This window comes from Amphibalanus amphitrite, unplaced genomic scaffold (assembly GCF_019059575.1).
Source record: "Amphibalanus amphitrite isolate SeventyFive unplaced genomic scaffold, NRLGWU_Aamphi_draft 000236F_arrow, whole genome shotgun sequence".
NCBI classification, from domain to species: domain Eukaryota; kingdom Metazoa; phylum Arthropoda; class Thecostraca; order Balanomorpha; family Balanidae; genus Amphibalanus; species Amphibalanus amphitrite.
Genome location: NW_024881731.1, coordinates 394,747 through 521,206, shown reverse-complemented (window position 1 = coordinate 521,206; position 126,460 = coordinate 394,747). Strand labels below are relative to the sequence as shown.

General features: G+C 52.6%; 5 protein-coding genes across 10 annotated transcripts; 2 read left to right on the top strand and 3 right to left on the bottom strand.

Annotated features, from left to right (window-relative positions):
• Nucleotides 1–9,168: 9,168 nt before the first annotated feature.
• On the bottom strand, nucleotides 9,169–11,222 carry LOC122385963 (testicular acid phosphatase homolog). Its single transcript, XM_043374694.1, has one exon. The coding sequence runs from the start codon at nucleotides 10,373–10,375 to the stop codon at nucleotides 9,260–9,262; it is 1,116 nt and encodes a 371-aa protein (XP_043230629.1). The 5' UTR covers nucleotides 10,376–11,222; the 3' UTR covers nucleotides 9,169–9,259.
• Nucleotides 11,223–13,269: 2,047 nt separating this feature from the next.
• Nucleotides 13,270–60,251, bottom strand: LOC122385962 (PRKC apoptosis WT1 regulator protein-like). 6 transcript variants are annotated; one of them, XM_043374689.1, is made up of 8 exons: nucleotides 56,248–56,576; nucleotides 55,111–55,281; nucleotides 54,986–55,044; nucleotides 52,890–53,016; nucleotides 52,312–52,420; nucleotides 51,841–52,019; nucleotides 18,536–18,671; nucleotides 13,270–15,013 (listed from the first exon to the last, which is right to left on the bottom strand). In XM_043374689.1, the coding sequence occupies exons 2-8, from the start codon at nucleotides 55,197–55,199 to the stop codon at nucleotides 14,852–14,854; spliced, it is 861 nt and encodes a 286-aa protein (XP_043230624.1). In that variant the 5' UTR covers nucleotides 55,200–55,281; nucleotides 56,248–56,576; the 3' UTR covers nucleotides 13,270–14,851. The 6 variants fall into 6 exon arrangements, with proteins under 6 accessions (XP_043230624.1, XP_043230627.1, XP_043230628.1 ...); XM_043374692.1 differs by lacking the exons at nucleotides 54,986–55,044; nucleotides 56,248–56,576 and adding an exon at nucleotides 60,215–60,251 and having other exon boundaries at nucleotides 55,052–55,281; XM_043374693.1 differs by lacking the exons at nucleotides 54,986–55,044; nucleotides 56,248–56,576 and adding an exon at nucleotides 60,172–60,220 and having other exon boundaries at nucleotides 55,052–55,281.
• A 229-nt stretch (nucleotides 60,252–60,480) lies between these two features.
• Nucleotides 60,481–74,305, top strand: LOC122385961 (OTU domain-containing protein 5-B-like). The gene is made up of 10 exons (XM_043374686.1): nucleotides 60,481–61,037; nucleotides 63,621–63,796; nucleotides 65,349–65,574; nucleotides 69,350–69,505; nucleotides 70,388–70,544; nucleotides 70,980–71,200; nucleotides 71,446–71,565; nucleotides 71,860–72,132; nucleotides 72,490–72,595; nucleotides 73,237–74,305. The coding sequence occupies exons 1-10, from the start codon at nucleotides 60,897–60,899 to the stop codon at nucleotides 73,377–73,379; spliced, it is 1,719 nt and encodes a 572-aa protein (XP_043230621.1). The 5' UTR covers nucleotides 60,481–60,896; the 3' UTR covers nucleotides 73,380–74,305.
• A 954-nt stretch (nucleotides 74,306–75,259) lies between these two features.
• Nucleotides 75,260–107,583, top strand: LOC122385973 (dual specificity tyrosine-phosphorylation-regulated kinase 2-like). The gene is made up of 2 exons (XM_043374728.1): nucleotides 75,260–76,657; nucleotides 105,673–107,583. Exons 1-2 carry the CDS (start codon nucleotides 75,653–75,655, stop codon nucleotides 106,429–106,431), a joined length of 1,764 nt encoding a protein of 587 aa, XP_043230663.1. The 5' UTR covers nucleotides 75,260–75,652; the 3' UTR covers nucleotides 106,432–107,583.
• A 936-nt stretch (nucleotides 107,584–108,519) lies between these two features.
• Nucleotides 108,520–121,872, bottom strand: LOC122385975. The gene is made up of 6 exons (XM_043374731.1): nucleotides 121,598–121,872; nucleotides 111,789–111,909; nucleotides 111,448–111,544; nucleotides 110,884–111,084; nucleotides 110,321–110,567; nucleotides 108,520–109,916 (listed from the first exon to the last, which is right to left on the bottom strand). The coding sequence occupies exons 1-6, from the start codon at nucleotides 121,641–121,643 to the stop codon at nucleotides 109,336–109,338; spliced, it is 1,293 nt and encodes a 430-aa protein (XP_043230666.1). The 5' UTR covers nucleotides 121,644–121,872; the 3' UTR covers nucleotides 108,520–109,335.
• Between the last annotated feature and the right edge of the window lie 4,588 nt (nucleotides 121,873–126,460).

Sequence of the window (126,460 nt, the reverse complement as noted above, 5' to 3'; positions counted from 1 at the left end):
TATTCCTTGAGTGTTCGAGAACTGCACTTGACAGTTAACATACCTGCTTGACTGAAAGCCTTCTTTTGATGTGAAAGGGCATGGCATGTATACGGTGAACGATCTGTACCATTTAATGCAGTTTGATCTGGAGATCAAAACGTAGAAATGTTTTGCATTGTTGCTTGTTGTGTTGATTTGAAGATAAACGACTGCCGTCGGTATGTACATTCAGCACGATTAGTTCAGATGGTCAGCTAGACTCGTAGTCAAGCCTTTGACGCGTGCATTATTGTCATGCTGCTTATAAAACAACGAGACAAGGATACCTCGCCCAGAGAACACTGTAAAAAGCATGCAACTTGCATTTCAACGTGCGAAGTCATAATGCATGCATTCATGGTCGGTATCGCACGACGTGCGATGACAGCGTGCAATGATTCATCTGCTTTGTCTGCTTATGCAAATTGGAATCTTTGCACGGGCTTACTGGTCAAAGTACAATCTTTGCGTGACGTTGATCGGGACAGGGGCCGCGTTACACCCACGATCCTACAGTCAAGTTATCGAATGCCGATCACGGTTTCGGAATTCGAACCAGACCATCAGAGGATGATGGACTATTGTGGACTATTGTGATCGGCACGGAGCCGCATTATTTGGCCGATATGGGTGCCATTGGACCGGAGCCGTCATGGACTCGGCGACCGTCTCGGCCGGGGAGATCCTGGTTCGCCCGCCCCCAACAGCTGCCGGCACCAGATCATCAGGGTAGGACCCCTGGGGAGGGCGAATACCGTCTTATGGTCGGCCACCGCCGTCTCCGAAAACAAGGACAGAGCGACGGAAAAGGGATGGGAGGAGCAGTGGATTGCGTCACAACTCACAACTGTTACGAGTGATCTGTATCTGTGTTTGAACGTTTTTTTTCAACGATGATTATGTGTTATTGCCAAGTGTCAACTAATGATCAATTTATTAAAAACACCTAATGCATCGCAAATAATATTTTGGAAGTCTAAATTCGTATGGCGAATGAGAGAAAAGCACACGTAAAACGCCAAAACCATCTTTATTTAGCACACCGATAGTGGAAGCCGCTAACACCAAGGCATAGGGGAGAGAGAGGGCCGAGCGACGGGGAAACAGCTACGTCAGCGGCGGCCCGGGATCATCTCTGACGTCACAGTGACGTCACTGTAAGACCGGCAGGACAGGGACACATCCTGCGTGTGCGGGCGGCGCCTGACGCTTCTGTGGCGCCGGGAATCGAGCTTGTCATATCATCAGACTAGTGACCATTTGACCACAGCGAGCACTTTCCCGGATGGAAGTGGCCCCTGCAGGCAGCCGATAGGTATAGCTGCCCACTACTCGGTGGTCGGTGGTTGACCAATCACAATTTTTCTTCTTCTTAGAGTCCACAATTTCCACGTGACTGTTCGATGACAATGCGCAGCTAGTCTACTGTCACGTCACGTACTATACATATAAATAACAGGCTATGTTCTCATTTTGATTCACTGGTAAGAAGGGAGCTTCACATTGCTATGGAATGAGTGTTTTGAGCCATTAAGTAATTTGATCATTCGGCTACCGTCAGCTACGTTTTAGAGTCACAAATGACACACGCCACTCGTTGGCACTTCAATACGTTACTTCCTCTCCGCTTGAGACGTGAAAGCTGCTAAAAATGAGCCATGTTATGTCGGTAGGTACTTCGCTTCTCGCATTACAACTTCTTATTTGTTCCTCTTGGCTCTTCCCCAGCACTTTCCCTTAGCAATTAGTGCTAACAAGTCCTCCAGCCTTTACCTACTTTATTACAAACAGTAAATCAACGAGCATTTCGGTTTCTTTGACATACGCCTGTTGGACAATATAAACACGAACCATGAGCAAAATCCGGGCTCTAGCACCGTTTTCATTCGTCAGTCTGAAACAAACGAAGACATATATAGACTATAATCTCTCTATCAGTAGGTAATACGGTAGTCTGACGAAGTGTGTTGCACTTTAACGAATGCCGCCCCAGACCCCTCAGCGTTTTCCTCCTAGTAATGATCCGATCCAGTGGACCGAATAAAACTGACACTGCCAAACAGCCGTTCTGACAGCAACGACAGAACGGTGAGCCTGGTGAGCTGCAACAATTCATTTTTCGGGGGTTGGAAATTTTTAAAGCGATTTGTTTAATTTCAACCGAACCCAACACTCCCCGTTCAGTGACGCCTCTGTTAGGGACTGGTTATTTAAGAGTTAAGTACAGATGAAAGTGGTAATTTACCTTCTTCTTTCTAAGCGAGATTTTCCAACTATGCACTTATGTTGGACCAAATAACTTATGTCTGATGCGATGAAAAGAGGCATTAGTACATGACTGAACACATTTATGTGCCTATACATATATATGAATGCGACCGCCTCCCTCGATGCTCTACTGACGTATAACGGAGCATGATCACCAATGCGAGGGATAAGTCCCATTGAGAGGCTGAAAGCTTATTGAAAGAGACATTTGAATTGGCAATCATGCTTTTTATGTATTCTGCGCATTTGCCGCTTGAAGCACATTATAGTGCACTACCTGACACGTGAAAAAATAAAAGACGTATCGTAGGTATCATAAAAACGTTCACCAGCCTACGCTACAATTCAATTTCAGTGTCACAAAAAAACTTGAGGTAGGTACAAACATAGAGATCTTATATACATAGAGATGACATGCACTTAAAATCGTGGCGATTCAGTGGGTCTTTTTAAGCAACTTATTTTCAGCCAGTAGCGTGCCAATATGGCTGAGGCATTGTTAGTCTGAAGAAATCATTACGGAGCGAGCGAAGCGAGCGTAGTCTTTCGTAGATTAACGGAAATTTCTGAGTATGAGCGGCCGGCCGGCTGTGGTTACGCTTTTGCGAGGCTTATATCTCAGCAATCACTTGACCGATTTACATGCAATAATTTTTGTACGGTAGCTTCATTCCTTCTACCAAGTATTGGACTATTCTCGATGCATGTGGGTGACCGCTTATGCACGTGGCACGTGCAAAACGAAGAGGTGTCAGTTTTGTAATTGTTGCAATATCTTGGTAACTACTTGGCCGATTGTGCTGAAACATGGTATGTAGGTAGGCACCCACTAGGCAATGCATATCCATGTGCCACAGTTGGGGTGCTGCTGCACGTGCGCACGTGCAGGGGTCGATTCCAGATCTCGAGAACGGCTGAACCGATTGTGCTGAAATTTGGTACATGGTTAGGAACCAGTTAGTAGGGTGCCGTGAAAAGTCGGTTGGGACCCACTTCGCACGTGCGCACGTGCAGGGTGCCGCTTCCAGATCTCGAGAACGGCTAGGCCGATTGCGCTCAAATTTGGCGCTAGGGAGCGGTTAGTAGGGTGCAGTGCACAAGTTAGTTGGAGGTGTCCCTGGCAATTTCACTTGTCCAAGGCCCACCCTCTCGCTCGTTCTGTTGGTCGCCTCAAAAGGCGTTTTACTGGTTAAAAATATTGCTGTTCTTTCCTCGCTGATTTCATTCCTGAGGTGAGCACTGAAATTGGTAGCATGATTTCATTTTGTGTTTTTATTGAATTCATTAAAAGCTCGCCTAAAAACATTTTCTCTCATTCAGGCTCTCATCAACCGGGCAGGCGGTGGACCTCCCGGCCACCTTCCGCGCGGTGGGGGAGGCATTTTTTTGTCCCCCTCCCGTATCTCCGAAACTACTGGACGGATCCCTAACATTCAAACGATGCTCGATAGCCCTGTCAAATTTGTCGACGGAACTCCAATTTCATTGACCTCGGGGTCACCGACGACGTCACAGGTCAGGTCAAAGATAAATGTTTCGCCGTTCACAGGTCTTCTAGGGAATGCGCTATAACAAAGAGTAAAACGCATTTTGTCGAAAATCAGCAATAGGGCGTACGTTGCCTAGTTACGAGCGAGCGAGCGCAGCGAGCGAAGCGAAGTCTTTTCAATATAACGGAAAATATCAGTATGAGCGGCCCGGCCCGGCCTGTAACGCTTTTGAGAGGCTTACATCTCAGCAACCGCTGGACCGATTAGCCTGCGGTCTCTTTTGCTGGGTAGCCCCATCCCTTCTACCCCGTAATTGACTACTTTTGATACATCTCAGTGACCGTCGTGGCACGTGCCACATGAAAAGTCAAGGGTGTTCAAGCAGTTTTGCAAAAGTAATTATTTTGAGAGGCCCATATCTCAGCAGCGGCTTAAGCGATTGCCTTGCGGTAATTTTTATAGGGTAGCTGCATCCCTTCTACTAAAGGTCGGATACTTTTGATCTATGTGAGGCACCCCCACTGCACGTGCAAAATACAAAAAGAAGAGGTGCCAAATTTGTTCCCATTTCAGTAACTCGGTAATTACTGGGGCGATCTCGCTGAAACTTGGCATACAGGTAGGCACCCACCAGGCAATACATTCCCATGTGTTGCGGTTAGGGTGCTACTGCACGTGCGCACGTGCAGGGGGCGTTTCCAGATCTCGAGAACGGCTGGGCCGATTGCGCTCAAATTTGGTACACCGCTAGCGACCGGTTAGAAGGGTGCTTTGCACAAGCCCGTTGGAAGTACCCTGTCGCCCTTCCGCACGTGCAGGGCTCACTATCTCGCTCGCTCGTTCTTCGCCCAAAAGGCGTTTTACTGGTATGTATATATGTTGCTATTAGAGGTCACTGATAATACCATGTCAGGTCACAGGTCAGGTCACCAAGGGTCAGCACATGAACCCAACTTTACTTGGGTTGTGCTATGCATGTTTTATGGCCCCTCGACATGGTTCCCCCAAAAAAGGTCACAGGTCTAAGGTCATTTGGGTCAGGTTCATGGAATTTTCAGGGTAGGTTTCTTGAGATTTGGTCAAGTTTGGCGCTTTCGGTCAACCGTCGTGAAATCGGCTGTTCTGAACCTTTCTGAGCACGGTGCAAGCTCAAATATACATATGTTACATGTTCCCATTCAATGATACATTAACCCTCCCCGGACCTATTGGTTTTCTACATACGCGCCGTCCGAGGGGGGGGGGGGGGGGGTACGATTTCCCTCGCCATTTCGCCCCTGATGAAGCTTCAAGCTAGAGCGTCGCGGAAAAAAAAACAAGCGCGTGCGCCGTTGCAAGACGCAGCGAACCCGATTTTAAGGTCTCAGGTCAACCGGTGCCTTCTGAGGTCAGGTCAAGTGACCAAGGGCAAGGGTTCAGTTTTTCATAACTTCGCAAAAAACGGTCGGAGAGCCGCGATTTTGGCATCCTCGTGTTCACCTCGCTCAGGCGCGTCGAATGGTATACTTTTTGTTCGGGTGAGGTCAACTTGAGGCCTCGGGGCTCGGGTCAAGGGCAGGTCAGCGCCCCCAGATCACGAAGATGATTGAAAGAGGTCATGTTACATATTACTCGAATCGGCAGGTCTTCCTGAGTTTTTTTTTTTTTTTTTTTGGTGGCCTTCCCGACTCGCTAACTCAATTTGATGGGGAGTTATTGATGAAAAACTCTAATGACCCAAGTGACCATAAATGACGTCACGCAATGTCAACAATGCAAAAGTGAAGAATCGGACGTTGCAAGGCGTGCAAGAAATCACGATTCCATGTGCTGGAGACAGTTTGAGATAGTTCTCGGCGCTAACATAGCAGTTTTCATTTTTCCCCATTGAGTTATACCTAATGGTGATTATTGGTGAGGTCACGTGGCCGACCTGACCTCATGTGATTTTTAGGGAAAATCCGTGATATACAAGCTGTGAGACCTCTGGAGGATACTACATCCTGTATGTAAGTTTCATCTCCCTGTGAAAGTTCCTCTGGCACTGACGGCGTTGCGAAGTTGCGACATCTGAGGACTGTGCAGAGGTTCACTTATGACGTCACAGGTCAGTGACCTGACCTGACCTGAAAATGCGGTTGGTGTCACAAAATGCGGCTTGGATCAAAGGTCAGGTAGGTATGCCAAGTTTCAGCTCTCTATCGCCGGCGTGTTCGGAGCTATCGTGAAAAACCCTATGGGGGCGGCACCCCCCCCCCCCCCGTCGGCCGGCGAGGGCCGAGGGTAAATGATACATGTAGTGCCTGATACGAGCATAAGGTTAAAACATGCCTAATTTCATTTCAATAATAACGCTCGAAAGCGTCACAGCTAGACAAAAAAGAAAAGCTGTACTTAAAAATAAGCGGATGTGAACACAATCTCCTTGACCGAATCCTTACAAAATGCAAGTCACGGGCCATGGCACCCCAGAAAACCTTGCTTAAAAAGACCCACTGAATCGCCACGAAATCAAGTGCTTTAACATAGGCGTGTCATCTCTATGTATATAAGATCTCTATGGGTACAAAATCCAGCTGTGAGCCCTAAAATGTGTGTACCTACAATGCATAAATTTTTATTGCTGCAATAGTCATGTCGATTGTAGATGCTTGTGGATTCTTGATGTCGTCTGAAGACTTGGCTTTCTCAAAGGTCTCTTCGCCATCAATTCTAAAAATTGCAAGGAGTTAACCCGCGCACCGACGGGGGTCTGCGCCAACTTCGCACCGACGGGGGGGGGGGGGGCGGATGACCGCCCCCCCCCCTGAGATCTCGAGAACGAAGCAAGATAGCGACAAGCGATAAACGGCATCGGATACGCACGGCCAAGATCTACAATTTTTACTAAGGTCATTTTCAGGTCAGGTCAAAGATGACGTCACAGGGGTCGAAAAAGTCAAAATGGCGGCGATAGATATGGAGAGAGTTTTTCTCGAATAACTTTCGAATTAGTCAAGATAGGAACAAACTAAGGGCATCATCGTGATCCTCTCGTCAATCCGCATCGAATGTTATATATGTTGACCTCGAAAGGTCAAGGTCAAAGGTTGACCTCAGGTCACGTGACCTCGAGGTCATCATGTATATCATTCGATGCGTCTTGACGGGCTGAACACAATGAGACCATCCACGCGTCTGTATCTTGTTCCTGTACGGAGTTATTGGCCAAAACCTTTGGTGACCTTTGATGACGTCACATGACCTCACAGCTGCCCAACAGCAAAATAGACCTCAAGGTAGTGAAGGTTGATCGTATATGAAGTCATGTATGGTATATGGGGCCATTCCGACCCGTTTTAGTGGTAAAAACAGGGAGTTGATTTTTCCCCCATTGACTTATAATGGGGAGGTCGCGAAATTGACCTGACCTTAGGTCACCGATATCAAAATTCCGAGATATACAAATTGTAGCTACTAATGACCTAATAATATCCTGCAACTTTCAAAGGCCTCCGACATCTACTGTAGCTCTGGCACGGTGACAAAGTTGCAAAAAAGTGACTTGAGGTTGGGTCATTCAAAGTGACCTGGTGACCTGACCTTAAAAGGTAGGAGGTTCAAACTTGCACACCATATGTAAAATTGATGAGGTTGTAGTCATACCAAATTTCGCGGCGCTACGCGCCGCGGTTTTCCCGCTATTCGCGAAAAACCTCAGGGGGGGCGGATATCCGCCCCCCCCCCCGTCGGTGCGAGGGTTAAAATTCGTCCCAAAACGGTTCATAATCCAATTGTGCGTCGTGGCCAAACATAAATGTACGTACCGATAACACATAATACAGTCAAAATCAGGGCTGCGGAGTCGATGGATTTTCGGCGACTCCGACTCCGACTCCGACTCCGGCTTTCAAAAACCAGCTCCGACTCCGACTCCGACTCCGGGCAGAATTGTCGACTCCGACCGACTCCAACTCCCGACTCCGACTCCGCAGACCTAGCAGGGCTGCGGAGTCGACAGATTTTCGGTGACTCCGACTCCGACTCCGGTCACAACTGTCGACTCCGACCGACTCCGACTCCGACTCCGACTCCGACTCCGACTCCGCAGCCCTGGTCAAAATGTTCCAGTCTTTTCAAGGGTCGTTTATTCATGACGCACATACCTATGCCTACTCTGCTCACAGCCCACTACCTACTCAGCACACCTTATAACTTCAGTTTGCTCATAAACAAATATATTTGGCAGGAATCGCAGACTAGAAGCTAGTTAGTACAAATACAATACATAACACTTTCAAATAAAGCGTGCTCTCATCAGAAAAAAAAATCGGACAAATGACGAACAATTTATCTATACATTCATGAGCCAGTATAGCCTTTGTACGACTTAAACACTGTTTAAAAATGGACGAACAAGAAGTAAGTACCTATATGGATATGGCAGCATGTGTACTATAGGGGAAAGTGGGGTAAGACGGTCAAGGTAGGTAAGACGGGCACCCCCTCTGCAGACCAAACCAATAGCGCTACGAGCGAGAAAAATTAGGACCAGAATAGCCTTTCCCACTACACACCGCCATTGAAGTCTGGTGAATTTGTGTTCGGTCAATAATCTTTTATTTTGATTTCTTTAAAACACTCATTTCATTGAAAACATTCATAATGTATTGTGCAAGCTTTTGTGTGCAGCACTATAGAGTTAAAAACTGGCAATCACTTGTGGCACACTCATATGCCTCCAGTGTTCATTCACCGCGGATTTGCTTTGTCTGCATCAAATTGTCCACAGAGAAAAATCGTGCTGAACTTCTGACATTGAGTTTGGGGTAAGACGGGCAACTATGAATCCGATGGGTCTGTAATGGTAAAAATATTTTTGTTGCTGTAGGAAAAAAGAAGCATTTCTGATAAGAATATGTTCGATTCCGATACTCACAGACATGTTAGCAATATTCCTTCGGCACAGTTTATTCTCGAATAATGAATGTGAAAAACGGCTCTACATGGCTTCTGAACTAGGGCCTATATACGAGTATACGCCTTCTGCACGAATCTCGTATACTGCCATTTCCGAAGCACTTGAGACCAACGAGCGACTGTATCAATGCGGCTAATCTCGGGCATTTGCTGCGAGCTGTGCTGGTCGGTGAAAGAAGCTGGCCGTCTTGCCCTACCCATGTGACCGTCTTACCCCATGGAGTGGGGTAAGATGGGTTTTTGCAAGGTTTTGCAAAAATAGCTGCAGTTTATTTGTTGAGTCAGGTCTAAGTCTCATCTTCTGGCAAATGGAAGTAAAATGTCTGTAAAAGGTTTTCACTCAGTTTCCCGTTTCTATGATGTTTCTAACCGGCCGAAAAATGGCTCCAAAGTTAAGGTGCCCGTCTTACCCCACTTTCCCCTACCTAAGCATATTTTAAAATATATCTGAGAAATATGTTTCAGTATAATGTGGCTAGCATTTTTAACATATCCTAAACATAACACGGTAAACAGACGAATAGCGTCGAGATCGCCGTCCCTTACAGGCGGCACATTCGTTTGACGTCATCCACACTATCGGGCAGCCAGCGGAGCTCCTCCAGCTTGGTGAGCGGACACGGGCCGCGGCGCGAGCCGAGGGGCAGCTCCCGCAGCTCTCCGGAGCTGCCGGAGCGCCGCAGCAGCCGCACGAACCGGGCGCCGTCGGCGGCAGCGAACACCTCCAGGAGAAGACAGCTGGAGGTCGGCAGGGGGCCCGAGTACACGCCCAGCGCCGCCTCCAGGGCCGCCAGTGTGGTGTCGTGGGCCGCGTACAGCCGCAGAGCCGTGTCGCTGTCCCGAGCTGTGTCAACCATGGTCCGCAGGAGACCTCCAGCCGATAGAGAACGGGTGGAGGGCGCGCCCTGGCTGCCGAAAGCCAGGAAAAAGAACCGCTCCAGCGCGGCGTACACGGTGGGGAGTCCGGAGCCGAGCGACTGGTGTGCCCACTCCGGGATCTCCAGACCGCTGAGCTGCTGAGTGCGGAAGATGTCGAAGACGTTCACCAGGTCGATGGAGCTGGCGGACGGTATGTCGGCGTGCTCGGCCACCACGCGCTTCAGAAGGGGCACCAGGTCGCGGTACTCGGGAGTGCGCTTCAGCATGGCCTCGATGGCGAGGATGAGCCGCGGGCAGCGCTCTGGGGACACGAGCCGAAGCACGAAATCATCCCTCTCAGGGATGACGCGGATGGGGCAGATGGGGTCGGCCGGCGGCAGAGGACCGCCCTGGTACTCTAGTTCGCCTAATTCAGTGTCCTGGAACAGACCGTGCAGCAGGGCCCGCGCCGACTCACGTGTCCGGTCACGGTCGGAGGAGATGACACTGATACGCTGACAGGATTGGAGTCGCAGCGCCGCGCCGTACCGGCTCCTCAGCAGGGCACCCAGCCGCACCTGATCACCCACCCCGGCCGGCAGTAGACTGCCGAACCCGCCCTGCCAGGTGACGTTCCGGTAGGGGTCAGCCGGGTAGGTGCCCCGCGGGGACCGGCCCCCGTGGCGACACACAGCCTGCACTTGGGTCAGCAGGGCCGTGCGACGAGCACCACTCGACTGAGCTATCACCAGCACCAGCAGAAGACCGCCCAGCGCTCCTCGGAGACGGAGACTCGCCATCGCAAACACTGACCACCGCGGGCCGCGTTGAACTTCCAGCGGTACACTGAGCACCTCGCGGGCTGCACTGAGTTTATAGCGGGGTCCTGGGCCGGCCGGGCGGCGAGGCCGCGGCCTCAGGATGACGCCACAGGGTGTGAGTCACAGCGGCCCGGCCGGCGGCGTCACCCCCACTCAGGCCGTCTTCTAGTGTCGCACCGACCTCCTCGAACAGTGTGAGGTCGTTATCACTGACATCCCGGCCACAACTTCCTGAATATTCCATATGCAGCACGAGTAGCGCAGTCCACAACAGCCAGACACGTGTGTCCAGTCCAGGGTCAAATGCTCACCCTGTCGTAAGTGAGAGGCACTCGGACGTTCTACGGTATTATCCTGTCTGACTAGACGGATATGACGTCACTGATTAGACGTGCACTGCGGTGCAGACGTTCATGAAATAAAACATTCCCGTCGCTGGCGAGGAACAGGTTTCGAAGCGGTATGGTCACGAACTCATTGGAAAATCATGAAGGGCAGCCGTCGGGCCAGGGAGGCCTCTTGGGACGCAGGGAGCCCCGAGCGAGGAGCGCCACATAAAAGTGGAGCGGAACGATGCGGTTCCATCTGTCACTCGTTCTGGTAACGAGCGTCCATGCCCATCCAACGGCAGTCGAATTCCCTGGTGGGACGGCAGAGCGGTGCCATTCCCTGGCCGTCCCAGCCAACACAATTAGAGCCAGCGGCAGCTCTGTACAAATCTCACGTGGCCACTAACAATATTTCCGGCTTCCGTTTAGTATCATTTTATCACACAGACGTGACTCAATAGCCTTGGACGTGACATATAATCAATTGAAATGTTGAACGTGCGTTCTGCGTGCAAAATGACACTCAAGGCTATTGAACTCCAGGTAAGGACACCAGCCGTTTGACCTTGAACGCCGCCGGCCGGCCGATGACGTCATTGGAGGCAAGCCGGCTCGGCGGACACACAGGGCGAATGCATAACGGAGGGGCGTTGGAACGGTTGGAACGTTGCGGGAGCCAGGGAGATATTTTAAAGTGGTTGCATACCACCATTGTTTGTTGATTGAGCTACAGACTGCATCCTTTTAAACCTCGATGCATCCTAGGCCTGGATGGTGCGTACATCCGTGGAACGATCACCCCGTCCGACGTCCGTGGTCGAAGCTGTCATAGTATTTAAGACACTAAGACGGGTGCAATAACGGCGATCCGATCCCGTCTCTGGCGAATTTAGAGGGGTCGTAAGGACCCAGGCCGAATCTGACCGTCTATTTTTAGGGAAACGGGGTGGGTGAATTGACAACCGATGGCTTAAGAGATGATGAGAAGGGATCCCGTCGTCGATTGTTGTTTGACAGACAACACATGTTGTACTGGGCGTATGACCATCAGAGGTAATGCCTGAACGTAGGCAAGCATAATTGGTCTGTCATATTGTTTAGGAATATAAAATGGTAATGGAGATCATTGAGGATAGGATCTCTACATTACGGGAATTCACTAATTACTACGGCCCATAGGGGCACCGCCGGAGCTGTTGTTTTGCCATCGGTCCGTCCCAGGCAACTCCAGGGAGCTGCAGTACCCGGCGGCCAAAGCGGCCACCTCGTCGACCCGCAGGTCCTCTGGGATTCCGTGATGCTTTAGTGCTTCACCCACAGAAGCACGGGCATAGCAGTAGGATGTGGGGCTAGGTGTCTCTCCACCTCTTCATTCAAAGAACAACGTGTACAGCGCCTGGTCCCGCCGAAGCTCGGTATCGACCGTGACTTATTCACAACTGGCGGATCCAGGAAGCGGTATTGGACACTGCGGGGGCTTACCCCAAAAAGGTTTCTCGGAATTAATTAAAAAAAACTCGGATTTCGATTCCTTGCGCACTGCTGTGCGGTGTGATTAACCAACATTTCCTCAGAAAAGTTGTGAAGTTTTCATTTATTCTCGAAAATCGATTTCGGGCGCTGCCCTGGTTGTTGGGGAAGACATTTGCCCCAAATGCCTTCCCCTGGATCCGCCAGTGGCCGTTGCCCCACTCCGAGCTTGACTAAAGAAGTCTTCAAACCTCACCAGAAACCGATGTTAAGGTGAATTTAAATCCAATAACTCATCTCTGTCTGCCCGCCTAAATACATATACTACACATGGTACAGCACCCGGCCCTGTCGGAGCTATGAGCCGATCGTGATATTTTCGGCTTTCCCCATCCCAAACTCGATTAGAAACGTTCTCCTTCCCCACCCGATTGCTGATTTCAATTCAAATTCAATGCCTCATCTCTGTCTGCCCGACCATAACCCATTCATTGCACACCGTTCAGCGCCCGGCCCCGCCAGAAGTATCCTAGCGCGCTGAGCAGTTGCCTCCAGCCGCGTCATCGCGAGGCCCCGCGCGGCCCATGAATGAATACATTGCGCGAATAGCCGTGTCACCCCCCTGATGACACTGTCGGACAACTAATGGCACGTGCTCTGTTTAACAATGTTCATTTTGCTCATACCTTTTTCAAATCAATACTGGGCGATGCCTTTGCGCAATAGACCTCTGTATTCCATATATGCCGCGAATACATACTGTTTAATGCTTGATGCCGAAAACACAAGATTATTGGGAAGTTCCAGCTACGGTAATCCATCACTACAGAACCTAATATACCTAATAGCCCTAAGCGAGTCATTCGAATGTCCTAAACACACATCGCAGGCACAGGCTCTGGAGTGTCGTCCATGCTTATCAGCAGGATCCCCCCTCGCCCTTCTGGCCTAATCCAACAACACAAGCAAAAAGGTCGAGGCATCGTCGGCAAATCGGTATGTCCTTCGGTAGCCGTAAAAAACCTGCAGTCGCGCGGCTTACAGTGAACACGATGAAGCGACCAAAAGTCAAGCTGAGAATGCGCTTTTTATTGAGAGCATAACATCTGAAACAATGATACAGGGTCTTACATTTTCCGCACATCACCGCTCACGTTGACAGGAACCTGACAGCTTTAAACTGTACTCATATTTCAAATGCCCGCGGCTAATAAATGATGCCAGTTTAACAATCGATGGATCCTCACCGAGTTAAAAGCTTTTAGCTGACATGTAAGTACAGTCTATTATGGACCCATTTAGGGCGCAGTAGGAATTAAGCGACTGAACATGAGTTATACATAGTCAAACATGACAATGTCAGATGATAATGAAAGACCAAAGTATGCATACCTATCCCAAGAAAATAATACCAGATTATGCCTCACATTATTAACATCCATGCATGTGAATGTTATTTCGGAAAGGTGTCGCATATAAACCGACAACAAAAAGAAGCGTCTCCCTCATTAAGCAAGCTAACTACATCAGAATACTAAAGCATCCTAACTAGATCTAAAGAGCTTAAATAACGACTCGCGTTGCCTAAATCCAAAAAGGTCTAAAAAATGACGAGACTGCATAAAGCTTTTAGACGACCAGAAGCGCTGGCGATTGCCATATAGCTTCTGTGTAACACCGCCACCTCTGGGCGCGCGCTGGGGGGGGGGGGGGGGGGTACGCCGCGAGGGGTCCCGCCTCCCCGGGTCGTTACGGCCGGTCAGCCCACCGTCCGTCCGGCGGCACGGAGCCCCGGCGGCCCACCGGCCGTCCGGCGGCACGGAGCCCCGGCAGCCTGCTGCCAGGACACGCTCCACTACCACTCGCTGTACTCGGCCGCTGATGCCCGCGGCCCACGCACGGCGTCATCCTACACCACAACCCCAGCCGGGCAGACGGCCATCAGGCTTGGTAATGTAAGAACACCCAAACGAGTCGCTAGTCAACCCCGGGCAGCATTACTAGCGGACCAGCCTCGACAGCTCTAAAGGAAAACGTGAATACCGCCAGTCCTACTCGATATCAATGCTAGCAGGCCACGCATTATGGAATACGTGAAATGGTCAGCCTACGGTACATCTTCCAGTGGAAACGAAAAACAAAACGAAAATAAGGACTATCATAAATAAGCTGCACTACCGAGCTCGGTTGTCTTCAATACTAATTAATACTTACATCATCAGACATTTTACATCTGTTGACTTCATATTAGCGTCATCATTGGGCACATCTTTAAGTACCACCCAACCATATCCCTATTTCATAATCTCGACATTATTCACACACAGCAATATATACCCACCACCCCATACCTATGTTCTGCCCATCCGACCCCCCGCAGACTCACCTAGCCCGTCTATACCCTTTCCTAGCATCTGTCGCAACAGTGTGGAAATGCCACATCACTGTAGAACGACTCCCATCCCCCCTCCCCCGTGAGAAGCCAGGCAGCTCAGGTGAGAATGCCTGCTGGCTGGTGAGACGCACCCCGTGAAACGCCCGGTGCCGGGTGAGAGCCCTCCTGCTCCAGTGAGACCCCGCTGCCTGCCCGGTGAGACGTTCCCGCTCCTTCGGTGAGAAGGGGCCTCCCCTCGGTGAGAGCGCGGCGAGTGAGTCCCTATTTGGCGGTGAGCGCCGACAGGGCCTTGGTGAGCGCGTCGTTACGCAGGCGCAGCTGGTGGTGCTCGAGGGCCCCCCTCTCGGCGGTCTCCTCCAGGCCGGCGATCCGGCGGTCCCGCTCGGCCAGCAACTGACGCAGACGGTTATTCTCCTCCTCCAGCTGCGGATAGGGAGGAAAAAGATACAGGTCATACATAAAAGAAAGAAAAAGAAACAGTGATGGCACAGACACAACAGAGACACTGACACTGACTTAGGAGAGGCGGATGCTGACACTGATCAGGACCGACAGTGTCAGCTTTTCAGTATAGACACCGACACCAACACAAAACCTACGCTGACAGAGAAGGACCGGAACTGGACTCGAACAACACAACAAAGATGGATGTAACTGAGACAAAAGCACAGGCGCAAAATATGCGTGGGGCATCGAGTGCGTCCACTGCGTTTCCATGATAGGAAATTCAAGGGCAATTAAATGAATGAAAACTTTCAAAATTTCGGACCAGAAGTAACGTATTCGTATGGCGTATGCGCAGAATCTGACATTCATTTCCAACAAAAGCGAAGATACACAATCGAAGGCAAGTAGGCTTTCTTCAGCACCGTCGACTGCACATTTGATTTGTCGGTCAGCCCAGCACTACAGGCAAGAAGAGACAGCCTAGATACAGCCTTCAACGGTTGTTGCTTTAAAAGGCCGTGGAGCGTGGGTCGTTTGGCAAACAGCACACGTCCACATAACGACAGAGCGCAGCCGACAGATCTGACGGGCCTTACTGAGTGGGAATCAAAAGGCCCACACAGAACGGGGAGATCCGGCGGGCAAGCCGTTGATAACCATAAAAGGTAGGAGGTGCAGCGGGAGATCCATTGAGCCAATGGGAGATCTATTGGGATTGACTGACGGGAGATCCATTGAGAGATGGAACTGACTTTATTTGCCATACAAAGTAAGAGATCCGGCGACTCGGTCTGCGCTGCCAGGTGTCCCGAGCTTCACTAGCGGATAGCTGTCTCTCGGCCAGGTACGCGCTGCTCTGTGACCTCGTATTCTTGGAATGGAAAGCCGTACCTCGGTATGCCCTCCTAGAACTATCCCAGCCCCAGCCAGTGAGCTGTATCTCAATGTCGTCCTTTCATTGGACCCTCCCAGCTCGAACAGTGATTTAACCAAACCCGTAAAACTCCGCGCCCTCCCAGAGGTCCCACCTACCCCTAACCGGCACCGCAGTCGCCCACCGTCACACCTGGCACTGCCCAATAAAGCGCCGAGCCTGTCCATAACCGTCGGGCCGCTATCGTCGCCGGTGCCGTGTCCACACAGCGGCGGCCACCGGCAATATTGGCCGCCCCACGGCCACCGCGCTGACCCGCGGCTGCCGGAGACATGCCGGTCACACTGTGAATGGGAGCTAAATGTACCGATGTCCAAACACGGCGATAGAAGGATGATCATTGACCAGTAATGCATGCAATATGCATGATTATGCACTGCAGCCAATGCATTCATTGCTGTGTTTAATACGGCATCGGGGGTACATTACCACACGTTGCGTAGTTCTGACTTCTAGGACGTTCTAACATCCTTCCCCGAGTAAGGCTCAAATTAAACAGAGATCCAGTTTATTTTACATCGCTTGGCCAGCTGTCTTTCACTGACACCGTCCGAGCGTGTTTGGTGTCAGAATGCGAACTATGACGTCTGGTATTCACCCCATTCACAGAAACACTCTCAGAGCAGCCCTCTCCTTCCTGTCGGCGCGTGTCCAGCGCTCAGTTCAGTCACGTCCGGGGCAGCACCGGTGGCGCTCCACAAACGCACTCGGTTCGCGAGCGCCCCACTCGGCGTCCACTCCACATCTCTCCACACCTCCCCACCTCTGTTCACGCCTTCGTGTCCGCCATCGCACCAAACAATTATCGCGCCGGTCTCGGCGGGGAGCGGTGCTCGGTCGAGCCACGTCGAGCGCCGCGCCGCACGCCCGTTTGAGACACAGAGGTGCCGACCGAAGACAAACGATGAGGAGGCGCGTGGCACGGGACCAATATGAAATGCACACGCCGACAGGTGTCGGAGGCCGCGCGCTACCAGGCTGGCTGTGATGTGACACCTGGGACCGGTGTGAGGTATGCCTGAGGTGAGGTGAGGTGAGGTGTGCCTTTAGGTGAGCTGGACGAGCGAGGGAGCCCAGTGCTGGTTGTGCGGAGGGTACTAGGTGTGGTATTATGCCTGTTAGGTATACCTTATATCACACCCGTTACTATGTCCGGTTAGTAACGGAATTGCATTAAATGAAAAAGAAACACATCGAAAAAGGCATGTGCTTTGCCATCAGCTGGTCCCGTGTGTTCCGTGTCGCATCCGTCAGACAGTTCCGGTCACGTACCATCGGCACGCGCCAACGACCGGCGCCAGCCACCATCGCAGGGTCACTGCCATACACGGCTGGGTGTGAGAATATCACTGGAGCTGTCCGTTCAGGGTACGAGTTCTCACTAGGGTCGGCTGAATAGTAAATAGGGTAGAAAACTATCACTGGGGTCATCCAAAGAGGACGCGACGCTCTCACTGAGGTCGCTTCGTCAAAGATACACCGCTCTTATTGATGAATGATGACCGTATCACACGGAGGATAACAGCCTAAGCCAAACTTTTTTTCTCGATGTGGCCTAACAATACGGCCGGTTATATCACTCTCATTAAAGCCGCTACAATACGGATGACGACAGCCTAACCTATGACTTCCCATTGACCGACCCAATACGACAGGGTGCACCACTCTCACTGACACCACCATACGGAGTATGCCTCTTACTGGGCCCACCCGTATACCACAGGATATCGAGACATCCAACCGACCTCGCCGCCTTCTCCCAGTGGAAAAACAGCGCCGCCATCCGTCTCAGTAAGTCAATATAGGTGCACCGCCGGGAGCACAGATCCAATTAGCGATTGTTTCGAGAACATCGAGGAGTGCATTGACGTGGCCTTTGACCGCCGCCATCCAGACGGATACGGTCACGGGCAAGAGAGCATCAGAAGTAGCAGAGCAAGCACGTGGTGAATGACAATGCACACGGCATCATAAGATACGGCCCTAGCGTTACATAAAAAGCAGGACGGCAGGCCTACAGAGCCAATTAAGACAGCGGCTAACAACATACACGGCCGGATAAGAATGTCATGTTATGACATTTATACCGGAAGTGACCTAAATAAACAGGAAACGTATAATAGTTAAATGCTATCCAGGGACCATGCATTTCGCTTTTTCTATTTTGCAGATGTTCTGACATGATGACGTCCTGAGACCAAGACAGAGAAGTGAGAAATTTGTGACCTGCGACCCCGACGGTGACCTCTGTAACCTGACCTGGTATTACGCTGTGACCCCGAGTAATGACTTTTGACCCCAACATTGACCTTGTGTCCCAAGTGGAGACCCCAGTGATCCGAGCGTTAACGTGTGACCTGACCCCGGTCACTGACTTGCAGCAGTCCAGCGGCGGTCTCTGACCCGAGTGGTGACCTCTGAGACCACGAGCGTTGACCTCTGTGACCTGACCCTCCGGGAACTGACCTGCAGCAGTTGGGCGGTGACCTCTGTGACCTGACCCCTGGAACTGACCTGCAGCAGTCGGGCGGTGACCTCTGTGACCTGACCCTCCGGGAACTGACCTGCAGCAGTCGGGCGGCGGCCGGCTCCAGTGGCGGTGACGGTGGCGGCACGGCTCCGGCAGCCGGAGTGTCCGGAGGGCCCAGAGAGTCGCAGTCCTGGTTGTTGTCCTCATCGTCCGCGTCCAGATCAGACAGACTGTGGAAGAGACAGGAGGTGAGGAGGTCAGACTAACAGACAGACAGAGACAGACTGCCGGAGAGACGGTCGGTCGGAGGTCAGACAGACTGTGGAAGAGACAGGAGGTGAGGAAGTTAAACTCACGGAGAGTCAGGATAGGTCGAGATCAGATAGACTGTCGGAGAGACGGGAGGGGTGGAGGTTAGACTCACGGAGAGACGGGACGGGTCGAGCTCAGATAGACTGTCGGAGAGAAATGGTGGACTTCTGCGGGGTACGGTACGGGCGATGGTCAGACTAACCGAGAGACAGAGACAGAGACAGACAACTGGAGGAGAGACGGGGGACGGGTGGATAGTCAGACTCCTGCGGGGTACGGTATGGGCGGAGGCTAGACTAGCTGAGAGACGGGACGGGCGGAGTGTGGAGGTTAGACTAACGAAGAGACGGGGGAGCCGAATGGATGGGAGATCAGAGGTCAGATGGCTGCTTCGTGAGACAGATCGGAGAGCTCGAGAGGAGATGAGACTGTCGAGAGGGGCGGACAGAAGACAGACTGAACGGTTTTAAAACATGCACAAGGTAGATCGATGTTAGAGAGAAAAAATACCGGTTGTGAAACGCCTCTGCATTTGATATTAGGGTTCACTGTTACTAACCCATCAGCATCAGAAACACGTTAGCTGTACCGCCGTTTCAGACCAAACGGGCCATTTGGGAATGCTTAATTGGCCATATTTACTTTGATGCAACTTGACTTAAATTTTATCATAAATACATTTATGAAAATAATAATGTAGCATTAGGTCCAATCCAATGCTCTGGCCGGCCACTCCAAGGTCTAACAAGATGGAGCTTATTCACCGGACACTTTTTACGAACTACATCAAACGAAAACGTTCAAGGCACGCCTACACCGATATACCCCAGCAGCATTCGATCAATGTCGAGTCTAATGTACCAGTTCACCTCCTCAAAACTGCTTGACAATGCTCGGTGATGGGTCGGCACACCTGACCGCAGCGGATGACCAAACAGCGTCTGGGCTGGTGACCTGCCGTCGGCCCGTGGCGTGTTTCGCAGCTCGAGGAGACCTCGGTCGAGCTGATCGTCGTCCAGCTGTCCGCTCGCCGAGGCAGCCACGATTATTTTCTTCACCGTTTTCACGGCAGCCTCGGCGTGACCGTTGGATCTCGGGTACCGTGGGGATGACATCTCGTGGCGGACTCCCCACCGGTCCAGAAATCGCCGGAGCGTGGAGGAGGCGAACTGCGGTCCGCCGTCTGTCCGCAGTACGGTGGGAACACCCGTCTGAGAGAACAGCCGCCGCAGCTGCTTCACCAGGTGGTCCGCCGAGGCCGTCCTGGGGCAGACCGTTACATACGGCCAGCCTGACAGTCTGTCCACGTACACGAGGTAGGTCCGGCCGGCGACATAAAAATAATCTGCCGATACCGACTCGAAAACGCGGCTGGGAAGATCGTCTTCCATCCATAAGGGCTCATTGCTGTGACTGGCAGCGAGCTGCCTGCAGCTCTGGCATGCAGAGACGGTGTTGCATATGTCCCGGTCAATCCCCGGCCAATACACGGACAGCCGTGCGCGGCGTTTGGTTTTCTCTATTCCTTGGTGAGAATCATGTAGCCGGTCGAGAACGTTGCGGCGTAGACTGGCCGGAATCACGAGCCTCGCTCCGTAGACGATGAGCCCGTCGTCGACCGCCAGCATTGAGCGGACACCCCAGTAGGGCCGCAGATCTGGTGCCACGTCGTGTCGGTGGTCGGGAAATCCTGCCAGGATGACGTCACGGAGGGCTCGGTACTCGGGATCGCGGGCGGCTGCCGCCCGAACCGAGTCCAGAGTCCGGTCTTGGAGCGGAGCGACTAGGACACCGTCCTCGGAGGTCGCGCTCAGAGTAGCGACCACGGCGTCGTGCAGTGCCTCCGTCACCTCCGCAACCTCGTCTCCCGTTGCTGGATCGGAGACTGGAGCGCGTGACAGGGCGTCCGGGATGCAGTGTGAGGCCCCCTTTTGCCATACAGCAGTGAAGCTGTAGATCGACATTTTCTCCCGCATCCGCTGGAGGCGAGGGTTGTCGATCTCTGATAACCTCTTGGAATTGAGGATCGGGACGAGAGGGCGGTGATCCACGATGAGGTCGAACTGTGGAAGTCCTGCCAGAAAGATGTGGCACTTGCGGAGGGCCCACAGGCAGGCCAGGCACTCCAGCTCCACCACCGCGTATCTTGACTCTGTATCTGTAAGGAAGCGGGAGCCGCACTGCACCATCTTCCATGTGTCTCCGTGGCGCTGCTGGAGAACGAAACCCAGACCGCGGGTTCGTGCAGAGTCCGTTTGAAGCTTGGTAGGCAGCTGCGGGTCGAAGAAGGCCAGAACGGGTGGTGACACCAGCGCTCTCTTGACGTCCTTGAATGCCTCTTCATGTTGCTCAGTCCATCTCCAGACGGTGTGCTGCTTGAGCAGGTCTCTGAGGGGCTGAGCTGCACTGGCGATGTCTGCTGAGAAGTCGGCCAACTGATTGGTGAGTCCCAGGAACGATCTGAGATCGGTGAGGTTCTCCGGCCGCGGGAACTCAGAGATCGCTTGCAGCTTGCGGTCGTCAACCGTGTAGCCCTGTTCCGAGATGCGGTAGCCGCAGTAGTCCAGCGACGGCCGCGCAAACTGGAATTTGCGCGGGTTGATAGTGATGCCTGTCTCTCGGCAGCGTCTGAGGACCGCGACCACGTGAGAGAGATGGGCGCTGTAGGTCGCGTCGTGCAGCAGCAGATCGTCCACGATTTTCAGCGTTCGCGGTATATCTCCGAGTGCTGCGTCGCCCCGCCTGTTGTATTCGTCACCTGACGAGATGAGACCCATCGGGGCCCTGAGGAACTTCATCCGGCCCCATGGAGTTATGAAACAGGTGAGGTCTTGAGATTCCTCGGCGATCGGGACCTGAAAGTATCCCATGGCGGCATCCAGCGTGGTCAGCCACCGCGCGTCCCCGTCGATAGACGCCACTGCGTCGTGGATCGGTCTCACGGGGTAGGCAGGTCTCTTCACGAACCTGTTGATGGCGGTCATATCCACGACCAGTCTGGCTCCTCCCTGGCGTTTCGCAATTGGCACCATGGGGTGACACCACTCCGTAGGGTAGTTCACCGGGGCCACGATCCCTCTGGCGACCAAGTCGTCGAGCTGGCTCTTTATTTCCTCTCTCCAGCAGTATGGGATGTTTCTGGCAGCGGTGAGAGCTGTGGGGACTGCGTCGTCTGTCAGGTCGATGACCATCGGGCCACCAGCCATCTCGCAGAGCGTCTCATTGCCGTCGAACACGTCTTTGAATTGTTGTCTCAGGGCCGCCTCATGACCTCTGATGACATCGTCTGACGGGTCGTATTCGTGCTCCCACACAGGCTGGGCACTGGCCGCTGTTTGTTGAGACGACGGCTTCGTGCTGGATCCTGCGGCTCCCGCGCCGCCCGCTGTGGTTCCAGTGCCGCCCGCTGCGGCTCCCGTGCCGCCCGCCGCGGCACCCGTGTCGCCTGCCGGGGCTTCCGTGCCACCCGCCGAAGTTCCCGTGCCGCCCGCCGCCCGGGCCGCGGCCACGTGTTGCAGCGGGTGACCAGTAGGCGGCGCCAGGTGTTCGTCGACAGGCGGCGCCGGCGGACGGTCGGGACGCCGCAGAGGCCGCGCGCCGATCGACTGTGAGCGGACGTGGCTGCCGCGGCTTTGGTCTGGAACGGACTGACTGCGCCAGATGTTGACAGGGATCTGGGCCGGAAAATTGGCGGGCAGGATCCGCAGACGCACGGAGTCACACCAGCCGAGCAGGAATCCGGTGACCTCTCGCAACACATACACCGTTGTGGCGGTCTGGCAGTCGCCAAAGGTCACCGCGGCGCTGAACTGGCCGATGCAGGTCAGCGGCGTGCTCCCGGCTGACGAAAACTTGATCTCGCCGCCTACCGACCCGGTCATCTTCGTTGCGACACCCAGGGACGCAGCCATGTCAGCGCCCATGACCGTAGCTTCCGCCCCGGTATCAGGCATGCATAACACGGCCGACGATCCCGTCGAATGGACGAGTGTCACTCTGATCCGCGGCGTGCGGCGTGCAATCAGTTGGTCCACGTAGATATCTCCGACAATTTGTCGTACTTCGGGTCGGTCACCGGCCGCGTCCGCGTTTGCCGGCGCCGCGCCAGGACCCGTGCCCCGCCCGCGGCGTAACCTTGACCGGCCACGGCCGGGCGGCTGGTCGCCGGCCGCGCGGTCACGTGATCTGGCATCCTGCCAGCCACGGCCGCCGCCCCGGGGACCGCGGTCGGGCGGCTGGTTGGCGCACACCGTTGCGAAGTGACCGGAGCCTCCGCATGCATGGCATGCTGCATCCATCGCGGGGCAGCGCACGCCGTCAGCGTGTCGAGCCCGACCGCAGCGTCGGCAGGGGTCGTCTCGACGCGCACTGTTGGAGCATGGATGGGCACGCGACCGACGGTACGCCGACAATGCTGTCACGTTAGCCGGCTCGCCGAGAATTGCGGCACTGTTCGCGTTCGCCGACTCACACGCACGACAAATGTCCACCGCCCTCTGCAGCGTCAGCTTCGGCTCATGCAGCATACGCTTCAGCGCCTCCTCGTCACGGATGCCGACCACGATCCTGTCACGGTACTGATCGTCCGCACACTTATCGCAAAAGTCACAATACGCGGCGATTTCCTTAATAGACGATACAAAATCGTCGAACGTCTCATCCGGTTCTTGCACTCGCGAGTAGAAGTCTCGTCTGTCGAGGATGATGCTGCGTTGACCACGCAGATGAGCCTCCATCGTGTCGATCACGGTCTTCAGGTCGGCTTCCGAAGGGATCTGGAGGCTATATCGCAGCGTTCGCGTCCACTCGTCGTCGAGCAGTGACATCAGGGCCGCCTTCTGCTCCGCGATAGGCAACGTCTCCAGGTGAGTGAGGAGCCTGAAGTCGTCGAACTTCTGGCGCCACGTGCCGAACTCCTTGAGGGACGCGGAGGAGGTCAGGTGCGGCGTCGAGATAGCGCTCGACGGGAGTTTTGCTGGCGTAGCAGAGGGCTGTCTGCTCTCGGTGACGGCCGTCTCGCTCCGTGCGATCGGCTGTTGCACCTGGTTCGCCAGCGCCCGCTCCAGCATGGTTGCGAGTCGTTCCTCCCGCTGCGCCGCCTGCTCGGCGAGCCGCTCCTCCCGCTGCGCTGCCTGCTCCGACTGCTGGGCCAACAGCGCCGTCAGGCGCTCGAGTTGTGCGTTGTCCGCCATCACTGACGCGAGCGATCCGACACGGCTGCACGTAGTTCAGTATATCTCGGAATCGGTGTCGCACGCTACCGATCACACTACCGACCGCGCCATGTTCTGTTCTGCGCCCGCCGGATCCTCAGTCCGCACTGACACGACACGCACCGCTCTGCACATATATTGCCGGCTCGGACGGCACGCACACCTTGACGGCTCGCCCGACACTGCCCGCTCTCCGCCGGCGCCGGCCGGCGGCCGCTCGGCGGGCCAAGGCCGGGCCCTTCTCATAACGGGGGTTGCGGGCCCGTATCATAACAATAGGTACTCCTAATGACAAGTTTTCGCCGACTGCTATTCGATGCGGATCGGATTCCGAAATTGATCCCGTTCCTTTGAGAATATCCGGTGGCATATCACTCATACCACTCATACCTACCTCGAATCTGTCCTACATTACAAAACTATGCTGTAGGTGGCAGATCATACACGCTAGCCGTCGCCAGCGGTTGAAAATCCTTGCTTCGTTTGGACACTGACCCGGAAAAAACCTTAGTCAGAGGGACCGGAAGACAGACTGGCAGGAAGCCGTCACACGAGACCCCACCCGGGCTGCGGCTGAGTGGCGGTGGTATAAACTTGGCAGCTCCACCTCACACCCACCCACACAGCCCCGGCGCCGGCCAGCCTCTAAGACTGCGTGTCTCGGCGCCCTTCGGAGCATTTGGCGTGACCGAGCGGTGCCTGCCCGGAGGCGGTCGTGCATAATTGATCCCCGGCAGGAGGATCACAGACAGTGTGGCAGCCCTCCCCCCGGACCGGCGCCGCACACTCGACATTAGAGCACAGACATCCGACAGGGCAGCGCAGTAGCGACAGTCAAACTTGCTGAAAGGTAGCGACAGTGAGAATATAACTACTGACCAAGTATTGATAGTAGAGAGACCCATGAATGTCAATGACATATTAGTCACATCGCCATGACATTATGCACGCTAATGCGTCTACCGTGTGACTCGCGACAAAACTTTCCGTTGAGTGTCCTATTTGGTTTTCTTGGAAGATATTTAGTCGGTAAGAAGGTTATCAGGTCAGCGCTTTGAGCACCACCTTGTGTCTGACACGGCATCTGTGGTACCCGATGGCCTGACCGGCATAAGCCGTTCACGTGCAACCGTAAAATGCGGCTCGGAACGGAATAAATTAGAAGATTCAAAATGCCCACAGCACTGATACTATTCCGATGCCAACAGACCAAGCTCATGGACGGAGACACAGCCTCATCCAAGGTCTCGACGAGTGCGAGTTCAGGGAGGTCAGCTCTATGCCAGATTTATTGTTACGAGAATGTTGGGTGAGAGCCGGAATTGAAACTTCAGAATATTCTGAATATTCAACCTCCGCTAACTTCATAATACTACATGAGCAAAGTGCAAGCTGCCGCTGAAAATGGAATGGCCCGTGGCTTATGAATCGCGACTGCTCAGGGTCGGCTCAAGGCAAGACGGCCGTCAGCTATTGATCAAGATTTCCTCAACTTCAGAGACACTGAAAGCATATACTAAAACAAAACTGCATACTGACTAGTGACTACAGAATGAATGCCAATCACCTCCATGGATTACGCAACGCCTGACGTAACGCATATCACTAAGTCACTGACCTCACCTAACTTTCTGCCGTCCTAGGGAAATTAACCATCACGCGTTAAAACCCTCCACACATAATAAACCACGACCTTCTCACCATTGAAGCACACCATATGCATAATATGACTTAATTACAGTGAGTGTTCTCCATTGTAAGACCGACGGGCGAAACGAGCCGAGAACGAGCCCATGCAAATTACCTGACGTAACCTGAATAGCTACAAGGACCGGACAAGCACCACTCAGCACACATCAACAATTCATTTCCAGAGAGCATCTCCCCGCGGGCGTGACATTGCCAGCGAACGTCTCTCCAAAGGGGCGACAATACGCCCGTCGCCTGGGGCCAAATTTACTGAATGGAGCGGGCTTCCCTAGTAGGCACCGTGACGTTTGAGTGAGCCGGCACCACCAAATTAGCAACCCACTGTGGTGTGGTCACTAGAATCCATGAGAGGAAGGTGAAAAAGAAATAGTAGAGAGAAAGGATACCCATAGACAGCCAGTGATAGAGACAAACATCCCTACAAAGTGACAGACAGGAAGACAGATATTCATCAGACCTTCAGACGTCGGAAACTCCCACCGACTGGTGACCTGTCGGCTGTCGTGCCACCGACCGGTGCAGTGCGGGACCCAATCATCACCTCCGTCTCGCTGGGAAAAGCCTCACGCGCCGTGAAATGAGGAATCCTGTCCGGAGTGTGGGAGGCGGACGTAGGCGCCGGTGTGGCGCCGATTTCGGTTCCGGGTGGCACGGACCGCAGCGTTGGAGAGCTTAGCTGATGTATGTAGCAGAAAGCTGCGAGGCTCTGTCCCTTTCCTTCCAATACAAACAATGATTTTAAGTGCGTTTTACGATTTTATTGTTTACCACAGTTTCCTTTATTAGTTTGACTTCAAACATGTTTGATGGATTTCAATGGCTGCCGGACCTAAGCAGCGGTAACACACATCATTTCCTATGATTTCGGTTCCTTGAACTTCTTTGTTCATATGGAAGTCCAGAAGATAAGAAGGTGACTATAAGAAATAAGCCGTACCTAATGAACCGCACAAAAACGAGATTGCAAAAAAAAAGGACGAGGCGATAAGACACCAAACACGACCACTAAAACGTGTCGGTGGTTTTTAGTTTCGAAACTGCAAAGACAAACAGAGTGGCCATTGGTCAGCTAAAATGGATCCAAATAGGGGAGAAGAAAAAGCTCTGGAGGAGGAAAACGCTGAAAGAGTAAAACCCTTGCCGTGTACCAAAGCCTAAGCCTCCGTGCACTTAGGACGCTCATCGCACAGCCACCGAGAACGCCTACAAGATCCGGCGCCGGGCTCACGTCAGACCCGCAGACGCACCAGACATCGGCACCATATCTCCGTCCAGCTCCGAGCGATACGCCGTGCACGTGAATCATTGAACACGCACCGGCTCTCGTATTCGCGCCAGGCTTCAGCTTTTCTCGGACGTTTAGCTATATGTAACGTACAGCCACGGAATATATAGTCTACGACATGGAATGGACAGGAGCTTCGATTAGCATTGCCACGTGTGTAACCAAAAATCAAGGATTTTGCCGGATGAATATCCGGAGATCCGGAGGATGCGGATGAATTTCTTTCCACGTGGGTGTACATTTTCATATATTTTCTTAACATTTCATACATTTTTTCTTAACAATCGTCGAATGATTCGTCTTCAACTTAAAGGCCCAAGTTGTGACTGTGACTTCGAAATGGTAACCGTATATTTTATTGGAAACTTTTAGCACACATTGTTACGGGAGCATTTATACATATTCATTGCATTAGAGTTTTAACATTGGTCTAAAATTAAATGAAATTCGATGAAATTCGTCTAAAATTTGATGAAGATGAGGAAGTGCGAGCACTCGCGCTCTACTTTCAGGGTCCCAGGACTATATATGGCCTTGGTCCCAGGGCGTATCGGTTCCTACAAAAACGGTACGTCCTTCCCCATCCTCGAACTCTGCGGAGGAAGATGGAAAAAATACAGATGCGAGCTGGCTTTCATGGCGCTATCTTGGCTCTCATAAAAGAGAAGTTCGCCGGAGCAAGTGCCAAGGACAAGCTGTGCATCATTTCGTTCGACGAAATGCAGCTGAAACCAAGGTTGGCCTACCAGCGGGGTGATGACGTCATCGAGGGCTTCACTGATCATGGCTCTCTCTGCCGCGCCAATGCCTGCGCCGACCACGCCTTGGTCATGATGGTGCGGGGCGTCAGTGTCACCAAACGCTGGAAACAGCCCATCGGTTTCTTTCTGAGTTCCGGAACGACCAAGGCCGTTGTGCAGCAGCAGCTGTTAACACAGTGTGTCCAACGTGTAACAACAACAGCGGGATTCACTGTGCTAGCTACAACTTGTGACATGTCAAAGAACAACCAGGCGACCTACAGACTGCTCGGAGCTGCGGAAACCGGCTTGTTCACCGTGGACGGGCACGAGGTTGCTGCCCTGTATGACGTGCCTCACATCTTCAAATGCATACGAAATGCATTAATGAAATACGATATTGAAGTAGACGGTGAAGTAGCCTCTTGGAGTCATTTAGAAACACTCTACGCACTGGAATGCGCTTCTTTCCCACGGGCTGCTCCAAAACTAAGCCAGAAACACATCAGGCCAAACAGTGGCGGATCCAGGGGGGGGGGGCTGCGGGGGCTGGCAGCCCCCACCCAAGGAAAACTGGCGCCACTGCGCCGAAGGCGCAGTGGCGCCAATTTTCAATTCACAACTCATCGGAGTGCCGCATACTAGGACTAGGATGCAAAAATCAGTCGAATAACGTCGTTTCAGTACGCTCCGCACCGATATTTCCAATCGTGTGGTGTCACTGTACATACTGATCCTGGGCGCCTCTTGTCAGGGCCACTGGGCGCCAATATTTCAGCGCCAATACGATGCGACTATGGCGCCCATCCGGGGCGTGGCGCCCAATTATGACCTGCAGCCCCTCCCCAGTGAAAATCCTGGATCCGCCACTGAGGCCAAACAGCTTTGAAAATTAAAGTCAGCTATGCCCTATAGGTGATGAGCCGGACAGTAGCAGCAGCAATCACATTGCATGCGACCCACGGCAAGCTCCCGCGCACTGCACTCCCGACTGCTACTCTCCTGCTGCGCCTCAACGACCTGCTCGATGTGCTAAACTCTTCCGACCGGTTCGACCCCTGCTCTAAGCGACGCGCGATATCCAGCCTCCATCCAGCAACGGCGGGAGAACACCTGCAGTTTCTTCAGGAGAGCGACGCCTGGCTGCAGCGGTGGACGGTCGGTGGCGGCGCCAGCATCGACTCCATTCGAGGACTGCGACAAACGATAAAAGGCGTGGTGAAAATCTGGGACTTGTGTCAGGCTGCTGGGTGCACGTTCCTGTGCACTAGGGTTGTTCAAAAAAACCGAATTTTAGAAAAGTATATGGGCTCATGGCTCATGTGGTGCGGTATTCTTTTCTGAGACCAATGATGCCCTTTTTCTGAAAAGTATTAACTGTTAGGGGCTCCTCAAACGGCTTAAAGAGGACCATGCTACGCCCGCCGACCGGCCGGTGTCAATAAGGGCGAGAACTCGACGCCGCGCGCCGGCGGCAGCGCCTTATCGGCACCGCGCGCCACGACATCTGCCGGGCGGCCGGCTGGGCGGTGGGAAGTTATAAGTGCGTGGTCTTATTGCACACGATCGGGGTGAGCTATCCCATGTTTTCGGGGCGGAAAGTTTCAGTGCAGCATCGGTGCGTCTGCCACGGTGGTCTGTGTCGATGGTATAGAAAATAACTCAAGCAGAGCTGAGAAAAGACTGAATGATTCCGGGTAGTTGCCTCGAAACAATCCGTTTCAAGAATACAGCTGCCTTCTTAACGTACTGTATCACTTGTTAATTCTTCAAAAAGCAAGCTCTGAGCAATAACACACCTCTTTGCATTGCTGTTGACAATTTACGTTAGTTTTGGACGGTGGCTCGCAGCCCCAATATGCTGCCGCGCAACTTTATTCCAACGGCGAAACGGCAAGTTCGCGAGAATCGAAAATTCACGATATACGTACAGCAGGGGCTGGCAATGCAGTATGCACAAGGACAGAATATGGAGGAGACCCGACAGTCATCGGCCCAAGTTTGGGGGTGGCTTTGACGAGCATAGGCGTCACCAATGTCATTATTCAGATACGTTGATGTCAGATGGGCAACAGGATCGACGCCAGGTGTAGCTTAGATTAGCGGGTCGAAAGAAAACATAACATGTCTGGGAATGACAGGGTGGCCACCCTGACAGTGTGACGAAGTGAGACATGAGTAGAGACATTCGCCGGAGTACCTACTCATATAAATCAAGCGCCGTTTATCCAATCCTTCGAGCATAAGCGACGCCGGCAGTCCGGCCAGGGCGGCCGTGCCCACCGATGCCGATCAAGACCCGAATCCAGACCCGGCATAGAACACAGCTCTGCCCTGACGTGACACATTACCCCGGTGTATCACTCATGACGGATAGACCAATGCAGGAGCCTTGCCAGCTCCTGTTGTACCTGCTTCGTTAAATTTTCGATTCTCGCTACGTTGCCGTTTCGTCGTTGGAATAGAGTTACGCGGCAGCATATTGGGGCTGCGAGCCACCGTCCAAAAGCAACTTAAATTGTCAACAGCAATGCAAAGAAGTCTGTTATTGCTCAGCTTGCTTTTTGAAGAATTAACAAGTGATACAGTACGTTAATTAAGAAGGCAGCTGTATTCTTGAAACGGATTGTTTCGAGGCAACTACCCGGAATCATTCAGTCTTTTCTCAGCTCTGCTTGAGTTATTTTCTGTACCATCGACAAAGACCACCGTGGCAGACGCACCGATGCTGCACTGAAACTTTCCGCCCCGAAAACATGGGATAGTTCACTCCGATCGTGTGCAATAAGACCACGCACTTACAACTTCCCACCACTTATAACTTATAACTTCCCAGCCGGCCGCCCGGCAGATGTCGTGGCGCGCGGTGCCGATAAGGCGCTGCCGCCGCCGTGCGGCGTCGAATTCTCGCCCTTATTGACACCGGCCGGTCGGCGGGCGTACCATGGTCCTCTTTAAGCCGTTTGAGCAGCGCCTAGCAGTAATACTTTTCGGAAAAAAGGGCATCATTGGACTCAGAAAAGAATACCGCACCACATGAGCCATGAGCCCATATACTTTTCCAAAATTCGTTTTTTTTTTAACAACCCTACTGTGCACTCGCCGCTTAAACCAAGATCCAAGCTACTGAAAATGAAAGTTTATCTCGGCAAAAATATATATTAGGCACATACACGGTGCCTGTGTACCTACTTATAATGAAGAAACATTATGACAACGTTTGAAACGTTTAACCCTAGAACGCCTAGGGGGGGGGGGGTTGTATCAACCCCCCCCCCCCCCCTGAGGTTTTTTCGAAGTGCACGCTAAACGGCTTGTCGTAGCGGGCTGAAATTTTCAATACCCTCTGGGGCAACCTTTGCGCATCTTTTGCCGAAAAAAATTGATCGGGTCATGTCAGGTCACGGAGTTATGACGTCATAAGAGGTACAGCCTCCGGCCGACAGTTACCAAACGTGTGCGCCGAATCCCTAGGTTTTCTGCCGGTGATACCCACATTGTTTGATGGATCATGATGAAACTTCCCATGCATGTTGGGGCAAGCATTGGCTATCGTGTGGTGCAAGAAAATTGACCGGGTCAGGTCAGGTCACGGAGTTATGACGTCACAAGAGGAACAGCGTCCGGTACTATTTTTGAAAAGCGCCCGAACCACTATTTTGCTAATTCTTGTCACCTCAATGGGAATATGCAGCAATATTAGCTTCTATAGGGAGCAAATGGACCTCCCAAATCCAAAAATACAATCAGATTTCAAAAATTTAAATTCTGATTTTTCGAATTTCTGCCGCCGACTGTGACCTTGCCGACTTCCGGCGCTCCCAACGCGCCATTTTTAGAGCTAGGGAAACGAAATACATACCAAACGATAGAGAATTGATCAAGGAACACGATAGTGAAGGTTTCAAGTCGATATCTCCCACCGTTTTGCCGCAATCGTCGCGGAAAGTTGAAAAAGTTTGTTTTTTTCGGAAAATTTTACCTTTGACCGGTCATAAGTAGGTCAAATGTTGACCTAGGACCAAAAAATATACCACCAATCGCGAGATCTCGTTGAGAGCAATCCGTTGGTTTTTTCCGCTAAGCTCTACGACCTTCCGTTTCGAAACGCCAGGGGGGGTCGTAACGACCCCCCCCCCCCTGGTCGTTCGTGTTATGAGAAATGGCCTGGTCGTGCGAGGGTTAACACAACCCCTCCTCTAAATGCATTTATGAAACGTGAGTGGGCCAATAAAGGCAACTAGTTTTAACTGTAACAAAAAAGCACTTCTGGGCACGTAAATGGGGTAAATGTGGTAAAATGTGGTAAAATCCACCACCCCATATCGCCTCTACCGGAAACCCGTTTTAACCCCCGAAGGACATTGGCAATTGAGCAGGATCGTTCATGTTTATCAAAACAGCCGGCAACTTTCTATCGCAGCGAAAGGTTGGCTAGGACGAAAGTCATTGCTTTCACTGACTATGACAAACCTACTCGAACGGATTTTCACCTAGGAAGTTACCAAACGAATGTTGAAAAATACATCAGCACCATGAAAAAACCTTACCCACCATCCTCAGCAACGCCGCCTCCCGCCGGCGTCCACCGGAAAAGGGCGGCAAACGAGCGAAGTTTAAATTGTCAGAAGTGATTCCAGACAGCAACACCTGATTAGATAAAATGCACCCTCTCATATTGCCCCGGTACCTCGTTATGCCCCACCTTCCCTATTAGTTATAGGTCTGGCAACTATACTTTCATCCTCGTAAGGGAAGTAACCACAGCGAATCCGCACGACTAAATCATCAGGTCGCCAAAAACTCGGCAGTTACAGGAAATCTCGATCTTGTCCATTCCATGTCGTAGACTATATATTCCGTGGTACAGCTTTGATTTGATGTTTTACTGAGTAATATAAAGCAAAGAAGCTCCCAAACTCCTCATGTTTTTCAACCACGATGCTAATTCCATATCATACCAATGCAGATATGTGAAAGCATGGAGCTTCACATATTGAAGGCCGTGCTAGCAAGCAGTCAGTATTCTTCGCTCAGCAGACCTGTCCTGTGTAGTTGGCAGGGGAACCCACCGGTGCCCGAACGCCTCCAACCATTCCGGCGCTGCGCGGCCGCGATTCCTCAGAACTTTCCCGGTGTTGGAATGAGGGACATGTGACGGCCGGGCAGTGTCAAAACATACTCTACTTAATGGGTGACCGCTTCAATGGACAGAAATACCGGCCGTTAGTGTCGCCGGTCATGGCTCTAATGGACGTGCTAATAAATTAATTACATGCTGCACACGCAACAAGCCGTGTATGAATTACAAATGAGCCGAGTTGCCTTTGGAGACTGGAGAGTGCTTTGATTCTGCAACATTCCATCTCCCAGCTAGTCCTCATCAAACAATTTCGACAAGTGAGCATTAGGTCAAACTTGCACATAAAATGGAAACACATTTACAAGACAAAAATGAAGCCCTCATCGTGCAGCCTAAAAAGGCGATGAAAAACAAAACCGAGGAAGATGGTAATTCTATGACTTATAATATCCACATCATTCCTGCGGTTTCTCGGCGATTTCAGAATGAATATTCAACAGACAACCCCGCAGGTAAAATTCCACCACACACACACCATCATGGGATTGTATTGCGAGCCTAATTTTACGAAGTGACCACTGGCCCAAGCCTTTCGGTAACGATAACGGTATTGGCAAGCGCTTGTTCCAGCCAATTTATTGATCCCTGTAAACAAAATAATGCTAAATATCTTTCAGTCACAGGCAGCTAACGAAAGCTGAAATTCAGTTACAGCTGTCCAATCCTATTCATGACACTATGTAAAATTGGACACAGGCATCGGGGACACACGGGAAACACAGGAAGTCAGGGAATTCACTGACGGCCGAACTCGGGCCAAACTCGGCGGCGCAGTCTCCACGCCAGTCCCCGATGGGGAACCACGTGCGGTTAGCATGCTAAGTGCAGGAATCATCAATCACGTCATATAATAACCCACAAGGTCGTGGTAACGCTCCTCTTTAGATAATATTAATGATGTCTCAGTAACGGCTGGGACAGCAGCATCAACACGTGCACGGCTCATTACTGCTCCCGCTTGTTGGTCGCCACATAACACGTCTTCAGGATCAGAGGGATGGTAAGATGGTAGGACAGTGTAGGGTAAATGTAAGAAGGACTGAACTGAGACGTGAAAATGTAAGGACGTGAATGAATATAAATGAAAAAAAGACTTAGGTGTGGCAATGGCGCGAAGCTCCCGTGGCAAAAATAACTACAGGTAATTTCAAACATTTTTGTTATGAGACTTGCGAGAAGTCTGTGTATGAAAGCAGCCAGTCGCTGTTGTGTGGGATCTTGTGGAAAAGGAGTGATTTTCGTCATGAAAGCATGACTTTGTAACTGTATACTTACAGACCCAAACATCCGGGAGAATAAATAAAGTAGGGTGGGTGCCTGGCTTGGGTGCTGAACATATCCGTGTTTACATGACCTACAACAATGGTGAAAGGAACAATAGAAGTTAGAACATAATGACTGAATAACAGCCCGAACCGCGTTATAAAAGGTGAGGTGACGTGTGCATAGTGTTCCACGCCACAATTGCTCTTACTATTCAGCCCCAATGCATAACAACAAGAAATTATACCGCCAATTTGTCAATGTTGTGATCGGCGACCTATTCAGATGTGAGCACAAATGTGTCCCCACTGTTGTTTTTGTACGCACATACAAACCTGCTTCATACAAGGAAAAACATAAAAGTGGTTCCACCAATCGAAGTCGTCGGACATGGATACCTTGACCGCTGCGCTTGGTATATGACGAATGAAGAGCAACAGTTTTGAAGTTGACTTATAAAATGAACAAATGTAGCTCAACGGTCTATAATATTACATCCAAAACCACACAAAACTATTGCTTAGCTCTGCAGTCTACATCACCGGAGATAATTGATTAAGTTGATAATGCATACAATGAACGAAAAGAAACATTTAGCTAAAGGCCAGTATAGTTCCAAAAGCTACAAAACGCGAGAAAATAGGAAATATCCTCATACCCTACATCCAACTGACGTTCTTTGTGGAGTCAGAAATTCGTGAAGAAATCATCTGCTCCCAATCTCCCCATAGCAGGGTGGATGCAACGCAGCATCTGCACTGCCGCCTCCTCTGTCGTTTGCAAGTGTGCCGACTAAGCCGGACTGTCGCAGTCTGAGGGGCTTTCCGGGGATTACTCGCGCTTATTTCTGGCCTCTGAGAGTGTCTATCACAGCAGTCTTTGGATCTCGGTGAATGGAAGCACTTAGCCAAAACATGCTGAAAAATGCATGAGTCGACAAGTACCAATCCATCAGTGCAATATAACGTCAAAAGGAGATAAGGCAGAAAATCGCAACTTTTTGTTACTTTTACTCTGATGCCGTTTTTAACCAGCACCTTACCAGCTACCTTACAAGTTACCAGCCTGTTGAATTTTAAAAAGTCAAACCGCTAAATACTTGTAATACTATTTGCCCATTCACGTCGGTAAAAGGAGAGACTTGAATGACATGGTTTACAATTTTACTCTTCTTTTATTTTATTCCAAAGAAAAAATAAAAATAAAGGAGCGGTTCAATACAAAAATAGGAAGCACCGATGACTTCCGTAATAGGTACACTGTAAACTCATTTCAACAAACGTTTGTTACTTTTACAAGGAAAATTATTTAGCGCAAATCCCCGCACCCTTTGCCATGTCATCGAACGACCCTATTGTTTGTCATGGTAGTTTTTCTTACAACCCACTCACATGTAGTTCGTTAGACTAGCTACCAAAGTTTGCTTTGTCATTGTTGTGTGAACGACTGTTTTCCTAGTTATAATCATGCGGCTACTAGGTAAAGACCTGCGCATGTTTGTATTTAACAGGGCTGAGCCGTGTACTTGTTAAGTCAAATCAATGCAAATCTTAGTTAGCATAGTAATGTCTACGTGCAGCAAACCTGTACTTGTAAGCAATCTACTAGTCTCAGGTTTGTAACGTTTTACAAAGACCTCCCTTGTATTCGTCAGTTTTCTCCACAAATCGCAGGTCGCCGCTCTGCAGTCTCATTATTACAGCAAAACAGCATTACTGAAAGTAGGTCATGTATTTAAAATGGCACATACACATTACATACACAATGGTGATGACACTCATGACCCAAGGGGCAAGGGCAATAACGCATGGGAAAAAGCAATGAGCGTCATCACTTACCGAGTAGCACTGTACCCATTCAAATCTAAGGGGCATTCGAATTCATTAGCCCCTTGGAATTCAGGTGCTTTTTCATTTTTAGAACTCTTGAGTTTCTGCAGTTTGCTGTCTTCAGTGTAGCGACCCTTGCTTGCAAGCTGGAGCTTTCGCTCCTGATGAAAGCCTGAAAGAAAGCATCGCTATATTATAGCATATGCAGAACAATATGGCCTGGAGCAGAACACATTGTGCTTGCTTCCATACATCACGCACTTATTTAGCAAATTTCTCTGATTCAATCTGCATTACTATCAGTTGAAAGACATACATTTCATTAAAAAATGACAAAAACGACCGAACACTGTTATCACCTACCATTTTCACGGAAGTGCGCAGGAGGCCACATCACTGCACGGCGGTTGGCGCGCAACTGAAACTTTCAAAATGAAACGGCCGGAAACGTTTTTGGCGCCACCTATATAACAAGTAACAGCTTTGTATATGTTACTACTAACACGTCTAACTAGCGTAACTAAGTCCGTGTTGCAAAGGTGTAGCTGATACCTTTGACAAGGACATAGATTACATAAGTATGTATCAGTATTGTTGCAATGGTGTAGCTGGTTCTTTCGACAAGGATATAAATTACAAATCATAAGCAAATCTATGTTCCATATTACGAATAAGACCCTGGTAGTTTTCACAATAGCCTCCATAATCCTCGTCAATTTTATGAATGGTCGACTGGGTGCTGGGGCTGATACTAATATTTGCCCTGTTGATTCAACCAACTATGACAAGATATTCGTCGTTCGACATAACCTTTATTAGTATTTTTGACAAACGCTCGTCGTTGTACGACAACCCCTTGTCAAAATGAGTTTACAGTGTAGTGTTTCCTTTCCTAGCGCAAATTGCTCGATGACAGACTTTCGCAGTAGTTCGAAAACACAACGAAGAGAGGTATAAATGGGTACCATAAATTAACATATACAAATACAAACATTTCTGTCACATGCATACATGCGTAAAACAGACACACATCTGGCACATGCATCACATTAGCATATAACTCGCAGACAGACACCCACCCAGGGTTGGATTTAAAGCATGTATGGATTGCAGCCAAAACGAAATTGACGTCATTCCTTTTTACATACGCAGGATTGGCTGACATTTTCTTTCGACATGGAGATGTCGAATAAATTACTGACGTCAATGCATGGAGGAAAGCTTTTTGCCGTTGACCCTGGATATGCCACAACACACGTGTGGAAATAGCTTTGGTGACCTGGCACAAGTCGGACCTCTTTAACCGGCCGCTATCAAATGTCGCTCTGCCTTCATTCAGATGTCTTTCCTATATGCCAGACCGTTGATATTTGATACAGCGGAGAGGCCGTAAGAGCTGCCAGTCAAAGGCCAGGACTGATCTAGAAAACCACCTACCTGGAGATCGTCATCCGTTAGATCGTCACTCCGCCTATCCCCATTACCGGCAGCCAGCCATACCAAAGAGACAAGCCAGCATCGTCCACAAGTGGGTTGGAAAGACGTCAGCCTATGTCTTAACAAACGGATACCTATGTTAAGAACCGGAATCTTTGAGCTTTTGGGGTTCAGGAAATAGTTATAATTTAGCTTCGTCAACAATTCTCCTTTCGAAATGTTGAAAGCCGGACCTGAAAACCCAAGCCACCAGTATCACTGCGGCGGCATTGTTACAGATCAGGTCCGGCCCACCAGCCTCTGAGCGCCTTTTTCGCCGATAGCTGCGGTCTCAGGGGATCATTACAGGTGAAGAGGGCCCAGGCGAGCAGCGGTGGGACTAATGGACGGCCTTTGGCGGCACCCGTGTCGGCACTGAATGGCGATCGGCACACTCCCCTCCCCCGGCTACAACAGAGGGTGGTTTGTGGTCTGACGGTAACCTGGGTGGTAACAAGGCAAATGTGGGATACATCCAACCTACATCCACGCACACGCACAGATCGTCGAGGAGCGCCAACGGACTATCTTTACGTGCATTTTGTAGGTTTTGTGTCTCAAAATGCAGAATACCTCTAACAACGCCTTCCAAGGGCTTCATGCGATTTCCAACATCATGCCATTAGCACTACAACAGTTGAAGACTCTCGGCTCCACTTGACCAACAACTTTCACAGCTCGCCGTTCTTTAGTACGATTGACTGGTTCATGAAGTCCTTTATACTTAGATAACGATCATTGCTCAGAAACGGGGAATTTTCAGTATTGTATTAGTGATAGTCTCTAAAATTTTCAGCCAACTCCTTAAAGTACACATTTCGACAATTCTGAAACTAATCAGGCAGAACGATATCTGATACCTACTTTACTGATTAGTGGTATCTACTTTACACATAACAACTGTCAGCAGTCTGTGAAAGAATCGACTCGGGTCAGGATACCGAAATTTTAAAAACACTTGCCACAAAACACAACGCCTAAAAAATACGGGCACAGAAAGCACCTTCGGATCGACCACAGACTTCTGTACAACTCCGTACTATTCGAACGGACCGAAAACCGGTGTACCACGATAGAATTACCATCAACCATATACTATAACAATAACCCACATCAGGCTAAGCGCGGAGGAAGCTCTACATAAATACCACGACTTGAGCAATGCAAGCTCACAACTCTATGTAGTCATCAGAATCCACCCCGAGACCATTCAACTCATAGCGGCGACGCGGCTATGGAAGGTTAGGACCCTGCCCGGGCGCCACTGAACGTGACCGGAGCAAAGGGAGACGGGGGTCGGAGATAGATAAATCACCCCGCCGACAGACGCGGGGCAGACCCTGACTAGGGGTGGTGCGAAGGGGAGTGTAGGAACGGGCGCGCCGCTGGCGGGAGAGCCGAGAGGCGCGAACGGCAGTCGTCGACTGCGACGGACGGCGAGTGGAGCAGAGAGTGGGCGAGAAGTGAGCTAAGGAATCCGTGCGGAGTGCCAACGGCTACGAGGATTATCCGATCACGCACTCCTTAACGCCGACATGGCCGCCGGCGAGTGGAGCGGAGAGCGAGCGAGAAGGCAGGGAAGCTGTGGGGAGTACCAACGGCTACAAGGATTCTATGGTCAGGCATACTAACGCCGGCACGGCAGGTGAGGCGTATCGAGCACGGCTCGGGGGTACGTACAGCGGAGTGCGGTTCCTTGGCGGCGACACCACGAGGATGGTCGCCCGGCGACTGACGCGGCGCCACCATGAGGATGGTTTCCCCGGCGACTGACGCGCATCTATTCAGAGGCATATTAAGCGCACACGCAATCGTAAAGGAAACCGGGGAGCCTGGTAGGCACGCTTTGAAGGGTCGTGCAACGCGGCACCCCAACCTGCGACGCGATACACACAAAACACCTGGTTCCGGCCACCCTACAACTCATGCACACACATCAGGTCCGCCGCCGACCCCTCGGCTACTCTGCAACTGCAATGCGTCCGACGCCCCGGCAACTCCGCACTGCAAATACATCAGGCCCGCTGCCGACGCCTCGGCTACTCTGCAACTCACGCACATACATACTCATGCACATGCATCAGGTCCGCCGCCGACGCCTCGGCACGCACATACATCAGGTCCGCCGCCGACGCCTCGGCACGCACATGCATCAGGTCCGCCGCCGACGCCTCGGCTACTCTGCAGTAGAGATGTCCTCGGATATAACTTTTCGGTATACCGATACCATACTGATACCAACTCGGTACTTGCTAATTGATTCCTAATGTGTTCGGTATTTTGTTGGTATAATGCACCCTAGGTTGGTACTTGGTTTGGTATCGGTATTCCGACTTTCCGTAGTCGACGTCCTACTCTGCGCCGCACATACATCAGGTCCGCCGCCGACGCCTCGGCACCCACACGCATCAGGTCCGCCGCCGACGCCTCGGCACCCACACGCATCAGGTCCGCCGCCGACGCCTCGGCTACGCTGCTGTAGAGATGTCCTCGGATACAACTTTCGGTATACCGATACCATACTGATACCAACTCGGTACTTGGTATTTGATTCCTAATGTGTTCGGTATTTTGTTGGTATAATGCACCCTAGGTTGGTACTTGGTTTGGTATCGGTATTCCGATTTTCCGTAGTCGACGTCCTACTCGGCACTGCACATACATCAGGTCCGCCGCCGACGCCTCGGCACGCACAGGCATCAGGTCCGCCGCCGACGCCTCGGCTACTCTGCAGTAGAGATGTCCTCGGATATAACTTTTCGGTATACCGATACCATACTGATACCAACTCGGTACTTGCTAATTGATTCCTAATGTGTTCGGTATTTTGTTGGTATAATGCACCCTAGGTTGGTACTTGGTTTGGTATCGGTATTCCGATTTTCCGTAGTCGACGTCCTACTCTGCACCGCACATGCATCAGGTCCGCCGCCGACGCCTCGGCACCCACACGCATCAGGTCCGCCGCCGACGCCTCGGCTACTCTGCTGTAGAGATGTCCTCGGATACAACTTTCGGTATACCGATACCATACTGATACCAACTCGGTACTTGGTATTTGATTCCTAATGTGTTCGGTATTTTGTTGGTATAATGCACCCTAGGTTGGTACTTGGTTTGGTATCGGTATTCCGATTTTCCGTAGTCGACGTCCTACTCTGCACCGCACATACATCAGGTCCGCCGCCGACGCCTCGGCACGCACACGCATCAGGTCCGCCGCCGACGCCTCGGCTACTCTGCAGTAGAGATGTCCTCGGATACAACTTTTCGGTATACCGATACCATACTGATACCAACTCGGTACTTGGTATTTGATTCCTAATGTGTTCGGTATTTTGATGGTATAATGAACCATAGGCTGGTACTTGGTTTGGTATCGGTATTCCGTTTTTCCGTAGTTGACATCAATACACTGCACTGCACATACAACAGGTCCGCCACCGACGCCTCGGCTACTCTGCAACCCACGCACACACATCAGGTTCGCCGACAACGCCCCGGCCACTCCGCAAATCACGCACATACATCAGGTCCGCCGCCGACGCCTCGGCTACTCTGCAACTCATGCACATGCATCAGGTCCGCCGCCGACGCCTCGGCCCCTCTGCTACTCATGCACACACATCAGGCCCGCCGTCGTATAGCCTCAGCCACCCCGTAAAATCTGCACCGGCATGGGTCGAGAATATGGTATGGCAGGCATGGCACGCGCCACACCAACTTAAAAGATGGTATGGCAATGCCATACCAACTTTTCAGGGTAACAGCTACGAAATTTAAGGATTTCAGTTTGATAAGAATAAAACACGATAGTATTGTTTCGAGCAACTGGCGCCATACCAACTTTGAAAACAATTCTCCACCCATGTTCGCACGTACATGAGGTCCGCCGCCGACGTCTCGGCTACTCTGCAACTCACACACATGCATCAGGTCCGCCGCCGACGCCTCGGTTACTCTGCAACGGCACATACATCAGGTCCGCCGCCGACGCTTCGGCTACTCTGCAACTCACGCACACGCATCAGGTCCGCCACTGACGCCTCGGCTACGCTACACCCCTTGCACGTAAGTACCTACATCAGGACCGCCGCCGACGCCTCAGCTACTCTGCAACTCATGCACATACATCGGGCCCGCCGCCGACGCCTGGGCTGCACTGTAACCCCTGCACACATCGGGTCCGCCACCGGCGCCTCGGCTAATCTGCAACCCATGCACACGCATCAGGCCTGCCGCCGACGCCTCGGCTACTCTGCAACTTACAGGCGCCAGGTGCGCCGCCGTCACCTCGGCCCTCTGCAACACGGTAGGCACTTAGCTTACTAAAGCGCATTTTAGTGACATCAGAGCCTGAGTCGATCGCCGGCGACCTGGTCACTCGTGGAGGTGTTCACCGCCGTACCGTACAACACGGAACGCAGACCATTTAGTCACGCCGGCGATTCGATCGGAGTCTGGCAGGCGTAGTTCAGACACGCTATTGTCATCGCATATAACATCTTGCCACGAAACCTGACACGAACCTGCCTGGGAGCCGCTTCAATAGCGAGATAAAGCAGCACTTGTTGACGAGGCAACGTGGCGGGGTTGGTTAGATGGGATAAGGCCCCTTGTCAAAACAGACCACGCATTTCGAGAAGCGCTTCCGAACGCAACCTGATGGACATACGCTGCCGCAGAAACACATCTCAGCCAGTCACCTTGGAGGCTCGGTTTAGCACTCAAGGAGTCTCTTTGTGAAAAGGTCTCAAAGTATTTTCTAAGTGGCCGCCTCCGTATTTCTGCAAATCGGCATACGCATACATCCGGTCCGGCGCCGACGCCTCGACCACTCTGTCTACACTACACACCTGGTCCGCTGCCGACGCCTCGGCTACTCTGTCTACACTACACACCTGGTCCGCTGCCGACGCCTCGGCCACTCTGTCTACACTACACACCTGGTCCGCTGCCGACGCCTCGGCCACTTTGCGCTTAACACATACACACACACACACACACACACACACACACGCACCCCCCCCCCCCCCACACACACACACATACACACCCGGTCTGCGTCATGCATCGGCTGCTCTGCAACTCGACAGGCATCTAGCTATCGACAGACTATGAACTTCTTTCGTCCAATGTCTGAAATACTGGGCTCAACGGTGGCAGACGAGACCGAACGAACAATCCGCACACACTGAGAAAACAGTTTCTCCTTTTTCGGTCTCAGAGATCAGTTTCGGGCTAATGTCCCCGATTCAAAACAGATCACACATTTTGAGAATATTTTCTGAGCAACGCCATTGATCGCAGAAACAGAGCTCAGTCGGTACCTATTTTCGGTGTCAAGCTTTTAAAAATTAGTCTTACTATGAAACCAGTTTCCAGTCCGAACCCCAGTTTCGGTATCGCTTGAATCCAGTATTCGGGTACATGAGCCCTTAGGAAGCCTTACTGAAACCGTTTTAAAATCAGACACATTTGAGGCTGGTTTTCAGCGCTCAATTGAGTCTTTATATTCAAACTGCTCTCAAAGTGTATTCTGAGTGCAGGAATCGAGCAAGCACAGACAAAATGCATGCAAGATCATGCCCGGACACAACTACACCGACTACGCCGCTGCCTGCCGGCTCCCCACTCTCGAGACTCCGAGTAAGCGTCGCGACACTGCAATCTGCGGCAAGCTGGCAGCCGACACTTTCGCGAACCCTGCCCACCCACGGTAACCCGTGCGAGCAGCTGCCAAATGTGAGTCCCCATATGCGCTGGCAATGCAAAGTTGTCATCCCGCAGGCCAGAACGGAGCGGCAGAAAAGTCATCGGCGCCCGTGCTCACAGGCCTCATGAACAGCACGTGATTCTTAGGTAGGGGTAGGTGCGTTTAAAGTACCCTAACAATGCACCGTTCCTACTTTCCGTGAGGCACTGTGCTTTGCGTGCGGTGCCATCACAGCACCGGAATCTATGCACAACCTTTTCTACCAGTCATTCACGGCCACATGGCCATACAAACCCCATTTATGTATGTGCGGTCGTCCCCGCCGACAGACGCGGGGCAGACCCTGACTAGGGGTGGTGCGAAGGGGAGTGTAGGAACGGGCGCGCCGCTGGCGGGAGAGCCGAGAGGCGCGAACGGCAGTCGTCGACTGCGACGGACGGCGAGTGGAGCAGAGAGTGGGCGAGAAGTTTCCCACCCACCCTCACCTATTTAATAGATGCGACTTCGAGATTCGTCAAACCTGCATATCCTTAATCCCGACCATATACCTCGTCGTTATCACTCCGTCGGTGCGTTTTTTAGGGGCCGTCCTACCCTACAAACGAGCCGACGCGAGTGGTTTCGGCCGCTGACAGCCAACTGAGGCGAACGCTTGGTGATAGTGGCGCGGGCAACGGGGGCCTAACTCCGTCACGCTGGCTCTTTCCGACGCCGCTCGCGCCGTGGTAGCGGGAGTGGCGCTCTCTGCGGGGGCGGCGGCGCTTGTCCGCCAATTACAGCCGTCGGCAGCTACAGCGGCAGCGACTGACGCCCCCGTGTCCCTCTCTCGGGGACGTGGGGGGGGGGGCCTCGTCGGCGTGCGATCAGCGTCTCGCGACACGCGGGCTGGCTGGGAAGTCCGACGGCACGGCCGTTCAATTAATAGGGAGGTGTATTAGTAGGGCGGCTATTAGGGCGTATCCGTGTATGTAACGGAAAGAGGAGAGCATTATGGGGTTGATATTATTTTCTTTCCAGACGGCTGTCAAAGCAGATCGGTCACCGCAACTCAATGTAGCTCCACTTGTGTACATGTTTTAGAAGACATACTTGTTCAATTTACAAAGATCAATATCTCTTGAGCGTGCATTTATTTAAGCCCCACCACAAACTGAAAGGTAAATGAAGACAGTATGAGTAAGGCATAGCACGGGATGCATAGCGCGGGATGCACATGCACATGCCAAACACATGCGGAAACCAGAGACACATGCGCATGCTCAAGACCGTGCACATTTACGTATACATATACAGCACATCAGGAATGTAAACAATTAAACTAACAATCATCCCCTTATCTTTTTTGTTCAATACGCGAGTCACAACAAAACAGGTCTTCAACGACACCTCCTTCAACAACGATACCGTAGTCATCCTCATAGTGACACCTAACCCGATTCACAGAATACCCGTCTTCAGCACGTCTAACAGAGCATTGGAAGATGCCGTCCTCTTGGTCAGACTGTCTGCCAGCTGCTGAGAACTGTCGACCCAGCAGACCCTGGTCACCTCGCCAACTTCCAACATCTGCCTAATCCTGGCTATGTCAATCCGAAGTCTCTTGTCCTGCACCGCCTTGGTCGAGTACAGTGCCCTGTACAGCCCTCTGCTGTCTATATAGCACATCACACTCATGTCTCCTGACCCGTCATACAGTGCCTCAGAAATCAGCGCAGCCAAAAGGACAGCTGCATCAGCACCATCTTGAAGTGCCATGCACTCTGCAGCCAACGTACTTCTCACAATGCGCTTGATCTTTGCTGAAGACCAGGCAAGTGGCGCGCATCTTCCCCTTTTGTCTCTAAGGAACACAACGTATCCTCCCTGCGAGGACCCATCTGGAAGATTGCCGTAACTCGCATCGCTGTACACTACCACCGAGCTCTGTGACAAGTCCAGATGAGGATATTTCAGACTAACCCGCGCCGACTGAGCCTTTCGAACTACCTTAGCAGCCCTTTGTAGATCAGCTACCTTTGGATCCCTAATGGAACAAGAGAGATCACAAACATCAAATGAAAGATCTGGTCTTGTCTGCGTGGCCAGCCAATTGATTTGTCCTGTCACGCCACGGAGGCGGGTAAGCTCTGCAGGAGAGAGCTCACTGTCTTTCTGCATTCGCCTCTCTGGTGAGAGATTTGGCTCTTGCAGCTCCTCAGCCTGCGGCATCTGGTGAACCTTGATCACCTTATCAGACTGCTGGTGAATGTGCAGCCCAAGGTACTTGAAGATTTCAGATTCCTCAGAACCCAGGAGGAAGACCTGCCGCAGCTTCTCGATCACCTCCTTCTCGAACCTTGAGGAACCACACCACAGGAAATCGTCCACATGACAGGTGATGATGCCCTCAAGGCCGTCCTCAGCTCTCCAGTAGAAAAGCGCCGCATCAAGTTTGCTGGCCACCATTCCCAGTGCGAGGAGCTCCCGTCTGACACGCAGGTACCAGTACCTGCTGGCATCATTCAGGCCATACACGCACGTCTTCATTTTCCACACATGTGACCCTGCGTTAGCCTCAGAAGGCGGGCGCAAGAACACCTCGCGTTCGAGAGGAGAACCCTGAAGGAACGCTGCCTTCACGTCGATACTATGACAGCTCCAACTCTGTGAGGCTGCAATGGCGAGCACCACCCTTAGTGACTCCTTCCCGCACGTTGGCGAGTCAGTCTGGACTCCAGATGTGTCCTCCTCAAAACCTCTGGCAACAAGTCGAGCCTTGATGCGTGAGCTACCATCAGGATTACCTTTTTCAGTTATCACCCAGCGGCAGCTGATACAGTGTTGTCCTTCATCGGGAACAGCGGAATACACCTCATTCTTTTCCCAGTTTTCTAACTCACACAATTTAGCCGCCATGATGTCATCCGAGGTGCACACCAGTACGTCTTGATTCAAAGGCTTCCAGTCATCAACATCCCGCCAGTCTACACATTTGCCAACTTCATCACCATCGTCAAGAACATTCAAAAAGGATTTGTACTTCCCTTTGGCTTTCCCAGCACGACTCAGGACTGTGGCACTCTTCCAATCAGAGGAATCACGAAGAACATAGGTAATGCGCGACTTAGCGCGAGGTATCGAGGGTTTGTCACGAACGACGACGCCACCACCGACCACGACACTGGAATCTCCGGTGGCATGAGCTGGCGAACTGGGTTCCAGACCAGAGCCACCATCACTGTCCACGGCATTGGACTCTCTGGTAGCCTGAGCTAGCGATCCGGGTTCCGAACCAGAGCCGCCTTCGACATCTTGCAGACCGCCAGTGGGTGATACCGTCACCAACTGGCGTTGTCTTGCGTCCCCAGACACCGTACACGAAGTAGACCTGGAGTTCTGCTCATCATCATCGGAGTCTTCAGCAGACTCCGGGATCGGAGCACTACTGATCTTCTCCAACTTCTGGGTCCCTGGAGCCGGATCCGAAGTTGACATCCGGCCTCGCTTTGTCAGTTCCCGCGGCTCACTTGTGTCGCGCACGACAGCGCTTGTGTGACACCTGTAGTACACGCCGCCATGTTTCACCAGGATCTGCTTGTTTTCCTGTCCAATGACGACACCTGGACCTCGCCACTTGTCATCTTGGTGACGTCGGTACAGGACGACATCACCCGAGCAAAACCTCTCACCACTGGGACGGACCTGGTGAAGAAGTGCTCTCTGCAACTTCTCGCTCGACTCGTTCTGAATGAACGTCTGCCTGGCAGAATGCATGGCGTTCAGGTGTGTCCTCACCAAATCACTTCCGGAAGGAGGTCCCAGAGCCGGAGGTTTGTCATGGAGACACGCCGGGTTGTTCGGATTTCGCCCAAACACAAGCTGATTAGGACTGAATCCCAGGTGAGTCTCAAGAGAGTTCTTGGCTGACACAGCCCAAGCCAGAGCAACCTCGAGAGAGCATGGAGTGTCATCCATCACCTTCTTCACTGTGCTGGCGATGATACCGTTGTACTTCTCATTGATCCCATTCGACCAAGGGGATTCTGCAGCAGTAGTCCGCACGCGTATGTTGAACGCCTCGGCCATCTCTCGGAACTCTTCATTGTTGAACTCACCTCCATTATCAGACAAGAACTGACCGGGTGCCCCGAACCTAGCTATCCACTCAGTCATGATTGCACGCAGGATCGTTTGCTTGTCTTTGTTTTTCACTACCACGCACGCACTGTACCTCGTGGCCAGATCTATCATGTGGCAAAACCATACTCCAGGTCCCCACTGCTTTAGATCCAGCGCAACGACATCATTGAAGTCGCGAGCCATCCCAAAACCAACCACTGGTCGGGGCAGACATCTCCTATACCTCTTACATACATCACAGGTTTCCTCCACTGAGACAAGCATGCGAAAGAAATCCTTGTCCTGGACGCCAGCATCAAGACACAGGGACTGCAGTTTCACACTCCTAGGATGACCGAACTGACGATGCAACTTCCTAGCTATTTGCATGCGCTCCTTCTCGTTGGCACCCTCAAACTTTGAACAAAAAAGTACCTGCTCTATGTCCTGCCTGGCACTCACACTACCGACATGAAACTTCGCCACAGGTACTATGTAGTGGCCATTTGAGGTCACAGATAGCTTGACCTCAGTGTCAAACAGTACCGCCGTGTCTCGAGAAAAATCTAGCAGCGCATCACACTTCTTCAGCGACTCCTTGCTGAGGAGTAAAGGTATCTCATAGGGAACCACATCAGCAGCCACGCGCACCGTCTTACCGGCTACCAGTGCTGGAAACGTTACTTTCTTTAGAGAAGTAACCTTCTCACCATCCCCAAATCTAAACGTTGTGCTGCTGGGCTCCTCTACCACTCGCTCCGCGTCATCTGAAGACATGGCATCCAAGTGACATTTGTACCACACCTCACCACACACGGTCTTACTACATCCACTATCGATGATACCATAGCCTAGTGTTTCGCCCAGCAGTCTTTGAACGTTCAGTTGGTCCACTTTCACATGTATCCCTCGCAAACAACGTCACGAATACCTCCTCGTCCTGTGTGGGGTCATGGCTATCATCGTCACAAGCAGACGCCTCGAACACCTCACCGCGATCGGGGCAATCTCTGGCCCAGTGAAACCAAGAGTTGCACACTGCACAGGTGGTCACATTACCCCTTAAATCCCGTGGATTCTGCCTAGATCTAGCCCTTGTGCGCTGGTTGGCGGATTGTCCAGCAGATCCAGGATCTCTCGAGCCGCCACGTGAAGTCCAGGTAGTCCCACTGCCACGCAGAGGCGGTCGTGAGGCGAAGCGCGGTCCACCACTTCGTCCTCTTCGGTTGAAACCTCGTCCGACACTCTGTGCTCTGCCTCGCTGTACGAAGAGGGTGTCGGCCGCCTGGCCGAGCCCTGGTTCTGCGACTGTATCCACGGGCTCGACTTTTACTGCCACTCTCGCTGACGGCACACCCTGAGAACTACTGTCTGTGAAGATCTTCTTCAGCTGGGTTTGCATGTTTGCATATGTGAGCGACGGCAGAGTTGCCCTTGCTAGCTGTTGATGTGCATCTGAAAGGTTAGCACTGCGAATGAGTCTGTACGCTAGAACACCATCAGGCAACTCCAGCTTGTAGTGCTTTGCCTTCTGATACAGTCTTTCAAATGTGTTGATGTACTCAAACACAGACATGCCAGATGGTCGCTCATATCTCTCGAACGCATCATATGCCTCAAAGGCTGCATTGTTCTCATCTTTCAAGAACAACTCGTCCAACTTCTCTATGAGAGCATCAAGTCCAGTATCACTGTTCAGAATCTCTATTGACACCTCACGGGCTGCATCTCTGGCAGATCCACTTAAGGACAGGAACAGTGCTGGTCCCAACTTGGACTTCTCCAAGCTAGTGAAAGCTTTCCACACTTTGATCTCATGCTTCCACTCTGAATATGGCAAATCTTGACGCATAGGTGGTGGGGCTTTGAAATCTCTAGATGCCATCTTGTAACCACGCTCTGCTACCAATGTTCAATTTACAAAGATCAATATCTCTTGAGCGTGCATTTATTTAAGCCCCACCACAAACTGAAAGGTAAATGAAGACAGTATGAGTAAGGCATAGCACGGGATGCATAGCGCGGGATGCACATGCACATGCCAAACACATGCGGAAACCAGAGACACATGCGCATGCTCAAGACCGTGCACATTTACGTATACATATACAGCACATCAGGAATGTAAACAATTAAACTAACAATACTGACACATGCGTTTCAAATTGTTCATTTTTGGTATCACCTCAGACGAAAAATGACAGCCCACTTTTGATCAATGCAATCCTACACAAATTTATATGCAGCTAACTGAATGCAGACGTCACGCAGTCTATGGATGTCGACAGTCCACTGAAAGACATTTACCTAAGAGTAGTTCTCGGATTACACGCACCTTGCCCGTCTCTCGTAACGGAGAACCTCAGGTCATACAGGGCGGACTCGTTTAATGCGATGGCTCCACATGTATTATTCAGCGCCATTGGCCACTTCCACACAAATGGCGCAATTCTACGGCTAGAGTCCTGTGTTAAAATGATGGATGTTATGGATGCGAATATATGTGTAGCCATTGACATTTTACAATAAGTGTTTCTGGGAATGTGTGGTATATTCAACAATGATAATCCGCCCAAGGTTTTAGTAAGTTTTTGTTCGACACTCCTGACCCATCGCAGGATCAAATCAGGGCCGGTAATCCAGTGACCAAAGAAGTGCCGGTCGTAGAAAAAAAATCGCCTACTGGCAGACCATACATATGTTGATGTTAAAAAGAAACAATCTTTCCTCACGCAGAAAAAAAGAAAAACGGAGAGAGACCTCTGCTAAGCAATGTAAAGTGAAAACAACTGATGTTTAAAGATGTTGCTACTTAGAATGATAACGAAGGACATGACCAGACCACTGACCACATCCCGTTTTTCCCCAACGACTCATGACAATTTAGGTATTAGTATATGACTGAAGATCGTTTTTCCATTGGAGCACGTGTTGAGGATGAAAGCGTTTCTAACAGGTTTGTTAGTGCACTCCGTGCACTAACAAACAGTTAGTGAACGGGTCAATGACCCATACAAAACAGACAGGTCAATGTCCTATGACCTACAGTCAACGCCGTGCAATTTCATTTTTCATCTATTTTATTGTCTATTGGCTCTTTTTGCCTATTCATATGGCTTGTTTATTTATGTATGTATATTCAAGTGTGTTTTTCTCTCTATCTCTGGTGTTCGGTGTATCTCTGGTGTTTATTGTCTATTGTCTATTATTTTATTGTCTAATTCGAATAACGTGTAAGTGCCAAGGCCTAAATTTGCTGACAATGCTGGACAATGCAAACCGAAATTGTTTCCAGACTTGATTTTTCGCTTTAAATTTGAATTCGCGTGGCGCAGTCATATACTAAATCGCTTAGTACACTCGCGTTTCTAAATTTTCATTTTGTGACCTCGACTGCGTCTCGGTCACAAAATGAAAATTTAGAAACGCTCGTGTACTAAGCTATATTGTGGGTCTCTGAATACATTGCTCACCGAAATACATAGTCCACGTTTCTGAGCGTTTTTTTTTTTCATTTCCAGGGCACTCGTTGATAGTTACCGGGAGCTTGTGTTCAATGGACTTTGCCAGTGTCGCAATATCTCTGGATCAGCCCCACAGGTCGATCCTAAACATTGTCCAGACACTGTACAGTGTACACATGAGTGATCGGCATTCGGCGATATGGTATTGGGGCCAAAGCTATATAACAGCGGAATGAACCGTGCACCATGGTGAATCGCAATTAGGTCTGGCTGCGACACCAATATAGTTTGAGAGATGGACAATTGTTCCCGGACTACTGGATTCAGCTGGTGATAGGTCAGGCAGCTTACAAACAAGCTTTCTGCTCATACGCCAATCGTTTTCGGTTTGATCTGTGGTGCGTCATGCATATAGATATACCTACCTACTTGACAGATCAAATGAATCCTGCTGTATGACAGCATCATCCAAAATGTTTTAAATTGACCTAGGCCACTGTGCAGGAATGCACAGCCTACTCAAACGTGTGGACTGTTTGTACCACGTTGTAATCCTTGTGGCACGAGAGATCCATCGTTTGCTAAACCACGGAGCGCCAAGGCAATTGTTATCCATTTCGATTTAATCCATATGTGTGCGTCCATCCAAGTCCATCCAAATAAAGTCCACCAGAACAAGTAGGTCACACTACCGTAAGCGCCATGCATGTAGTATCGCACGGGATATGAATCTCCGCTCTCTCCAGCCTTCTGACGACCTCCAGCTCTCCGTCCAGACCAGTGTCCCAAAATTGAGTTTTGTCTTGGGTGTCAGAGGGGAAAATTACCCACCAAAAAGAGGGGAGAGAGCGGAAAACTGCTGATTCGATTAGATCAAAAAGGAGTGAGAAATGACAAAAAGCATGCATTTTATTCTAGGGTGTAGAATGTTTGATGCTAACTGGGCATCCACACAACTGTCTTTCTATAGGTAAAAAATCTAGGTATGTTTTCTTGGTTGGGACTTGGGAGTGGAAAATTGTTCTTAAAAATGGTGGCGAGGGTGGAAAATGAATTTCATTTGGATGTCGTTTCCCACCCAAATAGACAAATTTTGGGACATTGGTCCAGACTCCTCTAACAAAAACCACATGACCCCTCGCGGACGCACCTTTTGTTCCTGCGCGGCGACTTGAAGTGTCTGTCGGGCCGGGGGACGGTCGGGACGGGCCCACCGGCCGTCTCAGCCGTCTCGGCGTCAGGCAGAGGAGGCCGCCTTGCCTCGGCCCCAGCAGCCGCCGTCGGGCCTGTCGGCACCTCCTCGTCCTCACTGGTGCTGCCACCTGTCGACTGGAACAGGAACCAAAGGTTAGACAAGGCGACACTGGGAGACACCGACTCGAACGAAATGAGGCTGCTATCGCAAGATTACAATGGAATGAGTATAATTACTACAGTCTACAAAATACGAATTATTACTTTTTGATGCAACATCTTTGGTTTAGCAAGTGAGCAACTGGCGCATGACTCTATCATACCACACATGGCTCCATCCTACACATGTGAGTTCAAAGTTCATTGCCAAACTCCATTTCATCAATATGTCCATTTCATTAGGCAGAGACTCCTATCCAGCACTCACGCTCATCTCCGTGGATGGCATGTGGACGACCCCAGAGCTGCGCCGTTTTTCTCGCAGCTTCCTCCTGTCCCGGTCCCGCTGCTGCTTCCCCTTGTTTGGGTGGCTCGGCCTGCGAGCACATACATTAGGTGCAGTCAGTGTACCGGCAGATAGAGATATGGACGGGTTATGCTTCGGGTACTTCACTGAACTACTTCACTGGTTAGCCGGTTAGCCGACACAACGTTATGAAAAGACACCAGCGACGTAAGCTCGATAAGTCCATCAGAAAACCACTCCTTTCACACTAACATAGCATTGCAGTTGGTGTATTGTGTGAATAAAGCCTGATAGTTCGCATTTCGTTCACTTTTGCTTTGAGTTAAACATTTTCTTTTGGCATGATAGCACCGTGCTGTTGTTGATATGTAAGCAACATTCCCTGCTAAGTTATCGGCGTCGGTAGCAGATCATATACATGATGATGTGGTAAACGTGTCTTTCTCATCCATAGCCATGAGAAGCCTTTAGCCACGTCCTAGCCACCGCTGTTTGGTATGGCACGCCGCCCTTTCCACGGAGGTACCCCTTTCGCTCACCTGACGGGCCGCTTGTCCTTGGCTCTGGCGGCCGGTTTGGGGCTGGCGTCATGGTCTCCCGAGTAGCCCGATATGTCCAGCGGCCGTGGCTCGCCGGCATCCTCCGCTTCGGCCACCGGGTCGGCCGCTGGAGGCGAAGGGGAAAAGGTTTTTTTTATAAATTTAGTCCGAACCTTTTGGTAGGAAGGATTCACAAGGACAGAGCCACCGCTAAGCGAAGCTTGTTGCGGTGACCCTGCCCTCTACCCTCCGATCGCGCAATTCCAGTTCTATGGCAGAATTTAGAGTCCAAAGTTTAACGTGCGCACATAGCCGCGCACGGCCGGTCCCCTCACTGACTTCGCCTGGCTACGGCCTGCCACCAACCGCAACCATACCTGTCAGGAGGCCCATAAATGTCAAGCGCCCGTCGCGCTTCGAACCCGGACTGTTATAACCGGGAACGCGCGCTCTCACCACGCGGAGTCCAACGCTCTACCAACTGAGCTACGGGACCGGCAAACAGCAGGGTCAGACAGCAGGGTCAGACGGATGGGGGAAGAGAGGGGAAGGTAAGACAGCAGGGTCGGCCGCTGGAGGCGGAGGGGGAACGGGTTAGACAGCATCAGATGGCTGGGGGCAGGGAGAGGGAGGGTAAGACAGCAGGGTCAGACGGCTGGAGGCAGGGAGGGGAACGGGTTAGGCAGCAGGGTCGGCCGCTGGAGGCGAATAGGGGAACGGGTTAGACAGCATGGTCAGACGGCTGGGGGCAGAGAGGGGAACGGGTTAGACAGCAGGGTCGGCGGCTGGAGGTAGGGAGCGGAAGGGTTAGACAGCTGGAGGCACAGTAAGGAAGGATTAAGACAGCACGGTTAGACGGCTGGAGGCAGAGAGGGAATGAGTATCGGTCAGATAGCACGGGTCAGACGGCACGGGCAGACGGCATGGAGCATACAAGCTCGACCATTGAGTTCAGAGGGGTAGGTAAACGGATTCAGCCGTATGACACTGGTCAAATAGGCCCTTCAAGAAAGTGGCCATGAATAACTTCGACACTTGCCTTATATAAAAGACATTTTCAATCATTTAAACGATTAACTCCAAGTACAAATATTCAGCCGCACGGACTGGAGAGACTGTAGATCCGGATGAGTAGAAAGTTTAACCAGATAGTTATGCAAAAAAAAACTCCATCGGCTACCTAAATGATCAACAAAAAACCTGAACAACGTGTATCAACAATCAGCCCTCCAGTCTGTACCGGCGAGAATCCAAGGAAACGGCAGTATCTGACAGAATTCCACACCGCCCTGTTACCGACAGGAAAAGCTGCAGAGTTTACCGGTAGGTATGTAAATTACCAAGGCCATCGCTGTCACGGCGAACCGAGCTTGGCGAGCCGTTTTGGCCAGGGCACAACAGATACGGCAGCTGGTGAACTCTGCATCGCAAGAAGTCTGCAACAATCGTGGTCGTGGACCAACTGTCTCGATATCATTTATGTAAATACATATGTAGGAAAGGATATCATATAGTGTAACCTTCAGGCTTAATGTGACTCGACACCCGGTCTTTAGCGACGTCTGAAGTTCAAACCGCTACAAACCGCTACATATCGAACCAAGTGACTTATTCAAGCCAGCAGCCGCCGACGCTAGTTATTCCGTGGAGTTCAAAACACGCACAACTCAATTTGTCGAAGAACATGCGAGCACATATTCACGGACCCAAACGCGAATGCGTTTCGAATCTTCCTCTTCTGCTCTCTCACCGTAATAAAGTAGTGTTTCGACCATTGCCTAACAATTGCTCTGTCTGTACTTCATCACCTATCCTTCTCCATCGTATCTTCCCTCTCCTTCTCAACAGTTCACCTCGCTTCTGCCTTCACATCTCCCCCTCTACCATAGCACCTCCCCCTCCGGCATCCCACCTCCCTATATGTCATCCCGCCTCCCCATCCGTCGTCCCATCTCCCTATTCATTATCTCGTCTTCCTTCTCCCATCCCATCTCCCTCTCCACCTCCCTATCTTCCCAACCCCCACTCACCGAGTCGTGTAGCGGCTGTGGTCAGGTGCTTTCCCCTGACATCCCTGCCACGAAACATCCCCTCACCGAGTCTGGTGGCAGCTGTGGTCAGGTGCTGTCCCCTGACATCCCGTCCACGCGCCATCAACTCACCGAGTCGGGTAGCGGCTGTGGTCAGGTGCTGTCCCCTGACATCCCTGCCGCGTGCCATCCGGATCCGGGAGCGACGCGAGGTGCGCTCAAAGTCGTTCTCCATGTCCTCCTGGCTGACAGAGCTGGACGCCATCGCCGCCGACGACATCAGGGGCGGCACGTGACGTCACTCAGGGCCGCGCGGGTGACGTCACTTGCAGCAGGGTGTGATGTCACTTGGTGACCGTCACCTGCAGTTTGTCAGAACTCAGAGTCAGTATATCAGTGAGATTTTATCAGAGTATCCTAGTCAGAACCGGTGCACCAGAGTGCCAAAAATACAACTTCTAAGCAGGGCTTAGAAAAATTCTTGAGCTAAGCCTGCTAGAGACATTCCAGGACGATATTCCAAGCTGATTCAAGAGTATCTAGAGCTTCAAATTTTGATAAAAAATGCTTCATCTGATTTATTTTTATACCAGCAGATTGCTTACATATCATAATAGTGGCCTCAGGCTCTGAAGGCAATACAGCTGTCAATGCTGAGTGGTACTTACCACTGACAGGATCTATATTGCTATTCAAAACATCAATGCCAAGCTCAAACATGGGAGAGCACCTCAAACATGGGAGTCACAAAGTAGGCGGAGCAGTGTGTTCCAGACTGGCGGGAGCCAGCGTAATCGCCACGCCATGTGTGGATCGCCCATGATCGTAAATACATACATACAGCGAGGGCTGGGCAGCGAAGCAGCACGTGCTCCGGCACATCAACCTTTTATCGGCACACAGCGCAGAGCTTCGCCGGGCACCGCGGGGCTGGGCACTGCTGGAATGCCGCAGAGTGGAGACGGCTGATTCGGTGCACGTACTGGAGCGAGTGGCCCGCCCTAATCTGGTGCACTGAAACAGCGTCCTCTGTCCTCTCCGGGGATAGGGGGCGGCAGTGCGCCCCCGAGGAGTCGCTTCAATAGTGACTCAGACCAGTTATCGCGCCATTGATGCGAGGCCACACAATTAACCGCCCTGGTCAGCGGGCGGGCATTTGAGGGCAGAGCAGCCGTTTGTTTTGCCAGGTCATCCACGCTCTCATTCCCCTCAATACCGCAGTGGGCAGGAACCCACTGCAGTACTTTAACGATGCTCAGTGATGAATTCCATACCTATCTCCACAAGGCCTTCCATACCTATCTCCACACTGAAGGTAGAGGCCTTACCTGGGCGGCAGCACCTCTGCCGAGTACTCAGGCTACTTAAGTTTTTGAAACTGAAAGCTTTGTGTGTTTCTAAAAATCCCTATTTTAGTTGTACCCAACAGCTTATTACTAGGATGACCCGCGTGCTCCGCAACATGAAGAAGGGTTATTTTTGACCCGTGGGTATTGGATTGGTCTGTGTTGATTTGGTTGGCATCCATTTCGTTCGATTGCTTTTTGACGGCCAAGCATTTTGTAATAAAACAAAAAGATACATCGCATCAAGGTGCCTGTGTCATATTTTCAGACGTTCTACTTTAGAATGATTCGAAAACTGACGTGAAGTCTTTTGAGGGCCATCAATTAGTTTTGCTAAAAATAACTATGTATAATGTAATGGTTTGAGACATTTGCATTTTTAAGAATATTGTTGCTTGTCATACCTGATACCTGATACCTGATATTTGGGGATCATTGAAGGCACTAGGATTGCCCGGTGGATCCGTCGTAAAGAGCTCGGGTAGCATTAACAGTCTTATCTATTGTGGAGCGATGAAGGCATAGTTCATCCAGTGCTTGTCCAGCCGGTTCTTGAAAACATTTGTCGATGGCAAGCAGACAACTTCTTCTGGTAGGGCATTCCAGTCCGACACAACCCGGGTGGCGAAGTGGTTGCGCAGGACGCGGCTGACCGCTGGCGCAAAAATGATGTGTGTATCTTGGACAAAATTGAATGCTCTTTCCAACTGTACCATTTTCAATTGCCAAACGTATCAGGTTATGCAGCAAAACCCGTGTAATTAATAAAGTGGCACATCATCAACAAACACCATTTTCTCCAGCGATTTGTGCCACCTTCGCGTCGATCAATTTTAATTAGCTATTCGTGGCCAAAAGCTCAGATTCATACTTACTTTCAAATTATTATTTATACATGTCAATAATGAAACAAAAACAATAAAGATATCAACCAACCATGAACCATAGGCAGGCATGCAGGCACGAAGCAGAGTTGTTGACTAATACAGGAAAATACCTGATACCTGATACCTGATACCTGATATTTGGGGATCATTGAAGGCACTAGGATTGCCCGGTGGATCCGTCGTAAAGAGCTCGGGTAGCGTCAACAGTCTTCACTATTGTGGAACGACGAAGGCATAGTTCGTCCAGTGCTTGTCCAGCCGGTTCTTGAAAACATTGGTCGATGGCGAGCAGACGATTTCCTCTGGTAGAGCGTTCCAGTCCGACACAACCCGGGTGGCGAAGTGGTTGCGCCGGACGCGGCTGACCGCTGGCTTCTTGGCGACCTTCAGTCGGTGGCCGCGGGTGCGTGTACTTGGGGCGGGCGAGAAGAAGTCGTCCTTGTCCAGGCCGGAGCGTCCGTGCATGATGTTGAACATCGTGATCATATCTCCGCGTCGACGGCGGTACTGGAGGGAGGGAAGTTTAAGACTCTTCAGTCGTTCTTCGTAAGGCAGATGCCGAAGTCCAGGGACAAGGCGCGTAGCCCGTCGCTGAACCCGCTCCACCAGCCTCACGTCGGTCGTGTTGAACGGGCCCCATACTTGATTGCAGTACTCTAGGTGCGGGCGAACCATTGTCTTATACAGCAGAGGAAGTGTCTTGGAATCGATGTGGACGAAGCTGTGCTTGATCAGGCCGAGGGTTCTGTTGGCCTTGCCAATGGCGGTCGCCGCCTGCTCCCTGAATTTGAGCAGTCTGTCCATCTGGACCCCCAAGTCTCTTTCCGTGTCAACAGTCTTCAATGCAGCACCTTCGATCGTGTACTTCGCCCGCACGTTTTGGCTGCCCAGGTGAAGCACTGTGCACTTGGATGGGTTGAACGGCAGCTTCCACTTCCGAGACCAGGCCGCCAGGGCGTCCAAATCCTGCTGGAGCCTTCTGCGGCCGATCTCGGTGCCCGCTCCGACGTACACCTTCGTGTCATCAGCGAAGAGCTTGCATGCGCTCTCTACGCAGCCAGGTAGGTCGTTGACAAAAGCGATGAAGAGCACTGGTCCCAAAACTGTGCCCTGCGGGATACCGCTGCCGACTGCGACCCAGTCCGAGAAGCTGCCGTTGACAGTGACCCTTTGCTTTCTCTCTGTCAGGAAAGAGCGAAGCCACTCGAGGAGGCGTCCCCTAACGCCCATGTCGTGGAGCTTCTGGAGAAGACGCAGGTGAGGCACCGAATCGAAGGCGCGTCGGAAGTCCAAGTAGGCGACGTCAACCGGCTCGCCCTCCTCCATCAGCCAAGTCCACTCCTCGAGTGTGCTGAGAAGCTGCGTTGCGCAGGAGCGCCCCGGGCGGAACCCGTGCTGGCATTCAGTTAGCTGGCCTGTCACTGTCATGTGCTCGAACAGGGCGTCACGCACGAGCGACTCCAACACTTTCGCCGTCACGGACGTCAGGCTGACGGGACGGTAATTGGAAGGATCGCTACGAGGTCCCTTTTTATAAATGGGGACAACTTGACCTAGCTTCCAATCTCTTGGGACTCTTCCGTCTGCCAAGGAGTGGTTGAAGAGGTCTGTCAAGGGACCACACAGGGGGGCAGCCAGCTCGCGCAACACCCTAGGATGGACTGCGTCAGGGCCTGGTGATGCTGCCGGGCGTAGGTCGCGGAGTTTACCCTCCACTTGCCCCGGCGTCACCCGCAGCTCCTCCAACGTTGGGCCTCCATACTGGGGATTCATTGCTGGAACGTCAGCCGGGTCTTCATCCCAGCAGTACACACTGCTGTAAGCTTCCGCCAGAGCCCTAGCTTTAGCTGCGTCCGTGCACGCCATATCCCCATTCTCAGTGACGAGGTCGTCCACTCTTGTTCTGGTGGTCAGGCGGGAGTGCACATAACGCCAAAATGCCTTCGGGTTTTCCGGCAGGTTCTCCACCAGTTGCCGCTCAAAATTCCTGCGGAGACGTCTAACCAGTCCCTTCAACTGGTTCCTGGTTCGAGAGAATCGGCAGTAGTCCAGGGTATCTTGGGTTAGTAGGTATCTCTTCCACATTCTCTTCTTACGGTTCTGCAGCGTCAGGGCCTCGCGCGTCATGTACAGGTTTCGCTTCCTGCCACCTGGGTGCTGCCTAGGGATGCCGCGCTCGCAGATGCCGTCCAGGACTTCTTGAAACGCTCGGTAGTGTTGGTCAACGGTGCAGCCATCAGAGACAGGCCAGGTCGCCTCTCGCGCCATTTGGACCATCGCCCCATAGTCGCCGCGGTGGAGTGCCGGTTTCAGTGTTGTCACTTGCTCGACTTCAGCGTAACACCGCAGGGTGAACGTCAGGACGACGTGGTCGCTACTGCCGAGTGGCGGATGGCTGCGGAGGTCGAGGACCATGCCTTCCTCGTTGGTCAGCACGAGGTCCAGGACGTGCGGCGTCTGTCCGGGGCGGTATCTCGTTGGGGACAGCACGTGTTGAGTGAGGTAGTGGTCCCTAAAGAGTTCTAGAAGCTCGTGCGACCAATGCCCAGTTGGTGCCCTTGAAACCTCAGCCGCCCAGTCGATGTCGGGAGCGTTGAAGTCGCCGGTAATCAGCAGGTGTGTAGGTCGTGAGGCGGCGACGAGATCCAACAGATGGCTCAGCTGGCTGGTTGATTCCAGTGGGCTGGATGGGCTCCTATATATGCACCCAATCAACAGAATGTCGCTGCCTGCCAGACGGATGTTCACCCACAGTTGTTCGCGGAAAGGACTGGCAAGAAACTTAACTTCGGAACAGGGCAAGGAGTCACGAACATAAATGCAGATGCCACGGGGCCTTACAGTACTTAAACATAGAACATCAGGAATGAAACTTAAGTAAACTTTGTAACCAGGAATGGCAAGGCGTACAGGAGACACCGCGGAGACCTGGACTTTGGGTAAAACTTCTGCGATGAGCATGATGTCAGGCTCCGTCCCAGCTATCCGCGCACAAAGATCATCACGCTTGTTTAAATACTGGTCGGCGTTGGTGTACAGGATCGACAGTGCTCGTTTCCCACGTGATTGTCATATCCCTTGCGTTTGCCGATCGCCGTCGGAAAAGGATTAGGATTACATCTGTGGTGGTATCGAAAGTGTTTTTCGTATAGTGAATATATAACTCTCGTTGACAGGTTCAAGCAAAATAGGTAAGCTATTGGTGTATACTGATCATAAGACATCTTTGTAAGCAGAACTTACTGAATAGAACACAAAAGAACAAGACGTGATTTTGTACTTACTGCGCCAGTCTTGTATAAGATTATGCCCATCACTTTCAGAAAAATACATGCCAAAATTTTATACTTTTGTGGCAGTTTTTCCTCAAATCATATAAATTTATCATTGAAATGATTTGTTTGATTAAGAAAAAATATATTTAGGACTAACGAATTTATCTATTAGCCCCTGCAGGACGACCTCATGAAGCAAAAAATGATACTTGTCACTCAGCACTATTATTTTCTGTGGAAAATAAACAATGAGCAGCTGGGATGGTCGTCGCCATCGTCGCCATCGTTGCTATTTTCTCGGTGCTGGCTGTCGGCCATTAGTTTAGTAAATCCTGTGCTGGTCGTCGGGGGAGACGTTGATCCTTTCCAAAATTAAATAGTGATCTTCTCTAACATCAGGAATTTCGAAAGTTAGCTTTGTCTGAATCAGCTAAAAGGATTTGGATTGGTGCGAGACCTTCATGTCAAGATGACTATCAAACATAAAAAGAAGAGCGCTGAACGCCCTTTGGAGACAGAGAGTACTGAAGGCCCTACTCTCCTTGGATCTCATATCGGGCATCATAGTCATAATTCAGTGAATTTGACTCAGGCGGCAAATGCACTTCAGGTATGAATCCATATTGCTGTAGGTATGGGTCTGGCTCCGCAAATCCAAACTGAAACACTTGCAGATTGAATGCGACAATGTGACTTTTTCCTGTGCTTTTCATAAATTTAAGTGTTGTAAATCCAACTCGTGACATACATTTTAATCTTACGTGCTTCTGCATGCATAATTTTACTGTTAGAGCACAAGTGGAGAAGAATAGAGAAAAGAGTGAATGCAGATTTCAATTTAATGCTTGCATCCTTCTTGTCCACTTCTGTCATAATAAAATACTATAGTGCATGTTTTATTGTATGTGAGAGTCACAATTTTTCTGCAATTTGAAAGCATCAGCATTACATTACATCATCCATAGCTTTGTTGCTGCCATTTTTAGCAGTCAGAGTTTTATGTCACTGATATCTTTTCTCCAAACTACTCATTCCCCCAGCTGGTATATTTTGGCATAATTTTGAATTAGTATTTTGATGGCAGGAGGTAGCAGAGTAATCTTAACAAGAAAGAACATGGATTCCACAAGCATAAAACATTAAACAAGATGTTTTTGATCTTTGATTTTTTCCCCTGTCTTTTTACTTGTTTAAGTCATATTAAGTCATATTCATTTTATTATGGGCATAAGTAAATATTTAAGGAAAGTGGAAGGATAACAAGAAAGGTGTGGACATTAGGATGCAAACATATTTTCCTTGTAATGATATTTTGGTTTGAATGTTATGCTCCTGATATCAACCCTGTTTTGCTACATTGTGAAACACTGAACAATTCAAGTGAATAGGGAATCAATCATGAATACAGAATAGAGGCAACTTGGTATAGGCATAGAGGCATAGAGAAAAATAGTGTCATCTGGCAGATTCTGAATTTATGGAAGGGAGGCAAAGTGGATCTAAGTGAGCTCCTACATCATGCTAGTTATATACCAGTATAGCGCCTTTTGGGGCGACTAACGGAGCGAGCGAGGGGGTGAGTCTTGCACGTGCGAAATTTCGAGGGGGTACCTCCAACTGACTTGTGCACGGCACCCTACTGACCGGTTTCTAGCGATGTGCCAAATTTGAGCAGTGTTCCAAAATTATATTTCGGCTTGGGTGTCGGAGGAAAATATTTGTCACTATAAAGAGGGTTGAGAGTGGAAAAATTGCCAGTCAGAAAGGCAAAAAAAGAGTGGAACATGCAGGGATCAACAATGTTTTTGTGAATGTTGAAGGATGTGGGAGCTGCCTTATAAGATTGTTGAATCGAAAATGGAGCGAGGTAAAAGGTACCCGCAGATGCTCTGTATTGGTAAAATAGGGAGTGAAAAATTGCTCTGGAAAGTTGAAGGTGAAAGTGGAAAATTATTTTGATTTGGATGTCATTTCCCACCCAAACTGGCAAACTTTGGGACACTGAATTTGAGCACAATCGGCCCAGCCGTTCTCGAGATCTGAGAGCGGCACCCTGCACGTGCGCACGTGCAAAATGGGTCCCAACTGACTTGTGCACGGCACCCTACTAACTGGTCCCTAACCGTGTACCAAATTTGAGCGCCATCGGTCCAGCCGTTCTCGAGATCTGGAAACGACCCCTGCACGTGCGCACGTGCAGCAGCACCCCAACTCTGGCACATGGATATGCAGTGCCTAGTGGGTGCCTACCTACATGCCAACTTTCAGCGCAATCGGCCAAGTAGTTACCGAGATATTGCAACAATTACAAAACTGACACCTCTTCGTTTTGCACGTGGCACGTGCATAAGGGGTCACCCACATGCATCGGGAATAGTCCAATACTTGGTAGAAGGAATGAAGCTACCCTACAAAAATTACCGCGTGTAAATCGGTCAAGTGGTTGCTGAGATATAAGCCTCGCAAAAGCGTCCGCACGGCCGGCCGGCCGGCCGGCCGGCCGGCCGCTCATACTCAGAAATTTCCGTTAATCTAAGGAAAGACTCCGCTCGCTTCGCTCGCTCCGTAACAATTGATGTTGCCCCAGCAAACATTCAAAAAATGCAAAAGCAACTCTTTGTTTTTATGCTTCACATGCCACTAGGCACTATGCCTATAGCTTAAAACATAGTCATCATAATGTTTGGCCAAATATATATATTTTATTAAGGCACCATGTGAAAAGCAAAGAACATTGGTCAAGGTGAAGCATAGTTTAGGTTTCAGTGACTCAGTCAAACCCAGATCTTCTATACCTCTGCTTCTTCTAAGCTATCAGTTACAGCTCATGTTCACCTACCCACATGTTTACAGCTACAAAACACAGCCCCTTTTTACATTTGTTCAACAATTATGATGGCTTGCACTCTTGGGTTGTCCTCTAAACCAAAGGAGTGTCATGATACTGGTATTCATTTCACAGGGCGCCTTGGAAGAGTTAGACATTGTTTTTCTACTATCTCAATGATACAAAAACAACTGCAGGGGTGCTAAAATGATATTACTCACACCACCTTATTAGCAATGAATTTTGCCTACAGCTACACAAAAAAAAAACTCAGCATCAGCTGCCTCTTCACATTTTGTAGCGTGTCCTTTGTACCCCACTGGTAACCTGACCTGTCCTCGCACGTCTGCCCCTGCTCTGTCTCAGATGCCAGTGGCCAGGAACGACCTGGAGCGTCTGTTCGCGTCCAGCGCCAGCTCGCCGCCCGTGTGGCCTCTGCAGCCGGGCCGCAGTGACGATACGGCACCGCAGTACGACGAGTACGACGGCCGCGAGCAGCCCGCCAACCCGGCCAAACGGCGACACCGCGCCAGCCCGCACAGGTACGGCGACGCTCAATCGCGGACGGTTATAAGCAGGGATGCGGAGCCGGAGCCGGAGTCGGAGCCGGAGCCGCCGGAGCCGGCATATTTTGCCCGGAGCCGGAGCCGGAGCCGGAGCCGTGAAACAAAATAGCCCGGAGCCGGAGCCGGAGCCGGAGCCGCCAAAAAAGGGGGCGACTCCGGCTCCTTTTTATTTTTTGAAGAGGAAAAAAAATAATAATTGACCTAGTTCGGTTTGACAGTACAAGGCAGTAAAACATATGGTACTTACGTCATGGGCCATCAAGTGAATGAAAAAATCCGAATATCCCCAGTATCCCACAGTACGCAAACAACTTCCTGTTTGCTCTTCCCCCCCCCCCCCACGTCTACTGCATCCCCTGAACATGAGGACCAGTCATCAGGTGACGGCCATTGTTTTCAAACCAGTGCAGTGGACTGCGACTCCCAGCACCGTCTCATCCCACACACCCCCCACCCCTCACCCCCAATGCAGCCGAGACGGGTGTCAGCTTACGATGGTTCACTGAACTCCGATTCGCGGCGACTGCGTTTCCAATGCCATCGCTTCCTAGCCCTTTGTTCTGCCAGTTCTCTCCGAGGTGCGTTTGCGCGGGGACGCGGTGAGGCGGTCATGGCAAAGAGTAACGCGTATAACCAATCCAATTTTTCTTCCACCCGTATTTAATTGATTGCGTAGGGGATGTACTGAGTCGGAGCCGGAGCCGCCGGAGCCGGAGCCGCCGGAGCCGGACCATTTTACTCGGAGCCGGAGCCGGAGCCGGAGCCGCCATAACATTTCACCCGGAGCCGGAGCCGGAGCCGGAGCCGATTTTTTTCTCCGGAGCCGGAGCCGGAGCCGGAGCCGTCTGAAATTTCCACGGCTCCGCATCCCTGGTTATAAGTGCAGTTCCAGTGAGCTCTTGGAATGTCAACATCATCAGAGATTGGTGGGGATTCTGGATAGATATGGGAGAGGACTGTTTGCGGAGAGCGAAACTGGATTGGCTGCGGACGATGTGCTTGTCGGCGAGGGGGGGGGGGGACGATATAAACACCAACTGGTAGGTACGCCGGTACGGCAAAGAGACGATTTCTAAGCTCGTGACATCATTCAGGTGAATCGGTTCGTGATACAAGATGTTTGAGGATACAAACAGTATGACAGTACAGCCTCTGAGGGATCTCGGCGAATTTACTGGCTGATCGTCGTTTCTTTCGAGAAACGTCTTTGCCACCATGTTTAAAAGTTATGTAAAAGGAACATCGCAACTCCCATTGGATGGTGACTCAACCATACAATAATACGACTCATGCTTCATATCTTCGCGATCGGGGCATATGCGCAGTTACAGGAGAGGACAAACTAGTCTCGGAAGTAAATCGTGGTTTCGCAGTTCAGGTTACTTACAACATGTTTTGGTAAAAAGGAATTCATTTTATTCCATCTTAAGCTGCTGAACTTTGAACCTTTATTATTTGTGCGTGTCTTCTTTCTCGTTCGGTCTTAGTTGACTGGCTTATGTCTCTGACATTTACCCACTCCTTGCAGATCGGTTCGCGCCAAACACCGCGACCGTACCGAGCGTGGCACGGCCTCGCCCACCACGTTCCACCCCGCGTCCGCCGCCGCTGCTGCTGCCGCCGCTGCCAGCGCTCCGCTGGTAGTGGCCGGGCCCTCTGGCAGCCGTATAGAGACTGAGGCTGCGTCTGGGTACAACTCTGGCGACGAGTACGGAGCAGACTGCTGGGACCTCACCGACGACCAGTGGCAGGAGGTGAGACGGGAGGGGTGAGATGGAGAGGAGACAGACCCTCCTCACTCCTCCGGGGTGAGGAATGAAAGAACTTGGGCAGGAGGTGAGACGGGAGAGATAGCTGGAGGCGAGCTGGTGGAGAGAGATCCTTGCAGGGGGTGAGACTGATCGTGAAGCTGAACAAAATGTGTTTTGGTGTGTTGAGGCGAGAGATGGTGCTACAGGGAGGGGAGATGATTCTGTTGAGAGGACGCGTTGCTGTGGCAGCAAGGTGGAGCAATATTCTTGTAGATAGAGGGCCGTGTATCTGATGGTTGGGGAGCAGCTCTGTAATTGAAACGAAGACGCAGATAGGTCAAAAGCAGACTGCATCTGGCCCGGAAGTGAGGAGAGTTGGGGTGCTCAAACACGGTGTTTCAGCGGGAACGGATGCTCCAGACATATACATACGATGTATACAGAACATACGATGTATGTTCTGTACGATATAAGCGCTGCAGCTGTACGGATCCGCCGTGACCCCGCAAAGAAAATCAGACTGGCTGGACGAACAGCCTTTGAAAGCCAGCATATCAGCAACGGCGTATGACACGTCCTCATATAGTCACACCGACAGTGCTGGATGATAGGTAAAAACAGTCCAGTGTCCACACCCTCGGTGTTGAGATGCCCCCAGGTTTTGCGGCACAAATACATGAATAATCACTGGATATGGCGATGGAGAAGTGCTGTTGGCTGCCAGCCACCACCCACGCGCTGACTGGGGTCAATACTGCTGCCTGGGTTGGGGCGGGGCCGGGGTGCTATGTCACTGCCACGCTCTTCATGAATGAATATCATCTGATGGAGGGGGCTTGAAGGGCCGCTTCGCTTCTGCGAATTTCAGCATTATTTAGTCCCTCGGGACAGTGCATTGTGGTCGTGGTAATTTGGTGCTTCGATTCGTTTCCGAAGGTTCGGGAGCGGGACGGTGGGTTACGTAAGGTAACATTACGTAAAATAGCGCTGGATATGGAGTGTGTTTTAGATTAAGCTAAGTTAATATTGGTTTATATGGCAAGATCTGCTTCCAAGAATGTTTCCACTTCTGGGGCTATTGCGAACGCTAAAACATTTAAAATTGTCAGTATTCTGTCGATGACTCGCAGATTCCTTCGTTTTTAGTGGGATTAATCATGCTTTCAGATTAAGTTACGAAGCAGTTTGCCGCCCTTTGGCCCTTATGAATCAGAGACAAAGCTTTGGTAAACCTGTGCGGTATCGGCTTTTTGACGCTTGGAGCGGTACCGACTTGTATATTGACCGCCGAAACCCAGGAGAACTTCGTCTGAAACCCTCGCGCAAACACATTCTCGTCCATACGCGCAAGGTTGTTTGTGTGAACGTCATGTCGCCCGCCCCACTCCCCTAGAGTGTTGGTCTCATTTTCGGCCGCCCGCGACTCCGCACTCCCCTCCCCTCCCCTCCCCGCCTCCTCCCATTTCTGCCCTATCGCTCCGCTGCCGCTCGCTCCGGGGGCGATGGCGGCGCTCGGTCCGTCGAGGGAGTCGGTCGGCCGGCATCGACCGCCGCCGGCCCGGTGTGTCCCTTTGTCCGCCGCCCGGGCCGCCTATGGCAGCCAGGGTAATGTAGGGACCGAGAGAGGTACCCGGGGATGACGGTGGAGTGAGATGGGCGGCTAGATGGACTGTCCTCGGAGATACGGGTGGAAGATGTGGGCTGTGATAGTGGTACGGCCGGTACGGGATTGTGGTTAGAACTTAGAGACGTGGCATGCGGCTGCTTTTTCCTACCGTCGGCCGCAGAAGCGTAGCTCATGTGACGAAGGCGTGTAACTAACGCCAAGTTTTTTTTGTGAACTTGGATAGCGAACAAGCTACCAAACAGGCAAACAAGTTTTGACTCGTGATGCTCAGGATTCTCCAGTAGACCACCATAGCGTGGGTAGCTCACCCGCCGCGTCTGTGGACCCACTGACAGTAGGGGGCGGTGACGCCTCGCGGCGCCCCGGCGCCCGCTGATGATTTGCGACGTCCGGGGAGGGCAGACGACCGGCCGGGAGAGGGGAGCTTACGGTGGGAGAGAGGGGAGGGAGGGAGCTCACTGAGGACAGAGGAAGGTAGAGCGGGTCTCTCGGTTTGTTAGTGGGAGGTAGAGTGGTACCCCCTATCTGGGAGGAGAGATAAAGCGTCCGGTGTTCCGATTCTAGAAGACGGCGTGGTAGAGGATTGGTGAAAGGGAGAGGGAGGGAGGAGCGCAGGTGAGCAGGACAGCTCGCCGCCACCGCTCCGGTGCCAACTCGTCGTTTTTATGGTGGTCGGATTGGGACGTTTAGTTCAGCTAGGTGTGCCAAAGCCAAGGTCAGGCGCCTTTGTCGGGTAAGAGGATTGGAGTGGCGGTAGGTCGCGTTAGGTAATTGGGCCACGTAAAGTACCTCTCGACATTGTGTTTACTAAATGCTCAGTGTTTGTTCAGTGTCGCTAGAGTTATTTGATAATTTTTTTTGGAAAATGATGATATCCTTTCTACAATACTATCGTCGAAATATTTTTTTTTTTTTTTTTTGCATAGCGTGGGTGCCTATACGCCCCAGAGATCTGCAGCATTATGCTCCCTCGACCCTCTCCTTCCCTGTGGCTTCCGAATGGAAAGACGGAATGACTTGCGTTCGCTGAGGAGATTACGCTCTGCGGCATAAGTGGCTGAATCACTGCACCGGATGAAAGCTGGATTATTCGCACCACATGGTGCATAGTAATCCATATGGCGGACGCTGACATCAATTTAAGCGCTCAATTATAAAATCTAATAGTTTTTATGCGGGACTTTGTTGTCTGGTCTTCACCTTCCTTTGGTTTTCGCGTTATAACAAGGTGTGATTGATGCTGATCGATCAGCATCGAACGCTTGCTGGTACCTAGGTACCTATGTTGTGGACATTGCCGTACGCAAAATTTCTGAACCGTATCTTACATGCTGTTAGTGGAATTGAGAGACTGACTTCTAGAAAATATAGAAAGAAGGCTAGCCGTATGGCCAATAATTAATTATCCGTGTCGGATCCCGTCACTTGTCGGCTCATTTGCTCACCTTGTTTGATCAGTGTTATTAATGATATCCCGGCAAGCAAAGAGTGATTCAGAGACGGCTATTTTATAGAATAGTTATCGGTGAGCTTCCTTTATAGCCGGTGAACAGTGTTCATCGTTTCAGTCTCGCTATAAGCACCTTGGATCCTATCGCAGCGAGGCGTGCTTCCTGTTTACCGCCTTTGTTCGATAATCATGAACGATGCTCGTGGACCGTCGCCACCCGACTGTGGAGCCGCTTAGTACGGGATAGGGTCTTATCGTGTATTTGGATACTATGCAGCATCCGTCTCGCACAAATAGTTGTCGCCGCCGTGTACTAGGCTTTAGCCTTTACAAGGCTCGGCGATCACTTCTGGGGAGACACCTCGCATTCTCCATCCTTCCCGAAAACCGTTTCAATATTTTCAAGGATTTATATGTTCCGTTCCCGGTCTATGTCTACTCTCCGTTCTCTACATGACCCGATTGATGTCACGGCCTCTGTCCGACGTCCGTCCCTGATTTTCCATCTCAGTTGTCTTTCTGCACGCCGTAAAGTGATTGCAGCATGGTCCTGCTCTCGACCGTGCTATTAGCTTGACGCATAGACCCCTTTAAACATAGACCCGCATAGACCCCCGCACAGACCCCTTTGTTTAAAGGAGTCTATGCTTGACGCAATGGTGACCCAGGTCTGACACAGTGTATCTTTTGGGCACCCGCAGAAGGAGCGTCAGTTCGAGAAGAAGCTGAAGAAGAAGGGCCTGATGATCAAACGTACGGTGGAGGACGGTGCCTGTCTGTTCCGCGCCGTGGCAGACCAGATCTTTGGCGACGAGGAGATGCACCTCACCGTCCGCAAGTACTGCATGGAGTACATTGTAAGTACCGGGGTACACGCGGATACCTACAGTGAGTTTCCAAACGCTCGTGTCAACGACAGGCACAAACTTTTAGCTTCTTCTAGGCAAGCTGACAGGTTTCAACGAATACACTCAAATCTACTCTAGCCCATGGTTTGCCAGTCAGGCTCGCATACTGGTATGCTAATGGATACACGCAAATAGATACAGTGTCGCAAGACGGCTGATAGTCATACATTGAATTATTGATTTCGGACCCTGGCAAGCTGAGGACATATCATTGGCAATACTCGTTGGCAAGCCGATTTGTATTTGTCCCGTGCCCACTTCTGACACATCCCAGTCATTGTAGTCCAGTCCAGTGTCTCTGTCCCACTGAGCTGAATGGGGCGTGAGTCACCCGTGGCTCACGGTAGAATGTATTGTACACTCATCGCCCAGGAATGCAGCCAAAGTTACCCCTCCCCGTACCACACATAACTCGGTGGGTCCGGTGACGAACGCTGTTATGCTGTGGTTATGCTTTTTGTAAGGCATCATACGCAAGGTTTACATATTCTGAAACCAATCATGGTAACTGGCGCATTATTGGTAATATGTTGTATGTGGTATATAAGATGGCTGATTGTATTGAACCATCGCTGAATTTATTTGATTGCTTGTATATACTCATGAACGGCAGTGGCAGGCGTAGTTGCCACGTCCCACGGTGGAAGTTGCCATAGTGATTTCGGATTGCGCTGCTTCGATCACTAGCAACGATGGCTCTTTCTCACTGTTACCATATTAATCACAGATCACTATATGGTTACTTTGCCTCCACCCATGGAGACGCCACCCAGCTCCCTTCTTTAATTACCATCGGTATGTATCGTGACATTTCCTGTCTCTTACCTACAGGGCTCGAACGAAGACTACTTCTCGCAGTACATCACCGAGGACTTTCGCGAGTACATCCGACGCAAGAGCAAGCCGTGGGTACACGGGAACCACATCGAGATCCAGGCGCTGAGCGAGATGTACAGCCGCACCATCGAGGTGCTCTGCTATAGCTCCGGTGAGGAGAGGGGCGGGAATTCATACTATCACAGTCGCTTGTGAGAAGAGTGTTGATGTCGCGGATTTATCCCTCGACCTTCCCCGAGCCCCTGTGTTCCACTGCTACTGCTGTCCAATACAGCTGTCTCAATTAGCACAGCTTTGGTGGGGGTAGTGAACACACTGTGAATACTGACTGGCGGCCGATTTGCTAGGAACAGGAGGTTGACACCGGGTAAATCTTGTTAAAAGTATGTGACAGTGCACACATAGTGATGGATTCTTCTTAGTAAGTGCTTGGTGGGTTACGTAATACGTACTCTTCGTAGGTTTTAAAGCTCTCCTTGAAGAATATCTGCGCTCGTCACCTCTCCAAACCAGCTTTAGTTCGCTGCTCAGTAGTCACGAGTTCCCACATAAGCACCTAACCAGCCACCCCTTTTCTCTACTCCAGAGGCGATCAACATTTTCCACGCGCCCCAGGAGCCGGGCGGTCAGGTGAACGAGCCAATCCGACTGTCCTACCACCGCGGTACGCACTATAACTCTGTGGTGAACCCGTACAAGGCCACCATCGGAGTGGGCCTGGGTCTGCCCGGCTATGTGCCCGGCCTGGCCGACCATAACCTGCTGACCGACGCCGCCAAGAAGAGCGAGGACCTGCACATTGAACAGGTGAGGTGTGGGATCGGATGGTAAAAGCGTGGACAAAGGGCGAAGAGGAAGGGGTGAATGGAGATGTGTTTGTCGATTCTGCCGATGCAAGCTCGGCAGGGCGGCGCGGTGATGACCCATGACGACACATGGAGTGATTTTCCGCGTCCTGCTCATTTATTCATTCATTCATTCAATGCTCGTTTTGGCCATTCACGAACTCTCACGATGTCTCACACAGTTACTGACTGCTGAATGTGTTACAGACGATGCTGGAAGACAAGCTGAAGGCGACGGATTGGGAGGCAACCAATGAGACAATCTCGGAACAGGTGGCCCGGGAGAGCTACCTGCAGTGGCTCAAAGACAACGAGAAACGCAACAAGGTGACGCATTGGTTCAGGGGTGGAACCAGCTGTGATGCTTAGTTAACGTTCGAATTTATGGGGTTAACGAGAAGAGTGAAACAAATATCGGGTAGCTATCTAAAGCAAGTAACAGTAATTCAGCGTTTGACTCATAATGACGTGTGTTTCATCCAGCGCTTTCGATCAGCCTTTTCACGCTATTCGCCAAATATCCAGCACTGCGTTTGCCTGAATTGCTCGTCTTTTAATTCTCCAGCGGCTGTTGTATGGCTGAAGTTGTCTGCCCCGCTGATCGTCTCCGTCCCCCGGCAGACGTCCTGCGCCTCCTCGTCGACGGCTACCTCAGCCGACGTGCGCTCCCCGCGCCCGCTGCCGGCCCGCAGTCCGCCGGCCGGACAGGCCTCCCCCTCGGCCGGGGCGTCGGCCCGCTCCGGCAGCGGCCGCGGCTCCCCGCGCGGCGCCGCCAAGCTGTCCCCTCTGGCCTCGCCGCGGGCGGGTGGCGCGGAGGGCGGCGCAGGATCACCGGCCGCCGGGCCGGCCTCCGGTGCGGGCTCCGCGGCCGGCGCCACATCAGCAGCAGCGCAGGTGAGTGGTTACGACTTACGACGACTTTCGGATCTGTGAGGAGAGAGGAGACACCGAAGGGGAGGGCTAGAACTTAGCGGAAAAAGTATTGGATATCTTTGTAAAGCTTTTTGGATAGCGTGTCCTCGGATTTGACGTAAAATCAACGGTTTGTTCTCCAGCGGCCAAAACTGTCAAAATGGACGTTTTGAAAATGTACTGTAAATGATTTTTGACACAAAGGTAAGACATTGCCTTGACCAGTTTATCGCGTTTCTCGTGTTATCGTGTACTGTCTTACCGGCGCGATTCACTGACGACTGACGACCGTTGCCCGGCTCGGTGTCTGACCTCTGACTGATCGATTCCGTCCCGTAGGAGCGCGTGGGTTCACCGGTAGCTGCTCCCGGGCCCAGTCGGGATCTGGGCTTCCCGCTGATGGAAACCGCCTCGTTCATGAACCAGCTGCCGCCGGCACTGTTCGGTACGTACCGTTATGTTTGATACAGGCTCTGCTCGGTACGTACTGAGCCGCGTCATAATAGACTGGCCTAGTAAGATGCCTCCGTGTTAACCTATATTGGCCCTTTCTTTGCGTAGACTCTTGTAATTCCTCGGTACCTTTGTAACTGCTCAGCCCTTTTCGGTGGTACGCATCGTAGGTAAAATATTAAACTGGCCCTGTTCAGTAAGATTACTTTACTCTGTTCAAAACGTATCGTGTCAAACTATGCCGTCACATTTCGATTTGTCATATGCGACCCAAGTAAATGAACAGCTTTCCACATTTCTGCATGCATGCCACAGCAAACTTTCTGTTACATTTCATGAATTTTAGCAGAGAAGTTACATAACGTTAAACTGCAGCGGAACAGTCTCCGCATATCGTGCAGCACCCTCGATAAACTTTCAGTTGCAGGTTCGAATTCGCTTGCCATAAATGCACCATTCCCAGTATAATCAGAAGCCATGAATAGACTGATTTTTTTTCTTTCTTTAAGATTATCCCAAAACTGGCGTCCCTCGTCCACGGACCGCCGACGCAGTGTGTCGGCGACGTCTCCCAGTAATTTTGATCTGTGCGCCACACCCTTGTCGTTCCAATACTGACACTGTCATCCGCAGGCCTCTCCGAGTGGGAGGACGCCGGCATTCTGGCCCAGGTGCTGGCCGCCTCCCAGCAGGAATACCTCGACAGCCTCAAAAAGAGCAAAGACGAGAATGGCGGCCGCAGCGCGGACGGCGCCGGACCTTCAACTTCGAGTTAACGACGCTAGGTGGCAGCACCGGCGCAACAGCGCCCGGGCAACAGAACGACTGCATTGATTGGGAGAACGTGCAAAACGCATAGAGCAGTATTGTTTCGTGAAGCGCGTGATTCGTGTGTGTTTGGCCGAATCCCTTGTTGTCAAATATTTTAGATGCTGTTCAGTGCAGATTTCCCGAGAATATCCGTTACTTTGTTGCGCACAGACCCGATAAATCGGCGTTACATGGTTTTGTATGGACTTACCCCGTGCTTTACGCTGTACATTTGGTAGGTGCGGCCGCCGGCCGGTCGTACCACCCTCAGAGGATACCAGCGACTGCCTTGCACGTGATTTTGTTTGTGTGTTTGTGTGTGTGCACCGGCACGCAGCGCGGATGGTTTGCCGGTGGGGAGGGGCGCGGGGGATGGTCGGGGTCCCGAGGTAGGGGACCCAGAGCGGCAGGGCGCTGGTCACAGCCGCAGGGGTGCCGCCCTGTGTACATATCCCCGGCGATGGCGGCCAGCGGCCAGTGACGTCACCCGACACAGCAGGCCTGGCGTGATTGGCCTCCGCGGCGGGTGTGACGTCATCGATCCGACTGCGCGACGTCACTGCGTGCCTCCCGATCGCCTGGGATGGCAGTGCGTGACGTCATCGAACCCGTAGCCTAAGGTTGATTTGCCGGCCGTCGATCGGCGTGGCGGGGTGGCCGATGAATAAGGGAGAGAGTACTGCGGTTGCCGCTGTAAATCTAGCACGGTACGTCATCAATAAGGGGGATTTTTAGTTGAGTGATTGGCAGAGGGTGAAGTTTATGAGTCTTCTTTTGTACAAATCTGTTTTGAATCCCGGTTTATTTACTGATAGTGCCACACCAGTGATTTCCTGTTGTTCTCTAGTCTGTTTCCCGAGAAAATATGCCAATATATCCGTGGCTTCACTTCTGACGTGCCTTTGCAGTGGGCGTGGAACGTTGATTAGCGCATTAGTTTCACCAATGTGATAGATTCCGGATAAGAAATAACGCTTATATTACCAGCACAGGTTTATAACGTGTAGAATGCACCGTGGCGAATGAGAAAGGAGTGCGTGTAACACTGTTCACTTCTCTGATTGGACCATTGTTGGTTCAGATTCGGCCGTTCATCAATGCGAGCGCCGTGATTGGGCCATTCTTCAGTTATGGATAGGCGCGCGCTACAGATCCAATATCTCATCCTACGTGGTTGTCGCAGCCCAGATATGCAATGCCTTCAGCAAGCTGTCTGGAGCCGAGCGGAGTGCAGGATGGCGAAGCTGTGTCGATGCTGGAGCCTGATGTAGGGGACCGGCCTATCTTCGTTGAACGAAGATACAAAAACTTAAGGTGTCAGCCTACTGGATACCTGGATAGTCTGTCACTATCGATTGGGTGAATGGAGTTCGTTCACCCAATCAATAGGGACTAGACTATCCAGTAGGTATCCAGGTATCCTGTAGGCTGACACGTTAAGTTTTTGTATGAGTTTCTTAGGAGGAAAGCATGGCAAAGTCGTGCCTTCATCATTTGGTACACTGCCTGATTCTGGTGTGGGACGCACCCTCCCAGCACGAGCACCCTTCCAAAAGGACATCGTTATAAACAAGCAGAAGGCGGATTCCTCATGCTATCTGATGATTCGGTAAATGAGCCTTCAGCGGTTTTCCAAGGTCCATCGCAGGGGCAGCGTCGAAATCTTCCTGTATTCCTGCAGAGGCACGGGCTGCGCACGGTCATAGATACTAGGGCTGCGGTAGGGCCTTGGGCTGCGGAAATTGGTCTTCCCGGCGTTCCCACCGCAAGAGCTTACGGTCTTTTTAGCTGCAACCTCTCAAAACAGCTGATCGGCCGAGCTCGCCTTGTGATTGGTCGACTTTCTATGACGTCACGGGACATTGACGCGTCGCCATTTTCCAAGCCGAGCTCGAGGAGTGAGGGTCGGTTGAGTGCGGAGTCCGAGGAGGGGTAGCGTGCGCAGTGTGATGGACTGGAGGGAGTTGTGAAACTGATTCAGGACGATTCCCGCAACGTTTTACTATGGTGTGATCAGTTTTTTGACATCCACCCTCCGAGGTGGGCATGGCAAACAGCGGAATTGGATGTGGTGTTCTACTGGCTTCGTCGACGAGCCCCTTTGTGCTGGATTTTCCTGGTGTGCGTTGTGGGACTCGTGAGGTCCTGGTGCGATTTTACCTTGATAGGCACATGCACATGTACTCAGACTTTGAGTGAAGTGAGCTGCGTGTGAAGATTTTGTGCCCAGGACTAGACCATGCCCCTGTATCGCACACGGTCTTTACTAGGAAACATGAATGGTACGACGTCCAACACCCCTGGTGCTAATGATGGATACATTCAGAACATTGGGGACAATAGCAATGTGGTTCACTTGCCTCCCTTGAAAGGACAGAATGGAGCAAATCAGAATGGTGAGGCAATGCAGGTGCAGCAACTCAACATGTTCTATCAGGATGCGGCACAAACAAATGGTGATGCGCAGGCTGGACAGAATGGTCAAAGCAATGACCAAGGCCAGACACTGCCTCATGTGCGACCAGGCACAACAACAACAGATGGGAACAGTCAAAGCACAAGTAGCCCAATGAAGAATGGGTCAGCTGCCAAGCCAAAAAATGTTGTAGCTACACCAGAACAGATTCTAAGGGTGTATAAAACAAAGTTGACACCCTATGAACAGCAAGAGATATACTCCTATCCAGAAATCTACTATATAGGAGCAAATGCCAAGAAGAAACCAGGTATCATAGGAAGTAGCAACAACTGTGGTTATGATGATGACCAAGGTTCATACATCCACATCATCCATGACCATGTCTCATACAGGTATGAGGTGCTGAAAGTGATAGGAAAAGGAAGCTTTGGACAGGTTGTGAAGGCATATGACCACAAGCATCACATACATGTTGCATTGAAGATGGTCAGAAATGAGAAGAGATTTCACAAGCAGGCACAGGAGGAGATCAAGATCCTGGAGCATCTCAGAAAACAGGACAAGTACAATACCTTCAACATCATTCACATGTATGATAACTTCACCTTTCGGAACCATATATGCATCACATTTGAGCTTTTATCAATCAACCTGTATGAACTCATCAAGAAGAACAAGTTCCAAGGTTTTAGTCTGCAGCTGGTGAGGAAGTTCGCACACTCACTGCTCCAATGCCTGGATGTGTTGTATAGGAACAAAATCATCCACTGTGATCTGAAGCCAGAAAATGTCTTGCTGAAGCAGCAGGGCAGGAGTGGCATCAAGGTAAGTTCAATCAGTCTTTTTCTATATCACCCTTTTCACTCAATTTATGTCAAGATGTGATGGGTAGTGTGTGGTTGGTGTGTGGCAGACTGACTACAAGTCAGCATTACAATTCCAAAATGAATCTTTTAGAAGCCTGTGCTGTAATGTTGAGGGGTGTGGATACTGGATATGCTTGTCTGTGCTTGGAGAGATACATACCAGCCCTAGATGTCATGTTCTTGTTAACATGTATCCCCTTCCCAGAGTAGGTGCAGTGCATACTTTTTGTTTTGAACTTAAAATTGTCTTTCAAACATTTAAGCCATTTAGAATGTACCCAGGCTGAACAATGAATGTCCATCCAAGATGCATTCCAGGTACAATGGAGATTCAGGCATCATTTTCTGGCCATTGAAATGTGTTAGAATGGAACCAGAAAAAGAGCAATAGTTAAAAACTGGTACCAAATTGTTAAGCTGTTTGAGGCTTCCTTTTAGTGAAATCTGCATATCAGGGTACATTGATTTTTGGCAGTGGACAATAATCAAAACAGCAAGACATTGTTAGATTCTGTACAGGACTGTGGCTGTCATTTTGGATTTGGGTGAGATGGGAGAGATATACTGCAGAGTGCAGAGCCATTGTTTTCTGGGTACCTATCTACTTTCCTTTTTCCACCTGCACATTTTGTTCCATGTACAAAGGGTGGTACAACTTGGTCACTGTTTGAATCTGTCTTGCAGTCAGACAATAGTGAGAGATATGAGCTGTGGGCTGTGAGTGGGCCATATTTCATGGTTTGTGCACATTGCACTGATCAACTATCCTTCGGTGTGGTGCATGCAAATGCCTGTTTTTAGGTCAGCTCCCTTGTCTTAGTGAAGGTGTTGACTTTTCAAAATGTCTATGATGCTCCTGGTAGTCTGCAGCGGAAATGGACGATACAACACAGTTCAGTCTCTAGGAAAAGTGCATAGGAATGTTGAATTTGGTCAGATCTTCCTAACTGCCTATTCGTCAGGTACTTCTGCATTAGAATCAACTTGCAATAGCCACCTTTTCCCGATTTATCATCAGCCAGCCATGTCATGCCATGATTAGTTTGGTTGAGTACTATGTGACATACCGGACCGTCCAGATCTAGTCATTTGTGTCGCCTGGTCCGGTCGAGTCCAGTCCATCCGGTGACCGCTAAGACTGGACGCCACACCGGCGCGGCGGCGCGCCGGCCGGAACGGTGGCTCGACAGCGGCGGTCAACGGCCGGCCGCGCTTCGTGGCCATGTGATTGTCCCGGGGCGGGGCTGCTCTCGGGCCCGCTGTCACGCCACGGCCGGCGGCGGCCTGTCCTGGCGGCCCGGCGCGCCACGCACCCGGCCGGCGCAGTCCAGTGATTTGGCCATCGATTGATGTGCCGGCACTGGACCCGGCCACCGCCAGCCGCGACATCTGTCCTCTGTGATGCCGATAAGTTATTCAGGGCCAATCTATGCGCCGGCGAGTGGCTGTCTCCAATGAGAGTCGTGAGCGTGCCTGCGGTCGTGTTGTCCGCTGCGTTGCTGGGCAACAGCGCGGCAGATGAACCGCAGCTAGATGCGCGTTCCGCGCTCAATACCGCTGCGTCGCAGTTCCTCCGGTGTCCGGGATCGGATCCGTGCTGGAGGCGGCGGCGGCATCGCGAGACCCGGGCACCCATCAGTCTCATCTTGCCCGCGTCGCATATGCCTGCCTGCAGAGGTGGCCTCTTGACAGCCCCAGCCTGGCTGTCCTCTGCTGCCGCGACGTCAGCGGCGGCGCGGTACCCGGTACCGGCTCAGTCACGTGGACAATGTGTCCTCGGCGATGATCGGGCCGATTTCCGCCTGCGCCACGCCGCCGATCTGTTGCGGCGGCGGCGTTGTTGAGCGGCCGCCAGCTCGGGAGGGCACCGGTGCCAGGGCGGCTGAGCGGCCCGCCCCCCGCCAGCTGACGGCGACACGGCTGACCGGCGGCGGTGGCGTGCCGGCCCGACCGACGGCGGCCCGTGCGCCCCGATTGGCACCGGCCAACCGGCAGCCGTCCCCAATCACCGACCGAGCCGAGCGGGATGCCACTAATGGTCATCTCAACGGGATTCAGTGTCTGTAACGAGGTTTGCAGCTCGTATGAGAGCATGCTTTACAAAAAGGCCTGCTCTTGACGCCGAATGCTACGTTCGGCTTTGTTCACACCAGCTCGTTTGTTCGTCGATGTCTGCGCCGGCTGCTCCCCCATCCGCGAGCGGCCTCAATTCGTCACGGTCGTGTCAGCCGTCGGTGCGATGACTCCTCCCGTGGAAGCGAGCGGCTTTTTGTCCCCGTCTCGGAACGGGTTGTGGCTGTGCGAGCGCGACCGAAGGTCGCCGCGTGTGCGCGGCAGGACTCGGCGAGGCGAACAAAGCCCGCTGCGGCCGGCAGCGTTCGAGGAAGGCTCGCTGGAGCCCGTTATCCGCAGTTGTCTGATATCGGCTCTGATGGACATTGCTAAATGTCATTGGTTGGACCGAGCTCACTCGGGTGGCGAGGTCTGACGCTTGATGCGGTATTGATGCGGCAGGGGTAGAATTCTGGAAAGTTGCGGGGATATTAGGATAAGTAGGTATCTCAATACCGACTCTTCGCTACTGGGCTTCCGTAGTCATTCGTCATTCTCACCATGATTGATTCGTTTCCTATTTGCCAATGTCTTTTGAACTTCGAACAACTTCCATTCTACTTCTCGAAATCCGAACTACAATGGTGCGACGGATCAATTTCATTACCCCAAATGTCGGTCAAGCGTCAGATGAAAATGGGTCGCGGTCCTTCAATTCGTTTGTATTTATTTATTTCTTTGTTTCGTTTATAACTATCACTTATTGAGAAGCTGTTCAGGAGAGTCACCCATTCCACTTTGACTAACTTATGCCTATCCAATACTTTCCAGCTCGTTAGTGTTGGAATAAGAATTAGCGCTATGACAATCAAGGATTAGCCCTGCTTAATGAATGAAGACACGTGTAATTACGTTAGCGACTACCTTTCGATTGGGTACGTATAACGTAAGTGGTTGTTGTGCCCGACAAACCACTACATATGCACTACTCTTTCTTTCGTTTTTATTCCATCACCAGACACCAGACCTACTTGACGCTCTCTCGTCTCGCTAACCTGTTCGGGGTCTGTTTCATTGACTGACGTTCACTGACTGACGGGTTCACTGGCCCCCCGAAGCTACACGCGCCTCAGAGTGGGCGTAGTGCGGGTACGCCGCTCGTCGCGCGGCGATGATGGAAACCAGAGCCGACGGCCCACCAGGCCACGTGCCAGCCGACCCCCGCCCCGCGGCGGACGCTCGCACGGGACCCGTCATGTCAACACGGAAGGAAGCAGCCCATGCAGCACGTGACTGACGGACGGGCTGCCTCTGGGTCAGGTACCGCTCCGCTGGGCGGCGACCCGACTGACATACCGACACGTGCGATCAGAGATTTATTGCGGGGATTGACCACTAGACCAGGGATTGCTTGCATTTATTGGATATATTTCTGAGGCACGAGAAGAGAAGGACGGCTTGTAATGGCGCTTGAAGAAGGACGTTTATAAGTGGAATCGTAGGTGTAGGAAAGCAGGAAATTGAAGCCAGTGCGTGTCATATCGAAGTTCGGCACAGTCTGTCAGAAAATTCTGACACAGTTCGTTCTCTCGGCCGGCTGCCGGTACAGCGGCCGTTCTGTCCGTCCGCGGTGCCGGCGGCGCGGCGGCCGATTTTCACCGCGCCGGCCGCCGGCCGATCCCGTTGTCTCCGAGCTCGGCCGGTTTACATTGAGCCGCGCCGGCCGGTATCCGGGATGTGCGGCCGAGCGAGACGAGTGCCGCTCTCCGAAGGCCCGCCGCCCGGCGCGGCGGAGCTGCAGATTTGGCCCTTTCCCTGGCCGTGTCTGCGCGGGCCCGGAGCACGCATAGGGCGTGGTGATTCCCGGGTGGGTGGACGGCGTAAGCTCTGCAACCCTGTCCTGTGCGGTGTGGCTGACCCGCCGGTGACAGCGCCCATCCCACCACCCAGCGCGGCTCCATCGGACCGCAGTGTGCCGGAGCGGCGCTAACGGCCGCTAATCGTGGTCGCTCGGACCGACCGGGCGGCCGGCGGACCGCACCGCCTTCTGTCGGCCGGCCCGGCCGTGACTGATGGCTGCTGTGTGACCGCGCCTACCGCCCGCACCGTCTGTGTGTGCTCGTGTCCGACCGTGACACGCCGCGCGCGATGGCGGCTCGTCCGTCTCTTGGCCGTCAGCTGCGACCAGAGCGGGTTGGCCGCCGCTCGGCAGCGCCGTTAGTGACCTGCAACAGATGGCCGTCGGGCCCGGCTCTGGGTCAGGCAGAGGCTAGTGGCCGACTGCGCTGCGGATGGAGAGAGAGAGAGGATGTGGGGCAGTATGAAGACCCTTGACAGCAGGAAATACAGGGTTGTATCGAGTTGTGTTGAGCTGTGTGGAGCTGCGTCGAGCTCTGCCTCAATATGAAAGTATAACGCTCTGCTCCTGGCCGGCTCTGGGCCGGTCGGCGCTGGCCGCTGGCAGCGGTGGCTGCGCGTGCTGCGTCCGGCCGTGCGCCGACCGTCTATTAGCGGCTCGGCTGGCACCGCTGCCGGGGCTGACGTCAGACCATCCCGGCCCAGCGCGGCGCCGCCCGCTCGGCCGTGCCCGACCAAATCCGCTGCAGGTGGCAGCTGCTCCAGAATACCCACTTGAGATGTTGAGATATCAACTGAATTTGATAGCTCACTGCCCGAAATGCTTGTTTTATTAACTGTAAGAACCACAAAGCACAATCCGAAACGAATTGTAAACAAATAATATTCCTTGTTATCTGTCAGAAGTCATTTTCAGCAATCGGTAGTTCTGCTTTTTTCGATCAATGATTTGATGTCGATGTCCATGTTTGCTGGCAATGGAATCTTTCTGAATTCACTGCTGTGATGTATCCAGCAGCATGACATTGGTCCTGCCTGGCCCGGGCGGCCTATTTCCGTCTGGGTAGGGGACCACCAACGTCGGCAGGGCACAGTGCGGAGGAACCCGGCTTTGCAGAGAGCAAGGACCGGAGGCGCGGCGCCGTCTTCCGGAACTGCTCGGGCTGTTCGACTGTCAACTGTTCACTCTTGTGGTAGCAGCAGGCAGCCCAGCGCCATTGCGGGCTGTGGGTGATAAACCCACATACTCATACGGCTGATGACACTGAATAGGGCGAACGAGGCGACGGAACAAACCGAGCAAAGCGGGCTAGGCTGGGGAATGGGGAGGTGAGTGGTGCCATTGTGTGAAATGCGAGGGAACATTTTTGAAGACGGAATCAGATGGGAGATAGCATTGTCGCTTGACGGCTGCTTTCTACTCTAGTTGTTCAAAGTTTCCCAGTAGGCGGGCGGCTGTTCACTGTTCAAACTGCGGGTGTGGCTGCAAGGGGCTGCCGTCGCCAACAGTGGCTGCGGGGAGTAGTGGCGGCTCTGCCCCGACAGGCCGACCGCCCGTCCACGCGCGAGCTTCCCCAGCCCCCGCAGCGTCGGCGGCCGGTGGCCTCTGCCAGCGCGCTGGCACGCTCCCCTCTGCGCCGCGCGTGGCACCCTTTGTGTGGCGTGCCGCGCGTGCTGCAGAGGCTCGGCGTCTTCCGACATCGGCCGACAGCCAAGCGTGATTTCTCTCGCCGCCTTCCTGCCTTGGCCCCGCGTCCACCGCCGCCGCTGCCGCTGCCGCTGCGCCGCTGGGCCTTGGCCCACTTGGTGTTTTTCGGGACGGCGTATTTGTGCCGCGATCGGCGCCGCTTCCGGAGCCGGCCGGCCGGTTGCAGACAGTTCCCAGGCGGTGGTTTACGCCGCCCGCTGGCTCTGTTGGCCGGTGGCGATGGCGGTGACGCCGCGACGGGCCGCCACCCGCCGGCCGGCCGGCGCGCGCGCTATCGACGCGTCGCGTCGGTGCGTATGCCGGCCGCGCGCGCCGCCGCCGACGGGTCGACGACTGGCCTGGATTCGGTTCGATCGCGGCCCGCCGCCGCCGGTACCCAGCTGGGCGGTCCGCCGCCGCCGCCGGGCGGTGGGCGGTGGGCGACCGGTCGCTGATCGATGACAGCGTCCTGTGCGTGAGCCCCCGTCCTGTGGCGGCACGGCGACCGATTGCTGCGCACGGGGTATCAACCTCGACGCGCTCCTGATGGACCGGTCGCACGCGGCGCCGCCAAAAGTGATCAGTGCTACCTACCCCATTGTCCGAAAATGGTACGCACTTGTCTTTGTGCTGAAAGGTATGACGAGAACTAGAATAGTCTATTGCAGCTAACAAAGAATTTGTTGTTGCTGGTCGCCATGTCCTTGACGCCATTTTCCTAATAACTGACGACTCACGTTGTTTGGTTAGTAATTGGTGATTTATTTGCTTTCTCTGAGATTGTCTTATCTAGAGACACCTTTACCTTACATTTTCTATTTACCCGCTGCTCAGTTGGTGTGCCTTGTAATAAGTCAATCAGATTGAATGAATCTGATTCCTGACATTTTATCGCATTAAAGCACATGCCATTAGCATGGGCGCTCTATGACTGTTGCATGAGCAAATGATTTCCGGAATTGTTTGTCCAGGCCCATCATTTACCCAGTGTACCACGAAGCTCCGTCGCAACTTCAACGAACATGACGATTGGCGAGCATGGACGATGTAGCGACACGCTATGCCTAGGATCGCCCCTGTTGTTTTCCTTTCCTCTGAAGATTGTCTTCTTTTCGGTAGCATGACTTTAAAATGACGCCCGGGAACTCGTCGGCAGCCTGTTAAAAGTTGCGCTGCTCTCGTAATCGGCTCACCGGGAGATCGTTCGGCGTTTCAACGAAGGGTGTGGCGTCGCTAGTGAGCAGCGAACGACTGACCGGGAAAAGTCCGCCCGTCTTCCGTTCATTACACCTCCCACGCGGGAAAGCGCCTTTCTTTGGGATGGGGACCGCCCTCGCGTGCCTCCGGTGGCGTGTGCCGGTCGGGAGCGGGCTGGCCAACAGCGGGTGAAGGGCGCCGTGCTCCCCTCCCCCTCCCTGGCCGTCCCCACGGCACCTGAGGAAATCTCACCGGCGCGGCGGCGACCTTGGAGCCCCGGTTGCCATGGTAACCCCCCGGTGCACGCCGATGCCGGGCGACGACAGGTGCAGACGTCGACTCCATCGTCTGCTGTTTTTCAGCCTTGCGGCGCCCGCTGACAGGAACTCACGGCCATTTTGTGTTATACCTAGCGACAGGACATTCACATTTGGATGTCATGCAGGTTTCACTTGGCTGCAATGAACATGGTGTGCAGCATACGTGGCTCGCACTTGTAAGACACTGCAGCTACGCCTATGCGTTTTATCGGAGCTGGACCTGCGGTCGCGGTCTGCCCCTGGTCCAGTGGTCCTGCAGGACAGTTATGTGCGCAGCCGGCCGGCCCGGCCGACCGGTTGTGCTATCGTGGGTCACGTTCAGCGTTCCGTTGCCGAGATTAGGCCACTCGCCCGCTGTGCGGTTGGAGGGAGCCGGTCGCCAGCCGCACTCGTTCCAGTAGGGTGTTTTGCTGGCTAGGATCAAGGTGAAATACACAAAACCATCCGTCAGTTCTAGTAATGGTGTTTGGGAGGTCACGAGGAGACCTCGGGTCTCTGGTAAATCTCTGGGGACGCGGGATGGTGTCAGCGGCGCGTGCCCCACTCCGGTGACCGCGGAGCGGTTATGTGGGCTGGGCTGCTGTAAGATCGCTCGCGGCTGCTGCCCCGGGGCGCTGCGAGGTCGCTCGCTGCTGCGGTCCGGCGAGTGGATTTTCGTCGCTCGTACCGCTCAGACGGGCGAACGAAGAGACGCACACAGTAATGCTTCTACGGTACTAATGGACGCTCCCAGGCTAGTTCCTAACTAGTTGCACTGTGTTCTAAAATCCGTAATGCTAATGTTATCCACGGCCATAGGCGCTCCTTTCATCTGGTGCCCGTGTCACGGCGGGGCTCAAAAGCTAATCCCGCTCATAGATACAGCGCTTGTTTGATGTGTGATATGATCAGCTGATCTCCGCTGCGGCGTGCGCTCGGTTTGTGCGCGCAGTGGAGCTTGGCGCACTCACATACGTGGTCCACATCTGCAATGGTGTGAGAGCGGGTGGTGTCACGGTGTTTCACGCCGACTGTAAAACGCCAATGCCGACCGGTCCCGGATTGACACGGGTTTGTGAAGCTCTCAGATTAAGACCGACTTTGTTCTCACCGTGTATTGATCGTAAGCGTGACTACCAACTTCATTGGTAGAACCCGGCAGAACTGTTTCTGGGTGATTGCGCTCACTAACTTTCTCCGTAGCTTTGTTATATTTATTTGCTCAGCACTTTAGAACACAGAGTCTGAGCTGAACGGTCTAGCAACTGCCGCCACCATAAGTAACGTTCCAGTTTTTATTTTCTTCATTCACGGTGGAAACTACGAGAGAAACCATGCACGACTGCATTACTTTTGGTGGCTTCAGTGTGCGGCAAAGTGATTAAGTCTGTGTTTCAGAGCCGTTTATTTCATTGTTAAATATAAGCACTGCACGGGTTACTGGCTCTTTACATCTGACTCAGATGTTCTGCAACATTTATTTTCGCACCTTGAAGGGTCGTGTCACCTGCGACACCTAATTTTGGAGGCTATGCTAAAGTGATATCCGATTTTAGGATCCACAGGTGCACGGTCGTTGTATTGTTTCAGACTTTGTCTGACGAGGGTCTCAGCAGTCGGACGGGACGGATTACTTTCTGTGTTCCAAGTTCCCCGAGCCCCAGATTGATGAGAAGATTGCGGCAATCTGAGTAGGTTCATATCACGCGATGTTTTCCGCCACCGCTGATCGGCGTCCATTCGCCAGGTTTGATTTGGATAATGGTGTGCTTGTCTCAACGACGAGTAATGATGGATCATGGGCCTGCTCTTATCTGAGGTCTCGGAGACGTCGCCTCCTGATCCAGGACGGTGATCAATGACAGTCCAGTGCATGTGATAGCTGCCGGCAACACGGATGCACCGACGACTTACATAGGTAAAATACGGCAGACGGCGGCTTCAGGTTCTGGAGAAACTTGTGGGCTTCAGGTGTCTTCCACATTGCTCAGGTATCCATACTTTTACTTATATTGCTTGCTATGAGAAACTATGGTGTTCGTTTCAAATGTCTTTGGATCAAACCCACGCAAATTGTTTCCAAATAACTAACCCCCTTTTTATGACATCATATTTGCCGTGGTCTGTGGACAACCACGAAGAACTGATCCCCCCCCCCCCCCCCCACCGCCCCTCCCTTCTATATGACTCACTCCAAATGGACCTGCGACTGAGCTGACAGGTCATTGGCCGTTTCAGACCACGTTTATATGTGTGAACGGCCGTCGAGCTGAAGCCCTAGTGTCCACGTGTTTCGATCGGCCGCGGGGCTTCCTTCCGAAGTGGTCCACCGATGGCCGGCTGGTCACACGACGAACCGGTGACGGTCGCCGGTGCCGTAACGGTGCTGACGGCCCGCCGGCTCTGACCGCCGGCCGCTGCCCGACCCGCTGACTGGCAGTTTTGTGCCGGTCGGACCAGGCTGCCGTGGTCTAAGTCCATTGTCGGTGTGGCTGAACCAGACTGTCGTGGCCTGTGACTTTTGCAGATTCAGGTTGGACCAGACTGACGTAGCCTAAAACTATTATTGATTTGGCCTGTCCAAGCTTTCTTGGTCTTGAGACTTCCTCTAATCAGACCACCTGAAACTGGCAGCGGAGAGTTGCTAACAGGCCTCGGTGGAGGTTTGGGGTTGATGAACTAGGACCTATGTCGAAGTTTGCGAGTGGCCAGGGGTGGCACACGTTTGCCTCGCCGCGCTGCAATGGTCAGGCTCCAGTGCAGATGCACGACATAGCCTGCAGCCAAGTCAGGCACTGTGCTGGTGTCTGTTTACAGGTGCACGTACGTCGGATTACATTTGCACGTGAGCTGGCCGGACCGTGGCGTCGGGCGGCGTGCATTAGCCATGGGTATTCCTGGCTGGTCAGACCAGTTTTGCACTCAGTATTCTGCATGGCGTCACACAGAATATCAAAGGAATGGTCCCTTTGTCGCCACAGCTGACACACTGTTTGATTCGGAATGCTGGCGGCAGCCCGAAACCGTTTCGTTTACACGTGCTTCACATGGACTCGCGTGCTCCATGCTCCCGGCAGGCGCGGTCGGCAGTGGTCTCTGTAATTGGCTAGGCGGCACCGCGGCGCCGGTATTCTCGAATTGTGCACAAGGGGGCTGGAAGCGACAGAGCTGCCTGTCTCAAAAGGAGCAGGATGCAGTGGAAACTAATCGTGGAAGGACGGGACGATAGCTGGGTCACCTGTGGACTGGCTGTGAACGTGGACGTAAACTGTGTGGCTCACGCGTATATTTAAATTTACACTTCACGTGCTGTTTGGGAAATCAGGTGACCCATGCTAACATTAGTGGCACTATTCAATGACTTGTTTAAGGTATCGTTTTTCTTGTAAAGGATACTTTTTAAGGCTTGGTTATTGAGTAATCTGAAGTAACCGATACGACGTTACGGTAATTTTCAGTCGTGACCGTTTGGCAAGGACTAACGAAGCTAATATGTTGGTCTTGTAAGGTGATATGATGGCTCTGAAGATGAGCAAGATGTAGCCCTCGGGACTTATCGGAGAGTTAGGCTGATTTTCACCCCTTGCACTGTAATAACGGTGAGCATAATTGGAAATGTGTTTTCACTAGCAGTAGCCGGGCGGTGTTGTGCAAAATTGGACCACGAGCGAGCGCTGACGTCAAGGAAACTTATCTCGAATCTGAAACGAGTTCCTCGCGTCAGCTGAGGTGAAACATTCGCCCTCTGATAACGCATTATGGCTTGTCGGCAAGGCGGTGATGAAATTTGCGATGTCTCGAACTTGAGGCAGATAACACATGTGTGGCGCCAGTGAAATGGTATGCGTAAAGAAATGGTCCTTGCCCGACCTGAAAGGTATGTGGGTGGGCTGCAGATCAAAGGATTATTTACAAATCGGCTCTACGCTCTATTTAATCCATTCATGCATTGACATGCGATAGAAGGTTAGCCATGTGATCAGCTTGTAAGAGCGTAGTTTTTGTGATCAGTGCAGCAACTAGTTTGCATGCGCATCGTTTGTTTGCGGAAACGCGTTGACAATGCTTCTGGAATAAGTGCAGTTTGCAGGGCACCGCAATCCCTATTTGTCTTTTTTTCGGATTCTTGTTGTGAAAATATTTTAAATACTTCATTTCAGACGTCAGTCCGGCACTGGATAATGAACTTTCCTTAGATATGGGTAAGGGTATGAATGTGTAATAATGTTCCAGAAACTGTAGGAAAGTGGTAACTGAGTTGATTATTATAACGATTTCGGCGAGCCCTGAGGCCGTTGATTTGTTATTTATATTCTGTCCGCAGCATGTACCGGTAGTTATATAGAATTAGTGTCGCCTTAGTGCCTCTGGAACAATCAGAGATTGAATATCGTCAATTCCTGGAGCTGGGGAGCTATGGCGCTGTGGCCGCGGCCGACAGACTTCGACGTGCTGTAACTTCGAATGGGCGTCCTTCATTTACATTTCAAACGTGTCCAGTTATCGCGAATATGCTGGCATTGGATCTTTGGTGACCCTGGGAGCAGCTGAGCAAGCGCCAGGCCAGCCGAGACGGCTTCTACTTCTCTCAGTAACAGAGAGCTCTGCAGCCCACCTTTGGAAGTTCGCCTCACGACAAACTACGTTATGATGAACTTGCGCCTCTTGTAGAAGCTCGTGCACCTGATTCCCAAAGGAAAACATCGCCTGGGGGAGCTGCAGCTCGGGTTGACTCGGTAATTGGCCGCCCCGTTTACTTCCTAGCCCGGAAGTGGTCCCAGGTGTACAGTGCTAAGGACCCACACATTCCCAGCGGGTCCCCGGCGGCGCTGGGGACCGCGCGACCCCGTCGGATGGCCCGACGGCGCCATCGGTGGTCGTCACAGCGACGGCTGGCCTGGCGGAAGCCGGCGCCCCTATCACCGCTAAAGTTAGCCCCGGCGGGCGGGTGCAGGGCGCTGGCAGGGGTCGGGTGACGAGACACCGTGCGCCCTGACCTCTGACCCTGCCTACCCGACCTGACCCGGCCGGTCGGTACGGTGCGGTCCGAGCGCACGGGTCGGCCGGCACTGGGTCAATTGACGCTGATCAGCCGCGTCGGGCGGCTGAAGCCGACTGTGAGCCACTCTGCGGCCGGCACACAGCCGCTGCCGCCTCTGTGGAGCCTGTCGAGCATTACCATATGCCGCCATGACGGCCGAGTGGTGACCTCGGCGGCTAACCCTGACACTCGACCGTGTCCCGGTGACCGGCGCTCCGTGCGGGACGGGACGGCAGCTCCCCCGCCACCCTCGCCCGGCGTACGCCACGGCAGCACGGCCGCGTGTGACGTCACACTCGGACCCGCTTTGTGTACGTAAGAGAGCGGCGCGGCGCCAGCTGGTTGAGGAGGTCACTGAACCCCACGGCCGCAGCCGCAGCCGCCGCGGCAGCCCGGCCAAGCGCGTCGCTTTCCAGCGGCGCGCGCGGACCCGCTTTCTGATGTTCTGCGGTGTGCTGAGGCCCACTTGACTGGCACGTGTGACGTAGATGCCGCCGACACGATATATGGAGAGTATATGGAGACGCGATACGGGAAAGCCTCGCCGGCCACCCAGGGTCCTCCAGAATCTCGAGAGCTCTCTCGCGAGTCGTGTTGTTTTCGTGAGGGCCACCTTGATCCAAAGCCTACCTATGCTACACAGTGATGACGAGAGATCTTTCCCGCGTTCTGAGACCTATCCAGAACTCGACATTTTGCAAGGACCTAAGGGATTCCTAACACATTAAAGTTTCCAATCGCTGCATATTAGGGACATTACCGGGTGCTACTTAGTACCCATTACTTTCTTGAAGCCCAACAGAGATTACGTAAATCTCTTGAGTGTCCGGCGTCTCTCGGTAGCTAAGAGTGGCCTCTCGAGGCTCTACTTCACCTCTGGACCCTCCATACCGCCCAAATTCACCACGACTCGCGCACCGAGCATTGAGAGACGCGCGGCACGTCCGCACGGCCCGGCAACAGGTCAGCTCGGCGGGCACGGCGGAGCAGAGCGCGTGTGCGACAGACATTGATCCGGCCGACGGCAGGCAGCCTGCGCCGCCTCCGACGGGACGGGGAGGGGGGGGGGGCGACCCACCCACGGGGAGGCGGGATTGAACGCAAAGAGGATGTAGGGCGGGATGGAGCAGAGTGGTCTCGTCGGATGAGGATAAGGAGTGTCTGGACACGACAGAAAGAGGGTGATACGGGAAAGAGAGCAGAGAAATTGTGTCGAGGTGGCCTGGCGGACTCTCAACTTGACTAAAGCATGCCGGAAAGTGGGCTTGGGCCGACTAGAGTACTGAATGAATACCTCCCCGCGCGGCGATGGCACCTGCTCAGGCCGGGTCGCTGCTGTGGCATCTGCCCTCACAGCTCGGGCGGCACAGACGCTACGGTCCCCGGGGGCAGCATATCTGGCCGTGTCGGCGGAACGAGCACACCGAGATGGCGTATCGATGGGGACCACCGCAGACTGCCGGCGGCACGGCTGTCGACCCGGCGACGCTATCGGCTGCTTGGTACGACGCTGGGCTAAGCCTCCGCTTTGTTCATTCTCCCCACAATCACCGGTGTTTCTGTGGCTGATTGTATCCACCCTTTAGCCCCGCTGCCTCTGCCCTGCCGCTCCGCTCTCGCTCTCGCTCCTCGCTCTCCCGCTGCACTTTGCCGCTCGCCGGGCCACTCTGGTGACACTGACCACCATTGGCGCTTCTCGGAAAATCCGGACCGCATTGAGCGCGCCCAGGGCCGGCCCGGATCGGCCGGCCGGCCGTGTTGGCGGCGCTTTTTTGTCCGGCCCGGCCTGTATCCCAGTGGAGCCAGCCAGGTGGGAGACCCGGTCGAAGAGCACGGGTCCCTTCGGGCTTTGGCAGATAGCCGTTCTCCGGCCCTGGGCTGGCGAAAGACTGACTTCGTGGCAGCGACGGCTGTGGTGATCACAGTACCGTGACAGCGATTTGACCGGTCCGTGTAAGTACACGGCACGGAAACCGGTACCCAACTACATCTGCTCCGTGCCGTGCCTTGACGTGCCGTGCTGGGATGTTCCACACCGTTAGTCGCTGTCTCTTCAAGTCCCAGCCGTGCTGTGATGAGATGATTGTCAGCCGGCTTTGTTTGGCCGCTCTTCGTAACTTTGCAGCTATGCCGCTGGCACTTGTGGTGGTTGTCGGTTATGCTAGTGGTAGTGGTGGCTGGTATAGGTGGTGACTATGACTGATGACTGGTGATGGCTGCGACCTGGTGACCGTGACCTGCTGTCTGGTTCTGGCGAGGTGCTCTGCTCTGTCCGCCGCTGAGCGGGCCCAGAGCCGCGCGGCGCCGACCCGTCGCCAGTCGTTAGCGCTCGCCGCTCCGGCTCGGCCGGCGGCTTTGCCTCGTCGCTGCAGGAAAGTGGGCTGTGCGGCTGGTTTCCGGGCGTCCTGCGCCGTAATCCACCATGGCCGCCGGCCGGGGCTCGGGGCACCGACCGAGATCGGACGGACGGACGGGCGGACAAAATACAGCGGTACGGACGAACAGTCTGACGGACTGACAGACGGGCAGAGGGACAGGCGGACTGACGGACAAGGAGCACCGACATGGGAGAACTAAGGATAATCATAAAATGCAGCGATATAGACCGGACCTTCTGACTTGAAAACTGACAGACGGATGGATCATCTATATGGATACTGATGGACCGACGGACCGGTCGCAGTGGATCGTCGGAATGGCACATCGAAAGGTCGGTCTGCCGGTAGGTTGTGCGTCTTATGGAGACGTCGCGACAACTGACGCTCCACCACTCAAGCGAGCATATATTCCATGAGACAGGATTTATGGATTTCCTCATATGGCTGTTCACGTGATGGGAGCGGTGAACCAGTTTTGTCATTGATGTTCTTGCTGAGGAGTGACCAGGGACGACGGCGGCTGACCTTTGGCGGCGGGCGGCGGCCGATATTGAGCGGGCCCGCAGTCGGGTGGACGGACAGGAGTGGCTGCGCGGGTCACCGTGGCCGGTCAGCGGCTCTGGAACGGGCGCCGACCGTCCCCAGAGTACCCAGAGGCGGCCATTCAGACCGGCAGAGTGCGGGGTCCGCTCTCCAAAGAGCGCCCCATGAGGGCCGCCGCCTCTTGGGTGTCTTTGTGAACAAATTTAGCCACTGAACAGAGAAAAGTTCACTTGTACGCCTCGCCAGTTCCGAGACCCTATTATGAACTCAATGAACAACTCGTTAACAAAAGGAAGCGAAACGGAACTTGCCGCCTTGCGAAACCTGCGTGAGTCATCGCTTGATGCATTATGGCTCCGCCCGATTGGTCTGTAACCGGTTTTTGGTGTCGGTGCTGGTGCGGCGTTTGTTCGGGCACCGGTACCCACCTCACACGTGGCTGACGCGCCGTGTGGGTCGGCGGGCGCGAGCCACGCGCGGACGAAAGGCGACGGCTCGCCGCACCCATCTGATCTGCCGTGGTAGTAGTGAAAACCAGGGATGCGGAGCCGGAGCCGGAGTCGGAGCCGGAGCCGCCGGAGCCGGCATATTTTGCCCGGAGCCGGAGCCGGAGCCGGAGCCGTGAAACAATATAGCCCGGAGCCGGAGCCGGAGCCGGAGCCGCCAAAAAAGGGGCGACTCCGGCTCCTTTTTATTTTTTGAAGAGGAAAAAAATAATTGACCTAGTTCGGTTTGACAGTACAAAGCAGTAAAACATATGGTACTATTGGTCTCAAGATAAGAGCCCAGGCGACCTGTAGTTTTGATGCGGTGAATACCTCACCCTCGCCACAACTCGAGTGGGGGTGGCGCTGGCTGGGAGGAGGGGTGCACTCGGCCCGAGTTGTGGCGAGGGCAATGGTATTCACCGCATCAAAACTACAGGTCGCCTGGGACCTTATCTTGAGATATAGTACGTCATGGGCCATCAAGTGAATGAAAAAAGCCGAATATCCCCAGTATCCCACAGTACGCAATGAACTTCCTGTCTGCTCTTCCCCCCCCCCCCCCCCCCCCCCCAACGTCTACTGCATCCCCAGAACATGAGGACCGGTCATCAGGTGACGGCCATTGTTTTTAAGCCAGTGCAGTGGACTGCGACTCCCAGCACCGTCTCTTCCCACCCCCACCCCCACCCCCCAATGCAGCTGAGACGGGTGTCAGCTTACGATGGTTCAGTGAACTCCGATTCGCGGCGACTGCGTTTCCAATGCTATCGCTTCCTAGTCCTTTGTTCCTAGTCCTGTTGAGAAAAATAGCCTTAGTGGCTAGTTGTTATGCAAATACAGAAGCAACGTGTACCAATCCAATTTTTCTTCCACCCGTATTTAATTGATTGCATAGCCCAGCCAGCAATTCGCTTGGGCTGAACTGTGGCAAGCGTCGGGCAGCTTGGGCTTAGCTTGGGTTTGCCCACTTTGATCAAAACCAATGTATTTTTTACTAGGGCTGAGCGGGGGCATGCCGCAGCTATGCCCACGTGCGGATAGCAGTAGCTCAGCCCGACATCTGCCCGCGCATCCAAAACAGGCTTAACTTGGGCGGAGCGCGGGCTGATCAAGCTGGCTGTGTCCTTTGGCTAACTGGAGTAAAGCCGGAGCTTAGCCATACTTGTTCGGCTGTTCGCGCATGCGCAGTTCTGCGCCAATCATGTGCAGCGTTTGTGACAGTCTGCGCGCTGTGCGACGAAACGACACACCGGTGTTGGGGCATTTGGTGGTTGATGTTTGGGCGCGTGTGAGAGCGCGAAAAAGGGATAGTGCTCACTGCTCTTATCAAGTGGACTGGCATGGAGTTTTACGGTAGGTAAGTGTATTGAATGGTGCGCTTGATCGTATGTAAACGTCATGATTTTGACTGAGTTTCACACCATCAAACATGAAGCTGAATAGCTGTTCAGCCTGGCGACTCATACCCTCGCTCAGAAAAGCTGCATTCCGTGCCTTTATATCTTTGTGAAATACCAGCACTTCTGACCCAGGAAAATGAAATACGAAACACAAATATTTATCTACTTATCACCGAGCACGCTCATTCTCTGTCCGCATTTAAAATCAAATGAACATTTTATACGGATCAATGAGAAGTGCTTTTACAGTATTAATGCATCAATAAGTTATTTTTCAAGCAAACATGCAATGTAAATTAAACCAATGAATCTCTTTTTCAGGTACGTACCATTAGAGCAAATGGTTCAAAAAATAAAATAGTTATACAAACCAGGACCGGGTGGACGCCGCAGTCGCCCTCGCCAAGTGGTTTAGCGGAAACTGCCTGCTTATAATTAAGTAGGTATACCTATGTACATAGTTATACGGAAACTGCGCCGAAAACTGGCCGGCCACCTACTGCAGATGTGTGTGTGTGGAGGAGCCAGACGCCTCCAAAGCTCCCATTCACCAGAGTGAAGTTCCTTATAAACGATTGTTTGCTTATTGCTTTATGTCTTATGAGCGATTACTTGCTGTCCTTACTTTATGCTTTCGGTTGAGTGCTTAACCAAGTATTATGAACGGGGAGGGAGGCTAGCGGGCCTTGTGATTGTTTTATAGTTTTGATGGCGTTTTTTCATGACTCATGCCATATTACTGCTGCAGTTTGCAGTCCACTGTTTCATGTATTTGTGTTTCATTTGACGTGTTTGTAGTCGTTTGAAATATACATTCAATCAAAGTCAACCACTACTTTCCTTTTGCAATGCTCGAGCCTCGATGACCGGTTAACAGAGCATATGAGTGACCGTAACAATGTTAAATATGCATTGAAACCGCACAACCTGCTGAAAGTGCATTGGCTGCTCCTTGCTACTTGATCCAGTGTGAAGCAAAAGCAAGATGAAGTCAAGTCGAGACTTGAGAAAACAGGAGCCGTCACTCGAGCCGAACCCGAGCAAAGCCACAGCAGTTTGCAATGTATAAACCCCATTCACTTCTATGGCTTAAGTCGGGATAGACAGGGCACACAGAGTGGGCTTGCCGGAGTTCAGCCCGCTCGGGCCCAGAGTAATCTCCATTATATAAATGGATTCACTGCTCGGGCTTAAATCGGGCTAACGCCAATCGTCGCTCAACTAGGGCTAAGCTACGGCTGTCCGGAGCTCGCAGAGCGGGCATACCTCCGGCAGAGCATGGGCTTTAGTCGGCGTTTTTGTGTCATACGCCGACTTTAGCCCAAGCCCCAGCCGACTTTAGCCCGACTAAAAATCTCGGGCAATCCGAACTTGAGCCTGCTTGGGCCCGGAGCAAAATTGCTGGCTGGGAGGGGATGTACTGAGACGGAGCCGGAGCCGCCGGAGCCGGAGCCGCCGGAGCCGGACCATTTTACTCGGAGCCGGAGCCGGAGCCGGAGCCGCCATAACATTTCACCCGGAGCCGGAGCCGGAGCCGGAGCCGATTTTTTTCTCCGGAGCCGGAGCCGGAGCCGGAGCCGTCTGAAATTTCCACGGCTCCGCATCCCTGGTGAAAACTTTTCGGAAACGCACGATTGAGGGCGCCTATATCAGAACGGAGCTTTAAGTGACCTACCGTGCCGGTAGATTACATAAGCTCCGATTGTAGGCCATTCGTCTGTTTGCTCTAGAACTTACGTGACTGCAGCTAAAATATGCATCGGAACAACGTTCTACCGGTTGCATGGTGCTGTAGGTTGCTAAGCGCTGGTCTATAAATGATGATACCACCGGATACGCTAGCTCTTCAGTTGCAAACGTGACCTGGCACATAACGATTTGTGTTTTAATTTGCTAGTACACGTTGTGACATTTTCGTAGTATTATGATTCAATATCTATTTCCAGCAGCAAACATGAGTTAAGGTATGCACATGCGCTGTGCCACAGATCACCGCTTGGTATAGAACTATCAGCGTACAACACAGGTAACGACGTGGTCAACTTCACGCATCCTGCAGTCGCATCGGCCTCCGCTCTTGTGCGACCACCCCTGGTTGAACCTGAACATGCACCATTATTACGACCCGCTCTAGTGGTTGTAGTAAACACACGACAAACCGTTACAATAATGCTCATGGTGGCCACATTCTGTACCCGCGGGTTGAAGGAATTCGGGTCGTATGCGCTCTGTCGCCGTTGGGGTCCCTTTTACCGTAGTGGCCCGCTGTGCTGTTGTGTGTGATTACCGAGTAGCTGTACCGGGTACCGGGCACCCGGCCGACGGATTGACGTCATATTCTTGGAACCGACGTCCCATTGGCGGAGGGCTGGGTGGTGGTGGTGGGGGGGGGGGGAGGGGGGGTGCTATGGTCGACCTCCTGGGGACCAGCGAGCACTGTGTGTCAATGGACATAAAATCAGTGCACTGAGGATTTTGCAGCTGTTCTGTTGGTGAATATTTGCCGTTCTGAATTTGTAAGGCCAGAAACCGCACAAGCCATCACCAAAAATATTTGGAGTTGTGCATCCGTACCGGGTACAGTGGTGCTGAAGCTGCGGGCTGGAAATCTGGAGAGGTGCGATGACTTACAAAAAAAAAGAATTTCTAAAGTTCTCAGTTGGTAATCTTGCAGGGGACTAGCCAAGTGATTATCTCTTCCTATACTTAAGCTTGGAATTAGCGACTCTGAACTCAGCTCCACGTGAAGACGGAAATATATTATATAAGCTGGAATAAATAAGTCTGTTGTGATTACCGGACTTAATGAAGGCTGGGAATCGCTAAAAGCAGTATCTTCCGCGTCGTAGGTACCAACTTCAAGGCTGAAGCTATTTCGATTTCCTATGCCGGGGGCGAAGCTCCAGACTTTCTGGTTTCTTTCTCAAAACCGCTTGCCTTCCGGGCTCAGGTGGTAGTTCCGCGCTGCTTTTGTCTTTCAAGGATGCAGCCGCGGACGCTCCCTCTTTGTGATCTGTCTCACCGCTCCCCGAGCTACAGTTCTCTGTCCTTTTGGCCGACACCATTCAGGCCACCCTGGGGGATCCACAGGAACACCTCGGATCTTTCCGTCTCTGTCGGATGGTGGACGCGCGGTCGATGGAGGCCACTCAGCCTCCGGATCAGATGTGACGCAGTCGGACGCGGTGGTCCTGTCCCCTGGGAAAGCCAGAGGACGCGCCGGACTCCCGAGCTCTGTCCCTAAGCCGTAGGACGCAGCGGACTCCCGAGTTCTGTCCCCTGGGAGAGCCGTGGTACGCGGTGTACTCCGATCTTAGGAGAGTCGTAGGACAGGATGGAGGGGACGAGAGCAACATACTGCATAGTGCACAGCGCGTAGTGCGCACTGTAGAGTCTTAGCGCAGGACATAGGGCAAATAAATGTATTTGCTTCGCGCAACCTATAGGGCAAATAAATGGCGTTGGCGGTTCCTCTATCAGCTGCTATCTGGCATTGCGTGTGGTCAGGTCAGATTTGCCGCCTGCGTCGTATTTTGTTTGACAGCCTTCGTTGACTTGACGCCGGCTTGTGATCATAGTGGATCTCATATACCAGTTTGAAAGGTGTTTTCCTTACATGCTTTTACAATGAAACGTGAGGAAAAGGCACGCTATGGGCTTTTCTATTCACGACAGTGGTCAACGAACAAGCGCACCCGATCTCTGAGGACGATGACTGGGGGCGGAAACTTGGCGGAAACGGATGTGTTGAGCGTGACTTTTCATATGTTTCAGCGGCCAACGCCCTCATATCTCCCTCAGTATGATTGCGTGCCAGTCCCCTCTGGTCTTTCACCCAACTATCAGTCCTGTCCCCATCCTCGCTCAAACGCCTGCCGTTTCGCTACTGGCTCCTGCTCGTCTCTCTGTGTATCTACATGCTTCATGTTCCATGCTTCAGTAGGATTTGAGCCCCACCGTACTCGAGTTCATCCCTCATTCCGCCGACTGCCGTTGCGACAGGTCGCTGTGCCGTTGAGCTCCGAGGGCGGGTCACCGCGTTCGCCCGCGGCGCCCGTCTCGGCACTAATTGCGTCTCGGGGCGCCGGCAGAGGCCGCGGGCGGGTCGGGTCGGCGGGACTCTACATGGCTTTATTGCCCCAGCGCTAGGACGGCTGCCGACGTCAGCGCCACGCCGGGTCTCCGCCGGGGAGCGAGCGGCGGTGATGACGGCAGCAGCGGTGATGGTGGGTGGTGGCGGACGGAGTTTGAGAGGCCGCTGAGCGCTATTGCGTGTCGCTGCCGGGGACAGGCTGCCACAGCTGACTGATTGCAGGGCTGAGCTGCGGTGGGTGGTATCCCGCATACGGCGCCAGGTGACCGGCGCTGCTGTCGGCTCCGGCCGCAGCCGCTCCGCCGCGGCGCAGCGAACCTTGCCGGAGACGCACTATCGCTTTTTAGGCGACCGCGCCACGCGTCGGCCCGTTTTTCTGACCCGATTTGTGTCGGATTGTCGGTCGCCGCCGCCGCCTCTGTCTGTCCACTTCTAGCGGCTCGAACACTGGACGTATGTACAGCGGCGGTATCGCCCGCTCCCGCCCCCGCCCGCCGCTGGTTCCGCTGGCTCCGCCGAACCAGCGACGCGCTTCGGTGACCGCCGGCGTCCATACTGGCCAGTCAAGGTGAAACTGGCCCAAATACCCCAAGGCTAGGCGTGCTGGCGTGATTGGCTTCCTGTGTTCGGACTGCGGCTCGGTCCCCAGTTGCGCTCTGTGCCCCCGACCGCGGCCCTGTCCTCGATCACCCCTGCTCTCCCCTCCCTCCCCCTCCCTCTACCGGACATGGGGCTAGCCATAAATGTAGCGTAGTGTTTTGCTGTTGCATGACTCCTAGAATGTGTATTGTGTAATGTCTACATGACGTAAAAATGTAAATGACTCGCCAGAAATCAGGGACGATGCCTCCTTTGTTTCTATTTGACATTATAATTTCTGGCGTCTCGGACTGGAGAGCCTTGCGGACGCTCGACCTGTGTTCGCTGTCAGTGGCTCCGGCTGTGGCTTAGACCGGGCTGAGGTCGGGGCTGGTCCTGGTCTGGGCTGTTACTCATAACAGCCAGGCGCGTGCCGTCCACTCTGCGTCGCTGTTTATCTGGCGACAGAGAGGATGACGCGGCCGTCGTGGAATTTGGAGTGAGTCGCCGCTCACGGCCACGCGGGGGGTGGGAAGGGGCCGCGGCGTTAGGACCGGGCCCGGCGGACACGGTAGTTGTCCGACAGCACGCAAGGTCGCTCTCATGCGGCTTCGGCTGGCCTCTATTGGGACAGTCTGAGACCGGGCTGGACATGGCTACGTAATTGTATTACGTCCTCTGTCAGCATGGCGACTTTATTCGGCTTACTGGCGTTGTAGGCTGACTGACCGGGCATTGTGACCCGATCGGGGGCGTCGGCTTTCAGTGGGTGTGGTCCTGTGGGGTTTGGGGGAGGGGAGCTGTCGGTCGTCCAGCCAGCTCGGCAAAGCAAGGCAAACTCAGGGGAATGCAGCGTTTGCACTACGTATCGTCCGGTGTGGTTCCCTGCCTTGGTAACCCACTGAAGTAACCCAGCCAGGTGCTGACGAACAGTGCAGCTGCCCGCGCCACGCTGGAAATCAATGCGGTCGGTATGCACGGCGGTGGGACGACCTCTGCGTGGTGGGGTCGACCTCCGGTGACCGGCGGCGGTCGGCAATCGCCGCCGTCACGGGAACACGGCACACATTCGGCTCGTTAGTGTGTGAGGGTCAGGGTCGCGGCGCGTGCTATTGGGGTCGGTCGGCCCGCCGGGCTGGCACCGAGGGTGCGGGCACGCAGCCGTGACCTCCACGAATGTGGAAACGTTGGTATTGTGTGCGACTGTTTGTCAGTAGGCTGTTGTGTCTCAGTTTGGTGTGAGAGTCTGAGGTCTAGCAAATAGGAAAGCACTGATATGGAACTGCGGATTGTTTAGATTGCGTTCTGAATTGGCCTTGGTTCGTTGAATACGGCGTGCATTTTGCAGCGATTGGCTTGGTGGGTCACTCCTACTGTTTGCCGGGCGGCAGCACGGATCCGATTGACACGTGATCTACTTATGACGTCAATGTTAGGCCTGTCCTGTTTAGAACCAGATTGCCCAGTTTGATCGCACCGGTGCGTGCAGTGATCGGACGCCCGATTACCGCGTCCAGCAGTCGGTCAATCGGTCGGTAAGACGACCTCAACTCAGCCTGCACGTGCCGCGAACTAGCCACGGTTTGCTGCACCGCTACGACGCTGTATATTCATGTATTCTGCGCCGAAGCAGGCCGGCGGACGGACGCTCGTCTGGTGGAGACGGGTGTCCACCGTGAGAGAGCGGTGCTCCAGTTGTTCGCCGGTGACCGGTCGTGGCCAGCTGACGGTTGGCCGGTCAACAGGTGCCGCCGGAGCTGCCAGCTCGACGGACGGGCCGCCGAGATTGGCGCTGAACGGTCCCAGGGCGGCGGTAGCGACGGGGAGGTGGGACAACTGGGGAGAGGGCTGGTGAGCCCTTGCTAGATCCCCGTGAGGATGTGTGCAAAGGACACATCGGCAGTGTGTGCGGATTGGACAAAACTACGCTTTTCGTTCGGCTCGCCACCGCCGTAGGTTTGTGGCTTCAGCGCGCTGAGGCCGGCCGTCGGTGGCGGTGGGATCGATAGATATGGGCTCCGACCCCGGCAGGCGGCTGGCGTCCTCGCCCCGCCCCGCTGCGTCCTTCCCCCCGCCCAGTGTTCCCGCTGCCCCGCTGCGCCCTGCCCCTCCAGTCAATCGTGCCCGCTGCCCCGCTGCCCCCTCCCCAGTCCATCGTTCCCACTGCTGTCCCCACTGCCCGCTCCAGTGTCCCTTTCTCGGCCAGTGTCGCCCTTCAACCCACATACCAACCCCTGCTGTCTTCTGACCGTGGCCACACGTCTGTTTGACTACCCAACATACACTTTCCCTTCTGTTTACCCCTATACTTCGTTAAAAATTCCTAAGCACCGGTCGCCAGCCGTCACCGTCTCTGACGGCTCCACCTTGCCGCTCGCCGTGTCGGGCCGTCGCACACTGGTCGGAAACGCCCTCACGAGAGGCCACGGGCGATTCCGGAGTTTCGGATTATTTTTTATATAGATCGATTTGAAATTGATCAAATTATTATACTTAGGCCAAAAAAACTAATCCGGGTGACCAAAAATAACTGTAATCAGCCCCCGAAGATGGGGTATCCCAGAACTCGGAAACTGACGCGGAGCAAGAGGTTTCTTGAGCCGGATATTCAGAGTCTTATTGCTGATAGACACCAAATTGAAATCCCACATATTATGCATCAAAATGTTCGTTATGAAGTTGCCGACTGGTCAGTGCAAAATTTTTGGTATACTTTTCCCCTAACTAAGATTTACTGTAGCTTTTTTATGACGGCTCTCCTACAGTGATTTTGGAATATAACTGCAAAGTTTAGGTAAGGAAACAACAGGTAGTCCCATCTAGTTCCACTCTGATTTTTTGTGAGATGAAGCAGGATTTAAATTTACACCAGGGCAACATAAAAGCTAACTGCGCATATTTGCGCAAAATTTGCAGGAGCCGCTCTTCCTACCCAAGTACCGCCCGCCCCGCCCCAGTTTCGGCTCGGCCGCCGCGCCCGGCTTACGCTGACCTGTGTGGCCTGCACGCATCCATGCGTAGTTGACTGGTCATTAAAAACAGATGCGCTTGAGTTTATGAATTTTGTGAAAAGCGCGTTTTATGTATGCATTTATGTATGCATTGACATCAAAAGCCTTCCACATGTTGCGTGGCGATTTCGGCTTGCATTTAAAGAGCCTTGCTATTGACAGCCATCACTCGGCTGAAGAAATTGGAAATTGAAACCTTCGTGAATATAAGACGCTGCAAATATAGGACACCTGTCACTGACGTCGGGTTACCTTGGGCCGTCTTTTTACATTAGATCACAATTCCGGTATTTAACCCTGGCCGGACCGATTGGTTTTCTATATTGACCGGGGAGGGTTGGTACAACTTCCTCGCCGTTTCGCCTCTTATAATTGAGCTAGAGCCTCGCGGAAAAAACGAGCTTGTGTGCCGTTATAAGACGCAACAATTAGGTACTACCCGATTTTAAGGTCTTAGGTCAGCCAGTGGCCTCTTAGGTCAGGTAAGTGCCACAAGGGACGGGCTCAGTTTTAGGTTAATTACTTTGCCAAAAATGGTCGCACTGCCGCGATTTTGGCATCATCGTGTTTTTCTAGCTCAGGCGCGTTGAATGCTATACTTGGTGTTCGGGTGAAGTCAACTTAGGTGTTAACCTCGGGTCAAGGTCAGGTCGGAGCCCCTCAGGTCATGAAAATGGTTGAAGGAGGTCATATCGCATATCATTCGATTCGGCAGGTCTTCCTGAGTCCAATGGTGGCTTTCCCGACTCTCTAGCTCCATTTGATCAGGAGTTATTGACGAAAAACTTATATGGCCTTAGTGACGTCATAAATGACGTCACGCAAAGTCAACAATGCTAAAGTGAAGCACTGGACCTTGCAAGGAGTGCATGAAACCATTCCCGGTGCCCGAATAGCAGCTCCCAATTTCCCTTGTTGACTTAAAGTGGTGCTAGATCCTGTATTATACTCAATTATGACGTCATAACTTAACAGATTCACGTCATATATTTAGTGCTTGACATCCAAATGATAGCTTACATATGACAGAGAAGGTATGCAAAGTTTTATGAAGTTTGCTTCACTAGTTGTGGAATAACAAGCAAAAAACGTTTGCGGAAAGGCCGCTGGCCTCTCGCTGGAGCGTTTCCGACCAGTGTGCGTCGGTATGAATTATGGCGGCGGTGGCGTCTCGTTTAAACTCGCTGCTGTCGTCACTCTGACGCGTGACCTCACTCCGGGGGCTGTGAGAGCTGTGCGGCGGGTGACGATGTAGCCGCGGTGCCGCCGTCGCCTCGCCGCGCCGGCAAACCGATGTGCGTTGACCCATTTACTGTGCCGTGATTTCGGGGCCTCTGCGGCGCTCGTGGGAAAGCGGATCGCGCTCGCGGCACCGCGACGGGCGGCAGTGGCGTGCTAGCGCCGCGGCGGTGGTGGTAGCTGTAGCGATGGCGCTGGCGTTGTGCTAGTGCCGAGCCGGCGCCTGCGGCGGTGGAGCCTCCGCTCAGCTGTTGGTCGGGCACTAAGCAGAGCGTGCGGCGCCGAGCCGCCGAGCCGGGCCGGGCCAGACCGGACTGTGGCCCACATTCTACTGTCCCGGTTCTGCCGCCGCCGCCGCTGCGGCGGTGCCTGCGGTCGGCGTGCGGCTGCGGTGCTGGGCGCGAAACGAGGCTCCGATGCTGGTGATATCCCCAGCTATGTAGCTTTTCTACTCATCTGTAAAGGCTAGCTGAATGCTAGACTACTACCGGCCACTCCGCTAAGCGTTTAGCTGCCATTGAATAGACAGGAAGCGCCAGTGGGCGGGGGTTGGCTGCCTGCTGGCATCAAGAAGCGCAGGGTTGATTCGTGCCAAGCTGTGAATGTTTATAAATAAACTCACGTGTTTTGCAGCTGAGCGGCACAGGGTTAACAAACAAGGTTTCGCCCGTTGCATGTATGTCAAGTTCGGCTGGATTCCTGGGGTCTTGGCATGCACTCATGGGCAATGGTTTTGTGATCATAAGTCCAGTATGATAGCCACGAGCTCCGTTGCCTTGTATGGTATCCTGAATTGTCCATTACTAGTCGCAAGCACACTTCAATGCCGTCATATATTTGATTGCTGCATCTACAATGAGTGTCAAGATCCATCCTAGGCACAGCTAGGCAACATATACGTACACTTTCCTGCCTTTCCCTGCGTCATCCCGGCCTTGACCCTGTTGCAACGGCAACCTTTTCCTGGCTATTTTAACCCTATATGGACTGCACAGCTTAATGCTTATTGTTCACATGGCTCGCCTTTTAGCCCATGATTCGCCATGGTTCGTTATTTAGTGTGCCTGTTGTTTTTTGCCAATCGCGGTGTAATCCACTGCAATTGTGGTCTAATTTGATTACCCAGGGCCCTGATTGATTGTCGGTAGGCTGATCAGCCAATGTTGTGCCCGGCTGTGGCCTTGGCCTTGATAGGGCCTCGCCCGTTTTGGTAGCCGGGCTGGTCTCTCCGCTGACCTGCACTGGGTGCGGCGGCCGCACCTGCCTGTCCACACTACTCCGGTCACTCCGGGCCTTGCGCGGGTGGCGGCACGCGCTGACGGGACGGTCAGCGGGGCGCCGTTCACACACTGTAAACGGCCCCCTCCCCGCAGACTTTCACTTTCTGGAGACGGGTGCGGCCGGGCGGTGGGAAGATGGAGGATTGAGGGAGGAGGGCGGAGGGATCAGTCCTCGGCCGGCGCCGCCCGTGGCTTCCTCAACAGGCGGCCGACTGCTGTGTTGGCCGTTTTGCCTGCTGATGCATCAGCCTCCGCCCCATCCGGTCATCCCTCCCGCGGCCGCCGGCGGCGCCGTGCGCGCCCATTGGCTGGCCCGTGAACTGGCCGCCGGCCGCCGCCGCCGGCCGGCGCGCGGACAAAGGGGACCGGCCGGCGGTGAACGGCCGCGCGGCGCGCCGCCGCGGCACTAACGGGACGCCTGGTGACGCGCCCGGCCCGGCCGTCCGGCAGGCCAACCGCTGCACCGGCTCTGGAGCTCGAGCTGACAGTGCCGAGCCGTTCTGCAGCGGATCAGTACTGCTCGCTGTAGTTTGTAGGTTAGCTACTCATGACGTGTTGGGGCGAACCGAGGACAGCGGCGGCGACACGGTGGCTGCTGCGGCGTGCGGCGCGCCGGCCTTGGACGGCGGTGTAGGGCGGCGGCCGGTGGATGGGGAGCAGGCCGGCCACCTGCCGTTCCGTCCCGTCCCGGCCCCGGTCCGTCCGGCGTCCGGTGCTCGCCGGCGGCGGCGGCGGTCGGCGCTGCTATCGATTCAGCCCGCCGCCGACGCCAGGTGGCGGTACTGACGAGCCAGGCGATCAGCTGAGCCGGACTGGGTCTGCTCGGTCGCTGCCCCGACCGCCCTGCCACGGGTCTGATAGGGTCGGACCTGCAGCGTCTGCCTGCGGGTGGGTGGGCTACGTGACAAAGATTAGGCGAGATGAATCCGGGCGTTATCAGCGTGATAGGTGACGGGGGTGCCGCGGGAATGCCGCAGAAATTGATGCTGAAAAGGTTTGATTTGTGAGTGGCTGGGGAGTGGGGATGCTTTCCGTTTCGTCTCGCGATCTGGTTTTTATTGATTGACGAGAAGAGGCATTATTTTAGACGGGTATCCTCCGCATTGTAGAACTTCCCTTCCAACCTTTCAACAAAGATGCCCGGTGTCCCGACTCGCCCAGAAGGTATATTCTTTTCTACTGGTTATCTAGTGAATTATTGCCAGCGAACCGAGGCTACTAAAGAAATAATGCGACCTTGTTTCCAAATGATTTCGTCCAAGGAACTTCGAAATGGCTTCGTTCGTCGACAGTGGGTCCAGCGCATCGCTAGTCATGATTGGTGGTGTTTCGTCATTGCATATCATCGTTATCGAGCCCATAGTTTAATGCCTCATCAATGCATTACTGTATACCTACCTCAGAAGTCTATCACGGGAGATATGATTGTCTGACACTTGACTGTCGAGAGTGAGTTTGTTTCTGCGTGGTTTTACTGCCGCGTTATCGTACGTGAAGTGGACTAGATGAAGTGTCCTTTGCTATTTGTATGTATTCTGTTTAAAGTGGAAGTAGCGAGACACTGGTGCTCAAATTGCTCATCTCTTGAGTCGCGTCCCTTCCAGTGTTCTTCCTTGTGACGTACGCTCTGCTGAGTGACTGGCCTATGTCTAACTAGGAAGCTCCGTCATCCGCCTGTCCCGTGTGCGCTGCTGTTTACCCTGGCCTGCGCCGCTGTCGTGTGTGTTTGTGTGCTCTTGTGTGTGTGAGTGTATGCGTTGGCAGCCGGCCCGCCGCCGCGGCCGCCTTCCGCCCGTGCTGACCCCGTCCCCGTCCGTCTGTGACCCGCAGGTGATCGACTTCGGCAGCTCGTGCTACGAGCACCAGCGGGTGTACACGTACATCCAGTCGCGCTTCTACCGGGCGCCGGAGGTGATCCTGGGCGCCAAGTACGGCATGCCGATCGACATCTGGTCGCTGGGCTGCATCCTGGCCGAGCTGCTCACCGGCTACCCGCTGCTCCCCGGCGAGGACGAGTCCGACCAGCTGGCCTGCATCATCGAGCTGCTCGGCATGCCGCCGCAGAAGCTGCTCGACTCGGCCAAGCGCACCAAGAACTTCTTCAGCAGCAAAGGCTACCCGCGCTACTCTCGCGTCACCACGCTGCCCGACGGAGAGGTGGTGCTGGGCGGCGGCCGGTCGCGGCGCGGCAAGACGCGAGGCCCGCCCGGGTCCAACAGCTTCGCCAAGGCGCTCAAGAACTGCAACGACTCGCTGTTCATTGACTTTCTGCGCCGGTGTCTGGAGTGGGACCCGAGCACGCGCATCACGCCCGGCAACGCGCTGCGCCACCCGTGGCTGCGGCGCCGGCTGCCGCGGCCGCCGGCCGACGACTCTGTGTCGTCCAGTCCGGTGTCGAGCAGTGGTCTGCGCGCCTCCGGCTCCGGCCGGCTCAACACGGGCAGCAGCAGCAAGCTGAACACCCTGGGCAGCGCCGGCTCCAGCGGCGGCAAGATGCGCGTCTCGGTGGCCGACGACGGCGCCAGCACCATGCAGACCCGGCTGCACACCAAGCTGCCCAGCGTGCCCGTGGAGCGGATGGTGCCGTGACGGCCGCCACCGCCCACTGTCGGCGTTTGATCTCTGCCGGGCCGCGCTAGCGCCCCGACCCGTCTCGATGTTACCAGGCGGCGCGGCGCCGCGCGCCGGGCGCTGCAGCTGCCCGTGCCGGGCCCAGGGACGCTGGCCGCGCCCCGCCCACCCGGCGCCGGAGCCAACACCACGTGATATTGCGTCCGCTTCTGTCACAGTATTAGTGATGTGAACGAATCCGGCTCAATTTCCGTTCAAACCAGTGACCCGGCGCGGCGCGCGCGCCATCCGAACTGAGAGAGAGGGAGGAGGGAGAGCGGGCCGGATAGATGTTGCGCTGCCTGCGTGGCAAGTCTTTCTGCGGGGCAGCTGCGGCGCCCGCGGGCGGCGCCACGGAGCCGGGCGGGTCGCGTCGGACGGACTCAGAGCCCATACTTAAGCGCGGCGAAGCTCGATTCCCTGCGAGTGTGATCGCTCGCGCGCGCGCGCGTGGCCGTGCCGAGCGTGTGTCTGTCGGGCTGCGGCTGGCCCGCTGTTGTCGGCACCGCGCCCACCGGCGGACGCACACTGCCCAAATTGTTCCACTCCACGCCGCCGCCTTGTTCTGTTATTTTATGCGTGTTCGGCCGCCGATGACCACCAACGGTCCCCTCTCTTTTATTTAGGAACGATCTTGCGAAATGGATTCGTACCTATTTATAACGGCTCTAATTTGTCCTTTTGGACGAGTTTTACCTGGGAATCTTTGAATTGTGACGATTTATACTTTGATACCATAGGTAGATTCTAGCACCATGCGCTAGCGCATCGCTGATATTATGAACGTGTCTCACCATTTGTTGGCATTTTTATGAAAAAATCAAAGAAAAATGTGGCTCTGTGTATGAGCTGGTGAGGCTAAATTTGTAAGTGGTAAAAGACATGTGGAAATTGGCCTGTGGTATGTGCACGCCGTCGCGGCCACTCGTGTTGCTCCCATCCTTGCCCTGTGTACAGAATCTTCGTCTCAGACGGTAGCACTTGCTGCGCGCTCTAGTGGCAAATCTAGGCAACTTGTGCCTGCCGTTCTTTGTGATAGATGCCGTTGCCTGCGGTGCGGTTTTCTACGGTGAAGTCTGATTGTGAGCGCGCCCATATATGAAAATATACAAGTCAGAGAGTGTACGAACATGTCGTGTGTTTTGGGAGCTGTTACTGTTATGCGAGGCAACTCACCGTCTATTGGCCTCCGTTGGCATCATTCCAGCAGCTTCTAGCTTCAGCCCTGTGTGCTGAACTGCATGACGTCACCGGTCTGATCTGCTTATGACGTCACCGCGCGGCCGAGTTGGCCAGTCCGACTGTACTCACCCAGCTGTGCGGGTTGCTCAATATTCGGCACGTGGTTGTTTAAATAGCTGCTGGACACGCACTGTGCGAGCTGTCTGACAGGTCTGGGCGGCCGGACCGGTCACTCGCCGCCTGAGGCGGTGACTCCTCCGCGGCACGTGCCGTAGCCTGGCACGGCGCCGGCAGAAGCTCTGAGTGGTTCCGGTGGCCGGTTAGGAGTCACTGAACGCTTCCGTGCGCGGAGATGACGAGCCCGGGTGACGTGTCCTGTTGGGACGGGGACAGCGCGCGTCTGGGGTGACACATTCTGGGGACGGGATGAGCTTATAGCGTGACCTGTCACCCCTGTCTCTTTGTCCCAACCTCTTTCTCATGTAAGACCTAGGAAATTTAACAAAAAGACTCCACCATATAAGCATGATTGCCCCTGAGCTTCGGCAACCTCGAGCAGCTCATATCATCCAAATTACCGCCTAAAAAGTACGGTAGGTTGCGAGGTAACTGTGAAATCTTCAATGTGGACGAAATCATTTTTCCCTTCACCTTTCTTGTGATTTATCGTCTTTGTTGACTTCTTAGCGACTTCTCCCTCCTTTGTTTGAAAGCATTTCAGTAGCCTCCAACTTTCATTCAGTTTCATGAAAAGCATCATCTGACTTCTGAGAGCGGAATCGCTGACTCCAAAGGTCTCGTGTCGCTCCCGCTCGTGAACTTGCACTGTTTTCCAGTATTACGTGGAATTGACAAGACTTCGCTAGCCCAACTCAAAGTCATAGAAAACCTTCTTATTCTGTATTTCGGTTTAACGTTGACGATTGGTCCAATATCCAGCACTATATACAAGATATCTTTTTAGGGAGAATGATGTAAAATGTCGACACTGCCAAAGGCGTAAAACCGATCAGCTCGTTTGAAAAGGGCTCAACCTAATGGTATTGAGATATTCACAAGCATCAGCATCTTCAGAGAACTCATTCAACTGTCTACTTTCGAGCAGCGATGTACATATTTACAACATTTATGAAAGTTCGCGACCAAAAATAATTATGGACACGTGCACGTGCATAGGATATCTCAATGATATCAAAAGGTAGTACCAATCGGTTCATATTTACACTTGTATACGTATATCACCAACTCATAACTTACAGCATGTCGCACAAACCATCGCAAGTAGAGCATTGCGCTACTAACGGTCCTGACCGGCAGATAAGCACTTACCGCTCCAGCTTCACATTAATGCACACAGCCTTAATGTCGAAGGAAACCGTGGCAGTACCGCAAGTTACGCACTAATACACCACGCAAATGCTCATCCACCCATACACAATACACATCCTCCATACTGGAAAGTGCTGGCCTAGCAAAAATACAATACGGCAAAACACAACACCCACAACGGTGCAGTATCGACAGGTACTCACTAATTGTCCAATGTCCATACCTCGCCACACAGACTCAGAAAAGTTCAATAACTCACCCCCGTTATCTCGCTCCTGACTTGATACTCAGTCCAGCTGAGAGTCAAGAGTCAGGCAGTCTCAGTTACCACATCACCTGCCCGTGCTTCTATCCTCAGGATCCCGTCCCTCCTCACATCTTCATCTTCTCACTGGGAACCAGGTACCCATCCATGTCCTCATCTTTATACTTGGTGGAACGCACCTCTTCGTAGACATTTCCCTCCTCACCGCCTCCATGGAAATCCACCCGTACAGGTGTCGGCGGGATCTCATATGACGAGCGAGGAACAGAGTACGCCTCGCGAGAGCTCGGTACGTCGTACAGATTCGACTTGCGTGGAGTGTCGTACACATGCGCGTACACTCGCTCTTTGTCGGTACTAGCTCCGCCATTCTTCCCCGAGTAGTCGTTGGGGAGTGCACGCTGAGCGAGGCCGAGTTCATGTAGTGCTCGGGCGCTCGGTGCCGCCGACAGAGCCGTCATGGTGTTGAGCCGGTTGTCCTCCTTAGCCTGGTGCTGAGCGGCGGTGGCAGCAGCGGCCAGCTGTAGGTTACGGATGCCGTAGAGAGGGTTCTCGAGGAGTTTGTCGTGACGCAGCTGAGCTCGCCGCCGACGGAACCAGATGGCAGCTGAGATGACTGAGGCCAGGGCTATCACAGCTATCACCAGGACGGCGAGCACGGCCGGGCTGACAGCAGCCTGAATGCCACCTGTTGGACGAGACGGGAGATACAACTGTAAGCGGCGGCCACCAGGGGACACGACTGCAACGCCCAGCGGGCGAAGTGCGAACTGCGATGCTCATTTGGTCTTGGATTGGAATAGTCTGAGGCATACGACTAAGGAATCATAAAGAAAAAAATTGTGAAAGATGACCGAGCTCATATGCACTGGCAGAACTGCATCCAAAGCGTCAACGAGCCAAATGTGTGCGTCAAAATAGGAAAACTACATTAGGTGCTATAATAATTTAATAATTATGGAGAACGTATATATTCGACTAAAAAGCATGAACCTAATTTGCAGCTATCGGGCATCGACTTTTTACACCAACGGCAGCGCAATCACATCCCTCTGCAAATTCATTCAAATCCTATACTAGCCATGTCTTTACCTGTCTGAGCCTGCGCGGAGACCAGCTCCAGATGCGCCGGGCTCGTCCAGATAGTGTTGTCACCGATGTTGAAGAAGCAGCTCCACTCGCCGGCAAAGCGCTCCGACATGGTGTCGACGCGGACGGAGCAGTCTCCGGAGGCGAGGTCACCGGTGAAGGACAGCGGCAGATCGTCCAGAAGTGACAGTGTCTTCTGGCTGAGTGAGATCACCACGTCCCCAGGCAGAGCCCAGCCGCAGGAGGCCACCTGGCGGCGGAGAGCGGAAGCGTTAGTTCGGTGAAGCATTAGTACCGTTTGGACGTTAGAGAGCAGTGGCAGCGTCCAGAAAGTCGCTAGTGGGTCGGGGAATTTAGCTGAAGACAATGGTGCTGGATTACGTCACACAAAACGATACAGCGGATACAGCAGTGTATTCATAAGCTGATTTTCATCTGAAAATTTTCAGCGGGTTGATCAGAATATTAGCTCATTCAATACAGCTCCGAACCACAAAATCTTCTAGAACAAGCCTACTCCTGCGTTACAGTCCAGTTCAGTTACCTCCTCCCGTACCGTCACCCACCTCAGTGTTGGTACGACAGGCGAGCTCGGTCGTGCCACCCGGCGGGACGCTGGTGTTGGCCGGCCGGGCCACGATGGTCGGCTGGCTGGCGCGTGCTGACAGGGTTGCTATGGCAACGGCGGCAGGACGCGACACCAGCTGCTCCTGCAGCAGCGAGATGTGCACAGAGCACACCCAGCGGCCCACGTGCACCGGTCGCACCTGGGGAGGGATGGGGAAGGTCAGACGAAGCACACACGCAAACGAGAGCGACAAACGCACCCAGGCTGTTTTGGGTGTACCCTTGAACTTTTATTATTCTATCTCTCCAACAAACGAGCTAAATTTCGATTTAACGGGACAAACATTCGCGCAGCGCAAGTAACCAGTAAAATCTCCATATTTCTGCACAGGCTAAGGTTCATAATCTCATGAGACAAAATGGCAAAGGCCGAGATTCGCCTACCGACATGACATATGACCTCAAACCATCCCAAGGACTAGCGGTGACCTCAGACTACGGCAGGACGTGCAGCGATTGACTTCAGGTCAGGGCAACTTGTTTTCAGTCACACAGACACTGACCTGTTTGATGCGGATGCTGCAGTCGCCGTCCCGTTTGGGGTAGAACTCTTTGACGTCAACCAGCTCGTAGGGATTGTCGGTGCGATTTAGGAGCCACCTGTCGACAGAACAGCGAGTTAGCTTCACAGGCTTGGCAGACACCGCAGTTACACGTACGGAAGTCGCAGGAAGATTCATACGATTTATTAGTTGAATTCATATCTGATGGAAGCGTATTTACTGGTGTCATGGTAACAAGGGATATAAATTTTGTAGGCAACCATTGACGAAATAAATTAAAAACGCAGCGGTTTGAAGAAAAAAAAAATCGGCACAGAGGAGCGCCCGCAGTCGGTACTCACTTGCATCTGGTGGCCTCGCCGCTGGTTTTGCATTTGAGTATGGCCTCGTCTCCCTCTGTGACCAGCACGTCCGACGGGTGCTCTGTGATGACCGTCTCAGAGGTGGCCGCCACCGCCAGACCTGGAGAAAAGAACGGGGGAAGGTCAGGTCAGATAGAGGGCATTTCGAGAGGTAAGGTCATCAGGTCATGTGCATGGGCAATGTTATGTGTAGTGGCGAGTTTAGGTATATAGGATTGCGGTAAAGCGAAGGGCTCAGATGAAGTATTAAAATCAAATGTAGAGATGAGGTGAAATGAAGGCGTGAGATCATGTGAGGTCGCAGTGTCACAGCAGGCGTAAGACAGACGTCAGTCACCCAGGCATGAAAAGGAGGTCAGTTGCAGGGATGATGTCAGGTGCAGGGCAAAGATGTACGACCAAAGCCATTAAGTGGTAATTAGCGACCTACATTCTCGTCAAGTCCAGTCCATTTCAGCCCAGGAGCGAGTAACGGATCGGGAGTAACGAGCAGAGCAGATGGTTCAAAACATGACTGCACTTAATTGTGCCACCGGTAGACAGGCCCTGTTAAATACCTCAGCCGATCACCAGCAGGTGTTGGGGCACGTTTAATGAGTCCCCGCCCGACCCAGACCCATCTCTCCTCAATGATCCGTGTAACTGTATCAGAGCGCAGCCCAGACACCTCTCCGGTGCCGTCCCGTCCGCACCATCTGGCGTCTTGTTCTGGACGCTGCGGGTGAACCCGCTAACCCATCAGCTACACGTCCGATCGAGTGGGTGGCTACTGACCAGACTGCAGCTCCGCCCGGCTATTTTGGAGGAAGTTCAGTTCTGAGACCTCAGATGTCAGATCGTGGGACGGGGGTCACTGAGACCGAGGGCGGAGGATCCTGGGACGATGGGCAGTGGGGCTCACATCCGCTCAGACACCCCATTTATAGCGACGACAGGGATTACGGTTCCAAATAGACGAACTTAGGATTACTGTACTATTTTTACCAATCGCGTGACGCGGAGATAAAGTCGGACTTGTGTTCAATGCATGCTAATTAGTTCATTACTCCCTCAACGTCACGGGGGAGATTTGGTCAGACCAACATCCAGCACCTTTTGCGTCCAGTCCCGTCGGGTTTTAGGGGTTGCCGCGGAGTTGTTAACTGCGACACCCGCTGGTCTCCTCATCAGCCAGCATACGCGACAACAGTAGTTTTATTATGTTGTCGGTTCATCGTGATGGCCTTAGATCTATGATGCGACGCTTTTACTGAAGTGTTCTCACTAAAGCGGATCATCTATTTGACGTGTTGGCCAAACCAAGCACTGTGTCACCTCAGGGTGGACACATCCGATGGTCGTGTATACGAAGGGCTAATGCAAAGTAAGCCATATCAGAGACTTGCAAACAACTGATGCCACGCCACATTCATGATTCATCAGTGCCGCTGCGTCTCGGTAACCAGAGCGGCACGGTCAGTGCCGCACTGCACTGCTACCAGCGACCGTACGGACCGTACTCACAGCCCGTACGGTCCGTCAGCAGTGACGGGCTGAACGGTGTACGTGTCTGAGAGGCCGGCCGGTGCGTGGGGCGGCACCTCGCCGGTGCAGCAGAGTCGGACAGCACACCACGACAGGTGGCGGACGGAGACCGTTCATCTGACCTCTGTGGTGCTCCCGAAGGATCACTGGGTCACTGATCACTGGGGCAGTGGGATCCATGGAATCAACGGACCCATAGGATCACCTGACCAACAAGACCATTGGACCAGTGGGATCACCGAAATAGTAAGATCATTGGATCAGTGGGACCACCGGACCAGATTGGACCATCCGCACAGCGACGTGTCGATGCACACCTATGACGGTGATTATTGGTACCGAAGAAGACGAAAGGTCGAACTTTACCGACTGACTTCATCGTCCTTCAATAGGCGGGAATCGCTAATACTCGTACTAATACGGGATAGACCATTCAACAGCACGAACTATGCTGTCTGGTCGGTAGGCATCACAAGCCTGCCCGGGCGAGCCCATTCTGTAGCGCCGTTCCAGTCGTTTCAGCTGCGCCTCAGGGCCGTACCACCCAAGAACCGCACCACCGTCACCCTCGGCTGGGCAAACGGCTTCAACTCGGCTGCCCGTCACGGTACACGGCGAGCGGCACGACCGACTCAGTGTCATTCCAGGCAATCGACGGTGCTAGGAAGGCCGGAAGTGACGCCGCAGTAAGCACTTGATAATCATGAGCTTTCCGTGCTGGCTTTTAAAAGCATTGTGTTGAAGGCGGCCGACGAGCGCAGGCTTAAGCTTGCCCGTCATGAAACTACACGCCAAGTTTGATTATTAACTTATATGGTGTTGCTATTTTTGCAAGTGAGTTTTCCACGTCATAACACGCACAGCCATACTCACTGAATTCATCTGTCAAAGCATTTCCACATCCCCTAATAGGTATATCGAGTTGCGTGAGCCACAATCGTGAGGAACGCCCATTTCCACCTATTTAACTACGTCCGGTAGCCCTGCGTGAGACATTGACGTAATTCGCGCACCCTTCGCTGACAAGAAACTTCCTCCTTGGCGGGGATGTGTCGGGTCAGTGAGGACCGGGGGCGGCGCCCCTATCGATCCCCGGGTCACACCCCGAGCAAGTGGGCGGGGGTGTGCGGAGGCGGCCAGACCATCGTCGGCAGACGCCGATGACTCAGAGGGGACTTGGTGACCACAGTCGTTCGATCCAGACTATCAGCGAGGCGACGGAAACGATGGGGAGGGAGGCAGGACGGCGGCAGCAGCACGAGTGATGAAAGCAGCAGCGGCGGTAGCGGAACCGGTAGCACGACGGCCCTAAGACTACGGCAGCGGAGAGTGAGACGGTGCCGGCGGAGACGAGGAGTCTTTTTTGCGCCTGTTGCACCGGTCACGAGGATCGACACGCGTGCAGCTGCGCCGGGATCCGCCGAGGTCCCGAGTTCCGGTCGGATCGCGCCGCTCCTTCCGTTGAGGACATTTCAGTGACGAAACAGAAAGCCCCAGCTATAAAACTCCCAGCGAAACAGAAGCTCACTGAATACAAAACTTCCAGCCACAGCCGTGAGCCATACTAATGCGGGCAGGAAAAGGGCGACGGTAAAGTCGTGATCAAATATTAGGTTACAAATCAAAGAGGCACTGTCAGATCACGTTAAAGGTAGCAAAATAATTCACTCTGAGTCAAAAGAAACAAAGCAATTCACATAAAAAATGCATAGGCATCATTCGCAACTGTCAGGGTTCAGGAGTTCCACACAAGACTACAGCGGCAAAGCCGATTCTTGAGATGACTAGACCTTTGTGCTGCCGTTTAAAGTGCACGCGCGTCTTTACATAAATGGGTGTCCGCGCCCCGGACACCCATCTCCCACAGGCCCAGATTCTGCCGACTATCCGTGTCACAAATTCCATCCCGAGCTCGGCACACCTCTCTGACCATCCCTGACGGTGCTATATACCCGCTGCCTTGACCGACGACCATTTGACCAATGAGTGCGCGCACTGGAGCGCGACCGTTCTTGGGGATGGCTCGCCAGAGCGAGACGGCGCATAGAGTGCGCCCAGAGAACCCAGAGTCATCAGGGTGTGGTCTCAATCCGCCGAAAGCCTCCGAGATATTTGGGACACGTAGTGTAAAGAAACCGTTAATATCACGATATAGACAGGATGAGCCGGAGCTGCCATCGAATAAGGTAATGGGCTTTCAGATAGCATCCTCCATCATGAAAGTCATCAAAAGCCAAACTGACAGGTGCATTATTCATGAGCTAATCGTTTAGCTAAGCACTACCTGCTGAGCGGATAAAGCCTTGTCAAACATTTCGACAGGTCGCACGCTGTTATATCCACACAATATATAGGACACGGACTTTCCGTCTGCAAACAATGGATACTGATCAGAGTCAAAGAGTTCCACGGTCCACGCCCAGTCACGATTTTTCTCACGGGTTCTCAAGGGCCGGGTGTCGATGCGTGGCACCGAAGGCCGGCACCGGACAGGCTTCAGGAATCCGGAGCCACGGAGCCACCGGAGCAGCCGGAGCCACGGAGCAGCCAGAGCCGCCCCTCCCGGCCGTCAACCGAGCGTGACGGTCGGGATGGACAGCCGCGGCGAGTGCTGCTCCTCCGACACCTGTGCGCCTAAGGACCGGACCGAGAGGATGCACTGGGTCACCGGTCAGCTGGATAGCGTGCAGAGCCGGGTGCACTTCGGGTTCTCTGAGGCGTCGAGAGCGACAGAATGTGACGGGAGAGGCGGAGTCAAAACGGACAGGCGGTACGGTCAGCGGTGGGTCGGAACCCGGCCGTTTGACCCAGGAGGTCACGGGTGATTGTTGGGCCCAGTAGGTCACGAGCCCCTGATCCGGTTGACACCACCGATGAGAGCCCGTTCCAGCCGACTGCATCTCAAACCAGGACCACGGCCCAAACCGGCCCATCCCAGAGAAAACTCGACGGGTGACACCGAAATTAAAATCAAACGCTGACTTACTGCATGAGTAGGCCGCAGAAAGTGGAATGCGACGACCTCATTCAGTGTGAACTCATGCAATACGAGCCAGGAGCAGGTGGCTGAAGTTAAGGAGTGTCATGTAGGCTGACAAGCATGAGAGAACATTGAGGACATCTCATGCACAAGCTGTACCTACATATTTGTATTAATAATACAAACAGAATGCACTCATCGTTGATCGCTCACTTATCCTACAGCCAATGCATTACAAGAGATTGCAGAACTATAAGTTATCCTAACGTTTGTGATCTGTAATTCTCGGGACCAAAAAAGTAAGGTACCTATACGAATAAAAGTAACGAACTGGGCACACCTATGCGGTCACCGTCTAAAACACTGGTATCACAATACGCTACGTTTCCTCTGTCCATCCCTCTCCCCTTCATCCGGGAAGTCATTTTCGAGGAATTTAATAAGGAACAGGAAGACTGTTCCAGTTTACCAGTCTACACTAGGCTGTTTTCCTGAATTTCAAACTGTGATGATAGTTCTTGAGTCAACCTAAAAAAATCAGACCTCAGAGCCCCGAGGATAAACACCAAGGAAGAAGCCGATGCCATCTGCATGTGATTGGAGCAATTACGATACGGATTTTGGATGTCTTTGCCTTCCGGGCTGCCGTATTACCCTTGACGTGACCTTTTCCTATATGTAGCTGCACTCCAGTGGGAAGAAACTGCCGAAACATGACAACTAACCACAGTCCACAGCTGCAGGTGGTCTGAGCTCTGTACCCTCTTCACCACTCTCGGTCTTTCCATCGGAAGAGAAGACGGCAATGTGCTACAACAGATAGAAGTTGAATAATGAATCGTCTTCACATGTAGGTAACGAGCACGTCGCATGTGACCATAGGCAGGTGAAATATGTAGCAAGCAAATAAGCGATTCAGCGACTGTGAGCAGCACTTTTTTCTGCCGTCTTTTTCTTTATTCCCCTGACATTATAATAAAACAATAAAGTAATACTGTAATGCAGGATTTACTCCAGGTAACATTTTTAATACCATGGCATCCACCATATCATTACTCTGCACCATCCCATCATTCAGCACACTTTCCTTCGGCTGCGTGCAGTCATTGACGGATGGCGTGGTTGGGTTTCCCTGTTTCATGCCAGGAGCTAATTAGCTGGTGCGAAGCCCATGGCCGTCGTAGTTGATAACGCATAGCGCCGGTCTGCCGCCCCCTCGCACCTCTGGTAGGGCGTGGTCCTCCCCCCTAACCCCACACACCCCGTGACAGCCCCGGACCCATGTCCTTCACGGAGCGATAGGTTTATAGCAAATACGGCCCGGGCCGCATCCGGTACCCCACGCTTCCCCGAACATCCTAAATGGTTAAACGAGGCTCGTGAATTCGTTTCGCGGATCAAATTACCAGTCTCGACATGCTCTTTGAACTGGAATATAAGTGCGTGTTTTTTTTTATAGAAAGTTGACTTCGAAAACGCCGGCCCATAGAGAGAATTATCAGATGAAAATATCGGTGAAGAAATATGACGGCAATTGAAAGCCTGAGCAGAAAAAGCGGCGTTGAAGAAACTCATGTCGAGGACGGCCGTAGAGCGCCGATGGCTTTTAACCCGCGAGTTGCTGGGGGGGGGGGGGGCGTTAAACGCCCCCACTTTTTCGCCGGGCCATAGCATAAAAATGGCGCGCCGCAGGCGCGCCAAATTTTTGGTACCTGTAGGGAATTGATTGGAGTTTATTGTGACAAAGTTTCAAAAAAATCGGTCGGAAAATTTTTGAGATATCGAGGTTTTAGTGACGTCATGATTTCTGAGTTTTCGACCAAAAACGGCATATGTTCAAAAAATCATATAAAATCACAGAATAGACATACAGACATGCCGTAAACGCCATTAGACTGCCAATACCATAATCAATCAAATGGCTATCTTCGATTATTGATTATCGTTCCGTATTTTCCATAATCTTGAACTGAATCTTGGCAATTTTTCGTGACTACTTCACGACCATGATACATGAATTTCTTAAATTGAACTTTTTGAGCCAAACACGTACACATATGATAAAATGAATGTCACCATCGTGTTCTACGCCCAAAATTACCTATATAACATGTGTCACAGGCTGCAAATATCAGTTTTGATTTTCGGGGATATGTGCCTACCCGGTTGACCTGACCTTGACCCTGACCTATGCTTGACTGACCCCTACATGGAGCTGACACTCTTGTAGGCCTTATAAGATGGATTGTGCACCGTTTTCACAGAGTTTATGGCGAGCGACGCCCATTGCGAAGTCCTGAAGTCCATGCTACTGAAAGCCCGATTTCAGGTGTTTGACCTGACCTTGACCCGACCTGTGACCTCAAAATTCAACTTTAAAGTACTCATCTGAAGCGTCTCGTCGCGCTCTTTCGTTTGCCGCCTCGTGCGTTTCGCTGCGCCTATTGGTTCTCGAGTTATCGGCTGGGGGCGTTTAACGCCCCCCCCCCCCCCAGCAAACGGTGGGTGGCGAAATACCCCAGCAACTGCCGGGTTAAAGGAAGACTGCCACCTTCAAAAAGTTTTCTCAGATCGGCCCATGACTTTTTCCCTGGATAAAACGAAATTTTAGAATTCACCTGGCAAGCTATCATCACGTGAATCGCGTAAAAAAATTATCGATTATCATAAATTATCAATCGGATAATGTCTAGCGACAATGTTGACACATCACTAGACTTCAAGGTCATAAGATATGGAAGCGGGTTTTGTCGCCATAAACGGCGCGCATGTTACAATTGAAATATACAATGATCCTTGCTTTGGTTATGTATGTCGTGTTTACGCTTTTGGAATTGCCTGTTTTAATGAGTTATGTTATCTATATCTTAAAATATTCCAATTCTGATTCATCTGATAGGTATATATATACATGTATTTTGGCATGTGATATTAAAAGCAAGACTATTTCCAGGTTTATATGAATAGTGATAGACTAAGTTGAGACAAGTGCTATTTGAATAACAAATACCTATGGTATTGGAAAAATTGTCATGAATCTGATAGTGTTTCCATTCCAGCACCAATTTCCCAGTCTTCAAAGTGTGGCAGGGAGCTCAATCCGTGACAAGATGTTTGGGACAGTCAAAACATTGCCCCAAGCGGAATGCCGAGACCTGGGCAACCCAATTCCTTTCATGAGGGCCCCTCATGAATATGATGAAAATGATATAATGATGAAGTGCATCATTTAATAAGTATGAGAAGCGAAATGAATCAATGCTGTGACAAGCTTTCAACTTCTGCCCCAGATTTCCTTGCTTCTGCCCCAAAATTCCTCAAACCTGCCACAACCTGTGGTGTGTGCCCTGACAACATATTGTCAAGACCTGCCACGTTTTGCAGACTGGCCCATTTCTGTATGCCTACCTTCCAGGTGAAGATGCCTGGTGAGCGAGGGAGAGGACGAGGACGGGTGAGGAGAGGAGGTGGTCGAGGGGCAAGAAGAATTCTCAACTTTTCACCCACCGCCCAGCCCGAGCCCCAAAGGTAAATAACTGAATGTTTCTTACGATGCGATGTGAAAGTATGAAACAATTGTTAATATTTATTTAATTGCCATGTGTGGCCTAGCCTTTATCTAGGTTGCTAGCCAATATATATTTTAAGGTGATTATTGCAATTAAAATTATCATGTACCTACCTTGAAAAGTCAGGTACACTACAAGCAGAAATAATACAACCTAATCTAACCTTACCTAACCTTACCTAATGTAAGATAATCTCACCTGACTCATTGTGTGGTTTGGTGGAAGTTATAAATGTTTTGTGAAAAAAATATGGTTAGTACACAAAACATTTCTAAGGATGTGTTCTTTCTAATCATGTTTTAATTTTGTGAGTCTCTTCATTTTCTAAAGAGTGCAAAAGGAGGTATTCAACTCTGCTCATGATAATTCAAAAGGAATTCTTAAATACAATGCACCCATAAATCACTGATTTTCACTTTGTGGTTCATCAGAAAACACATTCAACATCATTGTCTTTCTATAATGAAAGATGGCACTAAAACATGAACCACTTTTCTTTCAGAAAAGTGGTGCTAGGTGAACTTGATACAGGTGAACTTATTACTTAATACTTAGGACACATGTCTTGACACAAGTCTTGATCTTATCGTGGGAGGCGGCTCGGGTTGGAGATACACGTACACTGGTTATTAGGGAGACCATTAGGTACCATTGATGATTTTACATTGCTGTGCGATAAAGCCATCGGCGAAAAAGCCATCGGCGAAATGGAGAACGGAAACAGTTTCTTTAAAGTTATTACGGCGCTTACGGCGTTTGAGAAAAATGTCGAGTGCCATGGTGCATTTCGAAGAGTGATGCGCTGAGTGCATACATCGGACGGACGTTTTATGGATAACTATTGACAGCAAAATCGTGCCCACCAATTGTTCAATAAATTGTAAAACTAACGCAACGCATTAAACTACATATAAGAACATAAAACAAAATCAAGTTGTGTATGTGAACCTAGCAGACAGTGCAGTGACACGGTTAGATCCGCTCACCCATGTCGCAATTACGTGTCAACACAATAGAAGACGACCAAACGCACACACAAACACAATGCCCAATAACTACGTCCACTGAATGACTCCATTCCACAAAATATAGACGGATCGGGGAAAGGGTGCACCGCGTGACGAACATGCTTGTCAAGGGGCTGAATGGATGGTCAGATAAAAACAATCCGAAAAAAAAACGAGCACGGTTTTACTTTTGACGGACCTTATTCTAGTTTCTAGTAGGTAATTCAATAAGTTTTGAAATAATAGGAGTGATCGTATTCAAAAGTTTACATTCAAACTTAAAATCGGCTTGTTGAAATCTTCAACCAAAATCTTGGCATCGCCGGTAAGTTTTCAGCATATTCGTCTTGACATAGGATATGCAATGCATGCATTTTTAGTGCACTGATAAGTGGCCAGTGGGTAGGTTAGGTGGGATCATAGATGGTGTTTGACATGCAAATGCTAGGATATAGGATATGCAATGCATGCATTTTTAGTGCACTGATAAGTGGGTAGGTTAGGTGGGATCATAGATGGTGTTTGACATGCAAATGTTTGGCAAACTTGATGTCACCCACCGTTACGTACCGGTTCAAAACGAGCAAAAAATAGCCAGCTTGCGAACGGGGCCCAGTCGGAACGTAAAGCATTAGGATTGAAAGGCAAGGATCAAATAACCACTTTAGCCAAAAGTCCTATGCTACGTAATGTCCCATTTCTACTCACCAATGGCCAGAGCCAGGAGTGCGGCAGATCGTTCGATTATCGCCATCGCAGACCGATGGAGAGTGACAGCAGCTTCACGTCCCTTCCCACACCAGAGAGCTTCCTCACGAAGCCGTCCTCTGGGAGATGAACAAGACGAGCTGCAGCTCCTCAACTCTCTTCAGCCAGTCTCAGCAGAGTTGAGCTTCAGAGACTGAGAGCTGTGCCAGCTCAGCACCGCAGCGTCCCAGCCACCCCGCCGACAGCACACAGCGTTCTGCACTGAATCCAGCGCCCGCCGACCTACCGCGCTCCGCCGAGCCGCCCACCGTACTGTGACGTCACACCAGAGAGCTGAGTAAGCCGGTGACGTCACACCCACACAGCTTTCGGCGCCGCTCGGAGAAAGGCCCACGGGCCATGCGCGGTTTCGGGAGAGTGGATTGGGTCACATGATGACGTAGGCCCGGGTCGGGACCGGTCGATACGAGCGGGATGCGGTGTTACGTGATCGTTTTGACCGGAGGGCGGTGATAAATTGGTGGTCCGGCATCGACGAGTACTAAAATTTCAAATGAATTAAGCGGATGTGTCTAATATTTGAATAATATTCGGAAATAAGAACAAGCACGCTGATGGCTCAGCAGCAATGCCATTGGAACTAAGCCGAAAACCAGTCGACTTCTACATACAGAGAATCACAAACCACCACAGCAGCTATGTGAAATGTTCTACGTGTGCGGAACTGACTACCTGTATGCAGCTGACCAGCTTCCGCCATATTTTCCTCAGTTTCATAACACCAAACGCCACTTTCCCAGGTACAGACAGAACCTGAGTCAGTTGCAACAATCGATTATCTGAATCATCTGCAGTGGGCCAGGTTTTTCGGTCTGAGCACTGGAGAACAGACTAGAATAGAATATCTATCGCGGGTGTCCAAAACAAAAATCGTCCCTACGATCAAAGTTAGAGAGATGGCCTAAAAAAATCATGGACGAAAGTGCCTCTACCAGTGCCGCGCCTATCAACTTCAACAACATCGATGTAAGTTCAGTAGCCTGCTGTCTGCCTTTCCGTCACCGCTGAGACGGCGGTGTAAGTGAAAGCGGGCCCAATCGTTCTGCAACACATTTCGTCGTACGCACACACGCGTACCAGCACAAATGCGTCAACATCGACGCGGAAGGAGCAAACACACTGCGCGCAAGCCCAGCGTATACGTGAAGACGGGCACGCTCGGCACACTGGACGGGGATGATAACGCACACACGGCACACACGCACATAATGCGTGGCGCTGGCGAGTCTGGCGCGGACCGATAGCGAGACGGTGTTGGTGCAAGAGGGGAGACGCAATGTGGGTCTTCGCACGGCCGTTGAACTATGTAGGCTGTAGAGTCCCGAGGTTTGAGTGTGGGACGTGGGTGGGGAAGGCGGGTAGAGACATGGGATGACCGGTCAATGGTAACAGCACATCCCAAGAGCAAGTCACATTCAGGCTACCACACTTCCTAACATTGTTTAACCATTATATTGTTCTTGTGTTAAAGGTAGTGTGCCACCTTTGAAAGATTTCCCGTTTTATTTTTCCTAGGATAAGAAGCTTCTGTTTTTACCTAATATCGCAAAAAAAAATCAAAAATGGGCCTGGAATAGTGCCTTTTTCGCCTAAAAGTTTATCGGTTTTTAGATATGTATAACAACTGTAGTGGGCTCACCTGCAAACAGGCGTCGGGCAACAATCGCGAATGCGGCGCACTTGTGACAATAAGCAAAGGTCATTATAGTGTTACGACCATACGACGTACGGGAATGAGTTATCAGCTGTCTAATCGTAGACAACACAATGTCGAGCCTTAAACTGTAAGCCTGTATTGGTATTGTTTCTTAAATTTGGCTGTCGAACATTAATTTGTGGTTTGAAATATGATTTTATGTAAAATAATTGATATGAAACAGCCGTCTCTTAAGTTATGACCCCATTACACCACACGCAAGTGGCAGAAATGACAATGATCAGCTGACGCATTTTTCTTGGCCGAAGTCAGAGCGCGCGGCCCGACGCACCACGCGTATTTGGAAATTCCGACCTCGACGAGCATCAGAAGCCACAGTGGCGTATCCAGGGGGGAGGCCAAGAGGCCATGGCCTCCCCCTTTGGCATCAAACATGCAAGTGGGCCCTTTGGGTCACTTGAGTGCAGTGACGTACCCAAGGGGGGCCATGGGGGCCCTGAGGGGCGCCCTGGTTACCTGAGGGTCCCCCTGGTCACCTGAGGGGTCCCTGGTTAGCTGAGGGGCCCCTGGTTACCTGAGTGGCCCCTGGTTATCTGAGGGGCCCATGGTTATCTGAGGGGCCCCTGGTTACCTGATTGGTCCCTGGTTATCTGAAGGACTCCTGGTTACCTGAGGGGCCCCTGGCTACGGGGGCCCTGGTAACCTGAGTGGCCCTTGTTATCTGAGAGGCCCATGGTTACCTGAGGGGCCCCTGCTTACCTGAGGGGCCCCTGCTTACCTGAGGGGCCCCTGATTACCTAAGGGGCTCGTGATTGCCTGAGAGCCCCTGATTTTCTGAGAGGCCCCTGGTTACCAGTGGGGCCTCTTGGTATATGAGGGACCCCTGGTTATCTGAGGGGCCCCTGGTTACCTGAGGGGCCCCTAGTTATCTAAAGGGCCCCTAGCTACCTGAGGGGCCCCTGATCCCCTGGGTGACCCCTGGCCAGTGGTCTGAAGAAACCCTGGTCACCTGAAGGGCCCATGTTTACCCGGGGAGTACCTGGTTATATGAAGGGCCCCTGCAGTCACATTAAGGCCCTTAGTTACCCTTGGAGCTCCTAGTATAACCGTCCCCTGGTTATCAGAGGGTCCCCTGGTCACCTGGTGGGCCCCTGGTCAATTGAAAGGCCCCTGGTCACCTGAGAGGCCCCTGATTACCTGAACGGCCCGTGATCACTTGGATTCAATGGTATGGCCAGGGGCGAGTGAGCACGTGTCCGTTATAGGGTTTAGGGTCCCCTCGGGCCCGAGAGGACCTGCGGTGCCAATTGGCGGCAGAGGGCCCGCGCTGGCAACGCTTCAACTGGAAAGGAGACCACAGGGCTTGTGAGAACACCCCATGGGCTCTTCTGTAGCCACACTTATCTCCAGAGGGGCCTCACGCTAGGTTCTGAGGGACCTTGCCGGCCTTTGAGGGTCCTTGAAGGCTAATGAGAGATCAGCTGTAAGGGCCTCATACCCGTTTGCTATGGCCCCACGGCCCACACCAGTGTTTCTGAGGGCCATCACAACGGCGCCTGCGAGGGCCTCCACTGCCACCTCTAAGGGTCCCACACCAGTGCCTTTTAAGGGCCTATTTCGGCGGCTCTGAGAACCCCCACACCGGCGCCTCCGAGGGCCCTGAGCAGCGCATCTGACGGTCACTTACCAGCGACTCTGAGGGCCTCTTACCGACCTCTGAGGGTCCCTTGCCGGCCAATGAAGGGCCACCAGTAACTTTCAGGGCCCCACACACGCCTAAGTGATGGCCCCCACCAGTGTCTCTAAGCCCCAAGGCCCTCACAACGGCGCCTGTGAGGACCCCACACCAGCGCATCTGATAGCCTTTTACCGACACCTCTGAGGGACTAACACAGGTGACTCTGAGGCGCTCGCTCGCTTCACTTCCTCATAAAATACCGTGCATTTTATGCATACTTCTCAGTTCTCAAGCAAGAAATGATATTTTTACCTGCCAATTTTGCACATTTTCTCAGGACTTAGACAGACAGACAGACAGACGGACAGAGGGGCCCGTCTGCAAGGGGGGACCGGACCCACTGTGCCCAATCCCCTCATCGAAAGGTTCTGCATACGCCCCTGCCTGGGTTGACAGCGGCATCCGGGTAACTCGTGGGCCCCTTTGAGAGCAGGCGGCCCCCTCCTGGGCAAAATCCTGGGTACGTACTACGTGCCTGCTTGAGTGTCCCAAGAGAAACGATCTTCAGGGCCTCATCCAAAGTACTGGCCCAAACTAACTAAAGCATAACTAAAGTCAAACTGCGCCAAACTATCTTAAAATGCCATTTGATGGCGCTGATAGGCCCTCAGAGGCCAAGGCCGAGCCCCCAGAGGCTAGCGTGGGCCCTCAGAGGTCGCTTTGGCGGCCATAAAGAAGCTTATACTCGAGCGTGGGATCCTTTGAGGCTGGTGTAGAGCCCTAAGGAGCCAGCGCTCAGCCCTCTAAGGCCAGCGTGGGGCCCTCTAAGGCCATTGTGGGGGTCTTCTAAGGTCAATGTGGGGCCTTCTATGGCCAGTGTGAAGCCTTGTAAGGCCAGTGTGGGCCCTCTATGTCCAGCATGGGGCCGACTATGTCCAGCGTGGGGTCTTTAAGCCCAGGGACATGGGGCTTTCTTAGGTCAGATAGAGGCCCATTGGCCACCGAGACTAGCTTGGGGCCCTCTGAAGACAATGTGGAGCCCTTTTAGGCCAGTGTTGGGCACTCTGTGACCAGCGTGAGCCATCTGAGGCCAGCGTGGGGCCATCTGTCATCTGACTTCAGACTTCAGAGACTGGTGCTGGGCCCTCAGAAGCCAGCGCGGGCCTTCATAGGCTGGCGTCGGGCCATTAGAGGCCACCTCGAGGGCCTCGGCAACCACTTTCAGATCTTATGCATGTTTGGGCCCCTTGAGGTAGGAGTGGCCCTTATAAAGGCCGGCGTGGGACCCTCAGGGGCCATCATGGGCTTCTAGAGACCGGCGTGGGTTCGAGAGCGGCATAGGGTCCTCAGACTGGCTCAAAGACTCCGAAGAGCCGGCGCGGGGGGAGGGTTATGAGGTCAGCCATAGCATGGGTCTACTGAGGCCATTATGGGGCCCGCAGGCCAGCGTGGTTCACTCTGTTGCCGG

What these genes read in the sequence shown, in the direction of transcription:
- LOC122385963 (XM_043374694.1), bottom strand. Translation starts at nt 10,375, where the DNA reads ATGGCGAGTCTCCGTCTCCGAGGAGCGCTGGGCGGTCTTCTGCTGGTG.
- LOC122385962 (XM_043374692.1), bottom strand. Translation starts at nt 55,199, where the DNA reads ATGTCGTCGGCGGCGATGGCGTCCAGCTCTGTCAGCCAGGAGGACATG. An exon ending in CACAGCCGCTACCCGACTCG is followed by an intron (nt 53,017 to 55,051) that starts GTGAGTTGATGG and finishes CTTCGCCTCCAG; the next exon opens with CGGCCGACCCGGTGGCCGAA. An exon ending in TCGCCGCGCAGGAACAAAAG is followed by an intron (nt 18,672 to 51,840) that starts GTGCGTCCGCGA and finishes TCTCTTCCACAG; the next exon opens with TCTGTCTGATCTGGACGCGG.
- LOC122385961 (XM_043374686.1), top strand. Translation starts at nt 60,897, where the DNA reads ATGACTATCAAACATAAAAAGAAGAGCGCTGAACGCCCTTTGGAGACA. An exon ending in GGTGCTCTGCTATAGCTCCG is followed by an intron (nt 70,545 to 70,979) that starts GTGAGGAGAGGG and finishes TCTCTACTCCAG; the next exon opens with AGGCGATCAACATTTTCCAC. An exon ending in CCACATCAGCAGCAGCGCAG is followed by an intron (nt 72,133 to 72,489) that starts GTGAGTGGTTAC and finishes TCCGTCCCGTAG; the next exon opens with GAGCGCGTGGGTTCACCGGT.
- LOC122385973 (XM_043374728.1), top strand. Translation starts at nt 75,653, where the DNA reads ATGCCCCTGTATCGCACACGGTCTTTACTAGGAAACATGAATGGTACG. An exon ending in AGGGCAGGAGTGGCATCAAG is followed by an intron (nt 76,658 to 105,672) that starts GTAAGTTCAATC and finishes TGTGACCCGCAG; the next exon opens with GTGATCGACTTCGGCAGCTC.
- LOC122385975 (XM_043374731.1), bottom strand. Translation starts at nt 121,643, where the DNA reads ATGGCGATAATCGAACGATCTGCCGCACTCCTGGCTCTGGCCATTG. An exon ending in ACTCCTGGCTCTGGCCATTG is followed by an intron (nt 111,910 to 121,597) that starts GTGAGTAGAAAT and finishes TCTTTTCTCCAG; the next exon opens with GTCTGGCGGTGGCGGCCACC. An exon ending in CCTGTCGTACCAACACTGAG is followed by an intron (nt 110,568 to 110,883) that starts GTGGGTGACGGT and finishes CTCCGCCGCCAG; the next exon opens with GTGGCCTCCTGCGGCTGGGC.